Source organism: Eretmochelys imbricata, chromosome 11 (genome assembly GCF_965152235.1).
Source record: "Eretmochelys imbricata isolate rEreImb1 chromosome 11, rEreImb1.hap1, whole genome shotgun sequence".
Classification (NCBI taxonomy): Eukaryota; Metazoa; Chordata; order Testudines; family Cheloniidae; genus Eretmochelys; species Eretmochelys imbricata.
In genome coordinates, this window is record NC_135582.1 from 51,479,263 (window position 1) to 51,601,158 (window position 121,896).

At 39.2% G+C, this 121,896-nt stretch overlaps 1 protein-coding gene across 1 annotated transcript; it reads left to right on the plus strand.

The window, feature by feature from the left end:
- The first annotated feature begins 52,678 nt into the window (after nucleotides 1-52,678).
- On the plus strand, nucleotides 52,679-120,126 carry COL3A1 (collagen type III alpha 1 chain). Its single transcript, XM_077829756.1, has 51 exons — nucleotides 52,679-52,757; nucleotides 74,397-74,605; nucleotides 77,709-77,756; nucleotides 78,440-78,556; nucleotides 81,120-81,191; nucleotides 84,983-85,045; nucleotides 85,672-85,725; nucleotides 87,052-87,105; nucleotides 88,588-88,641; nucleotides 88,814-88,867; nucleotides 89,569-89,622; nucleotides 90,243-90,287; nucleotides 90,551-90,604; nucleotides 91,631-91,675; nucleotides 93,143-93,196; nucleotides 94,140-94,238; nucleotides 94,399-94,443; nucleotides 94,564-94,662; nucleotides 96,926-96,979; nucleotides 97,147-97,254; nucleotides 98,514-98,567; nucleotides 98,671-98,769; nucleotides 100,195-100,248; nucleotides 100,672-100,770; nucleotides 100,981-101,034; nucleotides 101,148-101,201; nucleotides 102,310-102,363; nucleotides 102,855-102,908; nucleotides 103,570-103,614; nucleotides 103,732-103,830; nucleotides 103,923-104,030; nucleotides 104,523-104,576; nucleotides 105,589-105,642; nucleotides 105,748-105,801; nucleotides 106,518-106,571; nucleotides 107,069-107,176; nucleotides 107,344-107,397; nucleotides 107,927-107,980; nucleotides 109,579-109,740; nucleotides 109,878-109,985; nucleotides 111,383-111,490; nucleotides 111,985-112,038; nucleotides 112,215-112,322; nucleotides 113,220-113,273; nucleotides 113,383-113,490; nucleotides 114,857-114,910; nucleotides 115,127-115,234; nucleotides 115,944-116,229; nucleotides 117,889-118,076; nucleotides 118,229-118,471; nucleotides 119,980-120,126. The coding sequence occupies exons 1-51, from the start codon at nucleotides 52,679-52,681 to the stop codon at nucleotides 120,124-120,126; spliced, it is 4,395 nt and encodes a 1,464-aa protein (XP_077685882.1).
- The last annotated feature ends 1,770 nt before the right edge of the window (nucleotides 120,127-121,896 follow it).

Here is a 121,896-nt window from a genome sequence, read left to right on the forward strand (position 1 = left end):
CATATCAATTCTGAGTATTTGAGTATTTAAAGGATAAAATGGGCACTATGAAAGTGTCATGAGCATTTATTTTCAGTTATAAAGGATCAAACCAAAATCTGATATATGACTATAGAGGGCAGCATATTTATAATAAAATATGAGTTCTTTTGGATTGTGGAATAGTCTTCCCTAGGAAGCAGTGGAAAAGAATGGCCAAAGCCCTCGACAAAATACTGTGGAAAACAATCCAGTAGTGGACTAATAAACTACTAAATCATTTCCATCTATGTTATCGACACTTCAGTGGACACAACTTTTGATGTCAAGTTAGTGTATTTTAATATTTTATAAAAATAGGGAATGAGGAAGGAATACCTTTTTGAAAATGTGTAAAAAGCTATAAAGAAACAGAAGAATGTTGATAGTTGTTATGAATTGCTAGAGTGTTGAAAGGTAAATTCAGCTTCTCTTCTGAAAGAATATGAAGGACGAGCTTTCTTGCAGAGCGGACATGTCCTAACTATACCAGCAATATTTATGGGATATAAGGAAGCCATTCCTTTTGAAAAATGCCTCTTAAGCAACATATATAATATTAGAGATTTTCACCTTACTATTGAAAAGTGTAAGTAATAGTAATGATGGTGACCAGTTCAGGGTGACCAGATAGCAAGGGTGAAAAATTGGGGTTGGGGGTAATAGGTCCCTATATGAGCCAAAGCCCCTAATATTGGGACTGTCCCAATAATTCCAGAACACATGGTCATTCTAGACCAGTTAAGAATACCTTGGGGTCTAACATCAGTCCTTAGCAATTGGCTATTCATATTTCATATAGAACATATGCAGTAGTATAAGTGTAACAAAAGTCTTCCAAAAGAAATATAGAGCCATGATCATGCATTGCAATTATAATCACTGGTCAGCATGTGTTACATAGCCCTTAAGGTACCCAATGCACACAATAAGAATCTGTTACAGTTCTTAGCTGGGGAGTCTGGATCTTATCTCAAGCTGCAGAGACTTGTGTTTTCAGCTCTGGAGGTCTTCAGTTCAATCCCTGACATCAGCCAAGATGGCAGTCTTCACAGGATTTGCTGGTGTCACCTTATATTCCCCAGCCTTTATTGTCTTCTGTCTGCCACCTGAAGCAATGGTGTAGGAAAGAATCTGGCCCTCCTCTAGCAAATATTCTGAGGGGTAGAAGTTTGGAAATGGAAAACCAACAGCACATGCTTTGATGTGCCTATTTTATCACATCTGGATCCAAACTTCCCCAGACTTTTTGGATCAGGGGACTTGATTCCTGTCCATCTCTCTACATAGAAAAGAAACAATCTTTATTTATAAACCACTGTAAAAATATTCTAGAAAGTCCTAACATTTTCAGAACCAAAACCAGATTGAGTGTTTGGGGATATCTCATGCTAACATGCTGCCTGTACATGTTGTTCCCTTTATGTACTATGAGCCACCAGAAGCTGAGACATTAGTGCTACTAGTACAACCATTTTTAAGGGTCCACTAGTATTTCCATTATAAACTGATTAATAACAACCATAAAAAATCGACTCCACCCCTAAAGTTTAGAATACAAAGTCTTTTCCCAGATTTGATTTTACAAATTGATCAAAATAATCTGGCTGTTTTAAGAATATAGTAATAGAGATTATATTTCTTAAACACCACCAGTGCTGGAAGTCTTAATATGCTGTAGGATCTGAAACAAAATTCAATTTCAGAAAGAAAAACAAAAGAAAGAAAAAAGACAGGAGTGAAGGATCCATTAAGACAGTGATGTCTCATCCTGATAAGAACAGCTAAAGCTACTGTAATAGACATGTAACTCTTTTGCAATGTAAACATTTCCCTTTCCCAGAGGACTCAATTTTTCTTTCTTGTTCATAAAGCTTACTTCTGTGGGACTTTATTTATTACTAAAATGTTTTAATGGGGTAAATCCCATTACTCTAAGGCAGCGGTTCTCAAACTGTGTGTCAGGACACCAAAGTGGGTCACAACTCCCTTTTAATGAGGTCGCCAGGGTTGGCGTTAGACTTGCTGGTGCCTGGGGCTGAAGCCAAAGCCTGAGCCCATACCCACCCAGGGCCAAAGCTGAAGCCTGAGGACTTCAGCCCTGGATGGCACAGGCTTCAGCTTCAGCCCAGGGCTCAGGTTACTGGCCCCATGCCTGGGGATGAAGCCCTTGGGTTTTCCCCACTCCCACCTCCCCCGAACGGGATGGGGCTCGGGCTTTGGCTTTGACTCCTCCCCTCGCCAGGGCAGCAGGGTTCGGGCAGGCTCAGGCTTCACTCCCCCATCCTGGGGTCGTGTAGTAATTTTTCATGTCTGAAGGGGTTGCGATGCAATGAAGTTTGAGAACTGCTGTTCTAAGGAATGAACATTTGTGGAGTGGAGGTTCTACATTTTTGGAGGAGGATTTATTGTTATTTATTATTATGAAAATTAACTTGAGCTCAGGAAACTTAAGTTGGGAAAGCTGATTACATTCCTTTTTTTCTAGAGGACATATTTCTAATGTAGGATTGCATCCAAAGTCCACTGAATTCAGTGGAATTGACCTATTGGCGACACTGGGTTGTGTATCAGACCCATCTTATTCAGTTTCATGATGTGTGCCATAGTTCCTGGAGGAAATTAACCTGGAGAAAAATCTTTACCAGTGTCTCTCCATCTCTTGTAAAACAAGGCCAGTAAACATTTAAAATGGAAGCCAGGACAGTCCAAAATCTCGGAGGTGGGGGGGGAGAAATGGGATTATTCATAAAAGCCATTTTGCATATTCTCTGAAAAAAACAGTTCTTTCTTTGCAGGGCAAAGAAGAAAACTTTAAGTTAGTCTGTCACAGGGTAGCTGGCCCCTGAAGGGGTCAGGCACCAGCCTATGTATGAAAGGCTCTGCTAACATGTCTGGTTACTGTATTTTAATATATTGCAACAACAGGAAATGAGCTAGAGCTAGGACACTGGAGATGAAGACTTGCTTGCATGTCTGTTTGGCCTTTGCTTAAATGAACTAATCTCTAAAGGGGCAGCATTCACAATATAAAAGCCTCATTGAACTTACTGATAGCCAAAAAGGGGAAACTGAGGCAAGGACACACCTGCCACTCCACACTGTACTGCCATGGGGTGTGCATGGTAATGCTAGTGCTGAACCAAGGGGGCCCTCTAGAGGTGAGCATGCATGCTGTAACCGTCTTTCTTCCTTCTAATGCTAGTTTAGTATGATCATCTAGGCCACCTCAGAGCATCTTCCATGTGACAAAATAATCTTTCTTCAATTATAATTTACAGGAAAATATGTGACTATATAGGTGTTTCTGAACGTAGTGGTTCTGCACAGTACTCAGAAAAATAATTGGCTAAATAGAAACTAAAAGAAACCAGTAATCAGCAACATACTTCATTTTTAATGTTTTTCCTTCATTTGGGACCTGATCCAACACCCACTGAAGTCAATTAGAATCTTTTCATCACACCCTTATATTAGTCTTTACGTATATGCAGTAGTGGCCACGAAGAATTTACCCTCTCAGATAAATTAGACCAAACCAATGTCAAAACATAGGACCAAACATTCAGTTATGGGAGGTTCTGAAGAGATTATAGGTGAAGGAAGCAAGGTGGGAAAGATTTCTAGAAGAAATGAGTTCTAAGGAGGAGAGCGTGAGTGGTTAGCTAACAAGAAACTGGGAGTTAAAGTTCCAGGCATTGGTGACGCCATGATAAAAACATGACCCTGAAATTGGAAAGCCTGACTCTGAGAACTATTAAGACCCCTCAAATCCAATTGATTTCAACATCTCTCAGGATGAAATCAAAAAAGGTGCAGTTGGGAGGAGAGTAGCGAGAGAGGGGTGGAGAAGTAGAGCCAAGATCAGAACTTTAGGTATCGGCAAGATCATGTAGGATCTTGAGGATGGGGATAAAGAAACTGAATTTGAGGCAGTAAAAGATGAAAACCCAGTGAAGAGCCTCAAAGAGTGAGGAGGAAGGAATGTGGTGTGAGCAGAGTGAGAAGAAGATGACGTTAGTGGCAAAGTTTTGGATAGTCTGTAGGGGAGGATCGTCCCTTAAAGAGATAAAATAGTTCTTGGAAAGGTAAAACTAATGTTTTTTCATTTGTTCTAATTCAGTGTGCACACAGTATGTGGGTATGAAACTGACTAGCCCTCAGCTTTATAGGTAAGGGCTGGAAATTCCTATATATATACAGATTGTCAGTATTGACTGCATCAGCTCTTCAACAGTACAATCAGTCTCTTTGTTCTTTTAGCAGAAAATTCAAATTGGCCTAAATTAATTGGGTGCTTTTGTTTTTGTTGAAATGGACTAAAAATGCATCAGGCATTATACTGAAACCATCATTTTTGCTTTAGAATCAGAGAGATTTAAAGTATGATGTGCAAAATACAAGTTTTCCAAAACTAAGGGACTTGTGTGTCTGTGTGCTGAGTATTTATATTTGTGAATTTGATTTCTATCAGTGCAACTGAGATAAGAATCTGGGCATATGGTAGAAAGTGTACCTTCTGCTGAGATTTTTAAAGTAGTCCATAGAATATGGAGAGTTCTTCAGTTACAGGAGAATGTACTCTGCAGTGAACATTGCAATGAACTTTTACATGAGAGATCGCTCTTGAAAAGTTTCACTCTTTCTCCACTGCCACCTCCTCAGTCAAACACTCCCTCCATGGTTTCTTCTTTTATTTCCAGTCAGATTCTCAAACATGTTTGCACACTTGATTCAAAGCATCTGTGGTTTGTCCATTTAATACACAGAGCCTCTTTAAGAGACTAAATTTTCATGCTTTAGTGAATTTAACGGCAAATGGATTCCTGACAAGATGGCAACTCATCTACACTGTACTAACATTGGTGAGGTCAGTCAAAGCACTTTTAAAATAGACTCATTACTCATTTTTATTCTTTTCCATTGCAAAACTTTTCAGCAAATGTCTGGCATTTCCCTATGCTTTGGAATGGAAATAGTACTCACTGAAAAGCCAAGAGAATTGCACAAAGAAAGGCACATCTCGATGTTTACTGTCATTTTTAACTCCACTGTTCTAAGTCCATCTGAACCTTTATTTAGTGTGATTGGCTTCCATCCAGAGCTAGCATGTTAAGCAGGTGTATCTCACATTCATCTTTGGGCCCAGTTCAAGTGATGCAACTTGCCAGTTAGGGGTTTGATCATCCTGGAAGATGCATGCAGGTATTAATGGATTAGAAAATGATTGTAAACTTGTGTAACTTACGTACTGTGGTGGATGTAGACTGCTATAGGTTGTACCCTGCTGCTAGTTTGTTTTCTTTCTATACCATCCTCTTTCCTCTCCTTTGGCATGTAAATTATACCCACTTAAAACTACTTGAAGTTGTAAGAGGGAATCCAATTTGCCCCTGACATGTAACTTGCATTATGTATGACACAGCTAAATTCAGCCCATCATTTCTCTTCCCTACCTTTTAACTATCAACCAAGCCTGGGAAGAGCAGTAATTCAACAGCATCTTTCTCTGTAACCGAAATTGAAGGCCCTGGGGAATTAGAGCCCTTTCCACCACATCATGTGCTTTGGAGTTAGGACCAGGGGTTTGCTTAAAAACTCTCCTAAAAGTAATAGGGCCAAATTTATCCCTAGAATACACCCATTGAAGCCAGGGACACAATGGATTTGCCCATTTTCTGCAATAGAAAAGAAAGTGCTGATTAAGGGTAGTTGACCTAGGAAATTTAGCAGGTGGTTTAACAATTTGTGTTCTTTATTTATTATTGTTATATGCATTTATGAAATGAAGATATGCATATCTTGAGAGTTGATGCATATTTTACACATTATACTGCATATCAGCAGTAAATTATTTTATTTATTTATTTATTTATTTATTTATTAAGGCCTGGAGTAGATCCTGCATGTTCCAAGGAATGTGGGGAAACTGTAATATGTAAGGGGTAATCCCTTCTCTTTAATGAATGAACAGTTTTACAGAATATATTAACATATATATTATATGGTATCTTGTTTCTGTTTCAGAAAACAATTAACAGGTTTTGGTCAAAAATTTTCATGACTTTTTGAGGAATTGTTATTTTGCAAAAAGGAAACAAAAGTGTTTTGAATTTTCTGGGTTTTCCCCCTTTTTCTGGTCAAATGGAAACAAAAGCGAAAAGGGTGAGGAGGGCTAAGAAAATGAAGTGGGATTTTTCCCCCGCAATTCTCGAAAGTTTTTATCAAAATCCCCAGAATTTTTTTTTTACATTAAAAAAAGTTTTAAAGCCAATTTCAACCAGCTCTGTTTAAAAACCCTTAAATCCCATCTGGCCTGTTCAGTCTGAGTAAGAAACACAAATATGTAGATGATCATAGTAAATAAGAAAAAAAGGTGTGGAAGAGATATAAACATTTATATTTCAGGGCATGAGCCAACACTGTCATCTAAAACTATGGATGATTAAAATTTAACCTAGATTAACACCGGACAGAGAGAGAGAGAGAGAGAGAGAGCAATACAGTTTAACTTTCTTGCTAGCCACTGGCAGCAAGTAAAGGAAAAGAGAGAGGTTTCTTCTGTGGAAAGGAGATTAAGGAAGAGAATAACTCACTATGGTTGATTTTGGATTCTTAGGGTAGTTTCCAAAATAAAAATCCGCTTAATCTCCCTTTTGATTAATCTCTGGACATTCTGCTACCATCAGGGTTTCTTTCCCATACCACATCCCTGTTTGCCAGAGAGGTTCCTTGTGCACTGATGGAGCATTACAAAATCTTACAAGTTTGCTTAATTTTTGTCATTTAAAACAAGTCCACGAGAACTCCCATAATGTGTTGGTTCCTAGGGACACAGAAGGTGTCCTGCAATTTATGGCAAATCCATGGATTGAAATTGTGGGTGGTCATGCAATGAGAAGTAAACACAGTCCAGTTTTGGAACTTGTTATGCTATTGCAATGTTGTGTTTGTAGAAGCAGCCTGAGAAAAGATAAACAATCCAGAGATACAGAGGGGAAAAATCCCTTCTTTTAGGCCACATAAGGCTAAATCAAGTCCTAACAGGTACTTTTGTTCATAATATTTACTTAGCAATTTATAAAGCTATAGACCGGCATTCCATTTTAAAAAGTGCTCTTAGTTTAAAAGGAAATGCTGCAGAGCAACATCACTCCATGATGGAGACTAGTAAAGTCTTAACAATTTCTATATTTCCTCTATTTTGCTCTTCAAGAATGAAGAATATGGTTCACTTGTCAAAGGCTCTTTCTTAAGCTGTTATAAAAGTAAATGATATAAATCGTTGCCTAGTAGGTTAAGGGACCACAAAAGTTATGAGAGTGGCCAAGAACTTATTACTCCATGTGCTGCCTTTAGTTTAAGGCTGCACTCTGGGCACCTCTGTCCTAGCCTTTCCCTTTGCTAAGGCTTAGGTTCAAATTAGAGTTCAAGTGAAAATGAGCTGGTGTTTCATTGTAGCTCCTGGTGGGCATCAGTACACAGCAGACGTCATTAACACAAAATGTAGCACAGCCGGCTATCTCCGCTCAGGAAAAGCCCAGGGTCTGGACAGCAGCAATACAGAAGCATAAAGCTAAAGTGGATTGTCGGGCTGGCCATGAAATGAATGAAAGATATTTTTTCACAGTTTACATTTTAAGCTTTTCATTGAAATTTCATTTTCAGTCCAAATATAATAAATGGGCAGAGTACGGGGAAATTTGCACAATGGGTCTCTGCACTACAAGCCCCAATTCTGGTCCTTTTAAAACTACTGGCAATGTGTCTTTGAATAAACTGGGACCAGGATATCCTCTCTTTAGTTGACCCTAGTGTGTGCTATCAGTCCTTCACTTACATAAGCACCTGCTCACTTATATGCTTGATCAAGGACAAAAAAATAAACTAAGGGTAAAGAAACTCCTTCCCAGTCTTCATATCAAAGCTTCATCTGTGGTTCTGTTCTGATAAATAAGTGGGTAAAACATCATCATAAGATTCTGCGTTTGCCATCTAGTGATTTACAAGTCAAACGTGTTCAGTTTACAAGTAAAAAGATTATTTTTTGACTGTCGGACCAAAAACCTGTACTTAGGTTCTGAGAGTCAAGCTCAGATTTTTCCACCTCATATACATCTCCAGTAATAAAAGTCAGGCCAACGCGAGCCTTCAAAATGTTCTCTTCCCCTTGCAACTAATTCAATTTTTGATATCATTCAGGGTGAGGTTTGGGATTTTTTAATTTTGTGTTCCTCTCAGTGCCGAGTACGTGATCAGGGTTTATTGTATATGGTTAAGTGTATGTGACACTGATATGGTTGGTGTTTTTGTTCAACATAAACCACATAGCAAAAGCAACCTGCTCTTTCAGAAATTGCTTTTGTTTTTTTGGTTATTGTCCAGAAGCTGTTGTACGTAAAAAAATGTTTATTGCCTGATTCACTTTATTTTGCTTGCATTGGTTTTCCCATTGTGGAAACAGAGCAACCTTTTCATTCAGACCCTTAGTTATCTAAGTTAGCATCAATCTCAGGAAAAACATCACTCTGTATGTCTTTGAAAATAAATGCACACAATTAAGCTTTTTTCATGCTGGGGCAATGATTCAACTAGTCTAAAATGTTTGCTTCATGAAAGACTTCATAGGTTTTAACAAAACTTGGTTTATGCTACAGAATACATCCTCAGCCTGATTGTGCAACCCTTTTTCACAATGTTGAGCACTCACCAATGGAATTACTTACATGAGTAATGCTCACCATCACCCTTCGTGTGTTTAAGTATTTTGGTGTTGTGTGCAGCGCTAAGAGGCAGGAAATTCCATGACTCACAAAAATTTGCTATAGAAGGCAATTTATCTGTTCCACTATCCAGCACTTACAATATTTGCAGGGGTAACACTGGGTGAATGAGTTCAGCTAAAATAAAAATGGACCAGAATGTTTTCCAAAATTGCAAAAAAACTGACCCTAAATCCTTTTTTAAAAATTTTATTTTAAGGGATTAATTTATTTGATTGTTGGCTCTTTTTTCATTTTCATGCCTCTTCTAACTTCTGGGGTTTATCTGGAATTGGAAGCGGCAGTTCCAAGATAAAACACTAAAGCCATTGGGGTACTCATGCTATGAATCAGGCCCAAAGTTATTCATTTGTGTAAATCCTTACAGAATTGGGCCTGCAGTAAAAGCTTAAGAGTCTGATCCTGCAAACACTCACTAAGAGCTTATCTATACAGCACCACAGTGCGCACTAGTGTGTACGGGGGGGGTGATTTCTAAAGCGCTCTTACATGTTGTGCTCTAACTATCCCATGTACACTCTGCTGGTGTGCTCTAAAGGGTTTGAAATAGGACTATGTCAGTGGGCACTGGGTACTTTTTGAAGCATACTAGCAGCATCTACACAGAACAGATGGAGTACTATACAACTCACACCCCTTTAGTTCACACAGTGAACAGTCTGTGGCACCATGTAGACAGTTTCTCAGTGTATTATGTTGAAATAAAACAAACAAAAACATCTTATGCTGATTCACTGATTTACAGAATTTCTTTAGATTCAGAAGAGAACTCTGTTCACTGTGGTAAAAGCCAAACTTATTCCTGTTTATAAATGTAGCCTCATAATGGTATAAATAGATTGAGTTGATAGTAATTCTAAAAAGTCAAGCATACAGTTAATATATTAATAAAGGGCGAATCCTTCTCCCTTTCCCCTCAGCAGTTCCACTGGTCACAGAGGAAGGATGCTGGCTGTCCACGCAGGGATGCATATGTTGAAATTGTGTAATTTGTGGTCAGTGCTATTCATTGTTCAGACATATGTTGCTGAGGGGACACTGTCTCCATGACAGAGATATATATCCAAATGGAGTTGATAGCTACTGTGGATGTGATCCTTCTTAATTTTACTCTGTTGTTGATTTCTGTGATTGATTCTGGTAACTATATACTGTAATCGCTGCAGCATCAAAGAGAGTGATTACAGCGCTGACATGCCTGCACAATGACATCGGCACTTGAGATATGATTCATAACCGTGATGTCCATGCACATTTGCAACTGATTAACTTCATTTGTTGTAAATTATCTGTCCTAGAGTCTGGACTGTGTCCCCATTTCTTTGTCTGATATGCTCATACAGTCGAACATCTTCCATTGGCAATATCATCTGCCACTAACTGCACTATGAATAATAGCAATCTTTCACATCTGAGATGATTGCTGTGGTATAGGCAATCTGCAGTGCCTTGGGTCTCCAGAGGGGTGTAAACAACATTTGAATAAACACTGCTTCTTCCTACTCTGTAACATCTGCTGCTCACGTTGCACATTTGTGCTGATTTGATGGGATGATAGGGAGTGGTGTATACTTTATTGTTTCAGAAATGTTTTTTGGAGTATCTTCCTCAATTTTCTGAGCTACAGCTGCTCCTCTTGGCACAAGGGAATGATAACAACACATCCTTATGCCCTCTCAATGTGTTTGTTGTTTGAAAGTATGACTTTCGTGGCTTATGGATGGAGGTACAGAAAAGCTTTTAAATAAAATCAGTAAACATGAAAATGTTAAGAACTGTTCATATGATCTTATAATACACGCTGATGTCATGTTGGGCAGCAGAATCTGTCCTAAGATCACTTTTCAGCTGTTATAGTTGCACTGAACAAATTGTCAGTTGAAGACAAAGGGGCCAAATCCTTTAGTCTTTATTCAGTTCGTACTCAGACTTTACTTAGAAAAAACCCCAATTGGCTTCAAGAAGAGATTTAACTGAATAAAGTCTGAGTAAAAACTAAAAAGGACCTTGGGATAAGGGTTCTTAGTCTTCTGCAGAGCTGAAGTTAAATAAAGTTCTGTGCCATAATGTGATAAGTGCGGCTATAACAGCTGAAAAGTGAGAGAAAGACAAATCTGTTGTCCAACATGATAACAGCACCTTATAACATAACTCGAACAGAATCATATTAACTCTTGTGAAGGTGTCTCCAGTGTACCTGGTAGATCTCAAGTATTCACTCTGCAAAAATCGTGCTGTAAAATGCACACTAAATTCTGCCTGGCTTGTTTCCTCCTGGTTTTGCTGTTGTTTTCATCTTCCCACATATTATCATAAGCTTTTGGCAAAAGCAACACAATCAAAACAATTCTCCACCCAATCTAGTTCATGTTCTTGAGGCAATAAAGGGAAAGAACATTTCTGTTTTCATAATGATAATGAATGCTTCGCTATGCAATGTAATGCATTTAACTCTACTTCCATACATCATCACTGGTAACGCTAAGCCTAAACAGTGTAAATTGTTTAACTTAACAGCATTATTAATGTATCTGAAATTAAATGTAGCCATGCTTGGGTAGGTGGGGAAAACAATCTGTAATCTTTTGAACCTCTTGAAAACCAGGAGCGGTTTCCTAGTCTTTTCGATAAACCTGTGGTGCTCTCTTTGCTTAAATGTGCAATTTGACTTGCTGGGAGAAGGTAATGTACATGAAATCTGAAATACAGCTGTGTTGTGTCTTAATGAATCACGTCTGCTGTGTGAGACACTGAGTCAAAGGCTTAGTTTGCTGCAGAAGGAAAATATTTGTGAGTGTTGCTGGAAAAGCTGACAAGGCTTACATCTGCGTCCCTCTGTTTCATATGCTGCATGCTAGAAATGGTGCAAATTGTTGATTTGGCACGGAACACTAAAGACATGGCTCAGCAATCTGAGGATCAGACCATTATCTGTGTGACATGTTTTTGAAAAGCAAATGCTAAACATTTGAGGACTTTTAATGCTTATGACCTGTTCTGTTTTCTTATATTTTGTATTCTGTATCGGCTGTGGCATTAGCACATAAGCTGGGATCTCATAAGCAAAGAATTGCTAGCTCAACAAATTATTTCCATTGCTCAACGCTCATATCCATCCAAGATACATAACCAATCAGCAGAGTAGGATGTAAAACAGATTATCCTAGTATGGTCTAAATTTTTATGTATATACATGTAGCGTTAAACCCCCTGAAGCATCCTGAACTCCTACCAGCCTGGGCCATTCCAAGAAATAAAATAAATTAAGGCTTATATAAAAGGTTTGAGAGATTGGTGCTTTTCTATAAAAGTCTGCTCCAGGAGAAAATAGTCTATTGTCAAGTTTCAGGATGTGAGCAAATCTTAGTCTAAGCATGACACTGGAATTCCCTTAGTTTACAAGTTCCAGTTTCATAGGTAATTCGGAGATATGTTAAAGAGATCCTTAAGTATCCTAGGATAATAACATAGTTCTTTATAACCAGCTAATTAACTCAGCCTACTTCACTTTCTGCAATGTGTATAACTAGTCCAATCTTCCGCAGTGCACACTATCACTACTATAAGTACCACTTTCGTCCACTGCACAGAACCACAGTTGAAATAGAAAAGCAATGCAGTGGTACATGGAAATGCAGAAATGCTTGAAGATCATGCTCAGCCATGACAGAGTATGATGCAATTAATTTTCCAGTGCTCGAATTAAAACATTTTATGTGAAACACATCTGCTTATAAATTATGGACAGTTGGTAATACTTAAAGACCATGAAACAAATTCTCTCATCTGCAAGGCTGCTTTGTGCAGCTGTGATGATATAAAACCACTGTAAGCCAGGCTTAACTGTCCAAGTGGAAGGCTTCCACTGCTGGTGCCCAGGGAAATCCTTCGGAACCATAAGACTATCATGGAGGCATCTATGCTGCTACTCTCCTGGTATCCACCTCCCACCTGACACAGAGGTATGGTAAAACAGGGCATGGTTAGAGGCCCAATCCCCAGCTTCTCTATATTTCATGCCAATGACCAAGTGTGGGCCCAACAATCACCAGATCAGGGGGACACAAAGCCATTTTTGGACTACCCTTCAACCCACCAGCCTCTTGTAAAGCAAAGCATCTGGGCCATATATCCAAAAATTAGACATCTAAAATCCATATTCAGAAGGGACACTAAAATTAAAATGTCCTGATTTTCAAAGATGCTAAGCCACTGCAGCTCCCACTGCCTGGAGATCCCATTCATGTCACTGATTTTGGTGCCTAGCTTTGATGACAATGTAACCTACCTTAAGACTGGTTCACTCTTTTACAGCATTCAGACATAACTGTTCCGTGATCATTCTGGGAAATGACCTTCTTCATAAACCACTGAGTCTGGGTGCAAGCCTGATCCCATTGAAGTCACCAGAAATTTGACATCACTGGAAGCAGGAGCAGGCTTTTGAGTAATTAACGTCCCTTTACGTCTAAAAGTAACCTTAAAAATAGTTGTTGAACTGATAAATATTTTAGTTGTTTTTAATGTTACACATAATGTGTGCAAAAAAAAATATGAACTGCACTGTAAAGTGATGTGGCGTTAGGTTGTAATGACGTTTTAAATAACTAAAGCCATTGTTTAAAATAAACACTCAAAAATGTCGCCTGTTCCATGTGTCAGACAGGCATGTCCAAAATTAAATTCCATCAATAGCCAAAGATCAGTATGGGAGAGGCACAGGGGTTTTCAGTACATTTAAGGTTTTGTGGTTTTGGTTTTTGTTGTTTTGGTTTTTTTTAAAGGAACATTGATGAAATGTGTGGAGATGGAAGGGTAAATATTTTTAAAATAACACTGGCATCCTACATATAATACGTAAGTTGCTATAGGACTCTAGAAATTGGATGGATTTTTAGAAGCTATTTTATCTCCTTGGGTCCAATGTTATCCTCAGTGGCATCTACTGAGTCCAAGTGAAACCTTACAGATGTCAGGAATCAGGGCCTGCAGCTGAGCCTGGGACCAGCTAGTTGACCTGTAGCTGAACTTCCTGAGTGGCTGTGAGGTGTTACCAGGACTGCTCTTAAACCCAGACGCATCACTAGGCCAGTGGCTGCTCAATGCCTACAGCCACAACCATGTTTGCTCCTGTGCCTCCGTTGTCCCAGGTCTTTCTCACACTTTGCTCCACCCCCAACTCTGCTTTGCCCTGTCCTGCTCCCTTGTCTGGTTCCTGACTCCAGCTCTGATTCTTGGCTCTGACTCCTGGTTCCTGCCTGCCACTACTCCAACCACTAGACCTGATCACTTTTGCCCCAGTTCCTGAACACAGGTGGAACTGAAAGCTGCATCTGGATTTACATGCTTTAAAGAGCTTTTTAAATATCAAGTTTATTCTCCCACTTCAGGATACCTTTGACTTGACTGATAGTTGCTCATACCCAAATATCTCCCTGCAGGGTATCTTGACTCTGTGTCTTACAATGTTATAGGACTGACCTATGGAATTAAGTCTTTCCACAACCTGCAGGGACCCTGCTGATGTGCACTAAAAGTTCCCTAGTGCGTGTTAATGTCATTCTGTTTCAAACAGTACGACGTTAACCATGCACAAGAGAATTTTTAGTGTGTGCCAGCAGGGTCCACAAGGGCCAGTTATTGTGCAATATACTAGTGCACATTAGAATTTAAACCTCTCTAGTGCAGACTAACATGCCGTGGAGGTGAGCCCTTAGTGACTACCAGCCCAAACCATGTAGGAGACCATGATTCATTCTCAGATTCTGCTCAATAACAAATAAACATTTTTCTGATCTTGATTTTATAAATCCATGGTGGTTTTTTAATTCATTTACACATTCTTGAAAACATCATGTCTATTGATTGGATTCCTATTTTAATCATAGCATTTATGATTCAGATATTCAAGTATTCTTTGCTAGATATGACCCTTATTTAGCTCCATAAGCCTTTATCTTTGCATTATATGCAGGTTATTCCAGGCATTCATACTTCAATATTATAGAAAAGATTCCAGGTTCAGATGTAGAATAGGTGACTAACACTAGTCCATTAGCTTTTTAAATCTGTGTGGTTTCACTCCATCCTCCATAGAAATGTAGGGCTAGAAGGTAATTTAGTCTGGCTCCCCTGTGCTGAGGCAGAAGCAAGTAAGCTTACACCATCCCTCACAGGTGGTTGTCTAACCTGTTCTTAAAAACCTTCAAACATAGGGATTCCACAACCTGTCTTGGAAGACTATTCCAGAGTTCAACTACCCTTAATATTAAAAGGATTTTCCTTGTATCTAATCTAAATCTCCCTTACTACAGATTAAATTGGTTACCTCTAGTCCTACCACCAGTGGACATGGAGAACAATTAATCACAGTCCTCTTTATAATAGCACTTAACTTATTTGGCGACTGATATCAGGTCTCCCCTCAGTGTTCTTTTCTCAAGATTAAGCATGACCAGTTATTTTACCTTTTCCTCATAAAACAGATTTTCTAAACCTTTTATCATTTTTCTTGCTCTCCTCTGGACTCTCCAATTTGCTGAAGTGTGATGCCCACAACTGGACACAGTACTCCAGCTAAGGCCTAACCTGAGCTGAGTAGAGCGGGACAATTAACTCGCATGTCTTATATATGACCCTCCTGTTAATACCCCCACAGAATTATATTAGCCTTTCTTGCAACTGTATCTTATTTTGACTCATTCCATTTTTAATCCAGTATAACTCCCAGATCTTTCTCAGCAGTAATCTTTATAGTCAGTTATTCTCTATTTTGTATTTGTGCATTTGATTTTTTCCTTCCTAAGTGTACTACTTTGCACTTGTCTTTATTGAATTTCATCTTATCGATTTCAGACCAATTCTCTAATTTGTTAAGGTTGTTTTGAATTCTAAACCTGTCGTCCAAAGTGGGAGCAACTCTTCCCAATTTGGTGTCATCCACAAATTGTATAGGCATATTCACCACTCTGTTATCCAAATCATTAATGAAAATATTGAATAGTACCAGACCCTTGACTAACACTTATTGGAGCCCCCCTACATATGTGCTCCCCATGGTGATAGTCAAACATTAATAACTACTCTTAGAGTATGGTCTTTCAACCAATGGTGCACCCACTTTATAGTAATTTCATCTAAATTCTGTTTCCCTAGTTTACTTATGAGAATACACTGTGGGATTGTGTAAAAAGCCTTACTAAAATCAAGATATGTCACGTCTACAGCTTTAATCTTATCCATGAGGCAGTAACCCTGTCAAAGAAGGAAATTAGGTTGGTTTGGCATGATTTGTTCTTGACAAATCCATTTTGGCTATTCCTTATAACCCTATTATTCTCTAGGTGCTTACAAATTGATTTTTAATCATTTATTCCAGAATCTTTCCTGATATCAACATTAGGCTGACTGGTCTATAATCCCCCAGGTCCTCTTCATTCTCTTTTTTAAAGATAGGTACTGTTTACCCTTCTCCACTCCTCTGAGTCATGACCTGTCCTCCATAAATTCTCCAAGATAATTGCTAACAGTTCTGAGACTGCTTCCTCTACTTCCTTAAGTATCCTAGGATAAATTTTATCCGGCCCTGATGATTTCTAATTTAACTAAATATTTTTAACATCTTTTTTTTGCCTGTGTTCCTTCCAGCTTGATGTTAATATTGTTGAGTATCTGATCATATTTTACCTTTTTATGAAGACTAAAGCAAATGAGGCATTAAACATCTCTGCCCTCTTACTGTTATTGGTTCTCCTTCCCTGCAAAGTAGAGAACCTACACTTTCCTTCATCTTTCTCTTGCTCCTAGTGCATTTAAAGAACCACTTCTTAATGTCTTTTATGTCTCTTACTAGGCCTTTCTGATTTTTGTTCCTAAATGCTTCTGCTATTTTTGTTTGTACTCCTCCTTAGCCATTTGTCCATATTTTCATTTTTTGTATCATTTCTTTTGGATTTTCTGGTCATTAAAGAGCTCCAGATGGAGCCATATCAGCATCTTACTATTCTTCCAGTGTTACCTTTGCATCAAGATAGTTGCTGTTCTGTCTTTAATACTATCTCTTGAGAAACTGCCAGATCCCCTGAACTCCTTTTTCCCTTAGATTTTCTTCCCGTGGGGCTTTAACTACCAATTCTCTGAGTCTGTCTGTTTTTGAAGTCCATTTTCCTTATTCTGCTGCTCTCACTCCTTCTTTGAATCATGAAAATCTATCATTTCATCACTTTCACCCAAATTGCCTTCAACCTTCAGCTTCACAACCAATTCCTCCCTGTTAGTCAGAACAAATCTAAAATGGCTGCTCCCCTCCCCCCAATTACTTCCTTCACCTTCTGAAACAGACAGTTATCCCCAATGCATTCCAGTAATGTACTAGACAGTTTGTGCTACCCAGACCTCCCCTGCATATTTTACCTTTCCTTACCTTATCTCAGGTATATGCCTCCTCCCTGCCTCCTTTTGGGTGGTTTGAACCACCAGGAGCACTTAAAGGGAGTGATCTCTGCTCTTGGGAGAACGCAGCTACTGAAGTTGTGACTGGACTGTATATTGAAGATGCAGAATGTGGAGGAAGGAATCTTGTCTCTTCTCCCAACTTTGCCCCCAGCAAAAGTCAATAATTATCCTAGCAATGGAAGAGGGTACCAATGGCTCACTACCTACACTTCCTGTAGTGAACTTGGCCCTATCTCTATTTTTCCATGTTTAGTACATAAACGCTTCAGATAAAATTTCCAAAGGCCTAAGTTACATGGGATACTAAGTCATTCAGCTGGATTGAAAAGTCCAGCTAAGAAACTACACCATCTGAGAATCTGAGCCTGTATGTTTTTAACAACAGTGTATTCTTGCTAAGTGTTTTCTAAGGCCATGCTGAAACACTCCTCTTCTGCGTGCCACTTGATGTTGACAGTAGACATCCCTCAGTGCCTGTGTAACAAGGAGAAAACACAGTAGCCCGGAAGCAATGATTTAAAGGGTTTACATTAAAATAGACAAACGGGAAGGAAAAGGGAAGGTTAGAAAGCCCCATCGATATAAAAAATGCCTTTTCGCTGAGGTTTCCCCACAAAAATATCTCACACTTCTTTTCCTCTGCTTCTGTACTGTAGTAGTTTGTCACTCTACCCTTTCCCTGCCTGTTAAGTAGAATGAAATTTCTAGGACTTCCTGGTTCTTCCAGAGCTGGAAATAAGAAAAGAATAGCAGGCTGGATGCTGGTTTTGACAAGTGGATCTACATAGTTTGCAGAACCAACTAACCACACCCTTGTCTTTCTTTTGGCCTGCCTCACCCCTCACTTCATACTGCCGTGGAACACAGGTCCAGAGCATGAGGGAAAGCAGAGTGCCCTGGGAGGCCTCTCAGTCTCTCCACACACACACACAGTGCTATAGAGCTGTGGTTGTTCTACTTCGTTTAGAGTCTTGCACATCCGCCAGGTTCAGATGCAAATTTCATGGCTCACCCTTAGCTCTATAATGGATTGAATCGAGAACCAAACACTCCTGAGTTTTCAGAGGGAGAGTCTAACATTCAGATCCAGGCCTGAATTTTGTTACTCAGGCCCATGACTACTTTTACTTCTCATTTGCTGCATCTTTTATTGCCTTTTAGCAACATAGAGTGACTGTTGAGGAGGTATGGGGGAGTGGTTGGAGCAGCCAAACATAACCATCAAAACTGTGCTCTGCTTTTTTCAACTCTTAACGGTTATCGTGGCTGGAGGACAACAGGTCTACTTGGCTCAGGAGCCTAATGTAAAAAACATATTTTTATAAAATAGAGAGTTGTGCTTTGGCAACCTGAGTCTCTACAACCAGTAGGACAAAGGAGAGTGAGACAGTAGCATAAACATTCCAGGAGGTTAGCAGACAACCTGTACTGCTACAGGAAGGGATCATTGCTATGGTGGTGCACATTGGTTGGGAGCCTGATTTGTGATTTAAAGCCAACCTCCCAAGGAAATACTCATGAACAAGGAGGACATGTAAACTCTGAATACTGTACCCAAGAGGTGAATCTCAACTCAGACACAAAGTAGCTCTTGCTGGTTCAGAGTGGGTGCAATAACACCTTTGCTGTTTGTGAGGACATAGTACACATTGCATGGTGTTATATGGAAGACTACCAAGAATCTGTGAAAATGTCTGAATCCCAAAAGCTTCATGAGCTCTGGCAAATATTGAGCTTGAACCAGGAATTAATTCAAGGAAGTCCCACGCTATGCACAAGGTCAGACTAGATTATCACAATGGTCCCTTCTGGCCTTAAAATCTGTGAATAAATGATTCATCCAAACATGCATACCAGAAATGTGTTATGCCTCTGTCACTTTGAAACTTTTTCAACAGGAAAATAAGTCATTTAATGAGGAAGCAGAAACAATACCGTCACCTAGATGACACACAACAAATAGGAAATACTGACAGTGAACAGTTTGCAAACAACTCATCCTCTGAAATGTGTATGGGTAAAGTAGGATAGGTTTACAAATTACCTTGGCTTCTTTTTCTTATTAGGGAAAGTATGACTTTGGCCCTATTCCTCACTTCGTATACGTGGGCATAGCTGAGGATCTGGCCTTATGTTATTTTTTTAGAAGCATTAGCAGTCTTGTTATACATTTTTTTTAAAATGACCTGGGTTTCATTATAGCGAGTACTAAATTGTTATTCTCGTGACTCTACATTATGATGTGTTGTTTTATGCCAATGGACAGTGAACTTAGTGGTTTGTATGAACATTGAGGAAGAAGAATTGATTTATTGTTTAAAACTTTCTATAAAAATCTTTATTGGGCCATTAATCATACTGAAATCTTGTATGTTTGTCTTCCTCATAGCTGAGCATTTATTTAAATACAGCACAAAGGCATGTCTGTGTGAACATTTAGTTCATGGCAAACTGGGGTGTAAACACTAACACTCACCTGCCGCACACTAGCTGTCCATGTGGACCCTGCTGATGCACACTAACAGTTCATTAGTATGCTTTAACTTACTCCTGTTTCAAATTGTCAGCAGGGTCTATGCGGATAGTTAGTGCATGGAGGGGTAGATTCGCCCCTCAACTTGCTGCAAACTAAATGTAGACAAACCCTAGATTGACATATTACCCGGATCTCTGCTAATATCATCAAATATTGTAGACTTGTAAGTAAACTTTCCAAGTAGCACACTTGATTTACTGCTTTGTTGATAATACAGGAAGGAGCAGTAAGACTAGAATTTGTTCCTGGATTCAGATTACATAGATGAAGACTAGATACAGAAATATCCTTAATTAGTTGAAGTTCATTTTCTCCTTCCAAAATCTTTTGATTCTGAATCTGAGTTTATTTCAGTGTGTGTGCAGTGATTTTAATATTTTAGTAGTATGTACAAGCATAGGGCAACGCCATCAGTCTCATATCATAATATATCAAGGGAAATGTATGAGTCACTGGAAAAAAAACTTTCTGAGGGCTGAGTGTCAAAGTTTTATGTTCCAAACTTTAATAGACTCTCAGATGAATAAGTCAAACCAGATGTTGGTTAGACACAAACTCCTTTTATTCATCACAGAACCTGAAGAGGGATGTATTTGCATGGACTCTTATATGCGCACTCCTATTGGTGTCAAGGGGACTCCATGCACAAGCAAAGATCTAAGGGTGAGCATAAGGCTCCATAGAAGCCATGGGAGCGATGCAGAATTACAGATTCCATCATTTTTCTAGAGAGACAGATTTAAGATGGCTGTTGGCATCCTGTAACTTTACATTAGACTGTTTAATCATTCAGCTGCAGACAGTTCACAATCCCAGCACATGGCAGTGGGCTGGCTAGTTCACTCATTTCTCAGTGCTAGAGACCTGGCCTCAAATCAGATATCAGGTCATGGGTGAAAATGAGTTTATTGGTTTCCATCTGTTTGTAGTCCTCACACAGTTTAGTGCAGCGCTGCATGATTCCTAGTTTCCTCTTACAAGAGGTCTAGCACTCCAGTAACAGTGTGTGGCTTAGCCAGGCTGAGACAGAGCTGTGCTGGCAGAGCTATATGGGGAAAGCTGCACATCACTTAATCTTTCTATAGTGTATCTGGCATGAACCAATGCTATTGGGTTCTCATTTTCATGAGCGCTCAATTCACTCATATATTGTACACTTTATAAAAAAGGTACTTCCTACCCAGACTGGATCTTTATTTAGTCCAGTATTTACTATATGAGAAGTAATATGTGCTAGTTATTCCACAATGTCATTATTCCTAAAGTAGATAACTTATATCTTTGTAAATATTTTTGCCTCCTGTTTTCTTATTACTCTCTTCTGTATTGCTCTCTTCATGCCTGATCCTACACTTACACACATAAATGTTTGAAGAGGAGAGGAGCCCACGAAGAGTTTACATTTCTCTTACCCCTTCTTCTTTGGCTCTGTCTGTCATCATTACTGCTTTTCTCTTCAGGTTTTCCCCTCCTTTAAAATCTCTCTTTCTCTCTAAATATGGAGAAGATCTGTTCTGAGGCTAATACTTCCAAAATAAAAGAATAAATATCAGCCTTTGCCTGCACTAAGTTACAGCATGGATTCTTTATCCTGGATAAAAGGGTCAGCAGGGGAAGGCAGACTTCAGACAGTCATTTTTCTAAAATGAGAGGAAACAAGGAGGGTGAGGTGATATCTTTTATTGGACCGACTCCTATTGGTGAGAGAGACAAACTTTTGAGCTTACACAGAGCTCTTCTTCAGGTGTGGGAAACATATTGAGAGTATCACAGCCTAATACAAAATGGAACAGCTTGTTTAGCTAAAGTAGTTAACGAATATTTCAAGGGACCATTCAAGGTAAAGTGACCCGTTAACACCCCTCCAGTAATAGGGAGGAAATGAAAGTGGGGGGAAAGGCCGCATGGGGTGGTTGTTAGTGGGTTATAGATGGTTAAAATAAGCCATAAATCCAGTGTCTCAATTCAGTCTGATTTTTAGTGTCTATCAGAGTTATTAATTAAAGCTCCCAGGCTCAATCTTTTGAAAGTGTTGTACAGCTCAAAAGCTTGTCTCTCTCACCAACAGACGCTGGTCCAACAAAAGACATTCCTCACTCACCTTGTCTCTCTAATATCTTGGGGCTGACACAGCTACAGCCACACTGCATCCTTACAAAATGACAGGCTTCTCCCTTTCATTTTACTGTTAGTGGGCCTGACCCTGAGAGAGGCTAAGCGCCCCCATTTTAACAAATACAAAGTAGCTCTTGAGATCAGACCAAATATTCTTTCCTTCAGCACAGATAGTTCAGCTGCTTAAACTAAGCCTGGGAACAGGTTTTTTTACAGCCCAAGCTGAGAGAACTAGTCAGTTCTTAACACTGAATGCGCAAAGAAAGAGGGAGGTGCTTAATTTTCTGAACTGCATTAGTTTTATTTACTCACGTTGGCATTCTCAAAGCATCTTGAATACTGTGAAATAGACAGGCATACAGATTCTTTGATTGTAAATATCTTTAAATCATTTTATAGGTGTTACCGAATCTATAGCTATATCTTATGTCTGCAAAGCGAGTGAGGACAAAGTTTTTGTAGCGTGGAAATGTAAGGCTTCTTCAAGGAATAGGCCTCTGGATTGATTATAAGTGGGTAGAAGTGAAAATCTGCAAAACCTGTGTTTAACTGAGGGGCTGGGAATTTTTAATATTTTTTCCAAAAATGTATGGTGGCTGCTTTAAGGTAATTAGCCTGCATATTTTTGCCTATTTTTTTATTGTCTTTTGTATAATTTCCTCACTGCATTATATGGATTTTCCACTCATCATCCTTTTGGTTTCAGATTCTCTCTTAAGTAAATTCACACTTTGGAGTTTGTTCCAAAAATTTGGGGCACTATTTTCTGTTGACCTGCATAGTTTCCTAAGAATTATCGTATGCTCTGGTTGGTTGATGACAGTAAATATGCCTATGCTTGAGTTCACAGAATTCTTGCAAACATGTAGTGTCTTGTGTGAAGGTTTTTGAAACAGTGCAAAATGTCGTCAGTGTTGGGCTGATATGATTGCCAAGTCTGGATTTCTGTGAAAATTGCAAGGTAGCATTTCACGTATATTTCCAATTTTTAGTTTTGAGCTGGGATCTTTGAGGTCTTGGAAGCCACGAGACATTTATTCCGGTCCCCTAATTGGTTGATCCAATGTGCTCGGGAGTCATTTCCTCGGAGAGTGTCTCTGTTCTCTGTGTGATGTTTGTGAACTGCTCTGGCAAAATAAATAAATAAAAATTCCAGGGATTTGAGCATGGGTGTTTCCCTCACAGACACTATCATGGGTTTCTGCAGAATGTCTCCATCTCACATCCCTGGCAGCTGATTCATGCTCTACCAGCACTTCTCACTACTGCAGTGCAGTTAGGAGATCGGCTTCCCCTTTAAGGCCATACTGGAATGGGGTCCCTCCATATTGCTCAAAGACCCAAGTGCTCACTAGGCACTTCACTAGTGAAGCAAGCCTAACATCCTCCAAGATTAGTCATCTTCCTCTATCACCATTTGCATCATTCATTGGTCTTCCTGCCCTACCCCTGCAAGACAGAACCAGATCAGAGTACGGGAGAGGGGTGATTACAGGGCCTGTGAAGGGAACGTGATTTATAAAGGGAAAGAAGGTTGAGGGAGCTGAAGACGATTTTGCCAGGTTTGAATATTTCACCCACACCTTAGAAAGTTAATCTAAGCTCAGGTCTTAACCTGCTGCATTTCCTTCCCATTGCAATGAGTTTCATTATGATGGAGCTGGTTTACTCGTATACATACTATAGCATGGTGAAGGTGGGATTTCCTTTTACTGTATTCACTTAAGCCAGTGGAATCTTTGTGCTCCCTCCGCACATGGCCTGCAAGAACAATGAGAGCCAATGAGAGCACAATGTGGATGGGCACAAATTGGCCTTATGTCAGTAGATGGAACAAACTCTTAAGGGAGCTTCAGGAATACCTGCTCTAAATTCTTTCTTAAAGTCTTTAAGAAATAACTTGGAGCTGCTGTATAACTGCAAAGCCAAACAAAAACCACAAAAGACTCCAGTGAACCTTGCACCTGCTTTCATTTGGAAAATGCCGGTCCCTACAGCATGCCTTTAAGCACCACTAGCTCTTTGCCTTTTCAATATGTTCCTAGTAAGCAGAAGACTGGGAGAAAGGATCAGTTCTGGGTTCTGCCACTGATTGGCTGTGTTGCCTTAGGCCAGATACTTAAATTTCCCTGAGCCTGTTTTCCCATCTGTAAAATGGGATAGTAGAGCTGTTGAGATTTTGCTCATTCATGTTTGTAAAGCACTTTGAGATCCTAAAGTAGAAGACACCATAGAAAGGCAAAGTATGACCGTTATGAGAGGTCTGAGCTCTCAAAATTAGTCTTGTTTTTTACAGCATAAAGGACTGAAGATATTACACAGATTTTTTAATTACATTATTGAATAAAATGGTTTGTTGTTGATGTATTTTTATTTGTTTCCTGACTTTTCAATTGATGGAAGTTGTATGAAGGGAGTTACAATGGGGGAAAAAAGGTTACAGGCCAATATCTTGTTGGACAACTACTACTTGATTACTAGAACGTCCCATCTCTAATAAAAAGACTTACAGTTCTGTTTCAACAAGCCCATAATGGGCTCATAGCTTTTCCATCATACATATCATGGTTTTATTCAGTGAAAAAATACAGACTTCTCTGGTTTTGGCCACAGCTTTTTCCCTGGCTCAGCTACTGCAAAGCTGAATGATAATATAGGACACACAACTTCCTGGATATAGCTCCCACAGAACTGCAGCTCACAACTTTGATAACCCTATCCCAATGACTGCAGAGCCAGAATGTATGGAAGGTAGCCATACAGATTAAACTGAGTTGATTTAATAGAGTGTGGTCACAGGAAACAGAGCAGTAATATGTACAGAGAGGGGATGGCTCTCAGAAGAGAACATCACTCTTATAGATGACTGATCTTTAAGTGGACTCCTTGCTGGCCTCTGGTAACAGCAATCTGATGTTTACAAAACACATTTCCAATAAACCTTGGAGTATGAGCACAAGAAAGATGACTTGCCTACTGCATTCTAATTTTTTACTCCTACACCCTCATCACTAATCCTTGGTCAGAGCAAACCAGATATAAATTAATCTTAATGTTTATCCTTTGCCACAACTTTTTTGCAAAGCTTACAAGTACTTAACCAACTGAGACACATTATTTTATTCCATTAACAAAAAAAAACCTTAAAAAACCATACACCACTTTATGCGCTATCCTTCACTGAGTTACCATATTATTGTACTGGTAGTTGCCCCTTTACTTCTTCCCGCAATGTCCTCCTTACTCTATTATTATCCTCTCAATATAGTTTGTCTAATACAGGCTTGTAAGCTCTTTGAGACCAGGGTCATGTTCTTTCGTCTGTTTTAGGAGGCACTTAACAAACATTTTGAGTGCCATGATAGAAAATAAATAATGGTAATGTCAAAGGATACTTTTTACTGCTTAGATTATGTCCTTACATCTTATTGCTTATTGTCTGTAGGAACAACTGTTGCATGGGCTCAGCTAGATTCCTTTCTTGATAAGCCATTTTATACACCAACATATTGCCTGGCAAGGAATTGCATGCATAAGCAAGCAATCCGTTCCCATGGGCCAAGGTATTTTCATCAGACACATTATGTCACAGGCATTTTTTTCTCAAAATGTTTAATCATAGACATTTCATCATGCCAGTGGTTTGATTCATTGTTACAAATACAATTTGGTTTCTTACACAAACTGTACATATTTTAATGAAAACTAGCTAACTACACTCAAGAAAATCTAACTAGAGTGGCACAATGATGGTGGAGTCTCACGTCGATATCAACAAACAAGGATTCAGCAGTATAGTGTCATCAGCAGGCTAGGTGGAAATCCAAAAAGTAGGCTATCGAGACCATGATCTAAAAAAGCACTTAAGCATGTGGGTTGTCCCATGAACTCCAATGGGATAACTCATGTTTAAAGTTAACCATGTGCTTAATGCGTTTCTGGCTTGAATGGGAAAAAAAATACCTTTCTTCTTGCTTTTATAGACTTAAAGACACTATGTAACAAAACTAAATCAAGAAATTATGTAAATACACTTAACTATATTTTAAATAAATATGCATGAACTTTGAAACTAGATATGAAAATAATATTCTTACAGAAACTAACCTCAAACAAAATTTACTCAACTATATGTAAATATTTGTAAAAGGATAGGAATAAGAAAAATAGAAAAGGGATGGTGGAGTATAAGATGTAGGTAAATGTGGGAGGAATAAAAAGAACTTTAGAGTTTTATTTAGATCAGCAGAATTTTCCCAATCACTTATATATTAACAGAACACTGTGATCTCCCATTCAAAAGTGAAGGGCAGGTTTAAATTCATCTGAGAAGTTCTGGTATTGTGGGCTCCTGAAGGGCATAACTATATTACATATATTTTTGAATGTCTTGATTGATTAAACATTGACAGTGTAATTTCTTCTATGCTGAAGCATGCTTTTGACTCTGCTTCACAATTAGGGCTAAACACCATCACACTCATGGAGCCAGCAACTCTAAAACAAAAGGGAACTGAGGGCACTCATGCATCATAACCACCAGGCCCTTATTATTTCTGTATTGGAGAGTAAATTTGGACAACTTTTCACTCCTATGAATTAGTTCCATTGAAGACTTAAAAGTGGAAGTCTGGCAATATGCTGTCCTTCTCTTTCCAGTTTAGCTAGTATGTTTCCTCCACTAAATTACTTTTCCAGGACTTATACATCTTTTATTTACAATCTCAGATGGCAAGGTTCAGAGTTCTGCAATGCATCAGACTCCCACAGCATCATCTTTTTATCTGAGACGTATATAACTGTCTATCTTATTCTTCAGTTTCTATAACAACGAGGCTGGTTTTCTTAATTTATCATGAGTAATCTCGGTTTCAGAGGCTAGCACACTGGCTCATGTAAACAACTGTGTAGCTTTGTCATTCTTGGGAGAACAAACAATCACAATGCTGATACTCATCATTCTTAGACATTTTATATGTAGGTTTAAAATCCTATGGATAAGCAGACACCTGAGCCTGCTATCCACTCACATATTTGGAAGCACTTACACTTACTGAACTTGTTTTCCATTTCCCTCTGCCAGATGTAGAATGATGTTGTTATCTATGGCAAAGATGACTGCCTAGTGACCTTTGGGTGTGTTTTTGCAGCCTGTGGTGATCCCACCCTTCCGTAAAACCTGCACTTTAGACTCTGTTGCATCAGCGCTATGCATTGCTGTCAAGGTTCCTTCCCCACTCTGAACTCTAGGGTACAGATGGGGGGATCTGCATGAAAACCTCCTAAGCTTACTTTTACCAGCTTAGGTTAAAACTTCCCCAAGGTACAAATTAATTTTACCCTTTGCCCTTGGATTTCCACTGCCACCACCAAACTTTATCTGGGTTCCTGAAAAAACAGAGTTTGGACACGTCTTTCCCCCAAAATCCTCCTAACCCTTGCACCCCACTTCCTGGGGAAGGTTTGGTAAAAATCCTCACCAATTTGCATAGGTGACCACAGACCCAAACCCTTGGATCTTAGAACAATGAAAAAGCATTCAGTTTCCTTACAAGAAGACTTTTAATAGAAGTAAAAAGAAAAGAATCACCTCTGTAAAATCAGGATGGTGAATACCTTACAGGGTAATTAGATTCAAAACATAGAGAATCCCTCTAGGCAAAACCTTAAGCTACAAAAAAGACACACAGACAGGAATATTCATTCTATTCAGCACAGCTATTTTCTCACCCATTTAAAGAAATCATAATCTAACACATACCTAGCTAGATTACTTACTAAGTTCTAAGACTTCATTCCTGTTCTGTCCCCGGCAAAAGCATCATACAGACAGACACAGACCCTTTGTTTTTCTCCCTCCTCCCAGCTTTTGAAAGTATCTTGTCTCCTCATTGGTCATTTTGGTCAGGTGCCAGCGAGGTTACCTTTAGCTTCTTAACCCTTTACAGGTGAGAGGATTTTTCCTCTGGCCAGGAGGGATTTTAAAGGGGTTTACCCTTCCCTTTATAGTTATGACAATTGCTATAACACTCCTCTGCAAGTGGAGTGCTGTGGCATACAGTGGAGTCTGGAATGCAGAAGTAGGATGAAATATAGGAGACTGGGATTTGAAATGCCTTTATCCGATCGTGAACTCAGTACTTCAAAGTGGAGGTGCATACCTATTTGATTTGACTACTTAGAACATGGACACAGGAACTAATCCAAAACCCATTAAGTCATCGGGGTCTTTCCACTTTTCAGTGGGCTGATGTCAGTTGAGCTATGCTCATTTACATTAGCTGAGGATCTGGCCCAGAATTAGGTCCCAAGTATAAATTCTGAGGTACAGAGGGAATGACAGGAAGGAACTGCAAAGAAAAGTCAGGAAACTGGAATATGTAGCAGGCAACTCCAGTTACAAGCCCACTGAGCCTCTATTAGCTTCTAAAACTGGCCTTCCTTTTTAGTCCCATAACCCTCTTCAACCCCTCACTGTACTGAAAGCCTCCATGAACAAAACAAGGAAAGGGCAGTTTTAATCCACTGATGGGAATAATAGAAAATGAGCGGATGCTAACATATTTGTCCTTGATCGTTTGACACTCATAGATCCTCTTGAAAAAAACATTTAAAAAAACATGAAAGGTGGTAAATATATTAACGCTCAGTGGTGCAGCTCTGGAGCTGTCTGAGCTCCTCTGCCTCTCCTTTCTCAAAACAAATCCAGCAAGATAAGAAACACAAATTAGAAGAGTGGTTGCCCTTAAATTTATTCCGGGTACCCTAGTAATTTCAGTATTTGCAATTATACAACCGCAGTATCTGTAGTATCCAAGATATTTCCAATAAGGACCTTAGTAGGAATAGAAGTAGTAAAAAGGAATTGTACAGATAGAACTTGAACCAATGCCTATTAAAGCTTTGGGTCAAGCCCCAAGTAAAGAAGCCATATCTATTTATCTTAGCTAAAACTGGATATGCTTTTTAAAGCTATCATTCAATTGCCTTCCACATGTTGTAATTCAAAATCTGGAAAGTTTGGAGCATTACAATATATTTTTATATTCCTTTTAGGTTTTTTTCTTTTGAAATAATGTATCTCATAACTGTCAGTTGTCCTCATACTTCATCAGCAAGAACAAACCACAAGTTGTGGGATGATACCATATTTTGTTTTCTAGAATTATTGTTTGATGCCTTGATGTCTTCCGACTCTGTCAGGTGATCCCTTTTCAGACCAATTATTTTTGACCACTGTAACCAAAAGAGCTGACTTTTGCATGAAAAAATATTCTTCTTTTACCAGTATTCTAGTGGTAATTGTCTATAATTACAGGTCATGCTCACCCTCTTTATTAAAGTTCTTAAACTTTTGTACAGTTAATCTGCATGAAAAATACAGGCTTATTCTTTCTCTTGCAAGGCTAATTGTGTTGAGTTGATCTTCTTGTTCGTTCAAATGAGTTAGAAGGTCTTTTTATGAAAGTCAGAGTGATTGTCATTCCAGCCATGATATGATTTTGATTGATTTTAGTCCTATGCACAGTCTCTGTTGGCAGAATAGAGACCATAAAGAATGACAGTCTCAGTTGTGTTGGGAGAAGAGGAAGGGGAGTTGCTCTGCTGCTACTGGGGTCTCTGCTGCCAGATCACAGCAGGAAGGTTACACTCCTCTCTCTCCCATCGGCGGGATAATACTGCTATGTGACATACTGCCTAGAAATGCCAGTGGTGTGACGTATCAGGTAAGGGTGACCTATGCCATGTCATGGGAGAAATAGTATTCCATTGTGAAAGGTCCAGTATTAAAATGTAGCAACTTCCCAGACCATCTATCACAAATCACTAGATGATAGAAATAAACTTAGGAGAGCCACCAACGAAGTACAATTTTAATGCAATCAACTAACTTAAAACTACTTATATCCCACACACCACATTCTGACAATCTATAGAGACATGTCACAATATTGCACACTAGCTAGTCTTGTTAAATAAGACATAACTTTTAATTTAAACTTTTAAATAAAGTTTAAATTTAATTAAATTAATTAATTAAATAAAGCTTTTAAATAAAACAAAAAGAAAAGTGTGTGTGTGTGTGTGAGCGAGAGAGACACACACACACACAAGGGGAAGGATGTGCATAAAATTTCACCATTTCTTTCACAACACTGTCAATCTTCCCTGTTAAGAATTCTGCTGACTTTAGGGATCAAATTATACCACTTCGCTGGGAAAAGCCATTGACATTCATATAATGGCAAAATTTCACCCTTTGAATGAGTTTGGCAAAGCATTTGAGAATATAGATTCCCCCCACACACACACACAGACACAGGAAGTTAAAATTAGGGATGGGTTACCCTGAAAAAACCTGGAGTTTGCAAGAGCATTCAAAGGTTTGCATGCATATCAGAAGCTTAGTGAAACCATCCCTACCTCTTGAGTTCTCAAAATTGGTATTGAACTCTTATGAGAACAAGCTGTTTCAGAAGATTTTGGAGTCCTTTCATTTCTGTTAGCTGGAAACTGAAAGGTAAAATGACTCATAGTATTCAAACATTTCAGAATCTCAGAAAAGTGTGGCACAGGATTGATCCTCCAAATGGTGTCATTATTTTATCTGAAGTGGTTCATGGAGTCCTGCTGAAAACTGCTACACTACTTCGGAGCATTTCTGTGTAGCCCTTAATGGTCTCAAAGCATACATTTACTTAGTCTGCTAAATAATCCTTTTGTAATTAAATAATTACTTTTCGGTTGTACCACTCGTGTGCTGGATGGAATCAGACCTATCCAGCTACATCATAAGCCCTATCCCCATATTGCTGCTCATGGAAATGGAGTGAAATCTGAGTCCTATATAAGTCTATGTGAGTTTTGCCATTTACTCAAAGGGGCCAGAATTTCACCCATTATTCTTTAGTTCAAATGGTATAGCAGTGTGTGTTTTGGGGAGGATCTCAGGCATAGCCCCTCTTAGACTCTGAATGGCTACAGTGTAGAGCATAATGACAAAAATATAGTCCTCTTTGGCTGAAGATTGTTAATGCTGTGCTTTGTTGCTAAGGTGTGAAATCGCATGGTATGGCACTAATGTTTTCCACATCTATATGTTTCTGAGAGATGAGAATATAAGTAGAAAATATGAACCTAGTGGGGAAAAGACAGGAGCAGAGCCAATAGGTAAATGCTGTTTCATATTCTTTGCATCATCAGCATAGGAAGCAAATAAGCAATTTGTCTGCACAGAAACTGATCACAAATGAGTTTTACAATGGTTGTAAAGTGAGCTAAACAACAACACCCAGCAACACAGTGCATGCCAGTGGAACAAGCGGCAGTGAAAGTAGCCCAGGCAAATATGTACAATAGATTCTGATTCATCCAAGAGGGTATGAATGGAAGAAGATCAGTTTGTTGTTTCAGCTGGGTCTGAAGGCCGATTGGGCCCAGAAGGATAGTTCATAATCTTCTTCATTCTGTCTAAATGGAAAGAGCTAATGAGCGTTTGTTGCATTTGCTTTCCCTTCCAATGTCCTGGTGAAATGGTCTGCATCTGAGAATGCAGGAGTGTTCAGGGTTAGAATTCAACAGCTTGACTTTTCCACAGTAGTATATTGCAATGCCAGGATGCCCTTAAACTAATGTAGCCGTGAGGTTCCACCCACGGCTTCTGTCTCCTTAAAAATGCCCTGACGTAGTTAACTCATGAACACACTTTTCCTGTGGGCAGCTGCCAGTTGAGCTGTATATTTTCCCTTTAAACTTTGAACAAGAGACATTCTTCCTTTCAGTGTCTGACAAGCAGTGCACAGGAGACACTAGCTCCTTCTGCTTTGGTTCTCTCTATCTGGCTGTGTGGTTAAAATTGTTTAAATCATTCATGATTAAAATAAGTGGCCTAAATAACTGAGACTGGGAATACTGGATTGAGATCATAGTTACTTTTTTTAGGGGGAGAGGTTCTTGCATAATTAGCTGCTTTCCACTATATAGTTTCCCTTCTGCCATCCTCAAGCTCTTTTGTCATTGCAACCCTCACTCTGAGGCTTGACTGTACCTCCCCTCAGAGACAATCAGCATTTACCTGAGTATTGTCTGGGCCAGGATTCAGAAGGGATGCAAGGTTCTCCTGCCATCACCTTCCACACCCCATGCCCTGACTCATGGTGTGCAGCTTTTGCAGTACTGCCTATCCACTAAGTAATTTAGACTACATGATGGAGTAGCTCTCCTTTGAATACCTATGGTGCTGTTTGCTCATTTAATTACTAACTGCTGGACCTTAATGTAACACACTGGACCTTGATGGGTGTATGCAACTGCAGTTTTAACATTCTACATTAACAATAAATAATGAGATGGGATCCGCCATAAAAGATGCATTTACCAAAACCTTGGTGCTTAAACATTTTACATACTTTATAAAGAAATAGTAACTAACAAAAAGCAGCAGCCAGGGTAGGTCCAATACTATCCAGTGAAGTTCACTAAGAGTTATACAAAATGTGTATGTAATTAGCTTCTCTGGAATAAAACTGTACGAAAGCTTCAACCAAAAAATCTAGTGCTACCCACACTATCAGGAAATACATTTTCCCTTATGCAGCATCTCAGATGTACAAAGAGTGAATGTGGGCTAAGAGCCACAATCTTTTCAGAATATTTCATAATCCTTTAAATTAATGAAGGGCAACCTTAAGTTAACTACTTCCCTTGTCGGTTGTAACATACTGCAGCTATTTCAGAAAACAGTTACTGTGAACCTTTGAGTCTTGCTTTCTACAACAAAATCTTTTAAAGATGCAGAACATCCAAAGCTTGTGGCAAACAGAATTATGGCATGTTTAATTACAGACTGTTGATGACTTAGTAACCCTTCTCATAGTATTGTAAAATTTGCCACTTTGCTTGTTCAGCTCTTTGTGGCCTGCAAACCTTTGACTTCCAGCTTATGTGTAAACACTCCAATTCAGATTGAGATAGGTGCCAGACAGAGCACATCTGTAGATTTGGCCAGGTCATATCTTGAACTGTAGTGGTAGACTTTGTGAATCAGAAGACAAGCAAAGGTTGAAGATATTTCCCTCTCAGAACAACTTCAAAATCCCTTTTTCTTAAATAAAAAGAAGTTTTCCATGGCACTTACAACGTTTCCAGGAAAATTATCCATAATAAATATAAGCCAAGATTCCAGTTCTCAGAAAACCAAAAAAAACCAAACAAACAAAAAAAAAACCCTCAGACACATATCCTTTTTGAGGCAGAACATATATGCTAAGCAAGAAACAGTAACTTTACTTCCATATTGTACTGATTTAAATGCTATATTGATGCATTGTAAACCAGTGAACTAGCATAACACTAACTTTTATGAACCAAGCATCGACTTAGAATTGTACATGATTGGTTAAGATTATCAATGAAAGATAAACTTAATTTCATCTAACTTTAGACCATTCAAACCCAATCTTGAAAGTCATTTAATAAATCATCTAAGGGAGTGTTTTTGCAGCATGAATCTTCTGCATTTTCTTAAGGCTGTGTTTTTAAAAGCTTGTCAGTTTGCTACATAGAAAGAAAATAAAAATAGATGCTTTAATAGACTAGACCCCATTCTCATACCAATTGTTCTCCACCTGTGGCAATTATAGTGTACTCCAGAGCTAATTATTCCAAATGGAACCATGTAAGTTGGGGAAACCATTTTAGGTCAAATAAGAATGGACTCTTCACTAAAAAGGTGAACCAAACTTTTTAGGAAGATGGAAAAAGTTTGGTTAATGAAAAAAATCAATATAATGTGCCACTGGCCCAAAAGTGTCTTTTCTTCCAGAACCTCATGCTCTTATCCCTGCAAATAGGGAGGGATTCTCTATCAAGATTGCCAAATGTTATGGTCCACAAACTTCTTTGGGTCACCCTACCCTTAGAAAATACCTATTCTCATGGCTCCAATAACTCCTAAATCAACAATTTATAAGTTGGACTGAAGAAAATGGGTCGTTGTCCAAACAAACACTTCACATGGCTTTCACTTGAAATTGCTACTCTCTGGAGTATAATCACATACTCATGGAAACTGGGGTTGAAAAGGATCTGTTATGTCATCCAGTTCACCCTCTGCCAGTGTCTGATTGTTCTCTACAGTATGTGTTTTAGTATTATGGCCAATCTAGCTTTCAATATCCCAAGAGATGCTACTTGTATCACTTTAGCAATTCCTGTGAACCAGTCCATTTTACATGTGCCTTCTCTTGACTTTGGCTGGTTTGTGAAAAGGGGAAAGGATTTGGAAGGGTTCTTTTGAAATTCAAAACACATCCAATATCTTTGGGATAAATCATGACTCAAAAAGGCTGCTACTTGGACTATTTAAACCCTGCAAGTGTTTAACTCTGATTTGAGTGGCCCATATGAACTGGACCTTGCGTGGCTTGGTCTTAGGGCTGGTAATAGAGTAACCCTTTCAGACAAATGTAGAGGGTCTAAGAAATGTATAGACCCCTCCCTTTTCCTATCCGACAATCCCTGCCCCTCTTAACATAACTGTTCGTGCATTCAGGGGGTAATAGAGGATGGGGGATGAGGGTAACACTGAGTGACAACATCTCCCCTGATTCAGAAATATTTACACCAAGGTTGATGTTTATCACTTACAAAAGATCCCCAAATTAATGAAATTCTACCCCTGAATTGGACTTGATTTAGAGTATACCCTTTACCAGTCTGATCAAATATTAGGCAATTAAGCCTCCTCGGAAGGGGCCTGAATGTATGTCACCATGATTTCATGCAGTTTCCTATTCTCTCTTCTCTGAGGAACAATCTTCCTGAACAGTAGGACATGGCTACACTTTCTAGGTTGGATGCACACAGTCAGTCCAAATTGGGAGTCCTCGCTACCCCCTACAGTTTTTATTCAAGGTGTTTCACCACTATGTTACAGAAGATAGTCAACAGAAAGCTAAAGACCTTGCTCACTGGCTTCCCTTCCAATGGAGAGGATGCCTCCTCCACCTAGTGAGTACATTGTTCTGGCAATTTGCTTCCTATTTGAGACCTTAGGGATATGGAAGGTTTCAGATATTTCCTATTTGGCCTGTTGCCTATTGATTCCCTATGGATTGCTGGGTAGAGACCGAGAACAGCCAATATAGGTGGCTATCACAGATTGTTCGATGGAGGTTGACGAGTGAGAAGGCCCTCACATTGAGCTGTGTCCAAAGTTTGTGTGCTTGATCAAATGGAAACAATGTCAGGATTGAATATTAAAAGCCAGGTGTTCCTTTTACTTTTTCAGGGAGTCTGAATGAGGCATGCACCTTCGGAGTGGGATACTGACAGAGAAACTTCTTCTGAAGGAAAGAGGAACTTCCCCATGTGGCTGTACATCATTCAGTGTCATAAAGAATCATTCCTTTCTTGAAGACAGAGCCTTATATAGTGAGGTAGCAGGGTGAGTAGGAAGACGTCAACATTTTGGCATGAGGAGTTCTATGGCCCTGACTCAGTATTACTCTGATGTCAGGAAAAGATAAACATGGCTAACTGTAGAAGAATAGCATGACATTATTTCCACAGTGTATAAAAATACTGTCGATAAAGGGTTCAGTCTCAAGTTTTCAGAGTGGTAATAAGATAAATTTCTTCATTTCTATTACAGCTGATAACATAGAAGATCATGCAAATATCTTTGGAATTTGCTGTTTAAAATATTTTTGTTTTAACATAGCTTATTTAACTCTCTTTGGGCTTGATTCTGGTGAGTGGTATAGCTGGTCAGGAATTTTCTGACAGAACATTTTTTGTCAGAAAATGCTGAGTCAGCAAAGCAAACTTTTTGCGGAAATTTTTTCATTTCGATGAAACTTTGGTTAGGAAAGTTACTGAGGTCCAGGATGGAACTGCTGGTCTCAGAGGGAGAGAGGCACGCATGCCAGAATCGCAAATAGTTCAGAGCACTCACCTTGGAGGTAGGAGACCCACGTTCAGGTCCCTACTGTGCCTGTTTTGGATCAGGCACTGGAAACTGAATCTCCCACCTCCCAGGTGAGTGCCCTGACCAGCTGGCTATATTGGGTGTTCTGGGATGAGTTTCTTTCCCTCTCTTTTTCTATGAAAATATTCTAAAGCTCTTGGTTCATGCCCAATGCCAAATGAAACCAATGCCATAACCTCAACATAGTTTGCAAAACAGAATTTCTGTTTTCTGCTCATCTTACTGAATGGCTTCAACCGCCACTGAACTTCCCTGTCTGTCTGTCTCCCCCACAAATAAGCTGTCCTATCAATATATGATTTATGAAAGAACAAGCTTTTAGTATATACATTTGGAAATCTTTATCTCCTGCATACATTTGTAATATATAGTTATTGGTCATTTAAATATAGAATATAATTACAAATTTAAGGGATTTGCAATAGTAAGCAGTCAGTTTCTTATTTTTTCCCCAGGCTTTTACAAATCATTCTGCTATCTAATCCAATGTCCACAAACCTGTTATGAACACAGACTGATACAAACCAAACATCCAAACCCTAATATCAGCTAACCATAACTCTAAAGATTCAGATTTCTTTCTACACAAATCTTCTGGACCTAATTCACAGAAACACATCCATATATATCAATTTCCTTTGGACTTTGTAAATTTTACATTGTTTGATTCAGTTAAGTTTGAAATTTTGCTGGGTGAAATGGAACTTTGAAGAGTATCATGTGTGTTCAAAATTCAGGAGATTCAGAAGGTTTTTAGATACAGCAATGAAATGTGGAACAAAATGCAATGAGGGAGGAGACAAAAGACATTCTTCACTTGCTACAAGAAGAAAAGTTTATGGAAATTGCTGGGAAGTGGGAATACAAACTTTTTGATTTGTTGTGTGCCCACAATATTTTTGTAGAATTTTTGTGTTACTCTGATAGGACTTGAACATTTTGTGTGAATGCTGAAGAACACATTTGTAAAGATTCCGTAAGATTTTCTAACCATGGCCTTTAATTTCATTCGTAGAACCTAAGAAAAATAAGCGTGAAGGAGAGCTTTTTAATGGACTGCCCAGCACTTATTAGGACTTTTGGTATTTAGCAGCTTGGAGGGAGGAGATGAATAGATTGGTAGCAAAAACTTGCTGATGTCAAGTTTATTTAGTTTAGTCAAGACTGTGAGGAGCAGCTGGCTAGATAATTTGGCAAAACAATCAATGATCAGTGTTGAGAATGCCAAAATGATGCGTTATGGAAAGGAACAATTTAAACTACTCGCACATGCTCATGGGGTATGAATTAGTCGTATCCTTTCCAAACAAAGGGATGGACATCTTAGTGGATGGTAGGGCTCTAATAAATATTAGAAAGTAAGTAATTGTTCATCTAAGTGCCTATTTGCATATACCAGCACAGATTTTGCATATACAGTGGGAGCACAAACTAAGTTTGCAGGTATAGGCAGCCAATTTAAAAATTGGTCCAGAAATCTCAGCAGATGATAGACTGACATTTTTCTAATTGAAAACTGGCATGGGATATTTTCATTTTACAAGATCAAGGAAATGGTGTTCTATCAGTAGTTTCATATAAAGTAATCAGGGGAAGCCCTGTGCTTGTGGTGTTCGAATAGGAAATGTAAAATAGGAGCATCAAAGGTGTAGAAATGAAAAAGAGGGGAAAGCAGTACAGAGATGTGCTGCCTGGATTTTCACAGGATGGAAAGGACAGATGTTGGCAGGGAATAGCCAAGGAGTGCTGCCATCCAATTCTTTCTCAACTGCCTATGGCTCAACAAAGAGCGTTTGTGTGTTTGTTGATTCTCAGCTTCCCACCTTTCTTAGTATACTGTTTTTTTCTTAATTTTTCCCTTTATTTTCTTAGTTATTTTATTGCTTTATTTTCATACAATTGTTTTTAGAAGGGCAGGTCACCCACCACCCATGTGTCTCCTTCTTCAGTCCATGGAATAAACTCTGCCAGACCAACCATAGGTCTTGTGATGGTCATTTGAGCTGTCTCCACTGCCTCGAAGAAACCCACTTCCTGTCAATGTGTAAGGTCTGTATGGGATTTAAAGGCAGGTCTCAGAAATATAGAGAGCTAGACTGAAGCTTCTTCTAATGGATCATTCACTAGCCCCAGCGGGGCCCTCCGGTACATCATCCTCTATATCCCATGCCCCTGGGTGGCAGCAGCATCTTCACAGGCTACGACTTCTGAAAAGAAGAAGTGTCTCGCCCCTTCTAGAGAGCCTAACAAGAGGAGTAGGTCACCCCTAAATCTCACTCTAAGGAGACCACATGTCCCTCAAGGGGTACAGCTGAGGCTCCATTGGAGCACAGTACTGGGCCACCAGTACCACACAAGAAGTAGCAGGTGGACACGTCTTTAAGCTGACAACACAGGTAGGAGCCTACCTTGATACCAACTGACACTTCTTGGCACTGAGATGTGCTCAGGCTTTCTATGTGTGTTATGGTACTTCCTTACACCAAGGCTACAAGGTTAGAGAAGATCTTCTACAAGCCTCACTGGTACCACGCTCACCATCTCAGCAACACCAGGCCCTAGTACCAACTGAGTTTTCTGGATACCAGACCTCCCCAGCATTTCTTTCCTCAGAGGACTTGTTTATACTGAAATTTAAACTATGGTCCTCTTCCAGGCCCCTTCCCAGTACCGCTCAAATGGATTGAACTCCAGTCAGATTGAACTCCAGCCTTCAGTACCAGCTACCCCCCTTCAGCCCAGGGGATGATTCTTCTTCAGACTCTGAGGTCTCAGTACAGGGCTCTCTTTTGGCACCTTACCACCACATCCTGCTGAGCCAATATTCTGAAGAAGCTCTTTTGGACCCCACCAGATGCCCTTAGATCCATGAGTTATGACTATTCATGGGCACTCTTTCCCTAGTCTCCCCCTCAAAGATCCTCACAACAGAAACTGAACTTCTGGGATGGGGCCTCTCCTCCAAAGGGACACAGCCCAGGACAAGTGGTCTGTGCAAGAGATCACATTCTACATTAAAATTCTGGAGCTGAGAGCAGTTTGTTATGTTTGCCAACACTTCCTTCACAAACACAGCAACTCTATCAGGGAAATGCTGGACAACAGAACAGCAATGTATTATATCAACTGACAGGTCAGAGCAAGATCCCAGTCCTTATGCCCAGAGCCACTAAGGCTGTGGAACTGATGGGGTTCCCATCAGATAGAAATCTTCGCTGTCTATTTTCCAGGCCTCCAGAATACAACTTCAGACTCCCTGAGCAGATACTTCCTTCAGGACCATGAATAGGAGCTCAGGGATTCTTTCTTCCACAGCATCTGCCAGACTTATGGCTCTGCAGGAGCAGATCTCTTTGCCTCCCCCAAAAAATGTGAAATGCTGTCTTTTCTTCTCCAAGGGAGGATATGATGTCATCATAATACCATAGCCCTGTACCCTGCTGTATGCTTATCTGCCTTTACATCTAATCCTCAAGACCTTACAGAAACAGCATCAGAAAAGAGCAAGTGTTATCCTCATTGCACAATTCTGGCCAAGACAAGTGTAGTAATCGAAACTATTTCACCTCTCTGTGGCAATACCTCTCCAAGTTCCCCTCAGGCAGGATCTCTTGTCACAGATCTCTGAGTCCCTGATCCACCCCAGTCCCTCTTCGCTGAACCTGAGATCACAGTTCCTACATGGTTTTCAAGCATGGAACTGTCCTGTTCAGAGGAGGTCCAGTAAGTTCTCATATCTAGCAGGAAACCTTGTACTCGCAAAACTTACTTCCAAAGTAGACATGCACGATTTATCCAAGAGTTGGGTCAGAGTACATTTGGTCACTATAGCTGCCTTCAACTCCCTCATCAAAGGATTCTTGGTCTTTGACCATTATAATAAAGCTAGATTCTTCAAGGGTTTATACAATTTATTTTCCCTCATACCGAACCTGGCACCCCCAGTGGGACCTCAGTTTGATTCCTAAGGCCCTGAGGATATTTCCATTTGAACCAATGGCTACCTGTCCTCTAATCCACCCTCCCTTAAGATTTTGTTCCTCATGACAGTCAGCTCAGCTAGACAAATGGGAGAGCTCAGTACTCTCAAGGCTGACCTGCCACATACTACCTTTTATAAAAACAAGGTTAGACTGTGCCCCCATCCCTGCTTCCTCCCAAAGTTCTCTTGGGAAAACCAAAATAATCAAGAGATTTGCCTGCCAGTATTTGACCCAAAACCTCATGCCTCTAAAAGGAGACTAGCCTACCTACACTAGGTATCAGAAGAGCCCTCACCTTCTACCTTGACAGGACTAACACCTTCCGGGCCTCTCCTAGGTTATTCATATCATTTGCTGGGAAGATGAAGGGTCAACCTGTTTCCACTCAAAGACTGTCAAAATGGTCTTCGAGTTGCATCTTAACCTGTTATGAATCTGCTGCAATATAGCTCCCCTCACAGAGTGACAGCACATTTCACTAGAGCTCAGTCCACATCTATAGCTCTACTGAAGGACATTACTTTGACAGAAATCTGTAGGGCTGCAACTTAATCTTCTATTCATACCCTTGCCAAGCATTACAACACCTTAACTGCTTCCAGGCATGATACTACCTTGGGTCATGCAGTCCTCTAAATTGTGTTGGACTTGCCTCCCTAGCATCCACCTCCTTGTTGAGTTACTGCTTGTGAGTTTCCTACAGTGGAGCATCCCAAGGGATATATACTCAGAAAAGAAAGAGCAGTTACTTACCTTACAGCAATGAGTTCTTTGAGATATTTTGTCCTTGTGTATGCTCCACTTCCTGCCTCCTTCCCCTGAATTGTACAGGATCTACTTTATGGTTGAGAAGGAGCTTTGGTGGTGGTGGATCTGTACTTCCTTATATGTCCCTGTTTGGAGGTATGAGGTGCTGTTCTGCACAGAAATGGTCCCACAGACACTGCTTTGCATTCTCCAGTTGAGAGCACATGGGCATGCATGCATTCTATAGTGGAGCACCAAGAGAGACAAAATATTTCAAAGAGCTCAAGTTATTGTAAGGTAAGTAACCTCTCCTTCTAAAAACCAAATATTTCCTAAATATGTTACTGCTGAATGTCATCCACATATAAATACCACTCTGCTATAAACTATTCTCTCATTCACTTGTGCTCTTTTAAACACATTCTCTAAATCAGGTCAATGAAAATTGCATCTATTTGACTCTGCCCAGCAATCTGAAAATACAAAATGCAAATATTTAGAGGGAGCGTGTATTCTTTAAATAATATGCAGAAGTTTAGGGAAAGATTGTATCTGACATGTATAAAAAACTTTCTATCAATCCAGTGAAATCCATTCTCTGAGCTGTGCTAGATTTTGCACTTCAGTATCTGATTTAGTTGAACAACTGTTAACAAAAGCTGACTCAGACAACTCTTTATGGACTATGCATATGCAAATACCCAGGAGTGTTAGCTATTCCAACAAGGGTGTGGAATAAATTTATGCTCAAAAATTTTGCTCTGGGTTATTCTGTTTTTGATGATAGAATACAAATAATTTGTGCTGAATCCTTAGATTTTCAGATACATTCTACTCTTGCTTTTGGAAGTTCAGTCACAAATGCAGAAGATATGTGTAACTGGTGACCCGCATTGTTTGGAGGATGGCAGAATACTAATGGATCAGCAGTTTAGCATCTCAAAAGTGTATATTATTTCACTTCTTGTCGGCATGAATGTGCAGTTCCAAAGATACTTGGAATCAAATAGGATCATGTTAGGGTTAGTTACTTTTCTGATCCTAAACATAAATCTAGCTGATTACGCATTATCACACAGTCAGTTGAGTGGTGAAGACCAGATTGGCTGTACCTGTGCCTTCCCCAGTTATTTACCAGTAGGCAGTGTGATCCAGTGGCGATGGCACTGGACTAGTAATCAGAAGACCTGGATTCTATTTACAGCTTTCTGTGTTCTTGGCAAATATCTTCACTTCTCTGTTTCAGTTTCCCTGTCTATAAAATGTAAATGACGATACTTGCCCCCTTTGTAAAGCATTTTGAGATCTAGAGATGACTTGTAATGCTGTCTCTTTGAATTCTCACAGAGAGGGATGAAGTGGAGAGGGCTGGAAAAATAACACCACGAAGTAGGTTTATTCACTGTGACAAAAGGCACAAAATCTTATCAGCTTGTGGGAAAAATACAGTCCACTGCAATAACAATACTGCCCTTCTGACTTTCATCATTAGGAAGTGCAATGTCTAAATCTAAAACAGCACTGAAAGCTCTGGGAATGGGAACATGGGAATCTGTTGTGTAAGAAAGCCCAAGATATCTCATAACAGTGGTCAAATCTTCAGCCCTGTCTGTGTGTTACTGTGAGTTGCATAAATTCCAGACAGCTGCACACTGCCCTGATAGATCTTGGGGGAAAGGATGAGCCAGAGCAAGAGGAGAATGCAATAGGAAATGAATGCAGATCTGCACCTATTCCATGACAACGTGTGGAGCTGCTCAGATTGTGGAGAAATGAGGTTCTGCAAATCAGAGAATTTCCCAGCCTATTGGAATCCCTTTGCAATCCAGGTACTTCTGCCTTCGCCATTAGGACCATCGAGGTAACTTTAGACCTAAAGCTGCAGTAAACAACATAATTTCTCCACTAGGGGGAGAAAGAGACCAAGATCAGGTCTCTAATCTTAAAACAAATATAAATATTGTATGGCGTTAGAGGTGAAAGCACTGAGAGACGTCATCCTCTGCTCATTATTGTATATTGGTGGGGGTGGCATGTCCTTCTCCTCCTGGCAGGCACTGGAGTCTGACTGATCTCAACATTGTGGAGTTGTTTTGTGGAATAATCCTACTGGTCAATTCAGTCTCCCTGGCTGGGAGGCTGGGATTCTGCCTGTTTCCAAGCCCAAAATATGCTAAATTCATTCTTTGTATCAAAGCACATGGCTACCATGCTCTTTAGTGACTACAACAGAAGTTACCAATGCACACCCAAGAACAGCATTTAGCCCTGTATTTTCAATATTCTTTGGTATCGTACACCTAGCAGCATATTCACTGTGGTACCATTTTGTAAGGGGCTTTATTTTCAAATATGGATATCCAGTAATGAAAGTAGATATTTTTCTGAATTTTGCATTTGTATCGGGAATTCTGTATTGAGACGAATAAGTAGAGATATTAATTATTATAACATGAGATATAAACTGTTAAGAAAAATTGTCAAAACATTTTTCCATAAAAAACAGGGAACATTTTTCATTAAATATTTCCTCATTTTCATGCCAGTTATAATTGTTAGGCACACAGCTAGAAGTTATCTTGTATCTTCAGAATGCAATTGCAAGGATAAACCGATCTCAAATTAGGTAGCCAAAGTTCTTGTTCTAACAAAGAACTCTCTTGTTCACAAGATAGTGTAGATCAAAGCCACTAACAAAAGTAAAACTGTAAGGAAAGAAATATGAGCTAGCTCAGGGGTGCAGAGCGAATACCAAATGGAAGATACTACCCCATCTGGAATCAAATCTTGCCTCATGTGGTTGAATTGAGTTTTGTGGGTTTTAGAGTAGCAGCACTGCAGATTAAGAATCAGGTCCACTGCAGGAGTGGTGTATGGAGGCTTGCACAATACACACATGCCCTGCTTCTTGTTTTGCTATGGGGATGCACACTAAAATGAAAAGAAACCATTAGCCTTGAAATACAGTACAGTACTAGGACATTCTATGAGAATTTCTAATCCTATTTCCTATGCCTTCACCATGCATTGGTTATATGGTGGATGAGGTTTACATTTTGTGTAGTTGTTTTTGCTGGAACAAAATATGTTTGTGCAGCCAGTGCCACCAGAATGCATGGCAGCACCCTGAGATTTTCTCAGGGCAATAGAAATCAGTCTGTATTGCTGTTGCTGGAAAATAAAACAATGTGACAGACTGGAAATTTATATGTTGTAAATCTATTAAAATTACAGAAATATATTATAGTCTCTTGGCAAGAGTCTTGTCTGGTATAGCTCTATGGAAGGTGCAAAGAAAGAGTTTATAATAAGTGATCTGAAAGGAGGATTATAGCTTAAGTGTATCAGAAGTAGAGAGCAGTGTTGCTCCAGGCTCTGCTTTGTGACAGTTTCAATCAAAATTGAAATATTGGGTTGGAAATAGTTTCAGGACGTATGTTCACACAATGTAAGTGAATTTCTAAAATTCAATATACTTCAGTAGACATTGTTGATATTTTGAACATTTTTGATGAAATTGATTTATCATTCACACATATGAAAGTCATGCATTTGGGGTGTTTTTGTAATAGGTGTTTGCTACTGAATGGAGCAGAGTGCCCTCAATTCCCAATAAAATCAGTGAGGAAAGGATGAGACCGCAGAGAGCATCTAAAAGAGTAAAATGGAGCTCAGAAATCAAGAATAAGACCTAAACACTCTTGAATGCACCAGGATGATAATGCTCGATAAAAGTCTGGGGGACATTCATACTATGCTGCATTTACAGGCACCCAGATTGGAGTTTTCCCAGGTCACTGAAGCTAACACTCCAACCATGACTGCAATTAACAAGATCAGCATTTGCCAAGAGTTTCCACGTAAAAGTAACAGTTTGGAATCTGGCAATTGTATGGTGTCAGATGGCAAATGCACCCTTTTTGTGGCATATGTGGAACTCCTGTGAAAGTGAGGCTTATGGGGTACTACCAGTGCAGAACCAATCCGGAGGAGGTGTACCACTTCATTCTTTTCCTGGATCATGTGGCCTATGGAGACATGTTAGGGTGAGGAGTAAGGACAATTCAGAGTGAAGAGGTTGTGCACCAGCAGAAATGCCCCAGTGTGATGAAGCCCAGAGGGTCTCTTTACTGAGTCTTTCAACCGTACCAATGGCAGCAAGGCTTGCTGGGTTGATGCTGCTATTTGTTCTGGGACAATATGTGTGCCCTGTATCCCCTGTATGATTACAAATGCAATGTGTAAATCTGACACCAAGAAAGAGTTTACATTGCTGGAGAAAATATCATACCTTCCAAGTATTGGTGGCCAGTAAGAGTTAGTTCTGATGATACAATGGCCTGGTCTACATCAGGAAGTTACCTTGGTATAACTACATTGCTCAGGGCTGTGAAAAATCCACACCCTGGGGCAATGCTGTTAAACCAACCTAATGTCCTGTGTAGACAGTGCTAGGACAATGGAAGAATTTTCCTGTCAACCTAGCTATTGCTTCTTGGCGAGGTGGATTATCTGTGCCAACAGGAGAACCTCTCCCATCCACATAGGGAGTGTCTTCACTGAAGACATTTCAAGTGCAGGCAAGCCCAAAGTCAGTAGCTTGATAGCCTGTTGGAGAGTCTGGATGGAGCTGGATTTTCTGTAGAAGAGGACAGAGCTGGAATGGTCTTTCACCTAGTTGGGCAATTTCAGTTGAACTCATTTTAATTAATCTCTCATTTCAATAAATTCAGTCATTTTCTCATATTTACTTCTATCCTTTGAATTAACCTTACTCTGAACAAAACACAGAATAACAATTGTATATTCTTTCTTCTCTCTCTTTCAACTATGAGTCATATCACAATTGGTTCAATCTGTAGTCTATTGGTGAAATCAAACAGGAGTATTTAGTGCCTTATTAGTAGAAGTAATGTTAAGTTCCTATAAGCATTCTTGTGGAGTCCACTGAGAACCACTTTAAAAGATTTTAAATTCTCAGAGAACAGAAAAACATTAAACAATACTCTCTTAAAAGCCTGCTTTTAGCCTATGACTTTTTAGTTATAAAACTATATTAAGTAAATTTAGGGCTCATGAAAGGTGTTGGCTTGGTAGCTCTGAAGGCTAAAGTCTCCTAGTTAGGCCTCTTAGGATCAGGTCTGATATCCTTAGATGAGTTACAGCACTGGTAGCAAGTATACAAACTCAACAGATAAAAGAATCCTTTAGTCCCTGTGCCCATTTAATTTCTAGCTGCTCTGCTGAGGCAGTACAAGAAAGCCAGTCCTAATGGTGTTTTGGGGGTTCTTTTTTGTTTGCTTTCACGGAATTATTTTACTGTCATGTGGCCATTACTAACTGGGCTGAGGCAACCAATTAATTACTGAACTTTCTTTTTTAGGAATCATATATTTTCCCCTGTCTCCTTTTACCCCCTGTCAAATGACACCCACATAGCCATCACAAGATTGAGAGAGCTAAAGCCTTTACAAGAAGCAACCATTCCACAAACATTCCCATAACCCTTTAATAAGCTTTTTTTTTTAATACTGGGGAAAGTAAATTACACTTCATACAGATTTGTGAGATCCTTTTATAGTGTAAAAATTTGATTCTTTTGGAAAAGCTTTCTTCCCTATGAATGGAATGAAAGTCATAACAGATCCATGGAACTATATGCAAACACATCTGGTTTGTAAGAGAGAGATCAAGTAATAGAAAGCATATCTTGTAAAGCAAAGCCAACTCCTCAATTAAAGAGAAAATCATCCCCTTGTAAATATCTTCAGAAACCGTTCGGACTGGTGTTCCAAATTACCCAACTCATCATTGGCTAGCACTGTCAGTGCATGTATGTTCCAAAACCCCCCACCCAACCTACAGATCTCCAATTCCCCAGCATCAGGTACACCCAAAGTTCACTGAAGTCGTTTGGTCTGTGTCTGCAATGTTATGCAGAGAATATTCTGTGGGTGCTCTTTTGCTTCACCCATGTACAGGCATTCTGTTGGCTCTGTTTTAAGAGCTGTTGCAGCTGTGTTGGACACCACAGCAAGTTCCCAACATGACTCTCATGAAACATTGCATTTAATCTTATCTACACTAGATTTTATGCAGAAGATGAAGTTTCGGTTATGGGAACCACTGAAGTTATTTGGACCTTACACAGAGTTCTTATGAGCAAGACGACACGTATCAAAAATAAATTTCCCCAATGAATAGTTATAAGTTGAACAGAAAATTGAGAGAGGAGTTGAACAATTTGATTAACTTTGGTCAGCACATTAATTCTCTAAAACTGTTCTTTAAGTACATCACTACTGCTTGCATAGTAACAAGCTTGTAATATACCCTGTGCATGAATCATAATTGCTAATATTGTAATACATGCACCAAAATAATACTTATGTAGTGTTTTCTATTTTAAGCACTTTAGAAACACTAGGTAATTATTCAAATTGATTAAAATAAATTCAAGAAATAATTGCATGTAGACAAAATGTGTTTTTTTCATAGAACCAATCATTGCTCTGGTGTTTTTCTAAACATGTTGAAGAATTTGCAGCTATTGGCACAATCCTGTGACCTTTATTTACAACACATAGTCCTTATTCACTGAAGTCAATTAGACTTTTCACATAAATGTTGGTGTGTCATTGAACTCTATATTGTAATAAATTGCATAATAATAATTGGAATGTCAGGGAAACTGAAGAAGATTAATATTGGGGTATATGATGGAATGTTAAATAAAAATTGGAATAATTCTTTTTATTTTTATGGCTTTTTGGTGACTACAGAACTTTAATCTGGTGGATTTAAATAGAGAATCTCCATTATTGAAGCATAGGTCAAAAGAAGACCAGAATGTTTTCCTTTCATCCTCAAAACTATTTTGACTGCATGACTAGAATTTATCTGTTTATCCTAAATGATAGCAATATATTGGAAGTAAGTTTTTTCCTCGTGTGTAGGGCCTCATGAAACTGCCACTGAAGTCAAAAGAAAGACCCATATTCCCTTTTGTGGTCATTTGATCAGGCTCATGGCACATAGAGATGCCATGGATACAACCTAACATGAGTGAGGGGTTTCACAAAGGCAAGATGAGAAGGAGAGGGAGGAATTTTTTATCTGATGTACTTCTTACTTGCAGAAGTGATGAAATGGCTCTCAAAATGCTTTAAGGTGCTACAGTCTCAAGAAGACAAATGTAAAATCAAATGCCTTTGCTTTGCTGGTCTCCCACTGGAATTATGAAAATGTTCTTGGAACAACCATTATTTGGAGACTTCTGGGACATTACAGCACAGCTGACTATTATTATTATTTGCTGAGTGTCAACACGCTATTTCAGTACTCTGCAGAACTTAGTGTTAGCCAGAAACTGTGTCTTATTTTAGTAAATGGGAAATATCCATAGGTAGATAGTGGTAGTGGATATTTTTCTACTTAAAAACCGAAAAAAAATAATTTAAAAAAATCCAAATGCTGGTATTGGTACATCTATATAAAAAACAGTGGATCTCATGCCAAGAAAACCTGACGCCCAACTCAAGAGGACTAGTTGAGATGGGACTTAAGACTGGATGATTTCAGTGAGGCTACTCATGTGAATAACTGCTTACCAATGTGTGTTTGGTGGAGTGTCATACTCTGGGCCTTGATTAGTATTTTTTCATATTGTTTGGCTTGTACCCAGTTGCCCATACTGCTTTTTGGTCAATATGAAATTCACCCCAGTGCAGAGTGCTTGAACATGACTCCATGCACTATTTAACATGCACTGAAACCTTCAACATAGGTCTTCAATAGGGCTTGAGCTGTGCATAGATCCATGTGTACCCCTCTGTACCAGGGTGAATTTCACACCGAAGCCTCATTCTTTCAGGAGTACCATGCCATTTTGATCTATCAGTGTTGACAGGATGTAATGTATTGTAAATTGTATTTTACAGTTAGTCAAAACATTTTGGATTTTGATTTTTTTAGCTGTAAAATAAGCATAAAATTTTGAAAAATCTTCACTGTTAAAAATTTGTGCCTTATTCTAGATTGTTTTTCTAGCTTCAGCTTCCTGCCATTGGATTTGTAAACCTTTATCTGAAGAAAATCTCTCTAATATTAGATATCTTCTCTCTATTTAGGTCCCTATAGACCATGATCTAGTTGCCTCTTATATTTCTCTTTGATCAGCCAAATAGAATGAGCTTCGTAAATCTCTATTTTAAGGCATATTTACCAGATCTGTAAGCATTCTTGTAGCTCTTTTTGAACCCTTTTTATGTATGTTTTTCTGTGACTTAGTAGTTAAATTACTACTGTGTGTGGTTATTAAACTGACATAGAAAATTAAGTCCCTAGTGAGTAAAAGGATTTGTAACATTAGACATAGATCTGAGTCATCAATTCAGATGTGGAACTGAACCACACAAAGGTAAGGATGGTCTGGATCCAATATCCTGGTTCACATCAGTCTTACAGAACCAAGAATTTTGAATTTGGATCCAAGTTTACCCATAGTTCAATCTAGTAGACTGATCTAGAGCCATATCTAAAAAGGATAAGAAATATACAAAACTATAGTAATTAGTTTATATTTGTTCTGTTACACCATGTTTTCCAGCAGACAAAAATAATAGCTGACTGTATTTCACTGTATTTGCAGAGGGCTGACATTCACTCACCTAAGTTTATCCCAGCTGTGTTGTTCTTATAGCTATAACAAGTCTTGTTTCCAACTCCTTGAAGAGATCTGAATCCTTATTGGATATCAGACACTTCCATAATCTGGAACATTTATATATTTTTCCCAAGAAGAGCCAGACAAATCAGTACAGCGACTAGATGTACTGTTGTTCCGATGAAGAACCCGTATACAATTTAGAAAGGAAAAAAAGGATCTCTTGTGCATATGGATAATACAAATATCTGAGCCATTTGCTATTACATGCTTAGAAAATTCAATGGAACAGGTGGATGTGCATGTTCTATTGTAGCTAGTTTAAATGAACAAACAAAACTTCACTTGGGTCATGATTATTATGCAATTTACAAACTGGTAATGTAATCCTCAAGCAGTATGATAACACAGTACATTCAGTGTCATTTTAATTCAGCATGGACAACTAGGAAAACTTAAGAGTACATGATTCATGCAAAAAATCAGTTATTCCTTTGAAATGTATCTATCTACCTCCACTACATACGCATTTAATGTCCAACAATTTCCTCAGTGCAACATCACATATTGTCCCTCAGAATACGCTGAAGTGATTCCACTCAGCTACATCAAAAAATTCCAGGTACTTTCATTGCTTGCTTCCACCTACATAACCCTATTTGATGTCGTCAGAGGAGGAGCTTCTGCTTTAAACGAAAATGCATTTCAGAAGCTCATGTGAGCTTGCTCAGGAAATCATGACCCAACACTGTGCATGAGCTTAAGAGATAACAGCAGGCCCATTTGATTATGTTTTTATAAACAAACACAAAAGCTCTTTGTCACTTTCCCAGGTTAACTGTCTGTACCCTGACACAAATACCATATGGATATGAGTGATGATCCTGCTGCGTTGTTGTAATGTCAACAGTACTTAAGAACAAATTGTGTTTGTGAATGAGTCCATATATTCCATCCTGTCCACATACACAAAATGAGGCTAACTTCATCTGTTTAAATTAATTGAGTTCCAGCAGAAATGAATTTCATAAAATCAAAGAACCATACAAATGTAGGACTGGAAGGGTCTTCAAGAAATCATCAAGTCCAGCCCCAAGTAAACCTAGACCATTCCTGACCACTCCTGTTTAAGCTGTTCCTCAAAACTTTTAGTGATAGAGATTGCACAACCTCCCTTTGAAGCCTATTCCAGAGTTTAACTACCCTTATATTTAGAAAGATTTTTGTGATCTCTAACCTAAATCTCCTTTGCTGCAGATTAAGCCCATAATTCCTTGTCCTTCCTTCATGGACATGGAGAGCAATTGATCACCATCTTCTTTATAACAGCTCTTATAGTTGAAGACTGTTATCAGGTCCCCCCGATTCATCTTTTCTCAAGCCTAAACATGCCCAGTTTTTTAACCTTTCTTCATAGGTCTGGTTTTCTAAAGCTTTGATCATTTTTGTTGCTTTCCTCTGGACTCTTTCTAACTTGTTCATATCTTTCCTAAAGCGCAGCACCCAGAATTAGACACAGTACTACAAGTGAGGCTTCACCGGTGTACAGCATACCAGTTACCTCTCATGTCTTACACCCCACAGCCATTTTAGCCTTTTGCACAACTGCATCACGTTGACTCATCTTCAATTTGTGGTACACTATAACGCCCACATCCTTTTCAGCAGCACTACTGCTTAGCCATTTTCGAGTTGTGCATTTGATTTTTCTTTCCTAGGTGTAATACTTTGCACTTGTCTTTATTAAATTTCATTTTGCTGATTTCAGACCAATTCTGCAGTTTGTCAAAGTCATCTTGAATTCAAATCCTCTCCTCCAAAGTCCTGTCCTTGCACGTCCCTCCCCATCTGCTTAGTGTCAGCCACAAATGTTATAAGCATACTCTCCACTCCATGATCCAAGTCATTAATGAAAATATTAAATAGTATCGGACTCAGGACTGACCCCCTGAGGAACCCTACTAAATGCTCCCCCCTTTTGAGGAGCAAATCATTGCTGACTATTCTTTGAATATGGACTTTCAACCAGCTGTTCACCCACTGTATAGTAATTTCATCTAGACCATATTTCTCTAGTTTGCTGATGAGACTGTCACGTGGGACTGTGTCAAAAGCTTTACTAAAAGCAAGATATGTTATGCCTACTACTTCTCCCCTATCCACCAAGCCACTAACTCTGTCAAAGAATGAAATTAATTCTGTTCAGACCATTGTTTTAACAATGATAGAGGGATTTCCTCAAGCCTTACCAGCTTTCCACGCTAATATCTGCATTAATTTTGGAGTCTCCCAAATCCTAAAATGAAGTTCACTTATATAATAAATTTTCTTTGTGAAGCAAATGTCTCTCAGGATATCTGATTTTGAATGGAATATACATGCTCCAACCTTTGATTCTCCATAAAGCCTTATGTTACTGGGAATAAGAAGGAATTTGAGTTAAAAGGAAACAAATGCAACAGACTCAGGATTTTTTCTGAGATGAAGCTACATCATTGAGGGGCAGGTGTACTGAGGAAACGGGGACTGTTCTGCATTCCTTTCAGGTACTGAAATTAGGGTGAATTCATTGAAAAAGTTTTAATCTTAGGTCAGCAGTATCCATTTTTGGAATACATTGTTTTTCTCACAAAATGTTCCATGTTTCATTACTCCCTAGATCAGTATAAAACTCCAGCCATGATGAGAATATGGCAGGATGGCACTATGACAGCACTGAAATTCAGTGGCCAGCATTCAGGGCCCCATTTCATTTAGTGTGACTTGTACTCCTGAGGATGAAAAGTGCACTTTCTTTAACTTCCGGGACGCCTTCATTTTCTGTGGTCTCCCATCATGAAAGAGAGCTGCTATTTATTTTCATTATGAAGTTGCAGGGTTGAACTTTACTGAAGCATCAAGTATTCTACATCTTGGCTGAGTCCTAATTGACAGGGAAAAAATGCATTACCACATAGAAAGCCACTGTAACTTCTTTCCCACATCTCATACATGCAGTGCAAACACATACACACTCATTGTGCAGACATCATATAGTCTAGTACACATTTTTGTGGGTGGGTACAGCATACACATACAAAAGCTCCAGATGTGCTATTTATCTAGTTTAGTTGGCTGTTTCTTCTATAAGGCCAAGAAAAAAATTAATAATTTCTTTTACTGTTAAGGGGATTGGTCTTCCTCTCATATTTCAGAAAGGGGCTGGAAAGTAAAGGAAGCCAAACTTTTTCCTATTTAAGGCCAAAGCAAAGGAATGCCTGTGGCTCAGTTCTGTGCAGGGCCCGGTGCTGAAAGGGCAGGGAACAATTGATGGTGCTATTTTGAATTGATTTTTCTTTCCCCCCATTTTTATTTTTGCACATAGAGTCTCATGTCTAATATTTAGACATGATGAGCTTTGTGCAAAAAGTAACTTGGCTCATTCTTGCAGTGTTTCAACCCTCAATTACTTTGGCACAACAAGATGGTGAGTAATTCAAATTTCTTATGAGTTTATTTTTTATTTTCATCAATTCATCTTAATAGCACATAAGAAAACAGTATTCCCAAGTCTCCCCAGGATACTTTTCCTTCACCCATTCAACATTATGAGATAGATAGATAAAGTTTTTTAGCTGAATACTAGCATATGTAGATTACTAACCAGAAGGTTCCTAAATGTAAGAAACGTTTTGGTTTTCCTGTGTACATTTTTCTCTATTTAAGCTGCAGTTGTTCTTGTTCTTTCTGATGTTCATATTATAGGCTCCGGAAAGTTTTTTTGTTTTTTTTTTGGGGGGGGGGTGGTAATGATTTTGTTTTGAATGCTAGCTCTATGTAGTCTGGAAGTTATTTGTCTCACATAATAAGCCTGTGTTTCCAGCTGTTTGCTAGATTGCTCTTCTATACCATACAGTAAGTGCTCCTTTGGCACTGTAGGAATATGCTTTAAAGATTTTAGCCTATAGAAAAAAACCTTAGAAATTGTAACCAAGGTTGCTGAAACCATTTTTGTAAAACTGCACAAGGAAATATCTGTCAGCTTGTTGAGTTTTTATTTTTCACACACAGCAAGTGGGTGAATGCATTCACTCTGCTAAAAGCTTTTCTATCACTCATCTGCAGGCTATTTCAAACTCTTAGAAGATCAATTAACAGCTAACTGATCTTCTCAGGGAGGTGTGCAATGCAACAGATCACTGACACAAAATGAATCTGGAATATAGTGAAAAATTACTCTACACTCAATTTCAACTTAAAGTGATGATAACTATGATAGTTAACAGATGAGTTTCCATGAGAACACTTGATGCTTTGGGGATCTGTACTATTCCCTAGACATTGTCATCATTATGTTTCATATCTTTTTACTCTTAAGGTGTGAAATAATACTTTTGTCTTCTAAATGTGAAAGAGATGTTCATGCATGAAAGAAGCTAATAAAATAGATAATTTGATAAATGACAGCAAATTAATATAAAATGCAGAGCAGTCAAATGCAGCCAAATTTTTTATACACACACCCAGCCCTGGTCAAAAAAAAGGAAACTATTAGAAATGATTACTTTAACAAATTGATGGCCAACTTGTCTGTGAAAGCAGAGCTAGAAAGCAACCTGTGCATCAGGGTTTACTATATTTCTAACAGGATGTTTGAGCAATGGAACAATTGGAGCCTAGGATGAATGTTTCTTTTGTGAGCAAATCAGGTACTATAATCTGTAACAAAGAAGTGCCCAAATGAGTTCCAAATGTCAATAAAAAGAATATTTCAAATCCAGAGGAAATTTATGCAGTGGGGACTCTTCTCTGCTTACAGCAACAAAATAAATTAACATGTTTTTTCACTGTAGATAATGGGATCCTTAGCCACCAGCCACCCACAGTGAAAATCACCCTCAGTTTCATCTCCCTTTTCAAGAAAACCCTCCTGCATGTCATCCCCTGACAAGACCCTTCCCCTCACTTTGGTTGTCCCCAGACTTTACTGTGTTACAAAACACATTTGTTCTAGTAATGGTCAATTTTGCACATAGAAAGAAATAGTTATGTCTAAGAAATGTTTGGCACATTCAAAGTGCATGGTATGGCAACATTTCCCTACTGGGCTAGTTTCCATATGGGTTAGAGAGAGATGGTTAGTTTGATGAAGCTGGTAAAACATCAGTCAATCAATTTGTAAATGCAACTGAAATTGAATATCTCTTTTTGGTTTGCTCAGAATATAGAGTACTGTCCTTACTCTGGAAAGTACTTTTCCACAAGGTTAAAAATCTGTTTACTTTTCTGAAATTGCTCCTATTTCTTTTCCCACTCTGCATCCCAATGGACATACTCAAAAAATGAATAATACAAAGATAATTCAGAGAGTTGAGCATTAATATTGTTAATGCATGTACAGTGCATTGATGGGTTTGAGAGCTAATGTTTCCATGTCTGAAAAGAGAATTTCCAGACATGCTGAATTGCTGTCTCAAAAAGAATGTTTATATGGTTTGTATCAAAAGTAAGTCAATATAAAATTTTCCTTGGAAAATCTTGTCAGTAGACAAGCCTTGGCAAAGATATTAAGGAAGCTGCTGAGTATACAGTGTGTTCATAATAGTCAGATGTAGCTCTGGGCTATGAGTTTCTTAGTTTTTCTGTAATAACCAGAAAGGGAAGTTTAAACATAGTCTAAGATTGAACCTCTGCTCAGCTCAAGTTATGTATATTATGGAATATGAAATGTTCATTTACTAACACTAATCCAGGCTATAAAATGTCTTGATAATCTAGCTAGAGTTCTTGTGAAAAAAAATATTTCGCTTGAGATGGGCTAAACTTAGATTTTCTGATCTGTGTTAAAAGTTTCATCAGTTTAAGATATCTTCACAAACCTCTTTCATTATGAAGTGCCATCTAGTGACTGGTAGCTCTGCTTCACCTGCAACAAATGAAGATTCAGAGTCAAGAAATGAATACTTAATACTCACATGTGTTACATTATTGAATCAGTGGTTTGGGAGCTATTTAATTATACAAGGCCCAATTCTGCCACCCTTACATTGGGCAACATTTACTGGCCTTTAAATAATAATAATAATAATAATTAATAATAAATTATTGTTATTATTTATTTTATTATTATGAAACAGAAGTGTTGCATTCTGGCCAACTCTGTCCCAAAGTTACTGTAACTTTGAAAATAATTTGTGCAGCAAATTGTTGGTGTTGACAAATCTGAGACTAAAACCTTACTCCTCTGAATACAATTCTTCTGGTCAGGTATGTACATGTTCCTGGAAAAGAGTCAAATTATAGAAATAATATTTAAATTACACATCTCTGAAAGAATTTATATACACCCATTTAAAGGTATTTTAAAATATATGGAACATAATAGAAGTTATTCTATCCTAAAAGCCCTGCCTCAAGCCACAAATATTCACCAATATAGGGTTACCAGATAGCAACTGTGAAAAAACAGGATACGGGGGTGGGGGATAATAGGCAGCTACATAAGAAAAAGTCCCAAAAAACAGGACTATCCCTTTAAAAACGGGACATATGATCACCCTAACCAATATCATAGGTGACTGAAGTTCACTGTAACACACAAACTTTGTTACTAGTACAGAAGTAGCAGGGAGTGAGACTAGTTTTCTCTGTGTTCCTATAGTGAAACCTGTTTTAAGAAAGACTGCTGCAAACATATTGGGTTACACCTATCTGAAGGCTCCTTTACACTGCCAGAGTGGTGTAAAGGGGCTTCTGTGTCTATAAGAATCGGGGCCAAGAACTGAGTACAATTCTGCTTCACTGTTATTAGACCCTGCTTTCATTCCCTTGAGTAGTTCCTTAAAATGACTTTCAAACTGTTACCCAGCCAACACTATTTCCCACCAGCCTTTGCTAGCAATAGATCATCCATACCCACAATGAGTATAAGGAGATTTTGGAGAGGTAGGGCCTGATTGTTCTCTTATTTACACCCTGTAAATTGTGAGTAACTCCACTGGAATGATCAGAACTCCACTGCTGAAAAAGGAGCATGTCAGCAGAATCAGACCCTCTGCATACTTTGCAGCCAATTCTATGCTTCACGCTTATATTAAAGTATAAATGCTGCCTCAACTGTTTGCTACAGCAGCACACCTCTTTCTTGCTCAGGTGGACATCTCTTAAACCATTCTTTGAGAATGATGTTTGATCTTTCATATTAATACAGTATTCCAAGTGGCAGTTTTTAAAAAGTGGATTGTAGCCATCGTAAATAGGCTGCAGTAATCAATATGTTGTTGCTTCTGCACTAACTCTTCATTCTGAACATCTACATTTGATTGAATAGCTGCAAAAATAGTTTGTCTCTAATTATTTCTACAAAATAGCTCCAGTTTAAGATTATGCTTTTTTTAAACTGGAAAGTGTTAGAGCGGTAATGAAGAAATGGCATGAGTTCAGCAATACATTTGTATGGTTTCTAGAAGAATAGCAACATTTTTAGTGTTTGCCAGCATGCTACCTCTGCATTCATTGTAGATTAATCCATTGAATTAGCTGGTGAAACGGAAACACTTCAGACAGTCAGCAATGTCTTTCTATCACCAACCCAGACATCTCCTCAAGCTTGCCATAGTGAAGATAAAAGCAGGGTTAGACTGAGACATGCCTGGTACCATCAGTGCAGGGCCACGGATAACTATACTGTAGAGATAAACTGATCTATTTGGTGTTCAAATACAAGAGATCAGGTGTCTCGTACCCAAAGAAAATATACTTGGGTTTGTGCCACGTACATCTTATCCATCATTTAGCGAACATGAAGCAGATGAACACCAAAAGATAATAAAAATGGAAGATAAGAAGGGCAGTAAGAAGCAGGTTTCTTTAGCTGAGCAAGTGAAAGGAAAGGCCAATGGTATGGTTGTAAGAAAATTATTCCAGTGGTCTTTATTAGACAGCAATAACATGCTGCCATGTGGGACACAATCAATCTGAGCATACTGCAAAGGCCATTACCTACTCTTCGTGTTCTTTTGGATACATTGTCTAAAAAAATATCTCATAACTTGACTGAGAATTTTCTCAAGTTGATCCAGCTCCCAAAACATTGTGGATAAAGAAACTGGCACCTTGATGTAATGCAGAGTGGGCCCAGGAGAACATGTGGCAGTGCACATCTGGCACCTGGATGTTTTAGCCTGTGCTTTCTGGCTACCAAATTTTAAACTAACGAATTGTTGAAACTTACGGTTTGAAATTAAAGTTTCAGCAATGTGTACCTCTCAGGCAAGACTGTGTTTTGGAAGCGTGATGTGTGACTTTGATTTGGAAAAATCTGAGCCTAAACTAAAGTCAGGGGAATCCAGCCCTTCAGCCAAGTGTGCATGATTGTGTTAGAATGTGATTTCTCAACACCATTTAGATCACACAGACATTAGCCTTATGGGAGTGAAACCATTTGATTTCTTTCATAATTTTCCATATTTTGTTTTTGTGTTATGACCAAGGCTAAGCAGACTGATTTTTGAAAGGGCAGTGGAATTGGAAACATCCACTGCTTTATTACAAAGAAGGGAGGAAGCAGAGGTTCAGGGTGTTGTCCAGCGGCAGTGATATTATTGTTAACAGACTCAGTATTTGAGTCAGAGCTATAATACCCACCTTCCTCACAGAGTTACAAATCACAAGCAGATCCTCTGTTCTTTTCCAGTTGTTGTGAAGTTTTGGGTCTTGAATTAGACAAATGTTACCACCTCTTGCCAAATGTTAGTTGTTGCCAGCCTTACACAATTGTTGGTTGTAAACAGTTCACTTGATGGACGAGAAAAAAGAGCAAGAATTAGCATCCTTTTTTCCCCTGTGCCATACTGACATGGATATCTTATTCAATCTGGTGCCTGGAATGCTAACATGGGTTCAAAGTTTGTTATGGCTCACTATTTAATCACAGATATAATAAATAACTTGGGACACATCTGTTTTGATAATCTGGAGACGATGATATGCATCATGGTTGGAGGGTGATGGAAGTTGTAACTAGCATTGCTGTTTCACCTACTAACATGTGCTTGTGGACATTTAGTTCTTTCTATCTCTAACTCTGCATTTTGGTTTAACAGCTGTCTATTGAGAGAATGCAGAGGCTCAGGCTGCCACGAGTGGTATTTGATAGCGTGGTGTGTTTTCTCAGGCTGGCAGGCAGCATGAACACTGTTGTTCTTGGATGTCGTCTTATGACTGAGCAGTAACCCACTGACCCTGAGAAGAGCATCAATTGCAGCAGCCACTAAAATGATTGCATGCCCTTCCCAAAAAATCAGCTTGGGATAATGACTCTTCAAAACCTATGGTACTGGAGCTAGATCAAAAGCTGTGTGCGTTAGCCATCTCATTTCCAGAGTTCTCTTTTTGTTGTGTTTGATCATGAAACAAAGGGTCTGCTACAGACTGCAAACAAAGGAAAAGAAGAAAATGGGTGACAAGAAGTTCAATGGCAAATGCCTGTTGAGGGACTTGAGGTAACTAGATTAGATTCTGAGGTCGTTGTGGAAAAGCAAAGTGACATAGTAACATAAAATTTGTCACCAGTGATATCTAGAAACTGCAGGTGCACCTTAAAGAAGCTGGAATAACATCAATGTTATTCATCCTGAAACTTGCCCCATGGTTTCTCCATGGCCCTAACCTCATTGCCATGCAGTATCCTTCGAGTGGTGGCTTAGTAAATTATACATTATAATACTTCAGGTGGCTGAGGCTTCAACCAAGAACCTGGTCCCAGGTGAAAGGATTACTAAACATCATCCACTGCCTGCTTATCCAAAGCCTCTATGAAAGTTTATAAACCTATAATCAGACAAGCATCTCCATGGATACAACATTTAAATGAAAAATATATTTAGTTCTGTAATATTCAAAAGCACTTTAATACTATGTGGCAAAATGTTATCTTTGACAGCTACTATTTCTTATGTAGCACATTAAAAGCGCAGTTAAAGACTAATTTCTGGACTTTCTAGTTTTGATCTTTGGCAGCTACCATAATTAAGTTAACCTAGCTTAGTTTTTTTAAAAAAATGCATGATTTTTAACCTTATTTTAACAATATTTTAACCTTAAAATAGTTGCAAGAATACTACATCAATCTATCTCTCGTCCCAGGCATTTGTCATAATAATAATATGTCCTATACAAAACATTCCTGATGATTCAATATGGAGTTGAATTCTATAGTGCATGGAATAAATCTTGAAGTCCTACTGAATAGCTATGCAAGTGTTACTCAAGCAAAACTCTCATTGTCCAGTGGGTCTTTTGCTGGAATAAAGAATGAAACATTCTCTAAAGATTTCAGAATTTGTCCCATTCCCCCACCCGCTAACGTTAAGGACAATTATTGTTTGTTTGTATACAGTAGTCAGCATACTCCCTTCCACTGACACAAATGGAAGGGACTTAACATACTTGAAATCCTTCTTAGGGAGTGGGGTGAGATGCTATTTCTCTGTATTTCCTGCTATTTCCAGGGTATACTGTGCCCAGAAATACTTAGGTTGGCTCTTTGTGCAAGAGTTCTGAAGGGTTTTGTAGGCAAGGTTACTGTTAGAGGAGGTTGAACAGGGGACCACAGTTACTCTTCACAACTCCATTCCATGCTTGACGCAGGATTTTCATGCATAATTCTCACTGGAATTAACGCTACTTAAGGTAGCACTAATACCCATGGTATCATCTCTGTATTCTGATACAGAGCAGCCCCACGGTGACAGACCGCACCTCTCCTTCAGGGACCATGCTACTAGAAGGGATGGGAGCAAAGCACATGAGGCTCTGTTTCCCTGGAAACACAGTCAGGGGATCCTCACAGATTTTTCTGGCTGTCCCTTCATGTGGTCCAGGCTCAGAAGTTGCCTGGTTCGGTAGAAGGAGACTCCAGTTTTTAGACACGTTTTTAATGTTCAGGGGTTAATTTTCCTTTGTGTACGTCTCCTTAGTGTCATTGGCATCATAAAAGGAATGGAAATAGTTCCCAGAGATGATGCCTTGGTCCGCCTTTCTTGGCTGCTAGATGGTGTATAGAGGGAGACTGCAGCAAGAACACAAGTTAGAGCAATCCTTAGGCTACAGTACATGAGACCAAATATTCATTTCTCTTTTAGAACAAACAGTGTTTCATAAGAACAGCTATCTTCACTTCATAACTCTTCTCACTTAAAACAAAATCCAACCTCCCCCATGCATTCCTTTTTTTATTTCAGTACTAATCCTGCTGGCTCTAAGTTTCCAGAGCTGGAAACTGTGCCTGTTTCATGTCAGAATGACAATGGAAAACATGATATAACCAGTCAAACAACAATCGTTTGTTAAGTTTAGTTAGGGTAAACTTCAGACACTGGGACGTCTGGCTGTGTTTAGTGAAAATACATCAGAGGAGATTCTTTTCAGATTAGCTAAGAAACCACTTCCATTTTCCATAATTTTTCTCAAGTGCTGTAGTTTTATAAATGAAATATAAGAATGAGACTGAATACGACATGCACTGTAATAATACCTGCACTTTTTACGTACTTTGTTTCACACAAATGTTCTGTGAAAAGATGTTTGCCAGGGGACTGAATCACATACAAGGCATTAAACAACCTAAGAATATTTCTTTAAAGTAATGATGTTTATTTTAAGGTAGAATGTAGCCTCCTACTTTGAAGGCAAGTGTACACTGTGGCTTAGATGATTAGTTATGGCCAAAGGGGCACAACACAACCCACAAAGTGGGATGCAAATGTAGCTTTAAGGCCTGAGCTGTCTGTGTGCATCAAACTGCCAACAGCCCCAAGAGACCAATTTTGCAACTGGAGATCACCAGTCTGGAGGCAGCCCCTGCCTGACTGCCTTTCCCCATCAATGTTCCCTACATCAGCAGCTGGAGGATGTTGTAGATGCTACTACTTTGATTCTGTGTTATCAGAGGATTCCCTCTTCCTTGGACTGATATTTCCATGGCCACCTATGCCAGCTTTAGGTCCAGTATCTTCCAGCAGTCCAGTGCAACGTGGTATCACGGGAGTATGGATGCTTATTTTCAGTAGTAGATATTAAGGACTGAGTTGTGGCTGGAAGCTACATTCCAGGGTAATGCACTATTGAAGCTCCTTCCCAACACTGGTTTTATCTTCCACTCTGGGCCATAACTTGCTCCCACTGAAGTCAAACTCTCGTTGACCAGTGGGTGCATTATCGGGCCCTCTCTTGTGAATATCTCTTGGTTTTCATCCTCTATTTTTTTCTTCATGATGTTTTCTCTTTGGTAGAGATGTGTGAACAAAATTGCAGCTCTTCTTTCAAAAAACATAACAGAAACAATTGTTCACTTGCACACAGTTAATGAAAAATATAGGAGGGATGCTTCATTGTTACTTTGCAGTTCAGTGTAGCTATTACATTGAACCCCAAAGAAACAATGAACTACACTGTCCATGTTTTCCTTGAACTATATGCATGTGAACACAGCAATTGTGCTCTTTGGAAATCACTCTGATATTAGTGAGAGGCTCTTTTTGACTATTTGTCTATCAGTCTATGTTAGGATATCCTGCTTGGCTCTGTACAGACTCACTGTGATTGCATGCCAGTTGTTTCATGGAAGAATGGTCACCTGAAAGGAAACAAAAAGGCTATTGTAGTGGGAATTACAGATATTTGAGCATAGTAATTTAAAATCAGCTCAGATGTTTGTAAAATCTGTACACAGTACTCTGAACCTACTGTCCTTTTGGATGCTGCCAGGGTGGTCGTCTGTATAATAGCCCTCTTTTTAGTAAGAATCAAATAATGTATACAGAGAAATTTAAATCCAGCTGCATCTTTTCAGGTTAGATTAGCTGAAGAAAACAAAGTTGCTATAGGCTTGTTTCTATTCAAAATCTCCACTCTTCCAGTTTTCAGACCCAGCCCTTGAATTCACATTTTTCTAACATCCTTAACTGTAGGGGGATTGAGGTCAGCAACAATGCTTATGCACCCTTTAGACACCAGAACTCACTAGCAATACCAGGCTTTCTGCATTGTACTCTTTTACTAGCATTAGGACAGATATTAGTTAAGAAAAAGGATCTGAAATACTTAGAAGCCATGTAGCAAATTTATAGTTAACAGATGGTCCAAAAATTAGAAATGCCTTTGCCAACTGTAATAAAACAGCTACAATGGTTTGCTTTGTTAACTTTATAATTTTGACATAATAGTGTTGTAACCAAAACAGAGTTTTACAGCTAGCTATTTAATCTTGACTAGAAGAGATTCAAGGGAAAACTCTAGACACTGCCATACATATCCACTAAGAGTCCAAAATATGTATGGAGGCAGGTGAATGAACACAAACTGTTTTACAAATGAGGACAGAATGACACTGTCCTGTTCGTACAGAATCACATCGTTGACTGACCTGTTCCATTTCTGAAGCCTTACAGATACTTGTACTTTATTTGCAGTCACAGATATGATTTCTTTCTATGGACAGTGTGCTGGACCTCTTTTTAATACATCATTTAAATATAAAGTACAAGAGCCAAATTCTCCACTGATTTACGACCCATGTCAATTCATTGAAGTCAATGAAATTGCACAGGGCATTATGTTAGTGCAGACCCCTGCTGCTTTATTCATCTCTGATATACTTCATCAAAGTCAGTGGAGTTACACTAGGACTGAATTTGCCTATTGTATCTGAAAACATAAATTGTGTTACCATATGTACTGCACAGCACTGAAACATTTCCCATCTGCTGACATCTCTTGAGAAAAGCATTGAACTAAGCTAGGTTCTTCCAGGCAGATCTTAGAAACAGCCACTAAATAAAATATTTAGCCCTCTCATTTGGTTAGAAAACATAATTTTCCATGCCTCATTTTGGATTTTAATTACTTGATAGAAATTGCTTAGTTATGACCAGCAAAGCTAATCAATAAATAATTGGAAATAATATTTGTTCCGTTTCACAAGTTCAGGTTTAAGCTTTTAAATTGTAATAATTGGAGCCTGTCCTTCAAGCCTCTTAGTGCACCTTGAACGCAGTGGGAGCTGAGGCCCCTTTTCCCAACCCCCAAGAAAAAAAGGCCTGTTTTAAAATCTTTCCAGTGATTCCTGCTTGTAGACAGGTAAGAAATATCACAAGAACAGACTTCCTTGCAGTATTATGGCCTATCCATTTGTGGTCCCTAGGTACAGAGGTACAAGGTAATGAAATACATTTTTAAAGTTACCAGAGCTTTTTGAAATGCCCAAGAACAGGTGGTTTTGAATTTGAGGTTAAGAATTTCTTATGTGGAGACAATAGCATAATATTTCAGTTTCTCTTCCTAACACGGGTAAATGTCTATGAGTTTTTTCCAGTCTCTGTGTTCCCACATTACTCTGATTTTGTCACATGACCCTGTGTGACCTTTGGTGTCAGTGACTTTAAGAAGCAGGCTGAAATCACTTGATTTCCAGTCATACAATCATGGATTGGAACAGATTCTCAAACTGATACAAGCTCAAAGCCCTGATGTGACTGCAACTGATTTTATGGATCAGCTTTTGACCTAACATGTAATCAGCCCTGGTACTAGTTAAAAACAAAAATATGCTAATTATAATGATGAACTTGTAGGCTGATGAATAAACAGGGTGTTTTTTATGGTGAGGGGGAGGGGGACACAGGGGGGAGATGGAGAAGGAGGAAACATCAAAATATACCAAGCTTCTTTTCACCCTCCTATCCTAAAGATCATTTTAGAGACCCTCTTATAATACAGATATACAAATTTGAAATCTTAGCATAAAACCCACCCAATACGTGTGTTCACTAATTCCTTTCATCAGAATGTCATAGGGAATTCAGAAGAATGGATAACATAATTCTGTGAGCAACCTAGTAAAAAATGGTTTGCTGTATTTAGCCTATATCAAAATAAGTAGCTTTTTATTAAATAAGTTTTATTGTTTGAAATACTCACTTTATGAATGAAGGCACAGTGTGATCATTTCTTTGTGCTTACCCCATTAACAGTTCAGAAATGAGTGGAATATTTTGCAATGTGTTCATTCCGTGTGTTGAACACCAATTGAAACCAGTGAAACCAGACTGTAAAAATCACAGGCAGAATATAGTCCTTCTTTCAGAATGACACCTAGTCTTGCATACATAGCTAAACGAGCATCAGACATTTTATTAAGAATATCACTTATGAATGTTAAAATGAAAGAATGACTGGATGACATAAAAAGGCTAGATTAAATACAGTGAAGTAGACGCAATTGTTTTAAACCACATTACCACTGAGACAAACGAGATCATTAGTTTACTTAATACAAAGAACAAGATTTACTATTCTTAATCCAAACACAACTGATAAAGGTAATGAAAGTGCCAATAATCTGAGGATTTGTCTACACTTACTGGGGGAGTGACCTGCAGTGATCAATGCATCGGCAGTCGATTTAGTGGGTCTAGTGAAGACCCGCCAAATCGACCACAGATCACTCTCCCATCGACTCCTGTACTCCACCTGAACAAGAAGCGCAAGGGGAGTCAATGGGAGAGTGTCTCCACTCGACATAGCATAGTGTGGACCCCGCTGTAAGTAGATCGATCTCCCTCCATAGTGTAGACAAGGCCTGAGCATAAGAATGAAGGCATTCTGAATTTTACTGAGCAACAAATTGTAATCTGGTGATTATAACACACATCTTGAGTTTCTAACAAACAAAAGAGTAATGATAGCTTAAACTGCAAACATTTGCACTGATTGAAGGCTTGAAAGGGAAAAGAGACAGATGCGGTGGGGATCTCAAAAGGGAGAACGTTAGTTCCATGATATGCAATTCTTTCCACTGAGCAAATAGATGTCCTTTGGTCTCTATTGTGCATTGTCATGGAAGTGGGATGCTGTGTGCATCTTCTCACTGGGATAAGATCCCATCTCAAACTCATGAGGATATAGCACCATTATTAGCACTATTTTGTACTACTCCCCCTCCTCACTGTGCACCTCTGTTGTGGGGTGAGGGGCTAGGAGAGCAGCTGGCAGGGGATCCATCAGCATAGGGCTAAATAGAACCATTTTGGAAGAGTTCAGAGAGTAACAGGAAGGCACTGGCCCTCCATCCAAATGTCCAGGCTTTGTGTGGGTGTCCTAAGATACCCCTCCCCTTACCCCCTCACCTTCCCCCCCGATCTCAAGACAACTATATGCTTAGAGAAATTAGCCCCTTTCCCACTCCATGTAGTGGCTAACAGCCTCCCTCCTGTTCCAATGGGATTCTCTAAGGAAAGACCACAAGATGAACCTAATTGATTTTCCTAGTCTGTGTGTGGGGTTCTTTTGTATGAGGATGACCTGGACCTAAATCAGCTAATAATGTTCACTAGTAAGCTGACATCAGAACTTATTGCTCTGGAAATCATAACTGTGTTGTAAAAAGAATATTATTCCTTTAGGTGTGGAATAATGGGCAGGCACAGATGGACTCTTTAGTCATCAAGCAGATGTCGTCTTGATGTAATTATCCTTACTAGCTGAGAGAAAGGGAAGAGAAATACCAGTTGTAGGCCCAGTCCTGCAGTCCTCTTTCAGGCTACATGCTTGTAGGATCACAATTCATTGATGATAGAATTGCTTATAAATTGCAACTTTATGTATTAGAGGGTTGGGTTTTCCCCCCATATTATACCAGCTAATCATTAATTTAGGACTAGCTTCTGCCACACTTACTCATATTAAGTTGTACCTTACTCTGTGAAAACTCCAACTGAAGCCAATGGGACCACTTACAGAATTAAGATACTGCTCAGTGTTGTGAGGATGGAAAAGTCTGATCCTAAATTAATGAGTAACCGGTACAATACGAAAAACAATGGAAAAATGTCTATTTATAACATCAACTTATATCAATTTTCTGAAAACAGCATCTCTTTCCACTCTCAGAAATTGCTCCTCTAATTAACTGTGTGCAATTCCTAGCGCTTCACTATCTAAATGCTTGAAAATGGCCTAATCCTGGACCTCATTGGTAGGAAAAATCTTCCTTGGCCAGCAGGGAGGGGGGAAGAGGGTAAAAGCTGGGAAGCAACCATCCATATTTTCCCCCTTTTCCAATCCCAACCCCCTGTCTCACCTGTTTCTCTGTGCTGGAACAGTGTGTTGCAGGGTAACTCCCACATAACTTCTACTCACAGTGACGTGTTCGGGGATATGTGTTGTCTCCTGTCTGTAGATGGTTTGCAGATCTCCTTCTTACTCTTCCCTACTGGGATGACTCCCCTTAGGACTGCTTAACAGGGTGCATAGCCAATTTATGCAGCGTGCTTAGACTTACTTGCATAGGATTAGGCCCTCAATTCTTTATTCTTCTCACAACAAAAACTGATTTCAGTGAACTCCTATATATGAACTGTCAGAAGGCCTATCTTTACTATTGCAAATGTTAATGTGTATCTGTATGCCACACATCCTACAGAGTTCAAAAACATGCTAACCTCTTAGCCCCTTCCAAAATCCCAGCCTAAGTGAATTGCCCAAAGTAGCACAGACAGTTTGTGGCAGAATCTACGACTCCTAACTCCCAATCCTATGCTTTAAACAATTCCCCTCTATGAAGTACATCCCTACTGTTTATAGCATGTCCGCTTGTATACATGGGAGAATGTGGCTTATCAAAATGGATTAAATTAGTTCTAGAAGATGACCATTTGAGGGCAATTAAAGTTGAGATAATGTCTGTAGGTCTTTTGTTAAAAAAAAAATCCCATCGAGTTAAAATATTTCTCTGCTTATTTCTCCATCTCTAGTTATAAGTCCTATGAAACAGAAAGTGTTTCAGACTTCTCCTGTACTTAGCACTTATCTAATTGCACAAAGTTCAAAACAGCTCAAAAATTTTTGGCCCAGCAAGCCAATGAGTTCATTATGAGTGCCCATTTGTTTCCATTACTGATCTTAGCATGGAATGAGCATGTTTGCTTTTCTTATAAACATCATCGTCATAACCGTCCGAGAGTCCATACCATTTGCTACAAGGTAGGCATTTTGGCATTCTGCTTTTTTGTTCAGTAAGTGGAAAGGAATGCTGTTTCAAAAGCTGGGATGGTAAAACTTGTTAATGTTCCCATAAATGTATTCCAGAACATAGAGGAACTACAAAATCTTCCCTCTATATTAAAGAACTTCTTTCCTTTCTACTTTATCCACATTTTCAATCAATGTTGTTTGACATTGAGGAAATACCTAATAAATAGAGCATTTTAAAAGAATTATAAAAGCAATGTTAGAATTAGCTACTTTAAGTAGCATGTAGATTAGATTTAGGTTTAGTGTCCCAAAATAGGTGAGAAATAAGAAAACATATATTACAAACACTTAAGGGGAGATTTCAAAAGCATCTGAGGGCCCTGACCCAAAGGCCATTGAAGTCATTGGAAAGACTCTCCTTGGCTTCAGTGGGGTTTGGATCAGGCCTAAGGAATTTAGGAGCAAATGGTCCCATTGAAAGTCAAAGGGTCTTGTACTCCTAAATCCCTTAGGTGCTATTAAAATCTTCCCTCATCCACTTTATGGCCTCAGTCTAACTCCCCTTAAAATAGTAGGAAAGGTTCCTATTGACTTCAGTGAGCTTTGGATCAGACCCTAACAGAATAGACTTTTTCAATTTAGTTTCCCCACCCACAATTGAAAGCCCTTATGTAACATACTGGCTTTTGTGTACATGGATGACTGCCCTCTACAAGTATATCTTCACTGCAAAAAAAAAAAAAAAAAGTGTGTGTTCTTAACTTGGGTTTACTGACCTACCTTAGCTAACTCCGATTAAATCAGCTGTGATTACATAGCAACTCATCTTTTTCACTCAGGTCAGCAGCTTGTGCTAAAGCCTACAGGGGAACCTGGAGTTGAATTGAGATGGATGGAATCACACCAGCTCAGATGTTCTTGGTTTTCTCACCCTCTATTAGCTGGTCTGAAAACAAATTATAAATCCTGCTACTAATGCAGCTACTGGAGATTTCACTTCATCCAAAGAGGAGAAAGTCTGTGGTTTTGGAGAATAAATGTAGATCTTTCCCCCCCTTTCATATATATGTGGTTAGCTGAGGATCAGAGTGTCTGAGTAAACGTAAAGCAAAAAATGACGACATGACAGGCCAGTTCCTGAGGCCATTGAATTCAATAGCAAAATTTCCTAGTCCTCAGAGCAATCAGGATTATATCCCGTGTCACAGCTGTCCTCTCTCCGCAAGAGGATGTCCAGATATGCTTTCCTACTGTAGTTATCTGAACCCATCCATATATCAGCCAGATTGGATCCTTTCAGAGCAACATGAAGTATTTCCTGTCAACACTGCCTGTTCTGCCTCCACCCTGCTGCTAGCCTGGTTAGCAAATAGGAATTTTGGACTCCAGCTCAGAATCAATGTATGAGACAGGATAACACGTTGTGATTTCAGTGCTGGGGGAAAGCCTAGGTACTGCAAGCATAGAAATCTTTAAGATCTGAACACTTAGGAAATGTTGCACAAAAACTCTGAAGGTACATACATTTTACAACAGAAAACTATTTCTATTTTGTAAAATGTCTTGCAGATGTTCAAGGATTTATTATTTATTTACACAATTGCTGGCAAGCCAACATAGTCATTCTCAAAGAACTGAAATTGTTTAAAGCCATTACAACTAGTGCTTTGAGAACTGGGATCAGATTTGATATTGGCTATTTGTTCTTGATACTTTATGAAATCTTAGTCTTTATATATACAAGTAAAAACCAGTAAGAATATCTGGTTAAGACAAATATTTGACTATTTCAGCCACAAGTTTAAAACTAGACGAGTCAGCCTTTTTCATATCCTTATTATTTTTATGTATCGCTTGTGAATGTTTTAGCACAGATCAGCTTTCCAGACTATTCTGGAGCTGTCTTTTAGTCTTTATGTGTAATGGATGATGCATTATGTCATAGCATGCTGACACACAGATCTACATCTGAGTATCCCTGGGGTGTTTTGAACAGGCTAAATCAACCCAGATGTAATTTTCCTCTGGAAAACCTATTTAATACTTTCATTCTGCCAAAAGCCTCAAAGATTTGTTCTGAGGTTCTTTCAGCTTATTTCTTAACTGATTTAATGAAATCCAGAAAGTTAGAAGCAAGTACGAAAGTCATCATAGCCAGATGTCTGTGTGCTCTATTCTTCTTTCTGTTAAATCATGCCATCTACTGTAAAATAAAAGAATGACAATGTTACAAGACTCTTTAGTGAAATCAGGTTTATTTATTACCATTAAATTATTTCAGTCATTTTATAAGACAATTGAAATTCCTTTGATTTTCATTGATACAATTTAATTTCATGGAGAAAAAATGAAAACCATGTTTTGCTAATTATGAAAAATTGTCTTTTGGGACAAGGCCCTATTTTGTGGAAGCTGTTGAGCATAGCTGATTTGGAAATGAGAATTTTTCCACCAACAGTGATAGGCTATGCTAACTATGGGCCCTATCCTGCTCTCCACTGGAGCTGTGCCATTAAGTTCAATGGGAACGGGAGCAGGCCTTATAAATTTCTGAGACGAAAGTAGCAACATAATGTTGATGTAATAGGATTTGAGAAAACCTGGAATTGTGAAAATGTGAATCCTTGCACTTAACTTCCTGGAGAATATGAAAGTGATATTCTTGAGCAAGTGTAGTTAAAGACAAGCAGCAGTTGGTAAAAAGCAGACAAATAGAGGTATTTGGAGCTGAAAATCTCAACCTTAAAAAGGTGAAGTCAACAAAGACATTTTAAAATGCTTAGTTTTATATTTTGTATATATAAATGTGTGTGCATGCATGTATTTATGCTCATGCACAAATATGTACACATTTATACACTCACAATGGTGCATATGCACTCATCAGCACAATGTCCTTTAGCTATGGATAATGATATTTTTATTAAACAGCCCTGGGTAAATTATGGTTTGCCCTGGGCAGTGAACTAGTAAGAGAAAGGGCCCATTCCCTTCCCACAGCAAGGTGGCATAGGAAGCAGATACTATAGCTACAGAGACAGGAGGTACAAAGATGGGATGAACAGCTCTGGAAGGGAGTATGCCCCTGCTCTCTGTGCCCACCAGGCTATGCTGTGGGGCAAATCTGGCCATCCCTTTTAAAGAGTATAGCAAGATCTGCTCTTCACTCTGCTCTCCCTGGTGCCTGGGGTGGGGAGGGGGAAATTATGCCTCATTTGGGCATTGTTCCTCCAGATAGCACGCGCGTGCATACACACGCATCAGACAGTGACCCACCTGCTTGACCTCAGGAGCACTTAGCAGAGGCAACCCTGAGCCCCTTTGCATGAGTCATTAGTAATACTGTAGAATGGCTTTCATTACAGAATGCTACTCTTCTTGATTTTAGAATACACGTTAACCCTTGCCTAGCGATGAAATGTTGTCAGCCAGTCGTCTTCTGAGAAAGCAATGAGTTCACCATTGCCCACTGGCAAATGTTTTGTTTTTTTCATTAACAACCAATTATGAATGAGCTCATTTATCAAAACATTTCTTATGGAAACATTCAGCAATTATCTAAGAGAATACCAGTTTTTTCCCCCCCTTGTGGCTGACTGTAATGTCCTGACAGAATTGGCTCCTACAATGTTAGATGTGGGAATCCAGGCAGCCAGTTTAGAAGCTTGGAACAAAAAAACTTCTTTAGCTACATATAAAGCTCAAAGGGGCTGTTTAAAACTAAAGCAAAGGAGCCATCTTGGATTTCTTCTGTGAGACAAGAGAATTCAAGCAATTGCTTTACTTTTTTGTTTTATTTCAGGGATTTTGCGAGGTAGGGCTCAGGTCGCTTTAAATTCAGTCAACAAAATGCCTAAGTGGGGAGGGCCGGAGGGGGTGGGGGTGGGGAGCTGGTGGTATCTGATGAAGTAAGCACATCTAACAGACAATGGACAGGGCAATGCACAGTAACAGAGGTTGAACATCCCTGATGCTGAGGCATAGGTTTCACTAGGAAAAGTAAAACTGGGAAGAAAAGGAGCTACTGAGCTGGGAGAGGTGGAGGTAATAACCAGCTCATGAAATGATGTAGCTGTCAGTAAATAACAATGTAAGACTCAATATAATTTAACTTCCACCCTGAAATAACAGATCAAGAATGCCCCTGTCCAGATAGTAGCCCCGGTACCATGTTCATGGTAGCCCAAATAATAATCTGAAAATTTTCACTCCTTCCTAAGCAGAGAAGCATCCCACATGAACATCCTTCCAACTAGGGCTTATCATGGTCCAAAGTGGGGGGAGGGTTTCCCTCCCTTAGCCACCTTGTTCCCTTGGTTCATCTGGCATCTCGACTGTTCTTAGCCAAGAAAAGAAGTAATATCTATCACCAGATGAGAACAGTTGATTGGTGTGAAGAGACTGGGAGCTCCTACTTAACCACAAGGAAGCAGTCTTCTGCAGGGCACAGGAACACTACTGATGCTCTGATCAGGATCTCACTTGACTTGGAATATTTGCCAGGCACATAAGATACTCAGGTCCTTGATCAATGCTATTATTAGTGCTTAAAGTCGTAATGATAGCAATAATAAGAGTTTTTGCCTCAATAACCCCATTGCCACTACAAAAAAAATCATGACCTTACCTTTGCCTTAATGTTTATGTTTGATAAATGCTTCCAGTTTGCATCTGTCTTTATCTGTCATCAGTAAAGATCATGACTGCAGGAAGAACTTGCATTGTATCAATGCCGTCACTTAAAAAAATAATATAACTGTGCTTGAATCCTGCTTTACTGTAAGCCCAAGGGGATTCAGATGGAAATCTGTAACGTTACTGTTGAATCAAAACCATCTACTCCAGCCTTTGTAGCTTCCTGCAACATCTGACGACTTGTGGACAGTTCTGAAATATATTCTATATAGAGGCAATTCTGTTTGATGCTATTTGCTTGCAACAATGGGATTTGAGACCAAGCTCCTCAGCACTAAGAGCATGAGTTTCTGCACCACTTGAGCTAAAGGATTGAGGTAAATTTTTTAAAAGTCCAATTTTTGGAAGTGACTTGGGCACTAAGAGCCTAAGGCCTATTGACTTTCAGTGAAATTTAGGCTCCTATGAAAAACACAAAGAGCAACTAAGGCAGGGTTCAGGTGGTAGCTCCTTATTCAACCAGCCCAGAAGATTTTGGTTCCTTCCTACAAACCCCATCTTCTGAAGTTAGCAGCACAGCCTGCAAGTGACACGGTGTACCTGAAAAAACAGTGCACTGCTTTGTGTATTAAAGCAGACAAGAGGGAAGCAAGAGGAGAGGAACTTCATAGCTGACAAAGAAGAGAGATCAGGATGGTAGTAAGGGAGGGGAAGGCAGTAAGACATCTGGAGGGGTTAGGGAGAGAAAGAAGAGTTGGTGGAGGACTTTGGGGGAAAGGGAGGTGGACAGATGGAGGCAGGAAGACTAGAGGGATAAGAGGGAGTGAAATGGGGAGGGACCAGTCATAGGAGAATGCAGATGAGAAAGAGACCAGGAGTGTCAGTCAATAGAAGGCAAGGAGACTGAGAGGAGAAGCCATGGGAATGGGGGCGAGAGTGAGACAGCAGAAGGAATGTAGGGTAGAAAGAAACTCTGGAGATAAGAATAAGAGGGAGGAAGACAGACATCAAGGAAGATGAAGGGAGTTATGGGAGTGGCAAAAATGCACTGGAGGGAAAGAGAAACTCCAGGCGGGAACTGGAGGGAGGAGAAACAGATCAAGGTGGGTGGGCAGTAATTGAGAACAGAGAGTACACTGGGATGCAAGCCAGGATGGAGAGGTATGGGGGAAAGAGAGAGGGAAGATGGGGTAGGAATAGAAGTTGACATAAACTCTGGCTCAGTCTTTCACTCAATGAGTAGGACCACTGCGACATTTGATGCTATTCTAAGTTGTCCATGTGACATCAGTGATACTTCAAGGGCACACCTATGAAATATATGTTTAAAAATATATCTGGAGTCCTTATCAAATCTATTGAGAAAGTAGCATAAGAGAGTGATGAATACTGGTAAAGTTATATAGACAACACACACTTTTTGTATTGATGAAAATTTAAAATGGCCATGTGGGGTTAGTTTGGATTTATGATAAATGTAGTACTAAGTAAGTACGGAAAGTTGTTATTGAAAACAGTGGTTCTAAGGCAAAAGCAGACAGACCTTTGCTGTAACAATACTTGAGGGCAACCATTACAGCAAATAAATAAAATTAAATACCTTACGTCACTGACAGGGATTTCCAGCTCGGTTTTCTATGTTGTTGACAGAATATTATGACTAAAGCTATGTGTATATTTTGTAACGAATAATCTCTCCAGATACTACAACTACAGGGATTGTATGAATGCACAGACAGATAATTAACTTATTTTTGTATTTGTGAAATGGCTTAATTTGGAAAGACTGTGAATGACATGAACAGTTTTTAAAGCAAGAAACTCCATTTTTAAAGCGAAAATGTACCTTGTTTTTTTCCATACACAAACTTTCCTGGATCTAAAGAAAGTTTCACTTATTTGCTACAGTGAAGATGGATATTCATTTTAAAAACTCTCCTGAACCCAACCTGTCAAGTGCGTCCCAGTGTGTGGACTGTATGTCATTTTCAATGTGTGTGGAGAGTAGAGATTTTTTCTTTTTACTGCAGATCTTTGTGTATGCATATGTGTGCACATGCACTAAAGTGAATAGTTTAACACTTTGGACACATTCTCCTATTTATTGGTGCTGTGGCGCTCTATTGCAGATTATACAATCATTCTCCCAGGGGACCTGATCCAAAGGCTACTGAAGTCAATAGACTCTGAATGGCTTCAGTTGGTTTTGGATTAGGCCCACAGAGCTTCCACTGATGTCAGTGGGATTATCACCTGCAGATCCAGAGCAGACTTTGCATTTCCCAAAGATGAGCTTTAGGGTGGTTGGAGGAGAGGAGAATTTGGCCCCTTGTCATTAGTAAGACATACTTAAAACAAAACCTCCAGTTTTCATTTTCATTTTCAAAATCCCATTTGAAGTATTATTGAGCATTGGTGGTTGCTACACATCTTACATTTTCTTTCATTCCTTTTCCAGTTTTAGGGGCATGTACACATCTTGGGCAAGTGTATGCTGACAGGGATGTTTGGAAACCAGAACCATGCCAAATCTGTGTGTGTGACTCAGGAGCTGTTCTCTGTGATGACATCATCTGTGATGATCAGGAATTAGACTGTCCCAACCCAGAGATTCCATTTGGAGAGTGTTGCCCTGTTTGTCCACAGCTAACGCCACCTCCTGAAAGAGTAAGTGTAAACCGTTTATTTGAGACATGAATTGTCCTTATTCCAATTTACCCAAATCATTTGTCCATCCGTACAATTATGTACTTTAAGTACTCTTTATTCAGCCTAAAGCCTTTAATATCTGATAACTGTTAAGGATAGGCAAACCACTTTGGATGAAATCAGAACTAACCGAAACCTTCACTAAAACTTAACCAACCCTTTAATAACGTTCAAAAATCCCTTTCCCCCATTACTTTTCATTTTCTTGGATCTCTGTATTTCCTGATCCTAGCAGAGGATTGGAACCAGAAATGATGATAAAGTACAGTGGAAATGTTGTTGTTGCCATATATTCCATCCACTGAAAGCAAGAAGTCCCAGTAATCTCATAAGAAAGTTTTTTTTCACAAGAATTCTTGCTTAATTTTGCAAACTCAGAAGGTTCTGATCAGAGGCGACCCATGCCTGCCAATAGTGGGGGGAGGGGGCGTGGTGGAGTGAGGGCAGCCAACTTCAGCAGTGTTACAAGTATGCTTAGTCTATGTGAGCATGCTCAGTACAAGCCAAACAGCAAATCTGGGGAGGAGGGGCCGACCCTGCCTGCTCCCACTCCCACGAATTCCCTCTAGTTCTGATCAACTTCAGAGAAGGAATGAAATGGTAGGTGCTTATTAGTAATAAAGCAGAACCACAAAATTTGGGCTGTAACTTTCCCAAAGTTCAATGTTGTTAGGATCCAGAGTTCAGGCTCAACACATTCTAACAACGCTTGCCAGATACAAAGCTCAGATCCAGATCCTAGATTCAGACTGAAATCTTCACAGCGTGTGGTGATGTTCAGATGCAGGGCTTTGATCCAGGCCCATTTCTCTATCACTCAAATCAAACAAAACTTCAGAATCTTTTGAGTTAACCACCAATAATGTGATGCACAGAAGTTCTGCAACAACCTACTTTTGACGTAATGCTCAGTTTACATGCATGAAATCAAACACAGCCTAAGTGTTCAAACTAACTAAACTAAGCACTGTTTATAGCACCATGTGTCAGCAATGCCCCTCTCCCATGTACATTGATCAAACTGGACAGTCTCTACGTAAAAGAATAAATGGACACAAATCAGATGTCAAGAATTATAACATTCAAAAACCAGTTGGAGAGCACTTCAATCTCTCTGGTCACTCGATTACAGTCCTCAAAGTGGCAATACTTCAACAAAAAAACTTCAGAAACAGACTCCAACGAGAGACTGCTGAATTGGAATTAATTTGCAAACTGGATACAATTAACTTAGGCTTGAATAGAGACTGGGAGTGGATGGGTCATTACACAAAGTAAAACTATTTTCCCATGTTTATCCCCCACCCCCACCGTTCCTCAGACGTTCTTGTCAACTGCTGGAAATGACCCTCCTTGATTATCACTACAAAAAGTTCCCCCGCCCACCCCTGCTCTCCTGCTGGTAATAACTCACCTGAAGTGATCACTCTGGTTACAGTGTGTATGGTAACACCCATTGTTTCATGTTCTCTTTGTATATAAATCTCCCCACTGTATTTTCCACTGAATGCATCTGATGAAGTGAGCTGTAGCTCACGAAAGCTTATGCTCAAATAAATTTGTTAGTCTCTAAGGTGCCACAAGTACTCCTTTTCTTTTTGCGTATACAGACTAACATGGCTGCTACTCTGAAACACGTAAATAATGCAGGCCTAATTTGCTACTCACACCAATTTTACATCATTGTACAGTAACTCCATTTTCTTTAGTGCTGCTGTTACTGATTTACTAGTGTAAATGAGAGGTCAGTCAGGCCCTACCTATTTAACTTATCATTAACCCATATTTAGAAGACAACATTATTTAAAAGCAGAAACAACAACAATTTAATCGGCTTGGGTTGATAAATTTAATAGTTTTGCAGGTTTTTATTACAATAAGTAATAATTGTATAGGAACTCATCCTAAATTTCTGGCTCAAGAAAAACTCCTGCTGAATGCAATATTTTCTGGGTAGCAATTAAAGGAATAGGCCCTTAAATTAGTAAAATTAATTAATTATGGAGGGTTGTGCATACATAACATTTGGATGTTCATTTTAGATTAGCGTCCCAAGGCAAGCGGAGAAAGAAAGAAGACAAAGATTACTTTAATATATAGGGATATATTATGACCTGGCTTACAACCATATAACTCCATGAAAGCAAGTGGGTTTTCACAAGGCTGTGAATGAGGGCAGAAAGTGTCTTATGCAGACATTTCATTGAACTTTATCATGAGATTTCCTCTGATTCCAAGTTTGGACTGTCTTAAAATGACTAAAGAATGGCTGGCTCCAGCAATTACACAGCTTTCTATTTCTCACCATGAGTTCGTCTTTGGCTCCACTGGTGGAAGCTTGTGGTTTTTGTGCTGAAGCTCCTAGGTTTGGGCCCTACTTGATTAGCTCTGTGGCTTCAGACCATAAGGGAGATGTAGGAGGCTCCCATCAAACCCCCTTCTGCACTATACATGAGTCATAAGGCTACTGTGGGTCAGGATTGGGCATAATGAAACTTCACTCTGTAAAGTCTAAGATTCAGATCAATATCCACTGCTACAGTTAGAAACAGCACTAACAAAGAGTCCTATAATCAGCATCTGAGGATGTTAAGGGTCACTGATAATTATGTGTTGAAAATCAAATAAATACTTTTTTTCTGGGAAATGAAGCTGAAAAGATTTGTCTCAATTATTGATATGTGAATGTAATGGATTGGAAGGGAAACACAAAATATATTCCCAATGCATCCTCATCGTGAAAGCACATAGGGTGAAATCCTGGTCCCACTGCAGTCAATGGCAAAGCTCCCATTGACGTCAATAGGTCAGGCTTTCACGCACAGCACCTGTGTCAAGAATAGCCACTGCATGTCACACTATTGATGCTCTGTGATGATGCAATTTAATTTGGCAGGAGAAACATAGTTTTAAATATTGATGTGGAAATGACCAATTTAGTTTAGAACAGCTATGTTTCCATTGTTGTTTAAATGGTTTTTCCTACCTGTTAAATATGCTGCACTTTATCTATACTTCTTGGTTTGATTCCTTTGTATGTTTTATTGTTTTGTTTTTCTAGCCTACTAGTCCTCCCAATGGTGTTGTCCGAGGCCCCAAGGGAGACCCGGTAAGTGATATCAGATTCTTCAAATAAATTTAAAATCACAAAGGGCCAAATCCTGCAAAGTGCTGTGTGTCTTATGCAAGCTGGTGAGAAACCTCAACTCACATTGATGTCTTTGTCATGGAGGATTGGGCCCTAAGATTACTGGACTCTGTTGGCCAAAATCTGCTCATAATGTAAATTCAGGATAATGCCATTAGCTTCAGTGGAGTTACTCTGGATTTATACCAGTAAAACAGAGAGGAGAAAGGAAAATTTGGCCCAAGGTGCATATAAATTTGTAATCTTTTTAAGAGAGTTTCTGCACAGTAGAAAGAATTCTTCTGTGTTTCATTAACGGTGTTCCTTTTTATACTGAGCTGTCGATCTATTTTTGAATATTTGTAGCATGTACAAGCCAGTCACTACAATCAGGCTCAACAGGCAAAAACGTTTTTCCTTGTATGTATTGTTGTACTTCCTCTTCTCTTTCTACTTATTTGAACTGTAAACTGTATTTATATTTAATAGAAAAAAAATCTCTTTTACAATGTACACTATCATCTATTCATGTACCCATCCATATGGGAGCAGATCTTACATCTGTTAACTTCAGCATGGGCAGGATTTGGTCCGTAGTGCACCGGATAGCAACATATTGAAAGACAAATACAAATATGAACTCTTGTGTATTTTAAACTTTCTAGGGTTCTCCTGGAACTCCTGGCAGACCTGGAACACCTGGCTCCCCTGGACAACCAGGCAGTCCCGGCTCTCCTGGCCAGCCTGGAGTCTGTCAGTCATGTCCCTCTATAAATGGAGGAGTAAGTCATAATTATTACATTTAGCTCTGAAGATGTTGCTTATAAGCTCTAAGATGAAACTGTCACCCACCCTACATGTGGGGTGAAATATATCTATTCCACTGTGCACCCTACCTGTGTCATGGGTCTCTGTGCAGCAGGAAGGCTAGCCTGAGTAGTGCTGATACTTCTGTTCTGACATGGATGGGCTCTACAGATGGGTAGGGAGTGGAAAAATCTTGATTCTTCTTCCTACCCTCAAAACACCAGCCAGCATAGATGAGCGGGCACTGTTAGCCCAAAACAGATTAACTATGGTCTACACAGATCAGAAGATCCCACCCCCTCCCACATCTATCATCGAGTGATTTATTAAGATGGAGGCAGAATAAGATGTAACACACAGATATTTATTATGCCACTAGTCAGTAAACTAGACAAGGACCCCTTTCAGACAATAAACAACATAAGCAAGACACACTTGGTTGTTAACAGTTACCAGAGCGTGAAGCTTAGAGTCCTTAAACCCCCTTAACCTATGGATGTAAAACAGAGGAAAACCACAATGGGTATTATAATACCATATCCTGAAGACAGGGACACAATGACAAAAACTCAGGATACTGACAGGGAGAGTGGTTAAAATCAGGGGCACTGTACACCAAACAGGAACTCAAGAACTGGGTATTCTTCTCCCTCTGGACAGGTCCTCCGGGCAAGTCTTCTCCCTCTTGGGAAGATCTTCTCCCTCAGATAGGTCTTCAATGCTTGCCCACGCAGTCTCTGCTTGACCTCGTAGTCCAGTGCAAGTATGTGCTCACTAATGGTGGGTAGCAGTTGAGTGCAAGTATGTTAATAGAGACCAAGAATCCAAAGTCCTGTGAGTTCTGGTCCCTCTGGGACCCCTGGCAGCTGGCTGAACTGTGTGGGACACTGGCTGCCACTCAGATGGACAGCCCTGAGTGACAGGCGTGCCACTCACTAAATAACCTGCTGTTGCTAGGCAGATTATGGCTGCCACTCTAACTGCCCTGACCTTTTCCTGCCTTAATTTGAAAAAGGCTGAAAGGGCACTAAATCCTCTGAGGAGAAGGGTATCCAAGGTGGAGACTTAGCTGTCCTTTTACAAATCCAAGATGGACATTACATAAAACAGGTCAGAAACAGATTTTACCTAACATTTCCCCTCCTTGAAGATGTTACTGATTTACAAATAACTGTCTTCACACCTGTATCACTCAAGCGACAGGTACTCTGGAGAATCTAGACTTGTTAGCCATCTTTCAAAGCTTTAACTTTACCCATCCTATCACCATGAAAACAAGGATAAGGGTAAGACCTTGAATAAAATAATCAAAATAACCGCAAAAGGATGCAGCATAATGTGCCAGGCCTGGGACAACTCTGTGGAAGTGGCAAACAGAGTTTCCCGCCAATGGGCAAAACTTGAACTTTTTACCTCTCTTTTTAATCTGTGCAGTGGAGTGATGAACTGATATCAGTAAACTCTTGCCCTCCTTTTCCAGGTCTTTTACTAAGGCTTCTAATTCTGGATGCTGTATTAATTGCTGTAGTACATCGATGTTGATCCCTATGTTCGTAGGATCAACGTGTCTATACAGCTGATAGTGATGGTTTGCACATTTAACTTCTCAGATGTAAGCATAACATCACGTCCTTGTACAACAAGTGCAAAACATAGATAGAGATTCACATTTGGATAATTTTCAACAGGGTAAAAGAAGTTCACAAGGAACTTCCTACAAAAACTTCTTAGCACAAACAATTAATGTTGATCACAAGGACCTGAGACTGGCTGCCTCAGCGGGGTCCCAGATTATAATGACACTTGCCCTGATTGCTATTAAGGCAGATATGGGGTCCTTGATAGACCTCTGTGGAACATATGTATCCATGTTCCTCCTCCCAGACGCATGCATCTAGATTGACAGAGTGATATTCCTCTTGCTCTCTGAGTGCCCACTTAGGGATATCTATGGGTGTCATTATGGTATTATTAACTATTATTCCCAAGGGGATCAGGGGATATACCTAATTAGTGCTGGCATTAGCAATAGTTAAGAAGTGAGCCATGATTTCTCTTGAGTCTGGATTATAAACGAAATCCACCTTCCTTTGACCTCTATGGAAAAGTCTCCTATTGACTTCAGTGGCGGTTGGACTAGGTCAATAGAGGTGTGGTTTCAAGAGGAAATTTGGGAACAAGCTCAAAAGGAGTGACCCATGCTCTGTTAAGATGTTACCTGATAACTTGTCTGGGGATAAGAGAAGAGAGGATGGAAAAGGGCAGTTGGTTCCTCACATCAGGCAGATCTATAGTACAGTACAGGGTCAGCTGTATAGGCAGCTAAAGTAATTCTGACCACCAGGCTAGGCGCAAAGGAAGATGCTATATGGGCTTCCATTTGGGATGACTTTTGAAACATGGAGAATTGTAAGTGTTAGAACATTGCGAAACAGCTTATATACATGAGTTATTTCCCATACAGTGTGCCATATGAAGTTTGTATGTTGCCTGATTTGAGTTATAATGGACTCTCTTGTTTTGATCTCTCTGTTGCAGAATTTTTCTCCTCAGTATGACTCCTATGATACCAAGGCTGGTGGTGGTGGACCCATATATCCACATGCTATTGTAAGATAGTAACCTTTTCTCTTTCCCTTTTTTAAGAGCACCTTTTCCTTTTGTAGATTGTATCTTTGATATTTATGCCTTTCCCATTGAACAAATAAGGTTATTTATTGAATTGCTGACTGCAAATGGAGTAAAGTTTAAGGAAGAGTTTGTCATGGAAGTATCATTCTAGGGTGACTCCAAATGGATAGATTATATGAAACTGCATCACTTGATCCTTTACCAATTTTTCTCTTCATCTCTCCATCCCATTTCTGGATCTTCACTCTCTGCCCTTCCGCCCAGCTGATTCTCTCTCACACATACCTCTTTCCTTATTTTCATCTCTTCTCCTTTCTATATTCTCCTCGCCTTTGTTCCCTGCCTCTTCCATTTTCTACCTCTCATTATGCTTCCACTAACTGCTTTTCTTTCCTCCACCCTGAATGCTTTTATCTGTCCCTTCCCCTTCTTCTTTCCGACAGCATTCAAGACCATTCATGCTCAATGTAATCCTCTATCCCAGTTTATATTTCCACAGTTCAAATATTGCTCTATGGCAAACCAATATATTCCTTTCATTTTCTTCCTTTCATCCCAGATGCAGCCAGAGCATCCGACTGTGATCTTTGCTACCCACAGCACTTCAGCCTATGCACTCAGGATGCTGAATCTGCCCATTAGACCTGGCACAAACTTTTCAATTTTTTTTAATTAGATCAAAGACACATTGGATGAAACAATCATATTCATGAGTTATTTCCTCCATAAAGTTCATCTAGAAAACATATCTGCTTAATTTTCTCTGTATGTACTAGGTTTGTAAGGTCATTCATCACAGCTAACATGGAGCATTCTTACAAGAGTGATATTCCATTGATAGATACAAGTGCCTTCTGACAGAGTCATGGAATACTAGTGCAATATTAGTGCAATCTCTAATGGACATTGTGAACTATTATCTGAAATTGGTTGCTGCTTCATTGGCTACAATCATTATTTCCTAGTCTACATAACAAGGATTGTATGTCACATGCTGTACCATACGAAAGCAGCACCAAACAAACATGTTATTTCTCTGTGTTCCATCAGATCATCGTATTGAATGAATGGTAGACTTCTTTTTACTGAACTGCAGTTCATTATTTTCTCAGTTTTGTTTTCTCTCATTTGTTTCTACCTCACTCATTCGTTCATTCATTCATTTTCAGTTCCTTACAGATTTTACTCACAGCTTGTCATATTGTATCATCTACATTCTGCTGCTTGGCTTCCTAACATGAGATGTGCTGAACCACACAGATAACAGAGATACATTTCAGTTCAACAAACATGGTTGCTACACTGTATTTTGGCATTTATATTAAAGATACTTAGATTTCTTATATATGGTTCACTGGACACGGGGCATGTTTTTAACATGATTGAATAGCCTACATCCTTTGCTGTCTGTTTTTGCCATACTGTGTCCTGTCAAATTGTTTTACACTGCATCATAGAATAAACTGATGTGATGTGAATAATAGACACATCTAAATGTGCTATTCTGTGATGTATTATAAATCTCAACAACATTTGATTTTTGTTTTACTAAATTCTTGCTGTTAATTCAGGTAAATACCTAATCCAAATAGTTGGAATGGCTAAGCGGACTTATCTTTAGCGCAAACATATTTTCCTTATAGGGGGTTAACCATGACAGGTATTTCATTATCCACACATCTCTCCACCATTGTTATTACAATGTCTTTTCACTGCATGTAAAGACACTGTTGGACTTTTAACTTTACATGTCAATTTCTCCTCATTGGCTTTCATTTCTCTTACATAATAACTGTTCACTTACTGTTTCTCTGAACCAACCATAATTTACAGCTAAACAATTCCCATTTATTCACAGTTTGGAGACACTGCTAACAAGCAAATGCCATTCTTAACTATGGATTTATTTCCTCAGTGTGTACTTTGAAAAATAACATGTTTTGTTCAGTTTGTAGCCATGCATGGATGCAGCACCAATCCAATTTCCTTTCATGTTAAATTGGTTCTAATAATCACACATATGATGATACAAGCAAGTAGACTGACACAGTTCTAAGCCATTAGGTATACTTTCTGATTGAGACACAACTTCTACTGTGATTTTCTTTATCAAATCTGGACAAATATGTCAAATAGTATTTATAGTGGTTGGATTAATCTACTGTAGTGAAAATGAAATTGATATGAAATATATTCTCTGTGTTGTAAATCATGGAATATTACCTGTTCTGGGAAATATATTATCTATGCTGTAAGTCATGGAACATATTTCCTCTGCTGTGGAATGTATTATCTATTCTGTATGTCATGGAATATTTTTCCTCTGCTATATAATATAGAATCCATGCTGTAAAGCATGGAATATATTTCCTATGCTGTGGAATATATTACTTCTGTTGTAACTCAGATACACCCACTGTATTGACTATACCACATCAACTAAAGCTTAACTGAAGACATTTTTTTTATTTGAATAATTGAATGCAGGTCTAGCAAAACATAAGCAAAGCTTGCAGTTTTTTCCTCATGTTGTTCCATTGCTGCATGCTTCCTCGTTTGTTGCTACTTAACTTATCAGTATTTAACATGCAATATTAACATACTTGTAAATCTTAAAATTTTCTGGGACAAATTTTGCTGTTACTTGCACCCATTTAAATCTGAAATAACTCCACTGAGTTCACAAGAGTTATTTCATACGAAGAGCAGAATGTAGTCCACTATGTCCTTTGACTACCCTGGATGTCGTTTAATTTTTATGGTGTAGTATTGTACCACTTAAGAAAATCAGTGCATTGGCTAACATTCATGAATCCCTACCAAGTATCAGAAATATAAAATTAAACAGTTAGAAGTCCAAAGAGGTGTACAGGGGAGAAACCTTTTCACAGCATGAAGGTTATGTTGCCAAAGCACATCCTGCCCTAATGGATTGTACATGTGCATGTAATACCAAGCATACAGAGAGAAGAAATTAGAATCTAACAAATGCTGATTTTACTCTCAAATTAGTTATAGAAATCCAAAAGTGGCACAGGTAGAATAACCTGTGGGTTTACTGGCACCATTTGGCTCCACCATACTGGGGCCTGGGTTAAGGCGCCATCTTGGACATAACTGTGTCCAGAGTAATAGAACTCATTTGCGTTGAGGAGATGAGGTGCTTGGGTCCATTAAGGAAGCTGATACTCTTTTACCCTAGGAATATTCCTTGCAGCAGATTTATGAAATGTCCTTGGTATTTGCCTTAGAGCAAGTGGTTTATCCTTCATTTTAGCTGGACAAAAGGCAATATGACAACATCCTTTGGTGGTTTAAATGTCTAGAGGAAAGAAATATTAACCTGGAGTAAAAGGGTGGAATCAGAAGGACCCCCTTCTGGGTCAGTTTAGTCAGAGCCTGTATTGTATGACTGCAGTATGCCACTGCAAAACACCAAACAAATTTGATTTAAGTCTTTCCTGGAGAGATTGTAAATGCTGGAGATTATGAGCCACAATCAAAACACGCTGCATAGCCATACAGTAAAAGTACATTCTCTTTCTGCTGGATTTCTCTAAGATACTAAGGTTAAAATTTGTTACAGTCCTCTCATTGCTGATAGGAAATTTTCCACCATCTTTACTCTATTTCATTGCAGACTTCTGCTCTACAGCAATAGGCATCCATACTGAACTGTCTTTTATTGTCATTCCTGTCTATGGTTATGATCCTAATAAGGATTATAAATAGATTTTGATGTAATGACTATTTTTATATATACATTTTAGGGTGGTTTAGGAGCCCCCGGCCCACCTGGCCTGCCTGGCCCAGCTGGTCAACCAGGCCCACCCGTAAGTAAAATTCAGCCTTGCTATGTACCTCTTGCCCCCTGAAATATACAGCCCCTATTCTCTCTCCTTGAATTTGGGTACGTTTTCAACCAACAAATCTAGATGCTGAGAATTTTATGAATATGTTGTGTTCTTTTATTGGTCTGTAATATCTCAGGAACAAATGATTCAATACCAGATTCTGCCCTTACTTAGACCCCATGCATTCCCACTGAAATCAGTGGAATTATAGGGCATGTAAATCGACATAGACTATGACCCTTAAAGATGCCTACATTCCAATTTTACTTATGGTCCACTGATAATGCTCCAGCCTCTTAATTCATACATACATTTAACAGCCCTAGTCATCTAAAGTGAATCTGGAAATTCCAGTGCATGTCCAGCCATATGCTATGGGCTTTGGATTTTTTAATATGGATCTCCATTTAGTGGAGTAGTTTCAATCCATATTGCACAGGGGCTTATTTTAATTGATTATTTGATCCTGTCAGTTTGTTTCCCTCTGGTTGTTCAGTAATTGTTCTGGGTGAATTATTTATTATGATTATGAGAGTACTGCAATATGTAGCAACCTCCTGGAGAAAAAAATAGTGATTTCTCAGCTGTGTTCTTCTACATATTAGGGTACTCATGGATACCAAGGTTCCCCTGGTGAGCCTGGACAACCTGGCCCTTCTGTAAGTATCATTCTACATTACTATTCGCTTAAAAATCATGCTCTTGCAGGCTTTCCATAGGCATATGCCCACCTTGCCTGAGTAAGGATGTTAGGATTGATCCCTTAAGAAATGAATTCGTAGAAGGAATATAGTCTATGCAACCTTTTAAAAAAAGAAACAAGTCACACCAGACTTTTCAATAGAATGGTAATAATCCATATGAATACATGTGAGAAAAAATTACTTCACTTTGGGTCTGATCCAAACCCCACTGAAGTCAAGTGTAATCCTTCCATTGACTTCAATGGGCTTTGGATCAGGCCTTATGAAAGGAAGACCCACAGAGAAGCAATTTTTTCTTTACATATTCACTATGGACCAAATTCAGTTCCATGGTGCACTAACCATTAGGGATGAGCAGTATTTGATGCAAATACTGCTCACGAAAATAGAGATAATTTTGGAAACCCTTATAACAATTAAACCCATTGCAAATTCTCCTTTTCATTGCTGATCAAATTCCTCTCCTATTTGGCTGAGATTTATCCATTGGTTCACACATTCAGATACGAATCTCTCATTTCACTCCTGTGGGCTCACCAAAGTGACTGGAACTTTATTAAACAATCTATGACATTTAGCTGGTTACTGCTTTTCATAAGCCTACCACAAATAGTAACAGGAAGAACATATCTGTGATGCATTTAACATTTATGGAATAATTTAAACCCACATCAGCTGAATACTAGATAGGACAAAAACCTAGGCAGAATTGAACAGAGGTATAAAAATAGTGATTGCATAAATGGTGATGCTGGTAAATCCTGTTGATTTCAATGGAACTATGCCAATATACACCTAAGGATCTGGCCCAATAATACTTTTAATTCCCAAAACTGAAAGTCTCCCTTTTCCACTGAGAGTGGGCATTAAGCAGTAAACTACGTGAGGGTTTAGGGATGGAATTAACCCTGCTATCTATGGGTTGCCTGTGTACCTGCAATGCATTCCCTCCTTGGCCACTGTTCCAACTCATGGGCAGCAGGTTTCTGATTCCTGGATCTACATAGTCACAAATTATGGCCTTTCTAGTCCAATTCTGCCCTGCTTTCAAACCCTTCTGCAGCTATGATTTGGAGACATATAGAGGTCCACTCTGTGGAGTGCAGTTAGTCAAAAGCCCCCTTGCCCACCACTGTCATGAGATGCAGTGTGCCTTGGGCCAGACCTCCCCACTGGGTGGATTTAACCCTGAATGACTGCCCACTGTATTTACCAAAGCTCTGTATTGCAGCTGTGCAAATATTTTGTGACATTTTAATACAACTGTTATTTTGTTTTCAGGGACCTCCAGGACCCCCAGGATTAGTAGGCCCAGCTGGTTCCTCAGGAAAAGATGTAAGTTCAATATTACTGTATATAATGGAGGAGGATCAAAATTACTGTGTGGTGTTATTAAAGCAGTGTCCCTTGGTACTACTCTGTTTAAGTATCTTTCAGGCTATCACATGTAATCCCTTGATTTGTGGATTTCATAATATGTGTGTAAAAATTTGCTCTCTGTTAAAACTTGGTATGAAATGTCTCCGTTCCAGAGGAGTTGTGACAATCTCCAGCCCCTTATGAAACATATCACAAATAATATGTAGACACAATTAGTGAGGTCAGGACTAAGTGGCTGACTTGGCAGTTGCTCTGAATTTCTTTGCATTGGCCAGTTTTAGTTGTAAACCATAGTTTAGTTTACCATTTGTGGGTTAACAACTTAGAGCAGGGACCGGCAACCTTCGGCACGTGGCCCACTGAGCGGTTTGTTTACCTGCCACGTCCTTAGGTTCAGCTGATCGTGGCTCCCACTGGCCGCAGTTCGCCGCTCCAGGCCAATGGGGCCTGTGGGAAGCAGTGGCCAGCACATCCCTCGGCCCGCGCTGCTTCCCACAGCCCCCATTGGCCTGGAGCAGCAAACCGCGGCCAGTGGAAACCACAATCGCTGAATCTGTGGACTCGGCAGGTAGACAAACCAGCCCGGCCCACCAGGGGGCTTACTCTGGTAGGCCGGGGGCCAAAGGTTGCCAATCCCTGGCTTAGGGTGTCTGTGCTTCTATTGTAGGTCCAAGCTTTTATGTTTGTTTGGGTGGGTTGATCATTTCCCCTGAGTGTGCTACGGAGATGAATTGATTTTTTTTTTCTAGATCCCAATATACAGTCCTTCATATTTGTCACCTCTATTTTATGCAAAGATCTTACAAACTTAACACCTAGCACTGAACTCATTAAGGGCCTGATCGAAAGCCCAGTGCAGTCAATGGATGACTCCCATTAAGTTTAATGGGGTTTGGATCAGGCCATAAATCAGGCAGTGATAAAGATAGGATAGAGCCTACTTTTGATATGTGCCTGAAATCTTGTTCTGAGCCACATTAACTTTGAATCTTTGGGAAATGGGTTCTATGGTCATGAACGACCAAGTTTTGGCTCACAAAACAAAATAGACTATTTTGCATGGCTATCATACAGAGAGACACAATCAGTCAATAAAACTCTTTGTCCCTTTTGACTGTTTCTCCATGTGTGGTAAATATCAGAGGCATCACAAGGCTTCTGTGATGCCATCATTTCTACCAAGAATAGCATGGCTAACTCTGGAACTTACTCCATGATAAGAATGGATCATGAGCTGTGACGATGGGCTTCTAATGTAAAGACAAAATTGTGCTATGAGACAGATTTCACCCTGGTATAAACTGATGTGACCCCTCCACCCATTCATGTAAATGAGAGTTGCATCAGTTTATTCCAAGGTGTGTTTAGTCCTGTATTACTAGTTCTTTGCCAAAAACTGAAGTAACAACAGAGCAAAACCATTTATTCTGTCCATAGGGAGAACCTGGAAGACCAGGCAGATCTGGAGAGCGTGGATTACCTGGACCTGCGGTAAGAAAGAGCCCCCAAGAGAGCTCTTCTGAATGAAAAACCAACTTGTTGATTTTGCATTTTGTTAACTATACCACCAGACTGACTATGCTACTTAATATGTCTTAGTTTCTGTGCTTCATTACTCCACCGTATTTGTAATTTACATATTCTTCTATGTTTATATGTTTAGGGCCACAAAGGACCCCCTGGTATGCCTGGATTCAATGGAATGAAAGGTCACAGAGTAAGTATTATTGTAAGGTTATTTTTGAGTGAATTACTCTAACTGAATCATTATGTAACAGGTGCAAGCACTCCCGTTTGCAGAACTTTTGGAAAGTTCAGATCTGAACTCCACAACTGGCTCTTCTCTCAGTAATGGGCCTTTTGAAAATCTAAAACCCGGCCATGAACACCCTATACTTTGGGAAAGTTCTGATCTAATCTGATCTGAATCTGATCTGATTCAAAATGTGTCCCTTTGTCCCATCTCTGCTTTTCTCTGCTTATTTTGATTTACCAATAATACTGACAAAAATAAATTACCTGGATGTATTCTTAACTACGAGCCAAATTTTGATCCCTGTATTTACATTGTTGAGAAGTTACCCAAATGAGCAGTCCTATGGAAATAAATGGGACTACTTGTGGCACTAAATACTCATCTGTCTAACAAGGAGTTCATAGTCTATTTCTAAGCATGCACTGATCATCTTTTGCATTTTTATGTTCCTGAAACATTTTACAACAGGATTTGTTAAAACTATTTTGATTTTCTGTTGTATTACTGTTTGAACCAATATAAGCCATCTTCCTACAATGTAAGATGTGTTAGCTTTTCAGGTTAAAAAAAAAAAAAGGATGCACTTGAAGTTCAATATTGATCAAGGATTATCATGTTTTCAAGAGTAGAAATGAAATGTACGTTATTTTTGGTTCCCTTAGGGCTTTGATGGAAGAGATGGTGCCAAAGGTGATAGTGGTGCTCCTGGTCTGAAGGTAAAGTGATTTTGTTGCAGCCTCTAGAAAGTATGTAATTTTACTCTGAATCAATAACAAAACTGTATTTTGTGTATTTGCTTCTGTAAAACCACTTACGCTTTTTAAGTCCTGGCTGATCATGTCCATATAAATAATCAATTACTCTAGGGGAGTTTGTTGTCTGCAATTGCAGCACATCTCATATGATTTTATAACAGTAACGGAGAAAAGATGGAGATTCCCATGTCTGAATAGTATGTTCAACTTCATTACTTTAAAAAGATGCTTTACTGATACACTTCAGACCCAGTTCACCTCTGTGTTACTCCAGCTTAATGCCAGAGTAACTCAATTGATTTTAATGGAATTACAGCCATGTAGAACTGAAGTAACACAATGATGGATCAGGCCCCAACCCTTTCTGTTTTAATATTTTGTGCCTGTGGTTGTCGAGACGTCTCAATCCCCATTGACTTCAGTAGAAGTTGAAGAAGCTGAATACCTCAGAGAAGGTGTTTAGCATCTCAGAGGATTGGGACCTTGCTTGTTACTGTGTGTCATCCCTACAAGAGATCACTAATGAAAAATGGTAATAAAGATTAATGCTGTCAAATCATGATATTCTCTTTATATAACAGGGTGAAAATGGTCTTCCTGGAGAAAATGGATCACCTGGGCCAATGGTAATTTTTTTTCATTATCATTTAATTGGAAGTTACAGTAACTGATACTTTTTCTGCTTTGTATTTCTTACTATGTTCCGCTCTCTTCTGACTTTATTTCTTAAGAGCTTGATTCTGCCACCCTTCACACACACTGAGTACTACTTACCCATGCAGACAGCCCCACTGAAACATTTCAAAGCAAAATTGTTTTTCTTCTTGTTGTTTGTTACATGGTGTCTTTGGAAATCCATTTCCCAAATTAATAATCGTATGTTCTTTAGGGTCCAAGAGGTCCAGCTGGTGAAAGGGGGAGACCAGGATCTCCTGGTTCTGCTGTAAGTAATTGGAACAAAACTACAGGATTGCTATTATTTCTGTTGCACAACCCAACAGGTGTACAGCATGCTATTTAGACACACAAAATAAAAGCTCCCTGACTCACAGAGCTTACAATCTAAGTGAGATGTAGTACATCAAATAGTGTATAGGAGGATATGGCAGAATATATAGTTTCCGCAAAATCATCATGAAAATTTACCAGCCAAAGATCAATGGTTGTAGTAAAGGGCATACAGATTTGTTACATGCCACGTGTCCTTAATGAGTCCTTCTTTATATTGTATGCTAATATATTATACTTTGAGGGTATAAGTTCAGCCAACAGGGTGGGCAGGATGGAGTAGAGGTCAGCATTACAAGACTAACTAAACAAAGTGACTGCTGTAGAGAAGAGTGAGACTGTGGTGTCCCAGCTTGGCTTACAAGGGGAGGTCGTAATTAACACTAGCTAATGCAAACAAGTCTCAACCTAAAATATAACAGAACAGGGACTGTTTATGCTAGTACTCAATGTACTGAGCAATGAAGATGTCTGATACATCTACAGCAGAGGTAACAGGCCTTAAATCATTGTTAGTTCTCTTGTGCCACATTTTATCCTTTCTCTGTGGCTGTAAGCTATAGTCATTCAAGAATGCATGACATCTATTGCTGTCTTATTTACAGGTCACACGCATTATGTTTTGCTTTATTAAGCATGATTGCTATGCATTAAAGAATTTCTGGTGTCTAATAACATATTTCCTCGTCTACCACTATCGTATCATTACAGCAAAGTGCATGTACAATCGATAGGCCCCTTTTGGATATTATTATTATTACTACTGCTACTACTATTGTTATTTAATATAGTATGCCACCATACCTGAGGAATTGTGTGTACCTTAATAAAATATATAGGAATGCATGGACACACAGAAACATGGTTTGAAAGTCAATATCATTGTCCAATATCAAAGTGCTTGGCTTTTTAGCCCCAAAGAGAATGTTTGGTATGTGATTATGTTGTATTCTTTTGGTAGGGTGCCCGTGGTAATGATGGTACTCCAGGAACATCTGGACAACCTGTAAGAAACTTAATTATTGTTTTCCCTTAACTATTGTATTGCTTAACTATTTTTCTCTTGCCCATGTGCTTGATGTGCTACAACGCCACCCACTAATTGGACATGGTTTGCCTTATGAACTGGTGTCTTATGCAATTATACTTTTCAAGAACTTTATGCTTATTATGATTGAAAGATAAAACCTTTATTTTTGATGAAGAATAAAAAGAAAATAAGAGAAATCATGATCCTGTAAATAAAAAGGATGTGTATGTATATCCAAGCTTTTCTCTAATTATTTACTGACAAAGATAATGGAAACTCTTTATATGGGCCAGATTTGGAATGATTTCATCATATAAGTCACCCAGCCCTAGCGCTAGACCATGATGTCAAGCTGTCTAGACTAGCTCACGAGCAAGAGTGCCAACCTCAGGGCAGACTGTCAAGGAACAGGGCATAAACCCCAAACTGATGTATGTTCTATAATTAGATTTCATCAACCAAGTAACAAGTGTGAACTCCGGTCTATCTTGCCTTTGTGATAGATTGACCCTTACCCCAAAAATCACAACAATATTCAGGTTACTCCCAGTCCCAAAGGACCAGTCATTTACTCCAGGTCAGTTGTACCCCAGATCTCAAACCAAAAACAATGCTTGTAGCCAGTCCTATAATACTAACTAAAGAGTTATTAACTCAGAAAAATAAATAAGATGGTTATTTACAAGGTTAAAGCAGGTAAACAGACACACACAAATGAGATACAGTCTTAGATTTCAAAAGGTAATCGTAGCTACTATAATATGCAAGCTCTATATGTCCTTTAGCGCTAGCACAAGCCAAGCAGTTGGTGATCCCTTGCTTATGCTTAGAAACATTGCCCTCTCCAAATTCCAAGCAGCATCCTGATATAGTTCCTTCTTGTCAGGCATTTTTATTCTCTTCCCCCAGAGTTCAAGCTGATGGGATGAGTTCACACGCAAGCCCCTTCTTCATGAATGTGGGGGAGAGCAATCAACAAAGTCTTTGTCCTTTGATGCTTCACACTGGCTCATTTGGTCTCAATAGGCCATATAAACCATGGGGTAGCCCAACTTTTTTATTTTTCCAACTACTTAGAAATTGTAATAGTAGCAACCATATTCTCCTCTTTTCCCTCTCACATGCTTTCATTCAAGTGATCTGTTAAAATAGTTTGTGTAATATCATCTCGATAATCATACTTTTCAAATTGAAATTATTCAGGTACAAAAACATCCACATCTGATTGAAAATGTACATTGAATAAGGGTAACTAAAGTATAGGTGTGATATTTTAAAACCACCCAAATTTCATCTTCTAGAGTACGACTCATATTTCTTGATATTTTGCCAGATGTTTTTTTTCACGACAGAAAAAAACTCTCTCAGGTTTATTTTCAAATTAAGATTCATTCCATATGACCTTCACCTCTTGTAATAATAACTTTGCCTTCTTTATTTAAGGGTCCCCCTGGCCCTCCAGGAACTGCAGGATTTCCAGGCTCTCCAGGTGCTAAGGTACCTATTTGAAGATCTATTTTACCATATGACATATGCCTACATATATACCTCAGAGATACTGGTGTGTGTTTTTCACTAGATGGTTCCTCACTTTCTGGCTGCTGTCACATTTCTTGGAGGTCTATAGCTGATGTATTTTCATACACAGAATTAGGCAAATCATGTTCACTTCACTCTCACAAGCACTCCCATTGCAACCAATGCATGTGAATGCAGTGAGGATTTGGCCCAAGGCCTGTAACATCTCTCACTTCTGCATATGTTTTGGAAGTTTCTCCAGGATACTTTCATGCTGACCTCTAGACACATTTACAATACAAGTAATACAATCATCCAGTAGTACTACTAATTTTGTGTGTCACCCATTCTAATGTGAAGCCCACACCTGTGCACATCACTGTCCTTGCAACTGTTGATTTCTTTATCCTTCTCCTTTTTTAGCCCTTCTTCTCTGGAGACTCTCTCTGCTCCTCCATGTTAAATATACAAATGATGTGCTCTTTTTTATTCTTTTCTTATGTTAAAAGGACTAAATTGCAGTCTTGTTCCTCTAAGGAATACTGTAAGGTGCAGGATGGGGCTTTGGCAACTAGGTAAAGGTACTCTGATGCATTCTACCTGCACAGGAATGAGGCAGACACAATGCCTTATAGTGCATGAGGGGCAATGTGCTTTCTATCACTCTTTCGAACTGCATGAGACAATATGCAGTACGTCAGCAAGTGCTGCCCAGCACATATTGCCAAGTTCTAGCTGGCTGTGTTCCCTTAGATCAGTTACCTGCCCACTTTGCTCAGGATAGGCTAGTGTCAGCATTCTGCCTGGGTCAGGCAAAGGTGCACTGGCTGAGGAAGAGGTAATGAGGCTAAAATGTTAATATTATGCATTGGGAGCAATACTAGAGGGAGTTCAATTTGCTCTCATACCATCTTCTTCATAGGGTGAAGCTGGTGCTCCTGGTTCCCCAGGCTCTGATGGTACCCCTGGACAAAGAGGAGAACCTGGTCCACAAGGTCATGCTGGTGCAGCTGGTTCTCCTGTAAGTAACAAACATCACATAAGTCCTCGGAAATATTGTGCTGGTTATACAAACATATTGTTATGATTACTCCCATACAAATTGATGATTGCAAAGTGCTATGGAATTTTTGGATTTAAGGACACTGTGTTAGCATTGATTAATCATTTCTTCTTTCCAGGGCAATCCTGGAAGAGATGGAAACCCAGGTGGTAAAGGTGAAACGGTAAGTATCCCACCAAATTGTCATTTTTTGCAATGTTATTGGTTGGGGTTACTGTTTTGATTACACAGCATTCAGTAATGCCATGCTTTATTCATATTAGTGTCCTTCAATCCCACACAGGGCCCTGCTGGTATTCCTGGTGCTCCTGGGTTGAGTGGAGCCCGTGGCCCTCCTGGTCCTGCAGGTACCAATGGAATTCCCGGACAAAGAGGCCCGTCAGTGAGTTACCAACATTCTTTTCATTACTAAGATAAAACAAGGGGATAAATTCCCCATGACCTGCAACCCCCAGTAGGGTTGCACAGGTGTACAGGAAGTCCTCGGACTTACGACACAATTCATTCCACAAAATTGTGTTGAAAGTCGAAATGTTGTAAGTCGAAAACACTTTTGCCAGAGGAATCAATGGTAGGATTGAGGATTAAGGGGGGATTGGTTCCTGAACCGAGGCTTGATATACTATTTTCACCACAATAACCCAGTTTTTTGTACTAAATGAATTATAGATGACTAATGTTGCAACATCAATGTATTTACTGTACACTGTATTTTGTAAACAGCATTCAAATAAACATATACACTCACACATGCTGCTCAGAATGCTGGCAACACAAGCTCAGAAAGCCAAGGAGAATGGCACACATGCTGAGACTCAGCCAATCACAGTTCAAGCTTTCTGATTGGCTGAGCCTGGAGCCAGGAGCCAATCAAAAACAAGTGGCAACCCTACCCAGCAACAACCTACCCTGATGCCTCTAAGCCAATCAGAAGTGACCCCTTCCAGCTCCTACCAGTATAATGCAAACAGGAAGTGATTTCAAGCAAACTTTATGCAAATTGAGTGTCCTAAGGTCAAAACAAGCATCGTAGGGGTGAAATGGGCAGTCAATAGAAAAGCGTCATAAGTGGCATCCAACGTAACTCAGGCATCATAAGTCTGAGGACTCCCTGTACGTGACAGAAGAATATGGCTTCGGGAGTTCTGTTAGGAGCCTTCAGCCATTTCCCATATATTTGAACTTGCCTAGTCAATTCTACTGTTACGAATTACACCTGGTAGGACACGCATACAACTGCTGCGAATTATACCTTGTAGGACACGCACACAAATGCTACGAATTACACCTGGTAGGACACGCACACAAATGCTGCGAATTATACCTGATAGGACACGCACACCAATGCTACGAATTACACCTGATAGGACACGCACAGTTCAAATCTAGGCTGAGGCACAGAAACAAAGTCCACAACTGCAGAGTTCCCAAAAAACACTAAGTTTATTACGCTCGAGCGTGGTGCTCCCCTGCTAGCCAGGGGGGGACCACGAATATAGATTATACAAAGGTTATATACTTTTTAGCAAAGCATGTTGCCCTCGTTCATCGGAAACCTTAGCCAATAAACAAACCCTTGTCTTATCTACCACCTATCCCTGCTTGGTGCATTCCTCGTGCTATACCAGTATGTTAATTACACAGCATGGTCCTAAAGCCATGCATCGGTAACTTTTATTATCAGAATGGGAGGCCTCACATCAAGGCCAAGAGACAGGGAGTTAGAGACTGACAAAAACCAGATACTGGGAGTCAAGGCAGGCTGGAGACAAGGAGGAGGATTTTCACAGGGATTCAGTATCTAAGGATCACTCCTCCTGGTGTATGATGTGCTGGCATTTAAACAATGGTGGGCCCCAAACCAAAATGAAGTCACATGTGCTAACTTTTCCTTAACACTACCATCCCTTTGCAATTGTCTATTATAATTATCCAACCAACAAAACAGAAAAGCACAGCAAAGCAAAAACTTTGGTAACAGTATAATATTGCAAAGCCATAGTAAAATTACAGATTTTTGTCCATCATAACTATTCCAAGTGTTGAACCTTATTGACATCTCAACATATCTCAATTGACATACAGTAGTTATATCTTTGGGTGGTAGGAGGATGTATCTGGATGGCCACTCAGATTTAAACTCACACCATTCATCCATTTCTAATTGTTACATATAAAAATTTTCATCTTTTTTATTTCTAAATTTCCTTGGGCCTGCCCCTATGAAATCTACTCATAGTGTGTAAAATGCTTATTATTGTATTAACATTGAAATTAACGTGCTGTGTCCTGACAGAATTACTCCATAATTCCTCAAACCTTATTAATGCAAATTCCCATTGGCATCCAGCAAAACTGACATCAAACTTCCAGTGATTCAAAACCAGAATGAAACCTAGGGTTTGACCCAATGGAAGCACTCACCTGAGTAAGGGTTACAGGATCATCTCTTTTACAGAGAGGATGTGTAACCAGCTCCAGTAGGAGTCTTCCACTTCTGTTTGACTCCTGTAAACAGATAAACCATAAAAATGAGCTGACAATTTAAATGCTGAGAGATATATTTCTTATTATTATTGTTATCTAACAAACCTACCGAAATATTCTGTTATGTAGAAGCATTAATGGAAGTGTGTTCTGTTTAGGGTGAACCTGGTAAGAACGGTGCAAAAGGAGAGCCAGGCTTACGAGGAGAGCGTGTAAGTGATTTTCTAAATATTCTATTTCTTTAATGCATCATCATGTTTTACAAGCTTATTAATAACAGGCCAAATACAGTCCTTACCCCAGGCAAAACTTCCATTGAACTCAGTGAGAGTTTTGCCTCTGCACAATATGTTTTCACTTGTTCCTGCTTTGTCACTAGGGTGAAAATGGTATTCCAGGTGCTGCTGGTCCTCCTGGCGAAGAAGGCAAAAAGGGTGCTAATGGTGAGCCAGGCACAAATGGTTTACCTGGAACACCAGGAGAAAGGGTAAGTCACTCCAAGTTACCACACTGGGTAGTTAAATCATATGTCACATACCATGTACCAAAATTTGGGATTCAAACTTTGAATCCAAATAGATATTGAACCAAACTTCCAGATGTGAACATCCCACATACTGGAAAACTTCAGATCCAAATCCTAATCTAGATCTGCTCTGCATGGCTTGGGTCTTTCTTTACTTTAAAATACATTAAAGTTATTCTTCTTTTCATAGTTAGAGGGTTATTAATCTTGAAAAAACTGGTGTTTCTACCCAAGATTTTGAACCGAATAAGAACAGAAAAGTATAGTGTAATATGTATTAAAGATGCCAAATACAATCCCGCTACAATTTGTAGAATGACAATGAAATTGAATTCCTGCAGATCAAATGAACATGACAAAGTTTCAACTCTTGAAAGTGAAATTAAGATTGATTCATCCATATTCAGGATAATTAGCTGATTCTTCTGCCAACAGTCTTTTAACAATTAGATGCTACTGGTTTGTATAGAGTTTTATCATGGAATAATTATTGAAATAAATTGTTCCAGCATCATCAACAATGACAGCCTGCTGCTCATTTTAATTTCCTGTTCCCACCTAAAACAAATTAGATTGAGATTGATTCAATTTTATATTCACTAACTTTGGAAAGTATTTTGGAAAGTTGTGAGGAAATCAGAGATGCACAGTGAACAAAATAGGAGGAGGTTGAATGCATGAGTGAACTGCAAATGGAAAGTTGTCTTAAAACAATGCAGATAATATTAACTAATGTCATCAAAACATTGCAACCAAGAGGCCTTCTTAAAGAATGATAGAGAAGGAAAATCATTTTTCAAGGCTGAAATATGTTAATTTTTTAACATGAATTTAAGGAAATCCTAAAGAATAGGGCCTATACCAATGCCCATTGAAGTCACTTATAGGACTCCCTTTGACTTCAGTGGACGTTGGATTAGACCCAAAGTGCACTGTGCATACAGAAAAAGGATCTTGAATCTGTACAGCCAGGATGGAATGTCATCTCCATGTATCTCCTTCACTGAATATCACTAAAATGTGAGTAAATGTGGTTGGTTGAGAAACATCAAAGTTTGTTATTACAACATTTAAAAATATTTGGATTTATTTGTGTGAACAGAACTTTGCACATGATCTTTCAAGAAACCAGCAGATGTTTTTGATTGTCTCTGCTACATAGATAGACTTTGCATGATATTTGATCCACAGGAATAAAATGTCTGCTCTCTTGCTTGCAGGGTACCCCAGGTTCCCGTGGCATACCTGGTAGTAATGGACTTCCTGGAGAAAAGGTACATGCTTCCCCAATTTCATGAAATCCATTATAATAATGATCATTTAAATAGCTTTATTTACTTATTGTGAATGTCCAATGTCCTTTTTAAAAATATTAAGGGTCCTGCTGGTGAACGTGGTGGTCCAGGCATTGCAGGTCCAAGAGGAGCTCCGGGAGAACCTGGACGCGATGGTGGCCCTGGTCTTCCAGGAATGAGAGTAAGAGAGAATGTTCTTTTAATGTGCTATTAAGATAATTTGATGATGATCTTTATTACAGGTGACTGAGCTGGTTTGATTCAGCAACCAGAGCCAAATTTCCAATGGGATATCGAACCTTTTTGAGATTTTCAATCCGTGTCGATATCTATTTTATGTATTTAATTAATTATATTTACACCCTGTGCACCCTGTGCACTTTGTGGTTGTGGTCAAAAATGGAACTAGAAGTGCAAAAAATACTTTAAGGACACTCCTTCTTATGGGATTTCCAACCCAGGTGTTCAAGCTCAAGAGAATTAAACAATCTGAATAAATTTTGGATAAGTATTCAGACTTCTGGGTACTTAGCTAAACCCCTGAACCTTTGACTGTTTGCCACCATATCTGAATTTCAATTAGCTCAAAATCCTTTCAGTACATTTTGGTGATTTTCAAAGCAATGAGTTAAATCCTTTCCTGAGTGCATTAGGGAGTGTCTGAAGTTGAGTTGTAGTAACCTCCAAACTGCCCTCGTGCCCTTCCACAGAAGTGTATTTGGTCAGTGGACCATATAATACCAAATCAACCAGCACTGACCTGCCCCACTCCCACAACATTTCTCTACAGTTGGGAGCAGGAAGACTATATGAAGCTGCACTCCGTAGGATGCAGGAGGTACCAAACTGTTCAAGTTACAGCTTGGCTCTTATAGTTTTTGACCCTATATAAAGTTCCATTGGATAATTTTATATTTAATCTAATTTTATATAAAATATAAAATGTGAACATTATTTTTTTCTGTTATGAAGCATTTAGTAAATGTGCTGTTTGGTCTTTGGCATAGAATATTTGATGCCCATAGACTCAATCAGAGAGAAGTTATAAGGCATTAGGCATAAAAAGCAGAAAAGTAAAATGTGCTCTGCTGAGAATTAGTGGGTACTGGTGACTAATATTTGTAAGTTCAAAGGTCAGCAACCACTGATTTTTCCATACAGGCTTATGAGTTATTACATTTTACAATAAAATAGTTTTTATTGGAAATCAATGTGATTTTCAGACATACAATGTGATATACATCATAAATTTGGTAAATTAAAGAGCAAAACCAAAATTACTAAGAACATGCTATTAAATGTAGTTGTATGTAAACAATAGGGACTTAATGAAAATGCTTTCATTGCATACTTTAATTTTAGAGAATAATGATTGCTTTTTGGAGCCTAAAGCAACTTCATTCCCTCTATCGAATATCTCCGAATGGGCTGAATCCCTATTAAATTAATTATTGATCAGCTTGTCCCTTGTAAATCCAATGGATTTTTTTAGTGAGCCTGAAATGGTTTTGTAAAACTAACTGTAAATAATGGTGTCTGTATAGAATGTAATCTAACAACATTAGCTTTTTCACTAAAAATTAACATATTTTTTCTTCAAATGAAGGGTTTGACAGGAAGTCCAGGAAGCCCAGGACATGATGGCAAACCCGGCCCTCCAGTACGTACATTGCACAAATATTATATGATAGTACTGTCACTAGGCTTGCCTTTGATCTCACTTAACACCATTATCACTCCATTGGAGTCCTGGTGTAAAATGTAGGCGAGATCAGAAACAAGTTCATTAGTTGTATTCTGTGTTAATTTTACAGTGACCGACTATTCCATATGTTTTTCATTGTAACGGCACTGTCCAAACTTTGTTATTTAACATCACTATAAACACTGGCTCCTCTTCCACAGGAGTTTACATGTAATTTAAAAAAAATCATAAAAGTGTATTTCAAATGAAAAGTTAGCCAAAAATAACATAGTCTTTGCTCACCTTTTAGCTCTTCCATTTGATTTTTTTAAAACATTTCTCTATTGTTCACATAATCATTTGTTTCTTCTAATTGTCGCTATCTCTCTCCTGCATCAGGGTAATCAGGGAGAATCTGGCCGACCTGGTCCTCCAGGCCAATCAGGTCCACGAGGTCAACCAGGTGTGATGGGTTTCCCAGGTCCTAAGGGTAATGAGGTTAGTGTAATTCCTTGACTTAAAAAACATATACTTAATGGGCCAGGTCCTCTGCAGTTGTAGATCAGTTTAGTTCCATTGATTTTGATGGTGCTACATTGATCTAATTCTGCAGATGATCTGGCCCTATACCTATGAAACTCTCATTTTAACTAGAGTTTGAATTAGAAACATGTATTTTAAATATGTCTGGTCTTTCCCTTTTTAAAGGGTGCGCCAGGTAAGAATGGAGAAAGAGGTGCCCCTGGACCCCCTGGCACACAGGTCAGTTTCATTTATCAGCTTCTCTTTAGTAATAATTCACAATGTCCTCTGTGATTTTAATCCTTTTAAAAATTGCACTGATCCATAATCAGTCTCATTTTGTGATTTGATAGGGTCTTCCTGGAAAGAGTGGTGATATCGGCATCCAAGGTCCTCCAGGAATCGCTGTAAGTGCAATGTCCAGCATCTCAAAAAAGAAAAGTCTTGGAACAGCTGATATATTTTCTGTAAAAAACACATGTTAATATTTCCCAAATACTTTTCAACTGCTTAGTGTTAGTGGTCTGCAAAGGGAGTGTGAACCTTGAGAGAGAACATTTTCTTCTCTGATGGAGAGAGAAATTTCCCATTAGTTATAAAGACAGAAACACCTGGTGGACTAACTTGTCTTTGTTTGTTTGTTAATAAGTACTCAGTTTGTTAAAGATAACTAAGACAGAAGTTCTGTTCATATAAACTGAAGTGAATGGAGCTGTGCCAGTTTAAACCAATTTAAGGATTACTGGAGAAATTTACAATTTCCTTTGGCAGTTTACCAGTGTTAAAGTTAGGTAACTTGGGTGCTGTATTAGGCATGTCTACGAAGGTAGTCTTTCTGCTGGAATTTTAGCTGATGGTAAGAGAGGAAAGATGGAAAGAATCTTCGCATGAGCTCCCAGAGGTACTGGCCTCAAGAATTCACAATACCTCTTTGAATGCAGCAAGATGAGCATGGATGAGTATGACAAGATGGCATCCCCCTTTAGAAGTGGGACACTGCCGTGCTTCCTTGTCTACCTGCTCCTTCTGTGGAAGCTAGCAGAGCTAGCCTAGAGCAGAAATTTCATTTAGGGGAGCACAAGGAGTGCCATTATGTGATCTCTTCTTCCATTCCACAATGACTTACTCATACAGTTGAGTCCCTTGTGTATTGGAAAAACATCCATAAAGCAACTTGTGAATGTCTTGGGAAGTTTTAATATTTTTGATTTTTTTATAAAACTTTCACAGTAGGCTTAATGTGGCAGACCTTATTATTGTAAAAAAAAATACCAAAACAAAACCTTTGACTTTAATAGTTTTATGAGAGTATAGTCAGCAAGATCAGAAGGGTCTGATAGTCACATGACAAAAGCTCAATGGTGCTAATGGTTCACTTTTATGCTTTCATTTTTGTCTAATTTTGTGACTTAGAATGTATGTGGCATTTTAACTACAATATGAATATGTTAAGAATTCTTTTATGTGTAAGAATGATGTTGATGAATTTTGTGTTGCCTTTTTGTGTCCTTCCAGGGTCCTCCTGGTGAAAAAGGAGAGGCGGGATCTCCAGGTCCATCTGGCTTCCAGGTGCTGTTCATTTCTTTTATTGCTTCCAATGCAATTTTTTAAAACAGGCTAACAAATAAAGAAGACCTTAAATATATCAATTAGGGCTTGTTTTCTCATGTTTTGAAGTGAGGAAGGTCAACCAAGATCTTCATGTAAGTTAGCTGATCAATATCTGGCAAGCCTGACTGACTCCATGAAGAATGGTGATGGATCAGTGGGTTATCTATATCTGAATATCTGGCTTTCCAGTTACACCTTCCTCATTTGCAAAATATTAGATACAATTACAAAATTATTTTCACTGAATTATTTCTGTGTCACATTTTCTCTGACTTTGGAGAATGCACAATTTAGGTTGGAAAACTTAAATTACAATAGATAACTCTCAGGACAGTTGTTCGTATTCTGCTTTTCTCTAAATCACCATGCAATATCAATCATATACAGATATTTCTATCTAGGTATATATAAAATATTTATTTATGAAGTGGTGTCTTTAATTTAAACAGGGATTACCCGGTACTGCAGGCCCACCTGGAGAGAGTGGAAAGCCTGGAGAACCAGTAAGTTGTCCTTTCTTCTTTTGGAAATCAAGAAATCAAAATACAAATATAAGAACAGCAATTCCTTTCAGGTCCCCTTTTCAGATGCAAAACACCTTAAAAATAGAGGAATCTGTATTTTTGTGTCCTGGGAAGCCGTGATCCATCACAGGGTCTTTGTGCCACAGCTCTGAAGGCATTATCGAGGGTGGGTGGGTTGGACGGGTGAATCCAGAAGGATGGGGATTTGGTCAGTGTATCCATTATAGCGTATCTATTGGCCAACCCCCTATCAGAGTACAAAGGCGGTGGAGCAGACACTGTGGCTACTGAAATCATGATGAAATCTGTCATACTGTGTGGGCACATGTGGGCTAACAGTGCTGATCCGATTGCTTCATCTCCCTTTTCTGCCCCAGATATACCACCTGAAAACACACCCTATGACAGCACTCTTAAACCTGAGAAGACCACTATATTTTGACATCCATCTCTGGAATTACCATCCTCTTGAAAATGGTATTTCCAAGAATTAGATCATAACGGGAGCCAAACTGGGGTAGTTTGTATGATCACTATTAGGGGTAAAATTTGAAGGATGCCAAACACCATTTTTTGAGATAGGTTTACTGTGTAAAATGTAAAGTATATGGGTTAATAATATTTCTTGCATTGTAAACAGGGACAAAGAGGTGAAAATGGAGCCCCTGGACTCCCAGGTACTAAGGTAAGCATTGCAACAATATTTTTATGATTAAATATGTGAAGGAGAGAAGGTAAATAAACGCAGAACCATCGTACAGGCCTTGGGAACAAAGAACTAACGCATTTTTCTTTATGGCAGGGTGAAAATGGTCTCCCAGGTGAACGTGGTCCACAAGGTGCTCAAGGTTCCCCTGGAGCAAGAGGTGGAACAGGTCCTCCTGGCCCAGAAGGTGGCAAGGTACATACTTTATGCTCAACCCTTCACTGTGTTACATGAATCATTCAGGTGCACATTCAAATTTCATCTATATTTCCCCAATACACTTGTAGGGTCCTGCTGGTGCGCCTGGCTCCCCCGGTGGTACAGGGCCACCTGGTTTGCAAGGAATGCCGGGAGAGAGAGGAGGTAACGGAAGTCCTGGACCCAAAGGAGAGAAGGTAACTACTCCTTTTTTCCTATTAATTTTGTGAAAATACCATTTTAGCTTCAGACAAAGCAGCAGATTTGTCATATATTCACTTTTGGCCTAATTTCAAAGGTGCTGAGTACCTGCAGTTCCTACTGACTTCAGTGAGAGCTAAAGGTACACAGCATCTATGCAAATCGGGACATATATTTTCAAGAGACTACACTATGTGAAAATGCTGAGAGATTCTCGGATGGTGTAAATCGGCATAGCTCCACTGAAGCCAATGAAGTGGTACCAATTCGCACCAAAGGAGGATCTGGCCCATTTTTTCTACTCCTGTGTGGTTGAATCCATTTTGACTATTACAACTGATTTCCATGTCTGACTGTGTATTCTTAGGCAGAATGTTATACTGAATGCCAGATTTGCATTACCACAGTTAGAAAATCCAGTTATCGCGATACCCTTGTGACATTTTCCTCAGTAATTTTCTAAATCCCTTTTGATTCATGTTTGACAGGGAGAGCCCGGTGGCAGAGGTGGTGATGGCTTCCCTGGTAAAGATGGACCAAGGGTGAGTATAACCTCTCATACTGTGTGAACATTCTTATTACATGTGACTCAGCTTCAACAGCTGTTGAAGAGTCATTTACAATGCAAGTAAAGTTCTAATGAATGACCATCATTGTGACAGGAACAGCAAACCTCATCATGTCCAGGGGAACTGATTTTGTTAGTGCAGGTTTATATTTGTAAAAAAATTAGATTTAATCCTTGTTTCTCATAACTTACATTTTTGATCATGCAGGACGCTGATATAGTATAAAATAGAATCTTGATTACTTGAAGCTTACAGATAAATAAGGTTCAGTTACTTGGGAAAAACATCCAGATGAAAGTAGCTGCTGGTTTCTCCAAAGTTAACTGGCTGAAGAGGACAAGACTGAGGTGTGGGGGAGAGGAGTATATAAAGACTTCCATGAAGAATACTTCTACAGCATTTTTTATATAGTAACTAGATGAAATATGCAACTTCATACAACACATGAAATAAACCAGGCATGGTGCATCAACATGATGAGTCACAATAAATATAAAAAACTAGTTTATGGGAAAGTTATGATTGCCAAGGTATGTTAGATTTTCATTGTCGTTAATGTAGTCATTTGATAGTTTCTTCCTTACTCTGTGCCTCATCATATGCCCACTGAACTAAGTTTCTAACCTCCCACTGACTTCAGTGGTGTAGGACCTAGCCCTCTGCCAATAATAGAGGATAAAAATGGATCAGGTACTGTGGAATCATGAGAAATTTGGTAAATTGTCTGGAGGTAAAGCTAGGTGAATGGATAAATTCCAGTAAATACCAATGGAATTACTCCCATTGACTTCAATGAACATTGGGAAAACAAAGTCAAGATGTCTACGCAATCCATCGAAGTGTCAATGTAACAAAGAAGTAGATTGTCTGCTGTTAAAATAACTAAAAAGCCATATATATACTGAGCGTGAGATGCAAGTTTTATTGATCACAATACATGAAAATAATACTCCTATACTAAATACATTATTTTCTAATTTTGTAGGGATCTGCAGGTCCCATTGGGCCCCCAGGTCCAGCTGGCCCACATGGAGATAAGGTAGTTTATAACCTTGTGTTGAAATGAGGGTTGTGTATATATGTCTGAGATTTCCTCCTTAGATGGAGGAATAATTCTTAAACAAACATCTTTCCATTCTTTCAGGGAGAACCTGGTTCAGCTGGACCCCCTGGTCCTACAGGTGCCCGTGGTGGTCCTGTAAGTGATCGTCCTCTTTGTTCAGTCATAACTCTACTGTAGATTCTATTACCTGGGTGAGATTCAGCTTTACAGTTAAGTGATGTCTTCAAGAACAGATGAGGCCTGATTTCAAAAGGTGCTGAGCACCTGCATCTCCTACTGACTTCAGTGAGATTTGTTCTGGCTCAGAACTTCTGAAAATCAGACCACTTATTGTTAAAGCTATGAAAGATACCAGAGAAGTGGGAGAAAATCTGAGATGCACAGTTTCTTGGTATTTTCATCTCTGGTTGAAAATATCACTAAATAAATAAATAAAATTAAATCCTAAAAGTTTTGAACTATTAGTTTGTTTAATGGTCTAATTTTGTATGTTTTCTATTTTAATAATTAAGTAAACTTTTCAAAATTCACTTATTTCATGGTGTTCATTTTCATATTGATAAAATGGGCCAAATTTTGATCTCAGTTACACCAGGGTGTAACTGGAATAACTCCACTGAGGACTTACACGGATGTAACTGAGAACAGGATTTGGCACAAGGCTAATAATTATCAAGAGTGACATAATTAAACAGTTTGAAAGTATAAAGTTCAGTAACCACATTTAAATTTTATTTCAAGTAGGGGCATGATAGAGTAACATGAACCATGTTCACCAAAGAGTTCTCACACATGAGATGTGAAGAATATTTTTCTCATTCTTACATCTAGCATATGTTTCTTTTCTGCAGGGTGATCGAGGTGAACAGGGCCCCCCTGGGCCTGCTGGCTTCCCTGGAGCCCCCGTGAGTATAAATACCAAACAAACTTGATACTCAATTTTTATTTTTAATTGATGTTAGTAATAACTGACCATATTCGTGTCCATCTTAGAATGATTTACCAAGCACAGCATGGCAAACTATAACTCTATATTCCACTTCTATATTTAATATGTATTTTAATTATTTCCCTTTGTTTACTTACTCAGCCATACTTCAAGATTCCCATCCTCTTCCCTACCAAATTCTCTTTAGTGAGATTTAGAGCAAGAGACACCTATCAATACAGTCTGCAACCAGAGCTGAGTTTCTAAATTGTGTGTCAGCTCCTTAGACAAGAGTATCTGGGTCTTGGTTCTGATCTCACATTGGATTTATATTATCCATTGCCTTCAATGGATTTATAACTTATAGCCATGTATTCTTAGTTAACAAGTGGATACATCCAAGGAAACTCAACTACCTTCTGTCTCATAGCCCTTTTAACAAAACAGAATTTATAAGAATTTATTTGAATACAGGGACAAAATGGGGAACCTGGTGGAAAAGGAGAGAGAGGCCCTGGTGGTGAAAGAGGTGAGCCTGGTCCCGCAGGAGCTGCAGGTCCTCAAGGAGGCCCTGGTGCACCAGTAAGTATTAAGTATTCATTGTTACCCAAATTCAACTTCAAATTTCTTTCAGTTATGATATTAGTTTGAGCTGTTTGAAATACATAATGCATTGACACATCTTAGAATCTTATCTGTTGTTGAGGGTTTTTCATATCAGATTACAACGTTCTTTTCATTCACTGTAGGGTCCAGCTGGTTCCCAAGGAGCAAAAGGAGAGCGTGGTGCTCCAGGCAGCCCTGTGAGTGTTAACCTTTTCTGTCAGTCTATCACTGGTAGACAACACTGCTGATTATTACTGGGGCAACAACTCCAGCACGATCTGCAGCAAGCACAGTGCATTGGTGGTCTTGGATTGGCTTTGGCATAACAAACTTCTCCTGCACAGGAGTAGGCTGGAGTAACTAAGCCAAACCATCTATGGCCTACTCCAGGTCACCTGCGATTTTGATCTGAAAGACCACCTTGGCAATTTTTCTTAGACCCTGAGATATAGCTGAGATCTTCCAGCGTCAAAAGTTAACATTGGGACTGTATGTTTAGTTATCATGGAAATTTATTCAGCCCTTGTACAAAATGGCTAAATATCACCCAGCCTTGCTCTGTTCTTTGCCTTAAGCCTTTGCCATGATTTTGAAACCACAGCAGAGATGTATTGTGTTAGGAAACTCAGGTACCAACCAAACTTCTGATATTCCCTCATCCTTTTTCTTTCCTGTTTTGTTGCCAATGTTTTAAAATTGACTACTACCCTTACTTATGCATTTCAGGGTTCATCTGGTTTCCCAGGTGCCAGAGGCATGCCTGGTCCTCCTGGTAATAGTGTAAGTGTATACTTACCTTGCTGTTATATCTAACACATATCACTATTACAGTACATTGGCATAAATAATACACAAGTATACTGAAAGTAAAGTTTCTTCTTTGTCTTAACTTCACAAAAATGGGCTTATCCCCATCTCACTTTGCTTTGGATGGCAATTCTTTCATTTATTGTCCTGATAGTCATTGTGCTTGCTCCTCCAAAACCTACTGAACGCAGTGAGGTCTCTCCATTACCTCCAGTAGAATTTGGGTTATTTATTTATCTATCTGTTTATGGTGATCATAAATGTCCTATTCTCTCTCTTGCTCTTTATGATGCAAGAAATGTACAGTTTAGGATCTTGACTTGTAGTGTTTTCTTCTCACCCAAAGCCTCCTTTCTTTCTATCAGTGATTTTAAATTGTGTTCCATAGATCACAGTTGATCATTTAGGCCCTTTTTGGCTGCCTGCAGAATGAAACAATTTTAGAACCAAGCAGTTAGAGGGAGAGGTATTTGGAAAGAAGATGGTCCATAGGAGCATCATTCCCTTGTGGAGGTGACCCACAATATAAAGATCAGATAACTGAAAATCTACACTATCCCATTATAATCACTATTTCCTGCATATTACACTTTCCCAAATTTTTGTAGACCATCTCTGTCCCAAGAAAAGCTATTCTATATTACACTTGTTCACACCATATGCGCCTTCTTACACCATAAATACTGGACTATGACTTTGGACTCTTTTTTTTTAAACAAACTGAAAAATGGAGGTGGCAAAAGTTGGATAAATCAACTAAATTCCATTAAAAATTAGCATTTACCCACAGTTACCATACAGTCTTAAGTGAGAAATGACATAAGAAAAGTTCCTGCTTCCTGTCACACCGTGAGATTTTTCTTAACAGATTCTTATGTCTTTTCAATATTCCATAGTCACAGACAGACCCAAATCAAAGTTCTGCTTCACAGTTAGAAAATCATGACCATGAGAAGAATATGTATATATAATCTACCCCCAGTAAATACTGGATAATAAAGTTCACATTTTTTGGCCTCATCTAAAGTCCTGTGAAGTCCACAGAAGTATTTCCATTGGCTTCAGTGGGTTTTGGATCTGACCTTTTATTGAAAAGATCTCATTGCATATATGTTCCATCTCTTTGATACCAGGCACCCCATACCAGGGCTATGATACAGTGACAGCGAGAGTCTGTTCCGGGTGGGAGATTCCAGAAATCAACCAGTACCATCAATATGTAGGAATCCCTCTGGCAGAGCCCTGGTATAAAAATATGCAGTTCCACTTCCACCCAAGACTTAAAATATCAAGAGGAAAAAAAATCTAGATTTAGGTGAGGGGATAGGCTTTTATATAAAATCAGGCCAGCCTTTCCAAATGTAGGTGCCTAAAGTTAGGCATCCAAGTCTGCATTTAGACACCAAAACAAGTGATGTATTTTGCATAGGTTCTGAACTCTCACAGCTCCCACTTACTTTAATGGAAATGGTCTGTGTTAAATTGATCATGATGAAGTAGTATATAGTGTTGTCTCATCTAGTATATCCAATATTGTATCTGAGTTTTCTCTCTTTAAAATTCATGTATAGGGCAATCCAGGGCCACCTGGTAATGTTGGAGCTCCTGGAAAGGATGGTGGTCCTGGTCCGGCAGGTAGCACTGGTCCGGCTGGTAGCCCTGGAGGTGCTGGTCCTAAAGGTGAGCCTGGCCAACCAGGTGAAAAAGGTTCACCAGGTTCAAGAGGAGAAATGGTAAGTAAATTATTTCACAGCGTTCATTAAACCTGTGAATAGAAATTTAATAAGTATGTCATCAAAGGAAGATAATGATTCAAAGTCATATTTCAACTGAGTACCTAACACTTATTTATTTGAAATATTTTTGACAGGGTCCACCAGGTAGTCCAGGCCCCTCAGGTATAGTTGGTCAACGTGGTATTGTGGGACCGCCAGGCCTTGCTGGCAGACCAGGTGCTCCTGGCATGCCTGGCCCAAAGGTAAATGGAGGTTTATTGACATAATTTACCCTCAAAGATAATGCAGCTGACATTATGCAGTAGATATCTAATAGAGTTTCAGCCTTTCACAGAATTACAGAAATGTAGAGCTGGAAGACCTTGAGATGTTTTCAACTCCAACCCCCTGTTCTGAGGCAGGACCAAGTGAAACTAGACCATCCCTGACAAGTGTTTATCTAATTTGTTCTTAAAAAACCTCCAGTGATGCGGATTCCACAATAATCCTTGGAAGCCTATTTCAGAGCTTAACTACCCTTATAGTTAGAAAGTTTTTCCTAATATCTAACCTACATCTCCCTTGCTACAGATTAAGCCCATTACTTTTTGTCCTACCTCCGCTGGACATAGAGAACATTGATCACAGTCTTCTTTATAACAGCCCTTAACATATTTGAAGACTGCTGTGAGGTCACCCTTCAGTCTTCTTTTCTCAAAACTAAAGATTCCAGGTTTTTTAAACCTTTCTTCATAGGTCAAGTTTTCTAAACCTTTTATTATTTTTGTGACTCTTTTCTGGACTCTCACCAATTTGTCCACATCTCTCCTAATGAGTGGGCCCCCAGAATTAGACACAGTTTAATGACAATCCTGAATTCCACATGTAATGAATGTGACAAAATGTCTTGATAATAGGCCAAATCCTGAAGTCCTTACTTGGTTTGTACTTAGGCAAATTCTGACTGATGGCAAAGCTAAGTGAAAATTAAGTAGGGACTTCTGGGTTTGCTCCAGTAGTTAGAGAATGGCACGAACTATAAAGTTACTATCCAGACTAAACTTTCCCTGTATTGAGTGGTACTTGAATCTGGAGTTGTCTTTGGTCTCTACTACTAATATTCTTGGATTGTTCTGAGGATTATCTAAAAGTATATGAACATCCTCACACAACTCAAAAACAGAATAATTCACTAGTAAATCTTCATAAAACGTATCAAAATTCTGACACATCATGTCTCCAGTTGTACCACACTTCTCTGTTCTCTTTAACTCATTATTCAGTGGAAAGGCCCATGCAATTCATGAGTAGTTCTTCAGTGTTAATGCCACTCATTACCAGCTATTCATTTGCTAAATTTTCATTATGTACCTTGCTCAAAAAATATAAGACAAACAGAACATCACGTTCATCCCACATCTGTTGGGCCAGATTCTGTTCTTATTTATTCCATAGTAATCAGTGGAGTGGCACTGGATTTTCACCATTGTAGCTCTACTGAAGTTAACCCACTCCTTCCTGGTCAGTGTTTTTGCACAGGATGCTGCACTTGATTGGGGAGGGGAGGAGAGGGAGAGAGAGAGAGAGACCAAGAACTGAATAATTTGATGACATTACAAAAAATCAATATGTAATGAACCCATTTCATTTTTCTATGCAGGGTGAAGATGGTAAACCAGGCAGCAATGGTAACCCAGGAGAACGTGGCGCTCCAGGTCTACAAGGTCCTCCTGGTCTAAGTGGCTCATCTGGAGAATCTGGCAGAGATGTAAGCAGATATTTCAGATTTTCATGCTAGACTGTGAATTATACACAGGCCTGTCTAAGGGGGAACTACAGTGGATTTAGAATCCCACCCTGAAAAGCCTGGTGCATAGGGGAACTGGCCCAACACCATTCTCATTTAAAAGGATGCAGCCGGTTCCCCCTAGTCCAACCTACCCTCTCTGTAGGCCATGGTCCTATCCTAACTGGTGTCGACCAAAGGAACACTCCCTTCACTGTTACAAGTGCAGGGGCTGCAGCTGTGACAGATCCTTATAAGGGCTACACAAGGGGGCAATATGAATCTCCTGGCATGCTGTCTTCCTGAAAATCTGCAGAAGGGCTGCCTACAACCTGGTCCTTTCTGTGAGGGCTGTATTTAAATCATTTCTGTCTCCCTTCTTCTTTTGAGGAGCATTATCCTGATTAAGTCTAAAACATGTTGGCTATGCCGTAATGCTGCGAATATTTAAACTTTTACCTCTCCGTGTTTTTCAGGGTAACCCTGGATCAGATGGCTTGCCAGGTCGTGATGGATCCCCAGGACCCAAGGTAGGAGGCATTAAGTATCTATGGCATGTATAGATTGCCAATCCCTGAGGTATCTAGGTACTGATCTGTACTGCACCTGCTGTCTCTACGGCATCAGTGAGGTGTTGGTTACATATGCACTATGTTGTAATAAATAGATGTGTTTCTGATGCTGGCTGTTGTGAATGTCTCTGCAGGGCGATCGTGGTGAAAATGGTGGCCCGGGTTTACCTGGTGCCTCTGGTCATCCTGGGCCCCCAGGGAACGTTGGTCCAGCTGGAAAAACAGGTGAAAGAGGACATCCGGTGAGTGCAAACACGACAGAAAGCACCTACTGTCCATTTTGTATTGTTTTACCAGATGCAATCTGTTTTATACACTAACAGAGAGCACGGGAGTATGGAAGAGTCAAACTGTGTGTGTGTGTCTGTCTGTCTGCAGCAGTGAAAGGCTCTGGCTGGGGAGAGGCAGCAGGGAAAGTCTTTCGCTGTGGTGGGGAAAGGTTCCAGCAGCAGATACTACACTGCTAAAAATATCAGTGTAGACACAGAGAGGCACTGCTTGGACAAATGGAGAGCCATATAGGGATATACCCCAGGCATCAGGGGTCTAGGGCACTCTATTCACTTAAGCAGTGCCTCACTGTCTACACTTCTGTTTATACCTGGGCATGCCGTGTACTCTACATGCTGCCATAAGTGTGAACCTTCCTAAATCATAAATAGCTATGCACAGTTTAAGCTCAAACCCATAGAGTACTTTTTGATGCCACATAGTCAATAAGCCAACCAGACTGTCTCTCTTTACAAACTATGCTTTGCCTGTACAGCACTAGTAATATTATAATAGCTGAGGGAGTTGTGCACTTTGGAAAAGCCCAACCTCTCACCAAATGTTGGGTCTAATCCTATAGGACACCAAGTGCCTCCCGACAGGAGCCAAATTCACTTGCACATGAGGCCTGGTCTAATGTATCAAAGGGATTGTTTAAGTGGAGCTGGCTATCAAGTAGATTTTGTAGTCTTTGTTACCAAATAATATAAGAAACTTATCAACAGAAAGCTAAGCTCAATTACTAAGTTTGTGGACTTCCTCCCTACTTTCTGACTAGCTCTAGTATCTGCACGTACTGTCTCTCTAGAGAAAAGAGTATGGCAATTGCATTTGATCATGAATATCTCTCATTCCTTTTTTGTCCCTAGGGTCCTTCTGGTCCCGTTGGCCCTGCTGGTCCTTCTGGTGCTCGTGGTGCTCCAGTAAGTCCCCCTTTAAAGCACTTGGACTATCAGTTCTGCCATTTTCTGGTTTTGACAATTTCTCCTACTTATTTTTATATCCATTTTTATTACTAATCTATTTTTAAAGGGTGCCCAAGGTCCTCGTGGTGACAAAGGTGAAACTGGTGAGCGTGGCAGCAATGGCATTAAGGGTCATAGAGGATTTCCTGGTAACCCAGGTTCCCCTGGTCCCCCTGTAAGTATTATGTTGAAATTTTATACTAAGGCTATAATTCTTCTTTCAATTACAGTGATTCAATGCCAGGTTACAGAGAAAAAGAATTCAGCGTTATGTAATTTACTAAAGCATCTGTGTATTTTAAATATTAAAGACAATCAGTAGTCTTGATCCCGATGTTACACCAAGTGGGGACAAGGATGAATAAAGATCTCAATGGATTCATTAGGTTCCTAAGACACAAAACTGGGTTTGAGAAAACCACTTTGAATGAGGCTTCTGGTTTTGTTTAGGGTAAATAATATTCACGTTTATGGTCTGTGACTTTGTCAGAATCCTAGTGTTTTGCTCTTGAGATTTTCAAAGGTGCCTGTGGGATTTGGCTGCCCAGTTTTGGCTAGAAATTAATGGCAACTGAATATCCAAATCCTTAATTTGGCTTTGAAATATACTACCCTTAGAGTCTGAAGACTGGATTTTTTGTTGCCCTGCAACTTGTGTAGTCATTTACACCAGGCAAAGTGAGTGTGAAATGCTATCAGATCAGAACTCTAGTGTTTTACATGCACTGTGCACTCATTTTGTTTAGCTATTAATGACTACACAAGGCACAGAGCAACAAATAATCCAACCCTAGGTATATATAATTGTCTTCACAGTCATATAATTCTGCATGAAGAAGATTTGTATTTAAAGGAATTTTAACTGTAAAGCTTCCACTGACTCTAAAGAGAATCTACAGACCAAACCCCATGCAATTCTCTAAAAACGAATGGGTTATGTAATGTCATAGCAATGCCACAACTGTAATGGCATTGCATGTAAAATCTAAATGAGTAGAGGCCATGATTAAAAAGCCATTAACCAAAATTTACCATACTGTGGCATCTGATCTGCGGCTCACTACTCTCATGGACAGAGTAAAATCTTGACAGAATTCCATTAACTTACATTTTTCAGTAGGAAGCTATTAGCCCTATTTATTCCTTGGCAATTCATCAATAAGTAAATGGTCATTTACTCTTAATTTATTTAAAATAATTGATGTTTGCAGAATCCTTAAAAGAAATCCTGCAAATACCATAGTCAGCGCTGCAGTGATAGTTTTGTGTATTCCAATAGAATTAGGGCTTTAGCCAGAGCCCACAGAAGTCAATGGGAAGACTCCCATTGGGCACTGGATGAGACCTTATACTTTTCTGTTTAGAGAATGACCAGGTTTTATTTGTCATATCTGAGCTTGAAAAATCTTTTTTCAATTATTTGCTTTACATAAAAAAATCTTTAAAGTTATCTATTAAAATGATTACACAAGAAACATCACAAAGATTCCTGCTGCATCCAGTAGGTTAGAGAATATTTATGACCCATCTTCTTTTAACAGGGTCCTCTGGGACCACAAGGTGCAAATGGAAGTCCAGGAGCTATGGGAGCGAGAGTAAGTAACATTTCCTGATTAAGCAAATCCAACTGTGTTAGAACAAATGTTTTGAACTAAAAATATGGCAACTGTCAAATGGCAAGAGCTAAAGAACCAGGAAGCACATGATAATTCATAAGAATGAAGTGCTTTAAAATACTTTTTAATATTTGAAATAATGCATAAATAACATATGCGATCTTTTATATTTAACCGTGTTTGTCATTGTTCTAGGGTCCCCCTGGCCCAGCTGGTCCTCCTGGAAAGGATGGTACGAGTGGTTACCCAGGTCCCATAGGTCCTCCAGGCCCTCGTGGTAATCGAGGTGAAAGTGGGTCTGCGGTAAGTGGACAGCAAGCACAACTTTCATTAAATGAACAGCTCCTTTTTATTGATCGATCTATCATTAAAAAGATGAACCTTTCTAACACTGTGCATGCTGGAATGACAGCTAATGTAGAATGTATCTACCCACTGAGCACCAGGGGCTTGATCCAAGTCCACTGAATTCAATGGAGACATTTAATTCATTAGGCTTTGGCTCAGGCCCCAGATAAGCACCAACATTTCCCATTTAATATGGGAGAGCAAAATCTCCTCTTCTCTTTAAAGCCTTGACAACTCTGCGGGCTAGTGTGAAGTAGAGGCGGGCTAGTGTGAAGTAGAGGCAGGCTAGTGTGAAGTAGAGGCAGGACTACAGCCTACTTTCCCCATCTGGGGAGGCTAGTACTCTCAGTTTAGTTCATTGCCTTTGTTCCTTAGCCATATTGTGGCTGCTCTGCATGCATGAGTACAAGGGCTCCCAGCATCTTCTTCATCTCTACAACTCAACTTGAACAAGGTGGCCCACAATTTGACACTGAATTAGGAAGAGGATGGGCTAAACTGGTCCCAGAGTGGCTAACGGTAGAGCTGAGTGAAAAAAAAGCAATAAAGGTTTTTCTGTAACTAGCACTGTCCTTAGCTTTATATTTATGGTCCATATAGTACTTGTATGGACTTGGGTCTGAGCCTGCAATCCTTAATCAACATTATGTTCTTTATTTCCTAGGGTTCACCTGGCCACCCAGGTCCCGCGGGTCCCCCTGGACCTCCTGGGGCTCCTGGTCCATGCTGTGGGGGAGGTGATGGCATTGGTGGTTTAACTGGTGAAAAAGGACCATCATACTACTACGGAGACCAGCCATCTGAAAACAAGGTCAATATGAACGACATCTTATCTTCAATGAAATCAATTAACAACCAAATTGAAAACATCGTTAGCCCTGATGGCTCCCGGAAGAACCCAGCTCGTAACTGCAGAGACCTGAAATTCTGCCATCCTGAACTCAACAGCGGTATGTTAGATTTTTTTTTTTTCAATATTGGTAATACCACCTGGATCTTGAATTGTTCTGTTTGCAGTGTGACTGTACTCTGAAAAACGAATATGAACCATTTGCATTGTCATGGCTGGGCTTCTCATATGTCAATAAAAGACTGTTTTCTAACGGCAAGCACCACAAAGTAAAGCTGAAATCTGAAACTCCATTTTGGTTCTCTTTTTTGTACATCATCATTAGTAACCGAGGGCCTGATCCAAAGCACAGTGATATCACTGGAAAGATTCCTATTGGTTTCAGTGGAATTTGCTCAGACCCAAAGTCACAGCAGGGCAAATCAGGCCCTGAGTGAGAACTGTGCAACCATATTTTCTTTAGAATATACCCTTGGTTTCACCCATGAAACTTTGTTGCTCCTCTACAGGTGTCAGAATTTTCTTTTTTTTTTTTTAGTAGAACTTGCAGTTTAATTGAATTTTGGGGGTGGGAGCGGGGAAAGTGGGAAAGCCTCATTGAAATAGATTTATTATTAATACTTTCCTGATAAAATAACATGGTGTTTTACACCAAAATATGAACCCTGCATGCAATGCTTCTCTTTATATCTGAAAAGTTGTTTTGTAATAGGTTTATCAAATTGAATCAAAACTTTATTTTTTAATTTATTGTCCATTAAAGAACCAAATAAGTAACAAATGGTGTAAAAGCAGTAACATAAAGTCTAATTACAAAAAGATTACACTTAATCAAAAGTTTTAGAGGTGCTGTAATCTTTATCATGATCTGTTTTCCATGAAATCCAAACAAACAAAAATAAGCATTCTTCAAAATGCAGAAATCTGCTGAAAAATAATTGTCGTCATCAACTTACAGCATACCATTCCAAGAGCACAAAGTATGGTAAATGTATCTTCCGTTATAATAACTTAAATACAAACTCGTGGAGAAATGAAACTACTGACATTAGAATGCTGACTTTAAAATCAAATTCATCATCAGCATATAAAGAGAGCAACCCCACTGTCGTCGGTGGAGTCTTAGGCCAATAAGAAGTTTGCCCCCAAATGATTTGGGCCCTGATAGAACAAAGTACTTAGTATAAGTAAAAAGAACAGGAGGACTTGTGGCACCTTAGAGACTAACAAATTTATTAGAGCATAAGTACACCTTCTCTGTATGTGTATATATATATATCTTCTTACTATATGTTCCATTCTATGCATCCGATGAAGTGAGCTGTAGCCCACGAAAGCTTATGCTCTAATAAATTTGTTAGTCTCTAAGGTGCCACAAGTACTCCTGTTCTTTTTGCGGATACAGACTAACATAGCTGCTACTGGTATAAGTGTGATTTTTAAGTAGGTCCTTTGGCTTCAATAAGACTTCTCAGATGTTTAAAGTTAAATATCTGCTTAAGTCCTTTGCTGGCTGCAGACCATATGTAACACAATTTAAAGAAAGCTAGAATTTCTCTGACAAGTCATCTTAGAGCATTTGAATGAGATCATACATGGTCTCTTTGTGCCATCTTAATTCTTCTCCTGGCTTGTCTTCAGTCAAAACTTTCATACCTCTTACTCAATGCAAGCATTTGAGACAGACATACGCTTTAGAACATATGGGTAAAATAATCAAATTCCTCTCCTGATTTTCTGCTATTTTATGTCCCTCTAGGAGAGTACTGGATTGATCCTAACCAAGGTTGCAAGATGGATGCAATAAAAGCATACTGTAATATGGAAACTGGTGAGACATGCATCAATGCTAATCCCAGCAGTGTGCCACGTAAAAACTGGTGGACCAGTTCAGGAGCTGAAAAGAAACACATCTGGTTTGGAGAGTCTATGAATGGTGGCTTCCAGGTAAGAAATATTAGATCTTCTCAATTAATAACCTAGGCAGCAATTCTTATATTTCGTTCACATCACTGATAAGTAATACCATGGAATTAATTTAATCTAGTAAATATATCAGCAGTTAAAAAAAAAAGATTGTTTTGTGTGTTGTACCACAGTTCAGCTATGGAGATCCAGAGCTTCCAGAAGATGTTTCAGATGTGCAGATGGCATTCCTTAGATTGCTCTCTAGCCGCGCCTCTCAGAATATCACTTATCACTGCAAGAACAGCATTGCTTACATGGATCAGGCCAGTGGAAATGTTAAGAAAGCTCTGAAACTGATGAGTTCCACTGAGAGCGAGTTCAAGGCTGAAGGAAACAGCAAATTCACATACGCCGTTCTGGAAGATGGCTGTACTGTAAGTACACAGAATTTTTGTAAGATAGCACCACATATAGGGCTAGATGGGATCCTAGCCGTGCAGGGACACTGGAAAGAGCAAAGACTCACTCACCCGTTGCAAGGGCTGGACACAGTTGCAGCTGTGATGCTCAGACAGTACACTCCAGAAGCTTGAGTGAGGTCGGACAGGGAATAGGTGGAATCAGTGCTGGTGCACCGGTTTAAGTGGAGCCAACTGCGGGTATATCATACGCTTTGCCAGCAAACCAAGGAGCAGGTACTGGCAGGCATTATGCCACTTCCCGGGACCGGGCCCTCTGCACTGGCCCTTGCTACAGGCTAAATGCTAAAAACAGCTTTGAAATCAACAGCTCTGTTTGTGGAGTAAGATGTTATTTGAAACTGTGCTTTACAAAGGTCTTCTTTTAGATGCCCCCTTTTCTTTCTCCTTTCATCCAAGTCATGGTGCTGAAATTCTGATTCCACCCCAAACCTAATTCTATTCAATCCAAAATGGAGTTTTTGTTGAACCAGGAATTGAATATGAAGGGCTAGATTGTCCCAACCATGCAAAAATTCACATGGGAGAAAAAGCTATACACTAAGACAGAGGTAGCCTATAGACAATTTCATCTCCCTTTGAGGTAGGTGCTTTGGCCTATGTTTCCAGGTAGCACTGTTCCATGACCATATATAGCTGGAGGGTACTGATGCCATGAAGTCTACTCATTGATGGGTTCACTTGAGGCAGGACTGACATCATCCAGGATAAAGCCACAACTGAGGGGACTCCCCCTACTCTTTGGCAGTATGCTCAGCGCTGGCAGGTACCAGAAACAGGCAGGGAACCATCTGACAGCAACATGCAGGCAGCTAGTCTAAGCCAGTTGTAACAGCAAGTGATGAATGGCAGTTATGATCAAGAATGCCAGTTGATGTGAATAACAGCAGTCTGTCTAGACAGCAGAAACTAATGCACAACAGCTTCCATAATTGCTGGTCGCTGCTGCAGTGATCTGAGGTCTCAATGGCACAAAAGATACACATGCACATCACAGAAAGTGCAACTTAAACTAGTATGAGCCTGGTTTACACTGCAACCTCTTGCTGCTGTTTTTTTGCATGCACGAGACAAATGCGAAGTGCAGCTTATTTTTTCCTGTTTCCCTTTCCTGTGCTCAGTGCACAAGGAGGGGGAAGCATTTCTCAGTGCAAGGCTGGAGCATGCATGCAAAAAAACGCATGGTGTCTGTGTAGCCTAGAGCGTGTGCCAGAGATTTGTTCAGGGAGCTGTAACCATCTGATGCTTGCCCCCTACCTAGCCCAGCCTTCGAACACTAATTAAGAGCTCTTCTAAACATATGCCTTTCCAAGAAGATAATGATTAGGGAAATGCAGTACTTTGAATGGTGCAGGGGATGGAACATCGGTGTGAGGAACAAGAGGTGTGAAATTAAGTAAAATAACCCCCCTGTAGAACTATACTGGATTTCTCTAAACTGATTTTCTCTTCAATTTTTGCAGAAGCACACTGGAGAATGGGGTAAAACAGTCTTTGAATACAGAACACGGAAGACAATGAGGTTGCCTGTGGTGGATATTGCTCCCATGGATATTGGTGGTCCTGATCAGGAATTTGGTGTGGACATTGGCCCAGTCTGTTTCTTATAAAATCAAGGATATCGCTTTTTCTAAAACCCCAGCAAGCAAATCCACACTCTCCTTTTGTTTTAACCTTGTCAACTGGTACAGGTGCTCAACTGTATCCCAGTTATTTATTTACAAATTTTCTGGAGGAAACAAAGGTAATTTGACAAAGGGTTAATTGTTTTTAATTACACAAAATACAATAAAAATGCTTTTTGCTTTTTTTAACCAAATTCCATCTTCAAAACATGTCTCCGTGGTGCTATAATAAAACTTCAACACTCAACAAAACAATACTGTCTTCTATTAGTTGAATGAAAGCCAATTTACACAGCACTGATTGCTCCCAGCATCAAAGTTTACCCTAAGACGCAGTCCGTAAAGCTAGAAAGACTTCCCCGTTTCAACTACCTCAACATGGACAGAAACTGGGATGAGTTTGATGAGTTACAGCAAAAAAAACCAAACAGCCAAATCAAAATACATTGGAACCATTGGTTAATTCAAAGGAATTATTAGGTATACAATTGTATTTTTCTTTACTGATTAGTTTGAACACCCTAATGTTACAATCCAACAATAAAATTATGGTATTCTGTTTTCAAGGGTGCTTCTATACTTTCCTGTCATTGCTGGTCAAGACCACTAAAATTAGGGAAGTGTAAAAGACTAATGTGATGGTGCTAATGTATTTTTCACTTCTAAATCTGCAAGACAGGTTTAGTGACTTCCATTAAAGGATTAAAAACAATTGTAAATGTCTCCTGTCAGAGATTAGGATTGGCCTACTATTTCTGAGGTCATTCCCTTCTCACTCTGTAAAAGTCAAAGATGCAGAATTGTGAGCTTCTTTCATCACATTAACACATTTGTAGTGTTGAAGGTTAACCATCTTTGTAAGCTTTTATATTGTTGTTGGTCTTTACCTTACAGAGACACACAATAAATATCTTAATAAAACTCCTCATTTTTCCACTTCACTACTCTTATCCTTTCCTCCCAACTTTACTAACAGGGAAGCAAAGTTATAACAGAGTCCAGAAAAAGGACTGAGTGATCTTTCCTCAAGCAAAATGGCAGGATTTCACCCAGAGAGTTTACAATTTAGTACTAAGAAATGCTACCTGCTGCACTAAAGTATTTTTTTACTTAGAAACTTAAAGTTAAAACTACCTGTGATCAGCTTTTTGGACTATCATTCCAGTACTGAAAACCTGTCACACATGACCGACAGAAATGTCTGGTACTTTGGAAAATGTTCATGTCACAAATCGTTTGGAAGCTGCACTGAAACTTGTAAATTCTGTGCAGTTGAAATTCATGCTGAGGGCCAGCATAATGCCTTTACTGCAGATACATGGAATATAAGCAGGGGACAGGCTTTATAGTGGTCAATACTGAATTTTACCCTGGTAGAAATGGAAGGGTTAGGAAATGAGTGCAGAAAGCAACTGTAGAGGTGGTAATGTACATGAGTGACAGTAAAATTTTGACTATCACACAGCATAGTGCAGACAACAATGATGCTCATTTGAATAGCGCACAAGCCAGCAAAATGACTGTCATAATCTGACACATCTATATATTTTGTGCTATTGAAGAGAACTTCTGTCTAGAAATCTGGACGAAACAACATTGATGTCGCACATTATATTCCTTTTGTCTACTCTTAACTATTCATATTAATATGACAAAAGAAAAGGAGTACTTGTGGCACCTTAGAGACTAACACAAGTACTCCTTTTCTTTTTGCAAATACAGAGTAACACGGCTGTTACTCTGAAACCTATTAAT

Bases quoted from the DNA above. Each gene is read 5' to 3' on its own strand.
- COL3A1 (XM_077829756.1), top strand. From the start codon at position 52,679: ATGATGAGCTTTGTGCAAAAAGTAACTTGGCTCATTCTTGCAGTGTTT. The intron at 94,239-94,398 runs GTAAGTAACAAA...TCTTCTTTCCAG, and splicing joins CTGGTGCAGCTGGTTCTCCT to GGCAATCCTGGAAGAGATGG. The intron at 100,771-100,980 runs GTTAGTGTAATT...CCCTTTTTAAAG, and splicing joins CAGGTCCTAAGGGTAATGAG to GGTGCGCCAGGTAAGAATGG.